Source organism: Dasypus novemcinctus, chromosome 11 (assembly GCF_030445035.2).
Source record: "Dasypus novemcinctus isolate mDasNov1 chromosome 11, mDasNov1.1.hap2, whole genome shotgun sequence".
NCBI lineage: Eukaryota > Metazoa > Chordata > Mammalia > Cingulata > Dasypodidae > Dasypus > Dasypus novemcinctus.
In genome coordinates, this window is record NC_080683.1 from 55377013 (window position 1) to 55521191 (window position 144179).

The 144179-nt window shown below is 36.6% G+C and overlaps 1 protein-coding gene across 2 annotated transcripts; it reads right to left on the bottom strand.

Annotated features, from left to right (window-relative positions):
• Nucleotides 1-7092: 7092 nt before the first annotated feature.
• Nucleotides 7093-94345, bottom strand: IBTK (inhibitor of Bruton tyrosine kinase). 2 transcript variants are annotated; one of them, XM_004462590.3, is made up of 29 exons: nucleotides 94123-94345; nucleotides 88022-88721; nucleotides 84778-84874; nucleotides 83576-83700; nucleotides 79869-79979; nucleotides 78426-78596; nucleotides 76894-77011; nucleotides 76622-76802; nucleotides 74161-74284; nucleotides 72068-72245; nucleotides 68283-68457; nucleotides 66478-67080; nucleotides 65544-65630; nucleotides 64633-64715; nucleotides 64508-64545; nucleotides 61122-61218; nucleotides 52941-53042; nucleotides 49350-49467; nucleotides 46722-46782; nucleotides 46056-46177; nucleotides 44081-44193; nucleotides 42604-42752; nucleotides 36466-36629; nucleotides 34670-34762; nucleotides 34013-34156; nucleotides 26481-26630; nucleotides 10185-10256; nucleotides 9640-9769; nucleotides 7093-8871 (listed from the first exon to the last, which is right to left on the bottom strand). In XM_004462590.3, the coding sequence occupies exons 2-29, from the start codon at nucleotides 88340-88342 to the stop codon at nucleotides 8740-8742; spliced, it is 4059 nt and encodes a 1352-aa protein (XP_004462647.1). In that variant the 5' UTR covers nucleotides 88343-88721; nucleotides 94123-94345; the 3' UTR covers nucleotides 7093-8739. The 2 variants fall into 2 exon arrangements, with proteins under 2 accessions (XP_004462647.1, XP_004462646.1); XM_004462589.3 differs by having other exon boundaries at nucleotides 68283-68460.
• Between the last annotated feature and the right edge of the window lie 49834 nt (nucleotides 94346-144179).

Below are 144179 nucleotides of genomic sequence, written 5' to 3' on the forward strand. Positions count from 1 at the left end.
TTATCTCTATCTACATGATCCAGTTCCTACATATCTTCCTTTCTCTTGCACCAAAAAATATTTGTCCACTGTACTGTGTTTCTCAAACTTTACCATGCATCAGAATCACCTGGAGAACCTGTGAAAACAAGATCACAGGGCCCCACTCCATAACTTTCTGATTCAGTAGATCTGGAGTGGGGCCCAAGGATTTGCATTACTCCCAAGTTCCTAGTGATGCTGGTAATGCTAATTGGGGGACCCTCCAGTTTAGGAGAAATAAATAGCAATTCTCTCCTTTCCAATAACTTTGACTTGTACTATTGCTTCTATCTTCATCCCCATTCTCCAATTATTTATTCTACTTCCAGCATTTCTTTCTAGATGCATTTTATGCTGCACTTTCTGCCTTCTAGATGCATAGTTCTCCATTGTTTAAAATGTGTAACAAGTGCCCACCTAGCTACCATCCTATGTTCCTCCTGTAACTATTTACTATTTACTATTAACTATTTACTATTAACTATTTACTGCCAAGTTTCTAGATAAAATATCCTTGAACCAAAACATGTACATTCTCTTACATCCTTGCACTACTCAGGCCACCTCTGGATCAACTAGAGTCCCATCAGGAAACATACAGCACACTCAACTTGGGTAAATTATTAACAGACTCTTTATAAATGTTTGGGCAGGATATAGGGAAACCACAATGGATACTGCAGTGAGCTAAGTTAGCAACAATATGAGATTCTTTGCCATTCCTAGGTCTGAATGGGTGAGGGTAAGCAACAATTACCAGAACTTGGAGGGGGACCTGACTGATAGGAGCTGTGACCTTCCTGTCAGAGGCAATGCCATGGAGGTAGAGGGGAGGGGCAGTAGTTAAAAGAAAAAAAAGCTTTTATTCTCTATGCTTCTGCCAATATGCCAATATTCTATTGGTGCTCCAAACTGACTAAAATAACCAGAACCAGAAGGCAAAAATCTGTTTGATACAGTCCTAGAGTTCAGTCTCACAGGACACAATATAATGGAGAATGCATCTGAGGGGCAAATAGGAGATATCTAACATGGTCTATCCCTTTTGGTCCTCAGCATCTTTTTAAGCGACAAATTTGTGTCCTCAATGCAAGAGCAATAAAAATATATGTCCACATGAAAATTTGAATGTAAATGTACAGACAATCCAAATGTCCATCAACTGGTGAATGGATTAAAAAATGCAGTATACCCATATTATGGGATACTATTAAACAAAAAAAGGAACAAGGAACTGATATTGCTACAACACCAGTGAACCTCAAAAACAATATGCAAAGTGAAAGGAGCCAGATGCAAAAGACTGCAAATCGTAGAGTTATATTTATATGAAATATCCAGTAATGGCAAATTTACAGAGAGGGAAAGTAGACTAGTGGTTGTCTGGGGGCTTGGGATGGGAGTGGGATTAACTGCAAACAAGCACAAGGGAAATTTATGCAGTAGTGTTGTCAGATTTAGCAAATAATACAAAACCCAACAAATCTGAATTTCAGATAAAGAGTTAAATATACAGATAAAGAGTTAAAGTATGTCCTAAATATTACACTAAAAGTGTATTGTTTATCTGAAATTCAATTTAAACTGCATGTTCTGTATTATATCTGGCAATTCTATTTTAGGGTGAACATATTCTAAAATGGGGTTGTGGTAATATTTGCACAATTCACAACTTAATGGGTTCTGACTCTTATGGCAAATAAACTTTACCTCAATAAAGGTAATTTTTTTTTCCAGTGAATTATTTGATTTTCTAGTGAGGAGGGCCACTCATTTCTAATTCTATGCTCTCTGGCTGTAGATGTGGAGACACTATATAATAGCTATTGGTTTAGGACATATGCCGTAGCTTGTAAGACAGCAACCCAACTTGCCTCCCAACTGGTGTCATAATTGAGTCTCTGGCAAACCATTCCAACATTCTATCAGGCCAGATGCTTCTGATGGAGCATATGCTAAGACCAGTGAAGTCCATGGGCAAGAATCCTTTGCCACACTTCTGCTATTGAATATGTCCTGGTCAGAGGTGGTTTTGTGTGGAAAAGAATAAGGCATTATATAAGGCCCCAAATGGTGGTGCTGGCAAACCCATACCCAGAATATGTGTCTATGCCACTGAGAAAAAAGTGACACCTTTTCCAATGTGAAAGGAGTCCAATGTAATCAGCATGCCATCAAGTGGCTGACTGGCTGGTCACCCAGGGAATGTGTTAGCCTCTGACAGTAGCAGAGTGGGTATTAAGCAGTAGTGGAAGTCAGATCAGGCTTGGTGAAATAAATTCTACATTGTTCAGCCTATGCATGGTCTCTATCCCTGACACCACGGTCACTTTGTACATGGATCTATTTTCGTCAAAAAATGAATGAGCTAGAGTTATACAAAATGGCACAGATGAAATTCAAAGAAGAAGAAAAAAAGGTTGACTATACTGTGTCTTTATATAGTCAAAATGAAATTATAGGGTTTAAGGGAGAAGAGAGTGGAGCATATGGGAATTCCTTATATTTTTTATATAACATTTATGTAAAGTTTCTTTGAAAATTAAAATTAAAATTTTTAAAAAAGGTAATAGACAGTGCAGAGGTGGTTCAAGCAATTATGTGTCTCCTTCCACATGGGAAGCCCCAGGTTTCGTTCCCGGTGCCTCCTGAAAAAAAAAAAAAAAAAAGCAAGCAGCTAGTGAGTACGAACATTATAAAAAAAAATAAATCTTTTTTTAAAAAAATTACAGTGTTTAAGGAAGTATGCTTATGGGTAAAACAATAAAGAAAAACTGAATTATCACAAGACAGAAATGGGTTCTCTTTCAAGGGAAGGGAGTGGGTCAGAAATGCCTTTCTGAGGTGCTGTAAATGGTTCATTTCTTAATGTACTGGGAAATCATTGACATGAATAGTCTGTCCTGTGCATTTGTGTTTGTTATGGTTCAAACTTTTAAAAGACTTAAATGCATATACACAATACCCTCAATATATATAGAATTTGGTTAAAAAGAAAGATGAATAGAAAACTAAAAATGATGGCAGAATATGACAACTACTGCAAAGGTATGAAGAGCTGAAAAGATGAAATGAGACCTTAGCTAATTCAGGTTTTTGTTTTGTTTTTGAGGAAGGATGGAGGAAAAAAAAAAAAAACAAGAAAAACCTTACAAAGGAAATAGAATTTGCATTGCCTTAACCATGGATAGGTAGAATTTCAACAGAAAAAGAAAAATTCAGGCTCCACCATTAGATATACAGACGAAAAATTCACCTGAAGGCCAAACTGTGGAAACATGAATTTTTGTTTTAAGTGTAGGCAGAGTACTCAAGTTTCCAGAGTAGGGAGATAAAATATATGCTTTGGAAGCATTAGTCTGGAAGTTGCTAAGTATAATGGCTTAAATTAGAGAGAGACAGCAAGAACTCCAACATACCCCTATCCCCCCAGATACCCAGATCCACCAATCTAAACATTTTACCACATTTGCCGTATCATTCTATCCATCCATTTACCTTTATCAATTCATTTTCTGAATACTTGAGTACAGAATGTATACATCATGCTCCATGAGCATTTAATACTGCCATGTATAAGAACAAGGATATTCATATATGTAGCCATCTGAAGTGCAGTCAAGTTCAAGAAATTTATTATTGATATAAAGCCTACAGTCTATACCCCAATTTTTCATATATCCCAATAATGTCTATTTGAGCCTTTTCTCTTGCCTTGTTAGATCCTGTCCAGGATCACATATTTGTCATTGTCTCTTTAGTTGCTCTTTTTTAATTGTGGGAACACATCTCAACATAAATTTTCCCATCTCAACCACTCCTAAGCATATCATTCAGTGGAATTAATCATATTCAAAATGTTTTGATATCCTCACCATCTTCCATTATTAAACTTTTCCAATTCCCCATACAGAAACCCTGTACTCATATACATTAATTCCCCATTTCCCTCTGCCTTCTACCCCTAGCAACCTGTACTCTAATTTCCATTTCTAGGGACTTAAAAAACTTAACATCCTGTTTGCTTTGATATCAACTTAACTTCAATTATATACACAAATTATGTTCCTATACCCCTCCACCCATCACTTTTATGTAGTTCTTATCAAAGATTACATGTTTATACATTAAGATTCCCAAACCACTGGTTTGTCTTTCAAAACTAAAAAGTGGAGTTACAAACCAAAAATACACTACTACTGGCAACTATATTTACTAATGCCATTACCCTTTTCTTTATCGTTCCATGAGGCTTCTTGTCTATTGTCTTTTCCTTTCCAGCTGCAGAATTCTCTTTATCATCTCTTGACGCCTGGTCTAGTAGTAAAAAACTCTCTCAGACTGCATGTCTGGGATGTTTTAATATCTCCATTTTTGAAATACAGTTTTGTTGGATTTGGAATTCATATTGGTTATTTTTTCCTTTCAGCATTTTAAATGTCATCCCACTGCCTTCTTGCCTCCATGCTTTCCAATGAGAAACCAACACTTAATCTTATTGCGGCTCCTTTGTATGTGACACCTTGTTTCTCTCTTGTTGCTTTCAGAATTCTCTGTATCTATGGCAATTGACAGTTTGATAATAATATGTTGCAGTGTGGGTCTTTGGGATTTCCCTGTTTGGAGTCCCTTGAGTTTCTTGGATGAGTATATTCATGTCTTTCATTAAGTTTGGGAAGCTTTCAGCTATTATTTCCTTATTCTATCTGCTCCTTTCTATCTTTTCCTTCTGGAACTCTCACAATATATATATATTGGCACACTTAATGATGCCCGAACAAGGTCCTTGGGCTCTGTTTACTTTTCTTCATTCTTTCTTCTTTCTGCTTCTCAGACTGGATAAGTTCAAATATCTTATCTTTAAGTTCATGGGATCTTTCCTGGACAACTCCAATCTGCTTTTGAACCCCTTTAAGGAATCCTTGTGTTCACTTATCATTTTCCTAATTTCTTTTAGTCCTTTGTTCATGTTTCCATTAGTTTTTTGAGCTTATTTCAGACCTTTTTTTAATTTTTTTAAAGTCTTTGTCTGGTGTCAGGTCTGGTCCTCCTCACTGATGGTTTCCAATACTTCAATCTTCTCCTTTGCCTGGGCTATCACTTCCATTTTTTTTTTTTTTTAATAACCTTTTGTTGCCTTGACATTTTGATATTTTAATGTTATCACTGGAATTTAGACTCTGGGGTGTTTGTTTCTTAGTTTATATCCAGTTAGTGTTATGACAGAGCATTCCTTGAATAACAGGAGCTAACAAAGAAAAAAACAAAAACACCAACATTTCACCTGTGGAAGTGCTCTCCCTCAAGGCTTATCTGTACAATTAGTATAGAGAATAGGTTGAGGCCAAGGTGTAGAGGCCCTCCTGATCCCTTCTGCACCATGTTTTGTTTTGGGCATGTGCCTATGGCATCTAGGAATTCCCCTATTTACACAAGATACAAATGTCCCCTTTTTCCTAAGAAAGTTTCTATGTGGTCCTGAGCACTGTACTGTATGTCCTACATTCAGCAATTCCTTGCCCCTGACAGCATAACTTGACTACTCTCCACAGCATTCCTTAGGAAAGCTCTGTAAGTTGCCTTCCACACACTGGGCAAGTCCTGGCACAGCAAGCCTGACAAGTATATTGATTCAGTTGTTCAGGCTACCAACAGGTAATGGGGTGATGGAGGTAATGGGGTGATGGAGACCTGAAGCTTATAACTCTGCCATCTTGACTGGGGTTCTGATGTTTGTTTTTTAATTTGAATTAAATTTTAAGAATTTCACTTTAAATACATTTAAATACATTACTGTAGTTTCTTCTGAGAACATCTTATACTGCCACTTCTGAAAGCTTCTGGGTTATATTTATTTTTAGGAGGTTCTCTTTTGTATTTTCTTAATCTTTGCTAAATTGCTATAAAGAATCAATAATTTCAAAGAGGCACTCTCATGTAATTTAGAGAAACCAGATTGGAAAACAGACTTCATTCTCAGTCATTTTCTCTAGCTTTTGATTTCTTCAATTTAGAAAATGAAGAGATTATATATAAGGTTACTCTATAAGTTTTCTTCAAATCTAAAATTATACAAAACAGCTTCCAACCTCCTTACCATGAACAAACACACATACCTTCAAAAGACTTACAAACAACACTGATATTAACTAGCCATACTTTTCTGAACATACTGTATTTGTTATTCCTAAAGATTATCTTAAATTTATTTTAAAAGCCATCTCTTCAGAACTTTGTTTCTGAATCCTAATATTTTGTCAACAAATTTGACTTTATCTCAGTCTGACTGTTTTGGTCAATTTTAAAAACCTTTCCATTCCACTGATCATCTAAATTGGCCATTTATGAATTTTCTTCAATTCTCTTATGTCTTTGAGATTAGAGATGGGATTAGAGATGAATGAATGATAATAGGCAGAAAAATATTACTGTTAGGAAAAAAGTTAAACACCATTTTCCTGGACTTTTGGGTGGCAATGTATTAGGTTGCTATCTTCATGAAATCATTCATGAAGACGCATAGTTTACAGCAATGCTTTTCTTTCATTTTATTAGCAAAGAATTCCTTTTTTCCTAAATGAAATTTTAAATTAAACTTCACTATAAAAACAGATCATAAAGTGTAACTGTCCTAGTTGCTGTCTGTAAAGGATTAAAGTCCCACAAGACTCGACTGGTCCTTCACATCCCATTCTTCAAAGAACCCTTGAGGTGCTTCCCAGGCACCATGGAGCAAAGCAGGAAAATCATTACTATAAAGCATCTTTAAATATTAAAAATGCCAATATGCTTGGAAGAGCAGCTTTAAATGAAATAAATCAATTACATAAGAGAACCTCTTACCTGCAACATCAATAAAACAGATAAAATTCATTTCTTCTTAATTTACTCAGACACACCTAATATAAAACTTTCACAAATGCATATTTAGAAAATTGCCCTTTTGAAGCAATCTAGGAATGGATACAGCAGCAACTTAAAACATATACTGACTATCACTATAGTATATCAGGATTATTATTATTTCCTCTTAAAATAGATGTCAATATAGTATAGTATATCAAACACACATTAGCAGTGACATGAAGACTTTTTATTGTAAATTTGCTTACATGTTTGTTATTTTTAGGTAGAGCTAAACCTGAAACACTGAGTTAGTCGCTGCCATATTTCCATCAACTAAATTACATTAGTGAATTGCCTATCTGTACCCCTCGGTTTATCTTTCAGAATCTGGAACATTAACCTTCCCAATCTGTCCACATGCTGGAGTACAGATTTTTAAATTTATTTTATTTTAAACACCCAAAAACAAATAGCAAACTGTAACGATAATAATTTTTGTAAGTCTATTCAACTATCCCAGGTTCAGAAAATTTCTGATATTTGAAATTTTAACTATAAACCAACTCTCTTCCAAACTATTCATGCATAATTAAGCATTTATTTTAGAGAATTTTAATACTTTGAGAAATTGATTTTCTCACAAATGGCTTTAAAAAGGTCCTTCTTTCCCCCAGAAAACTTACAAATCTTATAAAGACGAGGTTCTTAACCAGGGGTTCACAGACCCACTGGGTCTGTGAGCTTGAACTGAAAATTCAAAGAAAACATTATGAAGACATGTTGGTGTGGGTGATACATTTATTTACTAATACACAGTATAGTGTGGACTTATGTATGATTTTTATTTTGATGTAGCATGTTCTGAGTGCAGTGGATAACTGCCTGCAAAAAGGCTGGTAAGGATAGTGGAGATGGTTTTATGACACTGGGAAAACTCAAATTTCTAAATGTTTGCTGAAAATGACCATTTGAACAGATGTTGAAGCTGTGTTAACTTATCAGGTATTGAAATTATGGGAAAGTTGTAAAATGTAGTTTGAATAATCCTAAAATTTAATTTAAAGACATACCTATATTAAGTGTCATAAAATTATCTCCCGCTACATTGAGAAGGGGTCTGTGGTTTTCACCTGACTGGCAAAGGTGTCCATGGATAAAAAAGGTTAAGAACCTCTGTTATAAAGAAACTATGTCCTTTGCCTAAGCTGTCCAGAATAAAATATTCATATTTTTTTTCCATTATAGTTGACAGCTTAATGCAAAAATGAGAATGTCCTGTTCAAACTGCCTATAATATAGCAATTGAGCAGTTCAAGGTTTAAAGACCCCTAGAACATACATAGCCTGATTTAAAAAAAAAAAAAAGCCAGAAGAATGGAGACATAATAGCTATTGTAAGAAACACAAAATTCTGGCCATTAATAAAGCAGAAGTAATAAATGATGCTTCTACTTTAAGCTCAATGTCATATTAAAAAAGAAGAGTGACAAAAATATTTGGCAAAATCTTCTAAATAATTTACCCCAAATTCTCAAATGGAAAAGTTATTTTTAATGCATTAGTCTTAAATTTTACACTTCACTCATATTTTCCTTTATAAGATTCTTCTTCGTAAGAAGAAATACTTCTATTTAAACTTACCCTAATAAATTATTTCCTTGCACACATTTTTACAAAAGAAGAATCACAATTTTGAGGAATTTCTCTTTTATCATATAAACATTATATGCTAAACCTGCAGGAAAGAAATTAGATCCTTTCTTATTCTACATAGAATGATCTGTCACCAAATTTGTAAGAACTTTTTTCCACAGTTTTTTTTATATTATAACAATCATGGTTCTGAGAAATGCATCTCAACTCCATGGTGGCCTAGCATCCATGCTTATTCCACATAGGTACTGCCAGTGGTCCCTGCGGTGTCCTTTCAACAATGACAAACTCTTCAGGGTTGCCAAATGCCTCATAGAAGACCAATAAATCTTGGATAGCATGCTCCTCAATCTGAAAAGGAGAGAGGATAAAAAGACAACTTTATGGCAAGATTATTTTAACTTTCCAATTTCCTCCTCAACTACCACTTTACATGGACTGCACAGAGTAGAATTAAGTCAGGTATCCTGCTATCTCCTAGGCAAGAAGAAAGCTTGAGGTCTGAGCGACAATAATCAGACAACTCAACTTCTCTGGAATTTGAAACTTGAGTACAAGGGAAAAAATTGAAAATGATTATTGGAATCCATTCTTTCAATAGCTTCATTTTGTCATTTAACTTCTGTTATTGTACAACTCTTCTAACTCTTGTTCCAAGCTCTCCACAGCAAAATTGGGGCCTGTCCGTTCCTGAGCCTGGCTCTCTGTTCTTTCAGCTGAATCTGTGGAATCTTAATATCCATCAGATAAATTCCTTTTTCCCTTAAGTTAGCCAGGGTTGGTGTCTGTTGTTTATTACTATAAAACTCTTATTGATAAATAAGTCAAGTATAAAGCTAGATATTGTCAAGTTCTCTACTGGTCACTTATAAAACCAAAAGCCAAAAACATTACTAAAGCCAAAAGTATTAACTTTATCACAATTTACTGATTTTAATTACCCAGAATACCTTCTATTAATACTTAAACTACTAGATGCCTCCATTTAGTTTTACATGATATTTACATTTTGATAGATATATGCAACCATGCAAAGCAAACAAAATTTTCTTAAGGCCAAAGGATGAAAAGTAGGGTAGTTTCCCTAAATTAAACCCTTATAATAGGGAGGTTCTTTACCTGAATCAGAGCCAAGGGTTTTTCTCGACTTCTGATAAGAGCTGCTTCTTGCTGTAGTTCTTCTTCTACAATAGATGCAAAAGTGACTGGTGCTACCACTGAAGGGGCAGTCAATGAAGATAGCCAAGGACTGAAAGAATAACAATAATAATGAGCTTTCATTCATCTTCCCACATTTTTGCACACAAAACTTTCCCCTCTGAAATACTATTAATAATGTTACATATTTCTTTTCTAGTGACTAGCAATACAAGGGGATCTGGAAGCTTTTGCTGAGATTACAGGATAATGAAGTAGGAGACAGAAAAAAGGAGAACTAATATTTTATTTCAATCACTACTGTAAACTCTGGAAAATATGAAAAAAGTGGGGATATGGCAGAAGCAATATAACTAACTAGAAAGGTATCTCATTCCATGAAGCAGAAAGTATTCTGTTAATACATTCTATTCAATACCATACCATTCCCAGTGTCTTAAAATTCTCTTTCAATGCTAAACAACAGCTTAGCCTTAGAGGTCCTAAAGCTAATTAAATAACCTTACTTAGGACTATCTGGAAGTGGTAAATCTGAAATGTGGTTGCCTTCTGGTCCTGGGATACCATGGGTAGAGCATCTGTAAAACAAATGAAAAATTTGGAGATTAAAAGCATCTAGTAACATCAGTAGTAATAAAACCATTTATTAACAGAGATATGGAGGAGGAATTACAAGCCCGATTCATGGAACAAATCAATAAAATGTACAGTCTCGGTGACCTTTAAAATAAGTAAACAAAATAATCTATGACTATAAAATCTTGTATGTAAACCACCAGAGAGATCTTAAAAGAAACAATCTATATTTTTCTAATAATATTCATATACTCGTTTTAGTGATCAAACATACATTAGGAAAAATAGACGACTTTGTGAAAAATGTTTCACATTAATAATAGCTTATGAATAAAAGTGACAAGAGAGTTTAAAATTATATAGAAACTATATAATGAGAATATACTAAGACTTTGATAAACTAAGGATTACCGATAAGAGAGATACAAGACATAATCTCTACCCTTCTAAGAACTCACAAGCAAAGAGAAAAAAAACATATAAAACATAAAATGATTTAAGACAATATTTAACAACTGAGTACTACTAACCATAAGGACTACAAAATTCAAAGAGTTTGTCATTTGACAGGGCCTCAAGGAGAAAAAGATAATGAAATGCTGTAGCATGAGGAGAGCAGGAGGCATTCTAATAAGAGGGAAAAAAATCCAGAACCCTCTCATCAGAGAACTCTAGTAGGAGGTATTAAAAAATATTCAAACGTGGAGCTAGTGGAGCTCAGTGGTTGAATGCCTGCTTTGCATATACAAAGTCCCAGGTTCAAGCCCTGGTAACCCTTTAAAACAAACAATAACAACAAAATACTGAAACACTGTTAAAACCATGGAAGAGTACTATAATTGTTATCTATATTAATATGTACAAAGTACCATGCTTTCACAGAAAGATAACTTAATATGGAGGAAGGCTGATAGCTTGTCTTAGAGTAGGTATACATGAATGAGAGATGCTAAAGGAAAGGTAGGCTGTACTTTTCAATAAAGATGAAATGACCAAATTGAGGTTAATGATGGAATTAAAAGGAAAACAAGGCTAAAAAGAAACAGCAGGGCTAGAGTATAAAATGAAGGCTAAAATGTTTAGACCTAATGTGTAGGGAAATAAATTTATTGAAAGTCTAAGTTCTTTCATATATATCATCTCATTTAATCCTTGCAATACTCTTGCGAAGAAAGCTTATATTAATTCCATTATATAGATTAGGAAACTAAGACTCTAGAAATAATATATAATTTGCCCAGTTTACAAATTAATAAGTGGCAAAGACAGAACTCAAAATCCAAATCTTTTTCACTCAAAATAGTGTATTTTCCATTTCCACACAATTGCCTTTATTATTTTTCTCTTTATGTTTGAATATATTCCACTTCAAATGTCTTCTCATTCTTTAAGAAATGGCTCCAAAATCATCTCTCTGCTGTTAGCACTTCAACCAGATCTCTATTACAGAGCTTCACCCTGCATTATTATTGTTTACACATTATTCTTAACTACTAGACTAGTCTCTCAAGGTATAGGACAATGTCTCATTCATCTTTGTATCTCCAATGTCCAGCAAAATATGTGGAACATAGTAGTTTATGAATAAATTAATTAGAGAACAAATGATTGAAGCAGAAAGCTGAAGGGTTTTCAGTATGGGTAAAATAGTTTTGTTGTTTTTTTTAAGTTCCTTATTCCTCTGAATTACTGATAATTTGTTGCTTTGAGATGTAGGTACTGGCATACAAAAATCAAGTGAGAATAAGTACAGTTATAGGGTGTTTAGTTTTAATGAAGTTCTATGCCTTGAAACCTGCTAGACCTATGACATTGAAAATAAGCAATGTCCCCAGGATGAAGTTATAAGGCCAGGAGAAAAATGAATAGAACTAGAAATCTGTTAAGGATAAACCTGGTATTATGAGATGATGAGAATCTAGACTATGATAACTGAAAAATAAGTGGAAAAAAATTCTACATTCTACCTTACACAGAGACTAAATGCAAATCCTCTCAGTTAAGTTCCTTGAAAGGTATTAACGTCAGCCAAAGGCTAGAGATTAGGTATAATATCTGTATTTTATAATTCTTTTAAATAAATTTTACATAAGCCTCATAATAAACCTGTATGATAAGTTTCACTATCTCATTTCATATATGATGAAACAGGTTCAGAAAGGGCTATAGAAAGTGTTAGAACTCACATCTGTTTCTTAAGAATATAATCCCCAGGATTTTGCCACTAATCATATTCCAATGGATAATCTCGTTAATTTAAAATTTTCCCAAACAAATAGGAATCTGTTGAAATTATAACTTAAGGTAAAATAAAACTGTTATAGAGCTATGATTAAACAGATATCATTTTTAAAAAGATGGCTAAAACGTACTCTAAAACATTTTGTTCAAAATGAGGACCTTAATATTGTCGAATTTAGATTTAAAGAGAACTAAATTAGATTTTGGTTACCTAGTTGGCTTTTCAATTTAAGAAACTGCACTAGGTTAATTACAAAGATTTTTATATTAGATTAGAGCAGATATAATCATATAATAATTTTGTTTCACAGGTAGTTTTTATTAATTACAAACACAAGATCACATTTTCTGTCCAGAAATTACATAAGGGGGTATTTAAGTGAAAGGAAATGGAAAGAAAACATACAAAAGTGAAAAGGACACATAATAATAAAATAAAAATTGCAGAAACCCCTCTCTTTTATATTTTAACATCTCAAAACAGTATTGTCATTGGATTTCCATAGCATTGGAAAAGTCATGTTTTCTATAATTAAAACAAGAATGTATAATTTTTGGAATTGCCTGAGATGAGCACCCCAACCCCTACAACCTCAATTTTCCAAAGGACAATAAGCATTCGTATCTTTTTGCTTTAACACCCACTGTATTTCCTCTGATTATACTGTGCTCCTTCTCCCTTATTTTTTTAATCCTATCTTCCATAAGTTCAAAAGACTGTGACAATGAAAGACATCAATAATTAAGTGATACAGTTTTTCTAATGTTATTCATATGGCCATAAATATAATGATCAAATATTTGGGACTGAATATAAAGTTTATGAACTAATACAGCTCAAGCCCTTCTTTCTAAATGAAATCTTTCCTGATAACTCTCATTCACTGTCATTTTTCCTTCTCTACACCACTCATCTGAAACTTCATCATAATTGCTTAGTGACTTCTGTAATTACACTATATTGTACTGTAATTTCATTCTTCTTCTGTCATTTAACTTCATGTGTACATATATAGACTTATTAATTACATTTCAAACACATTAAAGCTGGGCCTGTGTATTATACTTTTATATTCTTTCAAAGGCCAGTAAAATGTGTATAAATTAGAAGCTACATAATTTGGCGACTTAATATGCTTTTTTACTTTGTTATGTTTCATGATTTCTTTTTTAAAAGCAAACATGTATTTTCTGTGATGAAATAAAAAACTGAAACATATGCTTTCTTTCTCAGAATCATTATCAGTGATAACACACAGCTATATAAAACACTAACTCTCACAACCAAATACCTAAGCTATGGATAAATATTGTGACCCACTCTTTTATTCAGACTTCCAAAGTATAATAGGAAAAAGTGATTTTTCACAATTAAGAGCCTTGATGTTACAGCACACTCTAGTGATTAACTATGAAACCAGAGAGCCTTAATATTTTAAATGTCCAAATGACAGATAAAGACACTTATTCAAAAGAAATAAGAAAATTTCAAGATATATTGTTAGTATTCAAAACTTAAATTTATACATCCAAGGCATTCACTATAACTTAGTACATTAGAAACAATGTGATCACTTCTGGGAAGATGGCAGACTAGAAAGACAAGGGACTTTCTTCACCCCCAGAAAAATAGCTAGAGGACAGGCAAAAACAATCTGGAAAAAAATATTCTAGATTTTAGGACAATAGAGGAAGGTTAGACACCACCCAGAAGACAGAGAGGCAAAGGAAAAGAATCCTTACCACAAAACTGTGAGTTAGAAGCTGCAGCTTTAGCTCCCAGTGACCTCCCACACACTACAGACATTTTTGAATTCTCAGGCCTCAGAGCTGTCAGTTACAAAGGGGGCCTCAAGAACACACCTCTCCAGGAAAGGGGAGCGAGAAGAACATAGCCTAAGGCTGACTCAGCTTTTGGCCCATAAATTTGGTCTGCTGTGTTCTAGGAGTCTTTCCAGGCGGGGTGAGGCTGTGCCACTGATACCTTGGGAGCCAGCACAGGACTAAAGAGATTCGACCCTCTCAATTGCCCACTCTACTGACCAGGACTGGTTCTTGAGCACGCAGAGGGAAGTGGAATTATTTTCTACCCAAGAAAAGGGCTGCCAGCAAAGGTTGGAGAACTGTCTCTGAGGAAGTTTGAATTATGAGGCTTTTAGCCTCCAGGCAGTGTCCTCTATCACATTGATCCAGCCCTGTTGCAACAAATACTCCAACTAGGCTTTGCACTGAGAAGGCTGCCAAAGAGCGCCATATGCTGGCAGACCAAGGAAGAGCAAGTGAGGAAATTATTGAGAGGCTTTTCCAGTCTTTACAGCTCCCCCCCCTCCTGCCCCACAGCTCCCCGCCCCATTCCCCCTTTCCCCATCCCCCCACCCAAGGCCCTTGGAAGTGGGTCTGTAACCCATTACTGGATCCAAGGCCCTCACTGAGCAACTGACTGTGACAATCCTAAAGACCCAGAACAAGTTGAACCAATAATCAAAGAACACCAGCAACTCATAGCCTCCCGCAATTAAATCCCTACGAAAGAGAAATTGACCATCTGCACAATCTCACCATCCTAATGAGATGTCTAGACATCAGCAAAAAATTACAAACATGCTAAGAAAATGGAAGACATAGCCCAAGAAAAGGAAAATATCAAAGCCTCAGAAGAGACACAGGATTGAGACAACTAATGAATGAGATGCATACAAATTTCCAACATCAAACTGATGAGAATTCAAAGACAAACTAAAGAGATAAAGGACAGCAAGACACTGATCAGCCAAAAAGAATTTGAAAATCTGAATAAATAACTAACAGAGCTCTTTGGAATGAAAGACATGATAGGTGAGATTAAAAACACATTAGAAGGAATGGATGTGGCCCAAGCAGTAAAGCACCCACCTCCCACAAGGGAGGTCCCAGGTTCAGTTCCCAGTGCCTCTAAAGATGACAAAAAATGATCAGATATTGAGCAAAAACAATGAAAAGACAATGAGAAAAACTGAACAGACAACAAGCAGACAACGAGCAAAATCAAACCAGCAGAGAGCAGATGACTCAAGCAGTTGAGCACCCACCTCCCACACGGGATGTTCTGAGTTTGGTTCCCTGAGACCCCTAAAGAAAAAAGAAACCCAAGCAGACAATGAGCAAAAACAACCTAGGTATCATGGGAGTTCCAGAAGGAGAAGAGAAGGGAAAAGACACAGACTTGAGGAAATGATGGTTAAAAATTTCCCAACTCTCATGAAAGAAATGAACTTACATGTCCAAGAAGCACAGCGTACCCCAGTCAGAATAAATGCGAACAGACCTACTCCAAGACACATACTAATCAGAATGTTAAATGTCAAAGACAAAGAGAAATTCCTGAAAGCAGCAAGGGAGAAACAAATCCTCACATACAAGAGATACCCAGTAAGACTGTAGATTTCTCATCAGATACTATGGAGGTGAGAAGACAGTGGTATGATACAATTAAAGATACTGAAAGAAAACAACTTCCATCTGAGAATTCTTTATCCAGTGAAACTGACCTTTAAATATGAAGATGAGTTTAAAATATTCACAAACAGAAACTGGAAGAGTTCATAAAAAAAGAATCCACCTATGCAGGAACATTAAAGGGAACCTTACACCTGAAAGAAAAAGACAGGAAAGAGAGGTTTGGGGAAGAGTATGGAAGACAAAAATAGCAGAAAGGATAACCAAAAGGGTAAAAAGACAAATGAAAATAAGCTATGACATAAGAAAACCAAAGAATAAAAAGGTGGAAATAATGCATTTACAATGATATCACTGAATATGAATGGATTATATTCCCCAATCAAAAAGATATAGGCTGACAAAACGGATTAAAAAAACCATGAGCCATCCACATGCTGCCTACACGAGACTCATATTAGACCTAGGGATACAAACTGGATCAAAGTGAAAGGTTAGAAAAAGATGCTCCACACAAAAAGTAACCAAAAAAAGAGCAGGGGCAGTTATATTAATATCAGACAAAATAGACTTTAAATGCAAAAAAGTTATAGGAGATACAGAAGATCATTACATATTAATAAAAGGGACAATCCACTAGGAAGAAATACCAGTCATATATATCTATGCACCTAACCAGGCTGTCCTTAAATACATGAGGCAAACTCAAGCAATACTAAAGGAACAAACAGACATCTCTACAATAAAGGAGGAGACTTCAACACGCCATTCACATCATTAGATAGAACAACTAGACAGAAGAGCAACAAGGAAAAGTACAATATTGTAAGTGACCTAGATCTAACAGACATATACAGAATGTTGCACCCAATTTCAGCAGCTTAAACATTCTTCTCAAGTGCTCATGCATTTTTTTTTTCAAGGATAAACCACATGTTAGGTCACAAGGTAGGTCTCAATAAATATAAGAAGACTGAGGTGATATAAAGCTTCTTCTCAGATCATAATGGAATGAAACTAGAAATTAATTACAGGCAGGAAAGAGAGAAATTCACAAACACATGGAAGCTGAACAACACATTCCTAAACAATGAGTAGGTCAAAGAAGAAACTAAGTGAAATAAGTGAATAATATTGAAATGAATGAAAGTAAGAACAAAAGTTATCAAAACTTATGGGACAGAGTGAAGGCAGTCTTGACAGGGACATTTATAGTTCTGAATGCCTATATTAAAAGAGAAGAATGAACTAGTAATAAAGATCTAACTATACTGGAGAAACTAGAAAAAGGAACAGCAAACCATTCCCAAAGAAAACAGAAGGAAAGAAACAACAAAGATTAGAGCAGAAATAAATGAAACGGAGAACAAAAAATAAAGAAAATAACAAAACCTAAAGCTGTTTCTCTCAGAAGATCAATAAAATTGACAAACCCTCAGATAGACTAACTTAGAAAAAAAGAGAGAAGATGCAAATAAATAAAATCAGAAACAAAAGGGGAAAGTTATGACGGGCCTTACAGAAATAAAAAGGATCCTAAGAGGATATTTTGACAGACTGTATGCCAATAAATTAAACCACCTAGATGAAAGGGACAAATTCCTAGAAATGCACAAAAAACCCACACTGATGCTATAAGAAATACAAGAAATTAACAAACCAATCACATTTATACAGACTGAATCAGTCATCAAAAATCTCCCAACAAGGTAAGTCCAGGAACAGATGGCTTCACAGGTGAATTCTATTAAGCATTTCAAGAAGAATTTTAAAAATCCTGTTTAAACTCTTCCAAAAAATTGAAGAGGAGGGAAAATTATCCAACATATTTTATGAAGCCAACATCACCTGAATACCAAAGCCAGATAAAGATACTACAAGAGGTATCACATTCTGCAGCTTGACCACAGACCATGTCTCGGATTGTGTACTTTTCTCATTTTCTTGTTTATAAACCTACTCCTTTGCCTACCCTTTAAAAAAAAGATACCACAAGAGAAGAAAATTACCATTCTCTCTAATGAGGAACAAAAGAAAAAATAAGTAAATGGAACCTCCTCAAAATTAAACATTTTTCTCTTGCACCTCAAAGGACTTTGGCAAAAGGACAAAAAGGCAGCCGACTCAATGGGAGAAAATATTTGGCAATCATATATGCAAAAAGGGTTTAATATCCATGATATACAAAAAGATCATATTTCTCAACAATAAAAAGGCAAACACTATCCAATTAAAAAATGGACAAAAGATTTGAAAAGACAATTGTCCAAAGAAGAAATACAAATGGTGAAGAAACACATGAAAAAATGTTCAACATCACTAGCGATTAGGGAAATGCAAATCAAAACTATGAGATACCATTTCATGCCTATTAGACTGGCTATTAAAAAGTTGGAAAACGGTAAATGTTGGAGAGGATGTGGAGAGATAGGAACGCTTATTCACTGTTGGTAGGAATGTAGAATAGTAAAGCCACAGTGGAGGACTGTTTGGCAGTTTCTAAGGAAGTTGACTATAGACTTGCCATCTGACCCAGCAACACCATTATTAGGTATATACCCAGAAGAACTGAGAGCAGAGACATGAACAGACATCTGCACACTGATGTTCCTAGCAGCATTATTCATGGTTGCCAAAACTTGGATACAACCCAGATGTCCATCACCTGATGAATAGGTAAACAAATTGTGGTGCATACACATGATGGAATATCATGTGGCAGAAAGAAGAAATGAAGTCATGAAATGTAAGACAACATGGATGAAGCTGGAGGACATTTTATTGAGTGAAGCAAGCCAGATACAAAAGGACAAATACAATATGTGCTATTATGAACTAAATATATTGTGTAAACTCATGGAGTTAATAATTAGAATACAGGTCACCAGAAAATAGGAGGGTAGAGAATGGAGAGCTAAGGGTGAATCTGTGCAGAATTTGTGAAAAGATTGTAAATCTTTGGAAATGAAGAGAAATGGCTAGAGCACATCATGGTGTTTGTAACTAGCAGTGCTATTGTATGGTTATGACAGTGGTTGAAAAGGAAAGTCTGAGGTCGTGTATATTACTACAAGGAAAGCTAAAAACATGGGACTCTGTAAGATATTAAAACTAATGTAAAACATGAATATGGGTATTATGGCATATATAAGGCTATTTTTACAAAATAAAAATACAAATATACCAAAGAGAAGAAAAAAAATAGCAGATATGTACAGCAGGGGAAGCAGAGAGATTGAGAGGTGAGTTTTGGTTATTTTTTATTATCATTGGAATAATAAAAGTACTCTAAGAATGACTGAAATGATTAATGCAAAAATATGAATACACCAAATACCACTGATTGTACACTTTGGATGGATTTATGTTTGGATGGGTTTATGTTTTATTAATATGTATCAATAGAATTGATTTGTTAAGAAAAAAAATACCACAAAATATCTGCATTGATCTTCAAAGTAATAGTTGAAAACTACATCCACTTTTCTTATATATTTGCTGTCAAGTCAATAAAAATATTTATCAAGTAAAAAAAGAATTCTTTAGGTGCACTTTCTGGAAACCATTCCAATTAGTATCAATATTCAAATACATTTCACCTCTATATTGAGATTCCTTTCTAATGCTACAAAAATGACATCAATCTTCTTCCCAAGGTAATTACGTTCTCTCCCCACAAGCCAGAAGGAAGTAAAAGAGTTCATTTCCTCGTTGCTCCTCAATGCCAAAATTATATTTCAACAACCTCATAGAGTCTAGTATGTTTCCTGGACTGTTTCATGCAGCTGTGATTTCTACGATTCTGCACTTTTATATCATGACTTCTCTCTCAGTGTCCTGTTTGTAATAACTGGTATGTTAGTTCCTAACTTTCTTCATAACACCCAATTCTTGGTCATTTCCATGCCAAGATTTGGGGGACCTTCCAGGAAAATGGCCTCGAGGTAGGCAGACAGAGCCTGAGTCTCACAAAAAGGAGCAGAGAAAGGACAAGAGAGCTGCTTTAGATGTATACAGAAATGGAAAGTCCTCTGTGTTATCTAGGAAGGACAGGAAAGATAAAGAAGCCCAAGAAAAACCATGAGTTGCTTGCCCTTGTGGCTAGAAAGAACATTTGTACTCTGCCCTCAGGGCAAGCAGCCTAGGTGGAACCCCTGGATCACTGCTGCCAATAGACTGGGAGGAGGCATTCCCTGGGAGGAAGAGGGATCTGAGAGTGGGGAGTGGTTTCTTTGTGGTGAGTTTGGCCAGCGAAGCCCCCTTTTAATCTCAGAAGGGACCCAGACCTGACATAGAAAGGGAAGAGGTGGATCTGCTCAGGTAGGCTGTCATGCCCAGCCACCCTGGGGTGAAAGAGGAACTAGATTAGAAAGGGGACAGAGACAGATGCTTAATCAGCAGGACTCTGGCAAACTTAGGAATCTAACCTGCCCAGGGGAAAGTGGGAGGGTAGAGCCTAATAAGCTTTTTGAAGCCTAATGAACTTGTGGAGCCAGTGTAGCTCAATGGAAGAATTCCTGCCCTGAATATACAAGGTGGCTGGTTCAAGTACCAGTGTCCTTAGAGAAGTGATCCAGAGAGTGATTCACTGGGTTATCAGGTTCCCAGCTAATATTTTATGACAGGGAACATATTGATATTTTTGTTTTGTTTTAGGTTTTCTTGGATCTGTTATTTTTTAAAGATTCCTTTTTTTCCCCTCTTATTTTACTCACTAAAACCTGGTACATCACCTGTGGAATACAGGCTGAAAAATGATTGCTAAATGAATACCTATAGCCTAAGAAGCTCTTTAGGAGCCTAAGGCGGAAAGTTGGTTTCCTGGGGGGGTTTGTTGTTGTTGTTGCTGTTTTGTTTGTTTGTTGTGTTTCCCCTTTCTTTGTTTCCTTTTACCTATTTTTTCTATCTAGGTTATTTCTTTTCTTTCCTCCGTTTTTCTATCTTGTTTTCTGTTGTTTTTCTGTCATTCAATCTCATTGTGTTTAGCTTCTAATTTGTTCATTTTATTTTTTCTATTCCACCTTTTCATTCTAATTCCTTTGTACTTCATATCTTTTACTCATGCTAATTATTTATTTTCCTATGCCTTATACAGTTCCTCTTCTACCATTTTTTATTATTACTATTACTGTTTTTCTCTTCATATCTCTTTCCTTTTCTCTGGTCCTAATAATACTTATTTTTCAAGGGAACACAGACAATAGCGAGGAAAGAGAATAAGAGGCACCAACTGTCAAAGAGAAACCTTACCACATACACACACACACATACAAACAACAAAACAATATACTAGAGTAGAAAGAAGAGCTAACCAACCAAGCAAGCCCAGCAAGATAAACAGAAGCCTAGACACTGACAAAAATTTACAAGCCACACTAAGAAATAGGACCTGGGCGAGTCTAATGACAAAAAAAAAAAAAAAAAAAAAAAAAACAGGAGGAAAACAACAACAACAAAAAAACAAAAACAAAAAACAAAACAGGAGGAGATGCAGAATGTGGAACAATTTATCAGAGATGTCCAAATGAATATCATGAATCAACTTAAGTGAAGGAAGAGATTAAGGATATTAAGGCAACAATGGAAAACATACTAAAGAAATTATAAATATTTATAAAAAGATAATGGATATAATGTGATGAATGGCACAATACAGGAAATCAAAAATACAGTGGAAGCACATAACAGCAGATTTGAATAGGCAGAGGAAAGAATCAGTGATGTAGCAGACAGTATATCTGAAATCAGAATAGAACAGATAGATAAAGAGAGAAAAAATCCAGCAGGGATTAGGGACTTGAATGACAACATGAAATGCACAAACATAACGCATTATAAGCATCCCAGAGAGAGAAGAGAAGGGAAAGGGGGCAGAGGAAGTGTTGGAGGAAAATGTGGCTGAAAATTACCCAAATCTTTTGAGGGATATGGACATACATGTCCAGGAAGCACAGTGCACACCAACAGTATAACTCCTAAAAGGCCAACCCCCAAACATATACTTGTCAAATTGTCCAATGCTCAAGACAAAGGGAATAATGAAAGCCACAAGAGAAAACAGATACATCACATACAAGGGAAACTTGATAGAATTAAGTGCTGATTTCTCATCTGAAATTATGGAAGAAAGAAGGCAGTGGTATGACACAGTTAAGGAGCAAAAAGAAAAAACTTCCAGGCAAGCATTCTCCATCCAGCAAAGCTGGCATTGAAAATGAGGGAGAGTTTAAAATATTCACAGAGAAATAGAAATTAAGAGAGTTTATCAACAAGAAACTTGCACTTCAAGAAATATTAAAGGGAGCTCTATAGGTTGAAAGGAAAAAAACAGGAGAGAGTTGGAGCAGAGTATAAGAATAACAAAAAGATAAAAAGAAAATAAAAACAACATATGCCATACATAAACCTAAAGAAAATATGGCTAATGTAAGTAATGTCTTTACAGTAATAACACTGAATGTTAACGGAGTAAACTCTCCAATCAAGCGATACAGATTGGCAGAATGGATAAGGAAATGTGGCCCATCTATATGCTGTCTACAAGAAACTCACCTTAGACCCAGGGGCGCTATACTAATATCGAACAAAATCGACTTTAAATGCAAAACTATTGTAAAAGACAAAGAAGGACACTATATATTAATGAAAGGGGTAATCTATCAAGAAGAAAAAACAATCATAAACATTTATGCACCTAACCAGGGCACCTCAAAATACATGAGGCAAACATTGGAAAACCTAAGGGGAGAAATAAATGCCTCTGCAATGATAGTGGGGGACTTTAATATACCATAATCTCAATTAGACAGAACATCTCAACAGAGGATCAATAAACAGAGACCTTGATTAATATGCTAGAGGATTTAGACCTAATAGACATATACAGACCATTACACCTAAATACAGTGGGATATACATTCTTCTTGAGTGCACGTGAACATTCTCCAAGAGAGACCACAGAACAATTCTTAATGAATTCAGTAAGACTCAAATTAAACAAAGTAATTTCTCTGATCATAATAGAATGAAGCTGAAAATCAGTAAGGGGGAGAGTTCTAGATTAGACACAAAGATTTGTTAAACAACACACTCTTAGACAATCAGTGGGTCAAAGAGGAAATTTCAAAAGAAATCAGTAACTATCTTGAAATATGACAACACATTTCAGAACCTATGAGATGTGGCAAAAGCAGTGCTAAGAGGGAAATTTATAGCCATAAATGCCTATATTAAAAAAGAAGAGCTAAAATCAAAGATCTACCTACATACCTGAAGAAATTGGAAAAACAACAAACTAACCTGAAAATAAGTAGAAAGAAGGAATAACAAAGATTAGAGTGGAGCTAAATGAAATTGAAAATAAGAAAGCACTAGAAAAAATGAACAAGACCAAAAGTTGGTTCTTTAAGAAGATTAATAAAATTGACAAACCCTTAGCTAGACTGAAAGAAAAAAAGAGAGAAGATGCAAATACATAAATTAAGAAACGAAGAAGGGGATATCACCACTGACCCCACAGAAATAAAGAGGATACTTTGAAAAATTGTATGCCAACAAGATGGATAATTTAGAGGAAATGGACAAATTCCTAAAACACACAAGCAGCCTACATCAACCAAGGAAAAATCTGATAAACTCAACAGACCAGTCACAAGGAAGGAGATTGATTTAGTAATCAAAAGCCTCCTAACTAAGAAGAGTAGAGGACCAGATGGCTTGACAGGTGAATTCTCCCCAACATTCTGGAAAGAACTAACACCAAGCTTGCTTAAACTCTTCCAAAAAATAGAAGTGGAGGTAACATTGCCTAATTCATTCTATGATGCCAACATCACCCTACTACCAAAGCCAAACAAAGACACCACAAGAAAGGATAACTACAGACCAATCTCCCAAAAAAACTTAGATGCTAAAATCCTCAACAAAATACTTGCTAATCATATTCATCAATGCATCAGATGAATTACATATCGTGACCAAGTGGGTATCACGCCTAGTATGCAAGGATGATTCAACATTAGAAAATCAATGCAATATAGCACATAAACAGATCAAAAGAAAAATAATCACATGATCATCTCTATAGATGCAGAAAAAGCATATGACAAAATATGGCACCCTTTCCTGATAACTCTTCAAAAATAGGAATAGAAGGAAACTTCAACAAGATAAAGGATATATAAGAAAAACCCATAGCTAACATCACATTCAATGGGGAAATCCTACAAGCTTTCCCTCTAAGATCTGGAGTAAGACAAAGATGTCCACTGTCACTGCTCTTATTTAATATTGCATTAGAAGTACTTGCTCAAGCACTTAGGCAAGAGAAAGATATAAAAAGCATCCAAAACTGGAAAGGAAGTAGTAAAAATTTCACTATTTGCAGATGACCTGGACCCTATACTTGGAAAGCCCTGAGAAATCTACAACAAAGCTTCTAGAGCTTATAAATGAGTTCAGTAAATTGGCAGGTTATAAGATCAATGTGCAAAATCAGTAGCATTTCTGTACACCAATAATGAGCAATCTGAGGAGGAAACCAAGAAAAAAGTTCCATTTACAATAGCAAACAAAAGAAACAAAACCTAGGAATAAATTTAAGATGTAAATGACAAATGCAGAAAACTACACAACACTGTTAAAGGAAACCAAAGAAGACCTAAGTAAATGGGAGACTATTCACTGTTCACGGATAGGAAGACTAAGTGTCGTAAGATGTCTATCCTACCCAAACTGATTTACAGATTTTATACAATCCCAATAAAAATTATCACAGCATTTTTTACTGAATTAGAAAAGCTAACTATGAAATTTATTTGGAAAGGCAAGGTGCCCCAAATAGCCAATGACATATTGAAAAAGAAAAATGAAATTAGAGGGATCACACTACCTGACTTTAAAACATACTACAAACCTATAGTGGTCAAAACTGCATGGTATTGGCAGAAGGATAGACATACAGACCAATGGAACAGAACTGAGAATTCTGATACAGATCCTTGCATATACAATCAACTGATGGTGTTCCTCTCTCATTCTTTTGTATACTGATATCCAATTCTCCAAGCACGTTTGTTGAAGAGGCCATTCTTTCCCAGTTAAGTGGGCTTAGTGGCCTTGTTGAATATCAGTTGACTGTATATGCAAGGATAAAATGATGTTATTTAGCACAATTTTAAAAATTTACTGCAATTCAGAACTGCATTACAGTTCTAAAAGTGTTTAAAAGTTAGGGAGAAAAACTTCTTCAAATTTTTTGATTCCTAATTCTTTGTATTATAAGAAAATGGCTCAAGAACTTCATTCCCAATGTACAGATCTGTAATAAGGAAGCCAATCTAAAAATCAACAATAAAAATATGCCTAAATATTCCATTTAAAACAATTGTTGTCAGAAGACATCAGCACTTCCTCAGGAGATACTTGAAGGTTAGAGAAGATATAATAAAACTACTATGGCTCCCAGCACCCTGTTTCAATCAAAGAACATATTTTCTCTGTTTGACATAGTGGAATTGACATAAGATTCCTTTTTTAAAAAGGTTTATAAGGGGAAAAAAAGGTTAGATAAGCAGTGATATAAAGGGTTTATCTATGTAAAAAAATTATTAACCTGATTGCAAATGACATTTATAATTACTTTGTTTTGTCTAAAACACTCTAAGAAAAAAAATTAAAATAAAATAAAATAAAAAATAACAAAATATTCTAAGTATTAATATCTTTGGGAGATATATTAGCAGAAATTTTTTAAAAATTCCATTTAGCCCACCAACTTGAAACAATGGGTTATCTATGCCTCAAGAAAGTTCCCTTTCAAACAGCTATTAAGGGGATTTACATACCATAGTATAGAAGCTATTTTTATTACAATATTATGAATATATTTTCATGTATCATGTAGGCATTTATAAAATGAAACATCTTTTGAAAAATTCCTTTAACTTTAAAAACCAGTATGGAAAATGGTTGGAGAAAAAACTGAAACACAGAAAGAACTATCAGCAGATGCATGGATAAATAGATTGTACCCTATCCATATAACGGAGTACTTTTCAACAATAAAGAATGAACTATGGATGGATCTCAAAATGAATAGGCTGAGAAAAGAAGACAGACAAAAGTACATACTGTATTATTCCAATTATATAAAACTCGAGAATATACAAGCTAATCTATACTGATAGAAAGCAAATTAGTGGTTGTTTGGGAGGTGAAAGGTGAAAGAAAGGAGGTATAGATTACAATGGGGCATGAGGAACTGTTTGAAAATGAAGGTTGTTTTCACTATCTTAACTGTGGTGACTACTTCATGGATGTATATAAGTGCCAAAACTTCAAAATGTATATTTTAAATATGTGCAGTTTATTATAAGCCAATTATACTTCAATAACTGCTTCAGAAAAAGCCAGACATGTCGATTTTAAGGATATAGACATTCTTAAAGAAGAATGCATAAAAAGCCTCATCATAAATTTTTAGATTATTTCAAAACATAAACCTCCATAGAATATACTGAAACAGAAAATATATAAGTTTATGTTATTACCTTACAACTTTTGGAGCCTGAGAACTTTCAATTCCTTTAAAACAAACTTTTTTGACATGATCTCCTGAACTAGGGCCAGTAACAGACTTTTTTTCTTCTAAGAAGAAATCACGGAATGACTTGGATGAAACTGAATGGAGAGAAGATGCCCTATAAAGAAAACAAAGATCATGTTATCACATCCATTTTTTAAAAGGTCACTGTTGGAAATCACAAGGGGACAATGGGAAGAGTGTACACCAAAAATTTTACTACAATATTATATAGTTATGTTTTTCAATATAATGTTGGATTCTTGTAAACTAATGAAAACTATGTCACTAAAAAAGGCAATCAATACTGACATTGGGGATGACTAGATGTTGAAATTAGCAGGCAATGATATTAAAATATCTACTGTAACTATGTTCTAGGTAATAAGGGGAAATATGTTCAGAAGGAATTAAAGAATAAACTTAGCAGAGGAAAAGAAACCATAAAAAAGAACAAACTTGAAATTCATGAAATGTTTATATAATATTTGAAAAGCAAAATTCACTGAAGGGACCTAGCATAATGGAGAAGAGTTAACTTGAACATAGATCAATGGAAATCAATGCATCAAAATAAGACAGGCTACTGAAAAACGTTTAAGAGAGGCAGAGTGACTTATGGGGTAATATCAATACCACATGTGTAATGGAGCCTCAGAAGGAGACAATGGAAATACAGCAGAACAAATTATTAAAAAAAAACAATGGTCAAACATTTCCCAAATTTGGTGGAAGATATAAATGTAGGGTCAAGAATTTTAGCAAACTCCCAAGATGGTAAACACAAAGAAAACCACACCTAGGCATGTCATAAGCAAACTACTGAAAAACAAAGATAGGAAAATATCTTGAAAGAAGCTACAAAAATACAGTACCATACATAAAGGGCAACAACAGTGTGAAACCACTAGTTAATTCCCAGAAACACTTATGGCCAGAAGTTAGTGGAATGGCATCTTTAATGTTATAAAAGGGTTAAAAAAGAAACACCAACCCAGAATTCTATGTTCAGTGAAAAGATCCATCAAAAAGGCAGGCAAAATAAAGACATTTTCAGATAACCTCAAATTAGATAATTCAATGCCAACACCAGAAAGGAAAACACCAAAAATAGTAAGCAGATGGATAAATGTAAAATAATATTTTTAGTCTAATTTCAATGATGTACATATTAATTACTTAATATAAAAAAATATATATTTTGTATATAGATGCAAAAATTAAGACAACTATATTATAAAGAATAAGGAGGGTAGACGGCTCCTTGTGGTGCAAGGAATTATATCGTACATGAAGAGGTACAATATTATTCAGTCTTAGCACACTGAAAAGTTAGTGTATATTATATTCCCTAGAGTATACAGTAAGAAACAATACAAAGAAGTAAAGCTAAAAAGCCAGTAGAAAGGGAAAATTTTAGGGGTATTTATTAGGTTTATAGAATAAAAATTTTAAAAACAAATATAAGACTGTATCAAACATGAACTTTATTGTAAACAATGGACTATAGTGAATTGTCCAATTATAAAAAATGCTTTTTCATGAATTGTAACAACTGTAACTACACTCATGTAAGGTATTAATAATAGGGTGGGGAAACGGACTTGGCCCAGTGGTTAGGGTGTCCGTCTACCACATGGGAGGTCTGTGGTTCAAACCCCGGGCCTCCTTGACCTGTGTGGAGCTGGCCCATGCGCAGTGCTGATGTGCGCAAGGAGTGCCCTGCCATGCAGGGGTGTCCCCCGCGTAGGTAAGCCCCACACGCAAGGAGTGCGCCCCATAAGGAGAGCCGCCCAGTGTGAAAGAAAGTGCAGCCTGCCCAGGAATGGCGCCGCCCACACTTCCCATGCCGCTAACGACAACAGAAGCGGACAAAGAAACAAGACGCAGCAAATAGACACAGAGAACAGACAACCGGGGGGAGGGGGGGATAAATAAATAAATAAATAAATCTTAAAAAAAAAAAATAGGGTGGCATATGGGAACTCTGAATTTTATGCATAATTTTTCTATAAAAGTATAATTTCTCTAATTAAAACACACACACACACACAACCCACAGAATCCACACACACCCCCAAAAAAATCAAATGGAAAAGTTAAAATAGAAATCTAAAACTATTCAATGAACAAAAAACCTTATAACAAGCCTCCACTCCCAGAAAAATAAAAGAGAAACAGAAATGAAAAACAGATGAGAAAAACTGTAAAATAGTAGACCTAAACCCAACCATTTCAATAATCACATTAAATGTATACAGATTAAACACTCTAATTAGAGATTGCCAAAATGGATTTCTAAAATAGCAAGATCCTACCTAGCATGTACTACATAATAGACACAAACTTTAAATAAACAGATAGGTTTCAAGTAAATGGATGAAAAGCTTTCAAATTGTTCAGCATAAGATGGATTGAGTGTCAATATGAATAGAGGATAGACTTTGAGAAAAAGCATAGCACCAGTGATGACTACCTTCATATTTTTAAAGGGTCAATTCATGAGCAATACATAGTGATAACATAACATAAAATGAGTAACACAATATATGTGTTATGGGTGTATAACCAGAGCTTCAAAAGAAAGCAAAAATTGATAAAACTTTTACATACCACTGTTGAGTGTTTAGTGGTATCCACTAAAAATTAATACATGTATATTCCATGACCCAATAATTCTATTCCTAGTTATATATCCAATAGAAATGCAAAAATATGTTCACCAAAGGCATGAATTAAATTTTCACAGCAACACTAATCCTAACAGCCAAAGGTTGAAGCTACTTAAATGCCAGAAAAAGTTAAATGAATAATGGAATACTAGACATTATTCATCAAAATATGAATTTCATAAATATGTTGAGCAAAATAAACCAGACACACTACATGATTCCATTTATATAAAATACAAGAATAGGAAAAATTAATCTATGGCAAAAAAAAAGTCAAGACAGTGGAGGAGAACAGAAATCAGGATAGTGGATTGGTGGGAGGGTGACAGAGAATGGAAGGTAGCAAGAGGTGCTTCTGAGATGCTAGTAATTTCACTTATTGATCTGGATACTAATTACACAAATGTGTTCAGCTTGTGAAAATTCAAGAACTGTATACTTAGGATATCTGTATTTCTAAGAATATGTGTCAGTAAACATTATTTAAAAACCTAATTTCACATGAATAGAATGGAAGGGATGAAAACTAAGTTGATCTAAAACATACAAAATTAATCATTCCCAACATAGTTGAAGTACTTTGAGAATTAGGGAAGAGAGGAATGTATATTAGAATATCCATCAAAACACAGGCAAAACATTAAAAATCAGCTATATAAACTAATTTAGTTTCCAAAGATCTCAAACCCTAAGATTTTTACAGTACCAGAATCTTTCTGTTCAACTATCAATGTTGTATTTACAATCAAGAATGCAAAAATGACTTGAAGTACAGCAATTAGGGTTAGAGACACGGGCTCTGTTGCTAGGTTGTCTGGGTTCAAATTCTGGCTCTGTCACATACCAGCTATGACTTGTAAAGTGACAAAAAGTGTGCTTCAGTTTCCTCATTTATAAAATGGGGATACAGTACATAGAAGACCCTTCATCATAAGGGTTGGTATGAGGATTAAATGTTAATTTACAGTAAAATATTTTAAAAGTGCCTAGAACAGAACTGCTATATAAATCAAGTATTACCTATAATTTTTCATAGCACTTTATAAAATGTACTTATTTTGATTGATGAGGGAAAAAAAAAAGACAATGAGGACATGGAAATTCTGACAAGAAGAGATATAATCAGTTAATAGGCTATATCTCCTTCCTAAAGTCTGACTCCAAAAAATTAATTTAAAAAGATGCCGTTTTAGAATTCCAGTTATTTTGTACAACAGAGCTACACTGTATCCCTAAAGTCATTTCAGAAACCTTAACATTGCCAAAATTATGAATAAACCATTGCCTAGTCTAATTTTAATTTTTCCATCACAATTACATAGAAAACAAAGTGGCTATGTTAACAAATGAACAAAAATGCTAGCCACATAAATCCTGCCCCACAAAAAAAAAAAAACAACCCATGCTTCAAAGAAGCCATAAAATCCATACCCATATTAAGTTTATAAACTATTTTGTAGCAGTTCATAAAAAAGGAAGTCCTTCTAAATCTCTACGTTGTCTAAACAGTACATTTGTACCTGATTCCAACCTAACCAAACCATATTTGCAAAGCACTTTTACGTGTATCATTTAATTTAACCCTTACAACAATCCTGAAAGATAAATATTTAATGGACGAGTAAAACCAAGGTGCAGGTATCTCAGGGACTCCAGTATCCACAGAGATAAATAGCAGAACTGGGATCCAAACCCAATTCTTAGGACCACAGAACTCATCCTTTGCCATCTAGTCCACCATTCCCTTCGGTGAGAAATCAAGACAACAATTCTTATAAAAAGACAAAGGTATCACAGATGGAAAGAAAACAATGATGATTCACATTTTACTTTGTTAAAGTAAGAGCTAAGCAGTTATTCATAACAATTACCAGCTAAAAATTTTTCAAATTTCCATTGATTTAAAAATGATTAAATCAATATAAATGGCCTAACATCAGACTTTTCCAAATAAAAGAAATAATCACCAAATTTTAATACATGCTAAGGAAATCATGTGAACATATTACAAATTAAGTTACACCTTAATAATAATGGTGAACATTTAATAATTTGACTATTATAATGTTGAATGTGTTCCATATATTAATTCGATTTAATATTCTACCCATGAAGTAGGTACTATAACTATTCCCATTTTGTGGACAAGGGAATTAAACACGGAAAGATTTAATAACTGATCTAAGTTCACATTGCTACTAAGCAACAGACACAAGATTTAAACTCAGGCAGGCTCATTTCATACCCAGGCATAATCACTATAGTCTACTGCTGTGTTCACAATTAAAGTCATTTTACTGTAATAAAATCTTAAATAGCATGAGGGAAATTTTCTATATAAATTTGTCATACTGAAGTACTGTTAAAAATATTTCTTCCAAAGGAACTAATCTGACTTTATCACAAAAATTTCCCCCAAACATACATGTACACAGAACACAAAAATCACATACACATAAAAAAGAGGCACTCCCTATTTCCTTAACAACCCCTTCCTTCCTCCAAACACATTTGAAGGTTTCTATTGACAAACAAATTAAATATAGTATAAGGTACAGTGCATCATAAATCATCTAAAAACACTCTTCTGGGAAATATTCTTACCAGAAAATCTGTTGAATGTCTCCTATAAGAAACTAATTTCCCTAAATACAGAAGCAGCACAGCTACCTATATAAAAAGCACAAGTTATCAGATTCACTCTAGTGGTAATTTGGAAACACCCAGATGTGGTAAATGATACATAACCTAAGAAGCTTTTTTTTTTTAAAGTTAGTTAGGATAACATCTTCTTAAGAAAAAATATAGGTAAGAGTGCTTACAAAATATCGTAAATTCACATGTCCATCAGTTATGCTTAGTGGTTACCTATTAAATGGCTTATGCACATTTTTAAAACTTAGTTCTATTATTCTTTCCACTGATCATGCCATAATTTGAAACAATGTCTGACTTCCCATGATTTTACTTTCCTACCTCTTGGGCTCCTGTCATTTTCCATCTTAGCAGCCAGGAAAACCTTATGAAGAAGCATTTATAGACATCTGTATCCAAACAAATATTAACCAGGATTTTGTTCCTTAGCTAAAGCAGTCATGAAATTTTTGTTTTAACAAATACAACTTATGGCTCTAAAAAGTTAAATTGAAATTACATTATATGGAAGTTTACCATTTAATTTTTAAAATTATATATATAGCTCTAAATGGAATTTGGAAGAATTCATATTCATACATCAAGCCAGGCCACAAATACTGTGGATTCTTCCACTAGAGATGACTGGTGAAAGTGTATTATTTCTCCAAGCAAAACATTTGATAATGAAAAGTGGCCAACTCCCATATACACTTAGTATTTTCATGTTAGTTTTCAAAATCAACTGGTTAGAACTTCATTCTAATGGCAGAACCAATTATCTTTAATATTTTTCATTGCCATACCTAACTACAAGCAGCAGGAGTACAGCCACATACTGGGAGTTATGACTAGGTGAACAAATGTGTGAACAGACTAGTGAAAATCCTTACTAAAATCATAAAGAGACCCAGAGAACTAAATGGCGATTTGCTAATGAATTGCATATTATCTTAATTTGAAGATGAACAAAGAGTAAAAGCACCTTATAAAGAAGTAAAATCACATTAGATGATTCTTCAGGATGATAAAGATGCACCTTTGAAAGCATTTAAAACAACTTTTAGAAAAATCATCATAGTAATAAATCAAATTCAAATGCTAGTTTAAGATTAATATCTCTACTTTTTTCAAAGCAAAGTTTAAATTCTTCCAACTTTTTCTTTTAAACCAACACTTAGAAAGGATGTTCTAAAGAAACCAAAGCTTTTCCATTTTTACTTTCCCCATATTACTATGAAATTCAGAACATTGGATATTTTAAAAAGGGGAGTGGAGGGGAGGGGACGGAAGGGGAAGAGAGGGGAGGGGAGGCAAGAGAATCCTAACAAGCTCCCCAGGGTGAGGGGGGTAGGGGAAGGAAAGCAGTAACATTTAAAGAATTGGGAATCAAAATGGCATTAGACTTCCAAATAGCAATGAGAAGAAGAAAAAGAATAAACTTTCCAAGTGACTTCCAAAATAGAATCCTGTTCCAATTCATCAGTCAGAAATGAAGGTGAGAATAAAAATATTTTCATATATATACAATCTCCAAAGATGTATGTCCTATACATCTGATAATAATAAATTTTACTTGTGTCAAATAGCTAGGTTATGGTATCCAGTTGATTGGTCAAACATTGGTCTAAATGTTGCTTTAGAGCAGAGGTTCTTAACCAGGGTTTAAGATTTCAGGGTCTGTAGCTTGAATTGAAAAAAATCAACTTACCTTTATTTTCTCTGACCACTACTAAAATCTAGCGTTTCCTTCACTTATGCATGTATGCAATAAGTTACACTGGAATTCACTTTATATCATATTACAGTTGTCACATGTCTTGAAAAATCGCTTACACTCACCCATATTTTGAAATTACGGTAGTTGTAAGACCCAGCGCTAGCTGAGTGCCTTAAAACTATGTGCTGCTACATTCTGAGAAGCGGTCTGTGATTTTCACCTGACTGAAAGAGGTTCATGTAACAAAAAAGGTTAAGAACTGCCTTAGAGGTATTTTAGACGTGTGATTAGCATTTACAATCAGTTGCCTTTAAGTAGAAGAAATTATCCTCGATAATGTGGTAGGCATTAAAAACAAAGGACTGAGATTTCCAAACGGAAGAACAAATTCTGCTTCAAGACCACACCATCCTCTCCTCTCTTAGTTCCCAGCCTGCTGGCCTCCCTATGAATTTTGGACAAGTAAGAACATACCATGCATTCCCTGGTTTGGGGGCTTTTGAAGGTGCATTTGAAACTGTTTCCATGGTATTCATTCCTGAATTGCTTTCTTTGGTAGTCATTGCAATCATTTTCCGTTGCTTCTGAGAAAGTTTAATTCCATGAGAAATCATTTTACTAGAAATTAAATTAAACCAATTAGTATTAATATCTGCTTAATGATTATTAAATAAATATATTGTTTTCTATTTATTTGGTGTGATTTTACTATTATTAAATCCAAATGGTCATGTTTCAATAGTTACAGTATCAGTTTATATTATCAATGATCAAGTAATACTACACATGAACTCTTCTATTAATATACTCTCATACTTTTGAAGTGGCAAACAGTCTTCCATCACAAGCCTTAAATGTTTCACTTTTCCTTAGAAACAGGCCATAACAATAATTTTAGAAGCATATTTCTGATGTGTAATACAAGGATCTGAACTAAAAACTCAACTCAACCTTTAGCACACATTTAAAAAATAATGTTATAGGGTTAAATTACTTAGAAAAAAGCTTATAATTAACTCTAACATCAAAAACAGAAAAATAATGGGGAAGAGGTCAAGTGAAGGTACAATTCTTTAGAGGAGAAATGTAATGCAACATGCTCTTTCATTTTGTATGATTTTTTTAACCAACCCCAAATTTGTCTTTGGTGTAGCTCCACATTTTTGTCTACTTTCTTCAATTTCCATGATAGTTCTCAGATCCATGACAGGAGGGCTGACAGGACTAAAAGATGCACACAAGTTACCTTATAAAGCACTCATTTACCCATAAAAGCCAATCCCCAAACTTCTCTAAAAACTGAAAATTATATATAAGATTGACAATGAGAGTATAATTTAGGTCTATTTCATTAGCTGTGGCCAACCTCAAAAGTGATGTTTTGAATGAAAGTTACTTTTGTGTATAAACATAAATAACAACTGAAATGCGTCCAAAGTCATGTTAAGTATAACTGAAACTCTTAATTAAAAAACAAAAACCAAGCAATAGAATCTTATCTAACTTGGACAGAAGAACTAACTCATCAAAGTACAAATCAAATTTGTACTCATCCATTAGAATAAATGGAGCTTGAAAATTGTATTCTTTTTTTTAAAACAAATCTTAATACTGTTTACTATTAATGAAAACTGCCATCTACTAAAACCTTTGTAAATACTTCACAATATCAGAGTCCGGAGGTGGTTGTACCATAGGGAAAAAAAATCCTACACTCTTTAGAAACAATTTTTGATGTGATACAGCTAAAAATAAGACATATTATATATGAAAGGATAACCTGTTTTCTTTATTTTCTTTCCTCACAAAGAAATTCTATTTATTGTCCCAGCTAGTCAATACTTCACAATAAATGTAGAAATGTTTATGTTTATATTGGGAATGCTTATCACATATTGCTAAGCACTGTCAATGGGCAATATACTAAAATAGTGTCAACCTATATGATTTTATTGCAAGTTATTCTTAAAGCATGTATAAAAAATATTCTAGCAATAACAATTGGAAGATAACTCTTCTAGGTGATGCCCACATATTACATATACCCTAATTGTTAACTTAAAAAGCCAAATAATTTGAAACTAATTTCTATACTATCTTTAGACCACAAAGATACATAAACTGGGATATCATAATCATTGTCTCAACTGTACAAAATACAGTGTATTTCAAAAAGTTGCACAAATGCAACTGAGCAATGTGAATATTAACTTTTAAAAATTTTTGAAAATATTACACAAAGTATTTATTAGCATTTATTAAATATGAGGGGAAAGGAGGGAGAGGGGGAAAGAGAAATTATTAGCATGATATCTGCATGCTGCATTTCTCGTTTTAATATAAGAATGAAAAATACCTTGGCCCAGATTATAGTATAATTAATTAGTCAATTAATACTTTTAGCCTGTTATCAACCATAGTAGGTACATAAAGATGGAGCATAGGCTCAATAAGCACTTTGAAAGAATACAACTATATTCCAATTATATCTACTTCAGTTTTAAAAACTGACTTTTCCAAATAAAACTATGTCAAAAATTATAGGCAAGTTAAAAGGTAGTATAATAACATTAAATGAATACATCCTGAATATTAATTCTGAATAACAACACATTTTTGTGAGATCTTACCCCTTAATGTGCTGAAAAAGATGAAATAAACAATAATATAAATGGCAAAATGGTCTTCCTAATACTATCCAAGAAAAAAATGGCTGATACCAAGTCACAATAAACACATATTATATAATATTTGGCAGTATGCACTGATGACAATATAAAGGCAACTAATTTTTGCCTGGAAAATGTAGCCCTTGTATTCACTTAGGAAATTTCTTGTTTATCAGAAATTTATATTGCAATTTTAAAAACTTGTATCACTGAAAATTTTCATTTGACTATTAGGTATTAAAAAAAAAAGAATCCCACCTGAAAGACCCAGTAACCCAATTGGAAGAGGTGATATTATCAATTCTGCTACTGGGAATAGGCTGTGGAGCAGATATTTTAAGTACTGGTGATTTTTCCCAGGGTTTTAAATCTTCCCTAGAATATGGAGTAGGTGTACCATTAAGACATGGTTTAACTTTCCCCTGAAAAAAAAATAATAAAAATATTATTAGTTAGTAATAGTAGGCATCTAGCATTACAGATAACACATAATTAGTTCTTAATAAATATTGGTTAAGTTGAAATTTTAGACAGTAAAATCTTATGACAATAATCATTCAGCATTTTCAATTCATATTCTACTCTAAATTTAGTGCCTTAACCAATTTTCAAACCACATTTGTTACTACTGGCAGATTAATGTGAGCTTTAGGAATAATGTTAATGAAAGCTGTTTGAATAAAATATGAAGCAGTAACTTCAAATTAACATCTATGATTTCAGTATAAACAAAATGAAAGTTTGGAATAATATGTCATAATAATTTTTAAATAAAATTTCACTTTATTAAATATAATAGTATATTAAAGCAGCAGTAAGAAATACACTTAATACTAGGAATTTCAAAATTTCCATCAGGAAAAAATCTGTGTAGGCTTGGAAGCACAAATGGCTGTGACAATAGGGTCTTAAAAAAGGAACTCTGTAGCAGCATTATTCACAAACAGTCAAAAGGTTGAGGCAACCCAAAAGTTTAAATATAGCATTATTCACTCCAAATATAATTAAATACCCAAATTCTCAAATATACCAACGCTTCAAAATATAAATGCCATTACTATTGTATTCTTAGTTTGGAATACCACTTCTTACTTTCTACAGTATCTAAATTGCAAATACATAAAAAGTAATGATAAATCAATTATTTGGGACTTACAATGTATAAATATGAAATTTACGGTAAGCACTACATAAAGGTGGGATATGGAGTATATAAGAACATAGTATAGGTATGCTATTGAAGTTGTTATCAAACCAAAGGAGTTTGTTACAGATTTAAGATGTTAAATTTAAGCCCCACATGATTCTATGAAGTGTGAATGTGTTAATGTGGTCCTTGGGTGTTATCTCAGTGGGTAGAGACCCATACAATAATTAACAAAATGTCGAAATGCTGGATTCCCATCCTGGGTAGTCCTGCTAAGTTCTCAAATAGAGTGACAAGAATCTCTAGATTACATAAGCAGTGCCAATAAAGAAAACAGGCCAATACAACAAGCCCACTAAGTTAATGCTTCTAGGTATGAGCCTTGTTCTTGTAAAATTGAAAACTTACCCTAATAATGCCTATTGCCTGAGAGTAACCTACTGAAAACTTCCTTATGGCCTCTATCTAAGCCAAACTTAGCATATAAACTCAATATGTTTCCCCAGCATGGGACATGATTCCCAGGTATGAGCCTCCCCGGCACAGAGGGATTAATAACAAGAGCCAACCAACAATGAATTTGGAAAAACACCTTGACCAAAAGGGGGAGACATTAAATACAAAGGAGTTCTTGCAGCTAGATTTCAAAGTGAGTTGGGAGGTCATTCCAGAGGTTATACTTATATATGTCTCAGGCAGATTTCACTAATTGCCACTGTAAACAAAGTCTCAAACGGGTACTCACAAGGGTTCTGGAGACATCCAGACACTATAGGCAAGGCACACAACTCCATGAAATCGACACCCTGTCAGTGGGTCTTATCATGGAATATATGATGACCTGTTTCCCCAATTTACCAGAATTAGACTCTGAAGAACCATAGAAATGGATCTTCTACCCTTTTATATAAATCTATAATTAGCACTATACCCATTAAAGGTATGTACCAGAGACTTAAATCTCTGGTCTGCTCATATGCCAGTTAAAGTCCTGCATCTCAGCAGAGTTGCAGCCAACACCTATTCTCCAGTTGCCCAGAACAACTAATGGAATGATGATGATGGACAACCCCCATCCACAAAAAACAAAGAATATCTGCAACTGCAAGCAACTTGGTTCCTTCCATCTGCCCCATAACATCTAAGCCCCTCTCCATCTGAATCAGAGCAGGCATCACCATCCAAAACCCTCAAGACTGAGGAATGAACAAACATAAGGGGGAATGCAACAATGGACCAAAATAGACATTATTATTATTAGAGTTAACAGAAGAATTTGTAACATAGTTATAAAGATATTGGTTATCAGAGGTTTCGAGGGGAGGGGAAGGGAAGAATATGTAGAACATAGGGCATTTTTAGAACACTGGAATTGTTCTGTATGATATTGCAATAAAGGATACAGGCCATTACATATTTTGTCAAAACCTATCAAATTTATGCTGCAAAGTATAAACTATAATGTAAACCATACACCTTGGTTAGTAGCAATGCTTAGACATTTATTCATCAATTGTAACAAATGTATCACATTAATGTAAGATGCTATCAAAGGGGAATATGTGAGGGGGAATGGGTGAGGTGTATGGGCATCCCCTATGCTTTCTATGTAATTTTTCTGTAAACTGAAACTTCTTTAAAAATGAAGTTTATTATATGAAAAAAAAACATTAAAAAATTTAGGGACGCGGACTTGGACCAATGGATAGGGCATCTGCCTACCACATGGGAGGTCCACAGTTCAAAGCCTGGGCCTCCTTGACCGGTGTGGAGCTGGCCCATGTGTAGTGCTGACGGGTGCAAGGAGTGCCATGCCACACAGGGGTGTCCCCTGCGTAGGGAAGCCCCACGCGCAAGGAGTGCACCCCATAAGGAGAGCTGCCCAGTGCAAAAGAAAGTGCAGCCTGCCCAAGAATGGCACCGCACATGGAGAGCTGATACAACAAGATGACACAATGAAAAGAAACACAGATTCCCAGTGCTGCTGATAAGGATAGAAGCAGTCACAGAAGAACACAAAGAGAGCAGACAATGGGGGCGGGGGAGGGGAGAGGGGAGAAGGGGAGAGAAATAAATAAAAAAATAAATTAAAAAAAAATTTAAGTTCCACAGTATTCACATAGAAAATATTAGAAAAATATGCACCGAAAAAGAAGGGATTCTATGGGATTCAGTACAAAATAGACAGAGAGTAGAAAAGACATTTCTCTAAAGAAGATATACAAGTGGCCAATAAGCACATGAAAGATACTCAATATCATTAGCCATTAAGGAAATGCAAATCAAAACCACAATGAGATATCACCTCACACCCACTAGAATGCTTATTATTTATAAAGGGAAAACAACAAGTGCTGATGAATATGTGGAGAAATGGGAACCTAAACATTGTGGATGGGCACAGAGAATGGTGTATTCACTGTGGGAAGCATTTGGCAGTTCCTCAGAAGGTTAAATATAGAATTAACTATATGACCTAGCAATCCCTCTTCTAAGTGTATAACCAAAGGAAATGAAAGCATAGTCTTAGGTGGATATTTGAACACCAATGTTCATAGCGGCATTATTTACAAAAGTCAAAAGGTGGAAACAACCCAAGTATCCACCAACAGAAGAATGTATAAGCAAAATGTAATTTATCCATCAATGGAATGTTCAGCCCTAAAAAGGAATGAAGTTTTGATATATGTTACTACATGGATGAATCTTACAGATATTATTTTGAGTGAAATAAGTCAGAAAACAAAGGGACAGATATTTATGATTCTGCTTACGTGAAATAATTAGAATATGTAAATTCAAAGAACAGAAAGTAGAGTACAGGTTACCAGGGCTGGGTGAGAAGGCAGAACTGGGAGCTAATGTATAATGGGGGCAGGGTTTCTGTTTGGGGTGATAGGAATGTTCTGGTAACAGATAGCAGTGGGGGTAGCACACACTGTATGATTAATCCCACTGAATTGTACGCTTGGGAGTAGTTGAAATGGGAAAGTTCATGTTGTATATGTTCCACATTAAAAAAGAGAGAGAGAGAGATTAGCAAGACAATAACGTCTAAAGGCAATACATTGTCCCAGACTGGATCTAATAATGGAGGAAAAATGCCCAAAAAGGACATTATTGGGACATACAAAAAACTTGATAAATAAATGTTAAATCTCCTGAACATGATAACTATACTTAAGGTAGTTACATAAATGGATGCCCTTGTTTTTTAGGAAATGTAAATGGAATTATTAAGTGTACAAAGAGCATAAGGATACCTAGATAGATAGATAGTAGGTAGACAGGCAGGCAGGCAGACTAATATGCCAAACATTAAAATTTGGTGGATCTGAGTATTTGGGTAGGAAGTATGTTGAAGTTCCCTATAAGGGGTTTGTATTATTTTTGCAACTGTCCTGTAAATTGGAAGTTATTTCAAAATGAAGTTTAAAAAAAGGATGGTGGGAAGCTAGTACAAAAAGACAATCAAACCAATTTAAATTGGGCAAAGTACTTGAATAGACATTTCTCCAAAGAAGATATACAAATAGACAAGGAGATGAAAAAAATGTTCAGTAACAGGAAACCTCTCAAAGCCACAATGAGATACCACTTCACATCCCCTAGGATGGCTATTATTATTTTTTTTAATGGAAAATAAGTGTTGGTGAGGATGTGGAGAAATTGGAACTCTTATGCACTGCTGGTGGGAATGTAAAAGGGTGCAGCCATTGTGGAAAACAATTTGGTGGTTCCTCAAGAAGTTAAACACAGAATTAGCATATGACCCAGCAATTCCACTTTTGGGTATATACACCAAAGAAATGAAAGCAGGGACACAGACATTTATATATCAAAAGTCACAGCACCATTATTCACAATAGCCAAAAGGCAGAAACAACCCAAATGTCCATTGACAGATGAATGAATAAAAAAAAACGTGGTATACATCCATGCAATGGTAAACTATACAGCCATAAAAAGGAATGATACACGCTACAACATGGATGAACCTTAAAAACATTATGAACATGGATGAACCTTAAAAACATCATGCTAAATGAAGTTAGACACAAAAGGACAATTACTGCATATTCCACTTCTGTGAAATACCCAGAATAAGCAAATTCAGAGACAGAAAGTAGATTAGAGATTACCAAGGGCAGGAAAGGGGGAGACACTACAGAGTTACTGCTTAATGAGTAAAAAAGTTTGTTTTCTGTAAGAAAAAATTTTAGTAATGGAAGGTGGTATTGATAGCACAACAATGTAATAGTAATGTCACTGAATTGTACACTTAAAAATAGTTAATATAGCAAAACTTAAGTTAAATATATATATTACCACAATTTAAAAAGGGGGGGGAACCTTATAACTATTGCCATTACAATAGATCAAGAGAGTGATCAAAGGGTATTGCCACTGCTGAGAAATATGTTCTATAATTGCAAGACATTTATGTTTTATTCCCAATCTTCCTTTTTTCTTTTTTCAATCTTCTTTTAAACTTCAGTTGTCTTGCTGACCAACTTTAAGACTAATATGAATTGTCCCAAATCATCCCTACATTAAAAAAAAAAAATTTCAATCCTTGAGGCTTAGAAGACTCAAAGATGAAAGACAAATTTCCATCATCTCTCAAATTTCTAGATGTTCGATTATGTTTTGTAGATGTATAGGAGCTAAAGAGAAATGACTCGACCTCTAATAAATTAGACATTTTTTCCCTGGAATATAAATGCTAAGAGTTGTCTAAAAATTGGATTCTCCAGAGTTGACAAGGCTAAGAATACTGCAGCTTAAAGTCAATTATGCTAGATTAGGAGAAGAACGCAATCATTCCAGATTGTTTTCTCTAGTCATACTGTAGAAGAAATAGACAATGCAGAATTTGGAATTAGGCTTATTTTTGAAATAATTTTCTTTGACAAATATTAATTGATATTTCACAAAATAAGTTTCATTTAAATTAAACTGTAGACATATTTTTTCAATGTCTACATTGTCATATTTTCTATCAATATTACATTTTAGTATTAGAAGACATAAAGTTATAAAGGATTCAAAACTTCCATTAACTCTTAAAAACTAGAAATGTTATACAAATTTCAGAGAACTAATACTATATATTATGTGTCATTAATCCCTTTCTTATAAATCAGCCAGGAGAATATTAAAGTTAGAGTAAAAATAATGAAAAACTAAAGATAAGCTGTCTATGAAGTTAAGGAAACAGTACTTTAATTAGCAAATAAAAAACAAACCTCGATCTTATCTGAATGAAATCCTGTTGTGAAATCAGGGGACTGTAAATCTCTAGGACTACCCATTCCTGCATAGCTTCCTTCAGAGTCTGATGTCAACAGCTCTGGAAGAGATTCCACAGAATTGGTCTTACCAGACTTTAATAATCCTAAAATGTGGAATAAAAAAAAAAATCTTTTAACACACATGCACTATACTCAATAAATCAAATAAAAAGTTAAAAGCCTCCATTTATCCAGATTAAATAACAGTAAGTTATAGTCTTTCCTCCAAAATCTTAATCATGCAAGGCAATTGGAAGAAATCAGTTTAAGTGAAAAACTGAAATGGATGATATTTTAAAACAAGTTTTATTAATTTCAGTTATACAAAGGTCTATGCAGCCCATGAACGGCAGAGTTGGCCCCATTCTGGAGAAGCCAAATGTAGCCCATTTGAGGGTTTTTGCTTCTGCATAAAATATCTTTCTGTTGATTGAGAGAGACAGTTTTTAATTAACTTATCACGTGAATCAAGAGGGTGGTAATGAAACGTGTATACCATTTCTTCTCTTAGGCAGTCTAAATACTGCCTTCCTGCCACCCCCAGTTTTCAGGTGCAATGGCATAGAAGAGTTATTTCAAGTGTCTACTGAATAAATAGGTAAACTTTTGCTTAGGTTCAGGTTTTCATTTTCAAACATTAGATTCTAAATGAATTAACAAAATTAGAAAACATATTATATGTCTTTTTAGCCTGCAATTAACTGTTAAATCATTATCTGCTTTGGCCACAGAAAGAATGGTATAGCTAGAAGAATAAGGAACTGGAAACAAGGGTCTAATTTCTACTTGTCTGTCACTAACTCTAATCATTTACGCTTTCTAAGCTTGTTTCCTCATATTTGAATTAAATGTACTTGATAACAGTAACTATCACATTTTGTAACCTCTAACCCTCTGTTATTGGACAGTGTTCTTTCTAAAAAGGTAAACTTATCCAGTCACACAGTGCTTTAAAAATCCATCAACAGCCACCCATGGCCTTCAGAATAAAATCCAAATTTCTTAGTTTGGTATACAAAATCCCCCAAATTCTGATGCCTGCAACCTTTCTCCTATCTCCATATACCTCAATACAGCTGAACCATGTTGAACTATATGCAAAAGAAATGTGCAGGTCTTTCTATTGCCCCTTTGTTTAATATGTCTACCTGACTCCTTTACTTGGTTAACTTCTCTTCATTTTTCAAGATCCAGCTCAAGTATCATTTTCTTCCAAGAGATCTGCCCTGATCATCTCAGAGGAGTTCGGGCATTGTGCCTGTTTTGCTTGCCGTGAACTTCAATCAGAGTACTTACCATATCACATTTTAACTTTCTGTAGTCTCCAAAGAGAAAGACAAATTCCTATTTCATTATCTGTTATATGAAACAGATAATGAACAGAGATCAAAGAACAGAATTGGAAATACATCCTGAAACACTTTCCACTAACCTGTAGATGGTGGACTCTGAATAACATCTGAAAGGTTATAACCTCCAGAACTATCTGAACGCCTACGTGGTTTCTTTTTTGCTTTTGTTTTTGCCTTCTTGAGCATAGTTTCCCTAAGAAAAAGCAAACATAAGAGTAATTTTTTAAAAATAAAATAGAGAAGAAACAGCAGAACAATGTAATTTTTTAATTAATTTTTTAAAATTTTTAATGAAGATTTAGATTACATAAATGTTACATAAAAAACATAAAGGATTCCCATATGCTCCACTCCCTTCCTTTCTCACATCAACAACATCCCTTATTAGTGGTACATTTGTTATTAATACAACTATAATCACATATTGAGGCATTGCTACTACCTATGGATTAAAGTTTACACTCTCTCCTGCACAATTTTGTAGGTTATGACAAAATAAACAACCATGCATTTTGGTCATTAAAATGTAACCTTTGGTCAAAGAGAAAACATGTAAAAATAGGCTTGTTCCAGTTACATTTATCTCTGATATCCTGGGAAAATTACCCTACTTTCACTGGACCTCAATGTGATACTATTACTTGTTCTAACATTTACTGTGAAAGTTAAAAACAAGATGGTATATAGAAATTACTTTGAAAAGTAAAATGCATATATTCACACACAAGTTATTAGAAACTATGATCTTGAACTAGAAATATTTGGTGAAAAATTTTTAAATAAATTCAGAGAATGGGTTCCACTCATCAGGAAAGGGAAAATAAAATACTTACAAGGACAACTTCTTGTTTTACATTTAAAATTATGAATTTATTATATATTTCATTCACAGTTACGCAGGTCAGCTGTGAATACTATTATTTTGTAGAGGATAACAAGATGTTTATGTCAATGTTAATATAATAATTTTTATAATTTTAACATAATTACATATCATATATCTAAGCCAGAGATCTGTAAACTTCGAGTACTCTAAATGCTACCAAACTTTAGAAAAGAGGTTTACAAAAAAAGAGAACATCTCCGGAACCCAAGAAGCAGTCTTTGAGTGAACTACTCAGTTGGTTATACAGAATAAATGACTTGAAGACCTAAAGATTTCACTTAATACAAAACAGAAAGAAGGTAACTTGTAAGCAGTTGGTAAGTGAGCCTAAAACATTGAATGGAATTCTATGCAAGGCTTGTCACAGGCTGGCCCTACCAAAGGGAAATTATGTAGAAACTGAGATATGTGGCTGGAGGACTCCCAAATATCAATCACTGTAAATCGTATCTCTTGAATCAGTTTGTCTTAGAGAGGAATCTTTTCAGAACAGGACTCCATCTATAGACTGGTATCTCTAGAGCCTCTCTGGTTCAACCTCTACGGAAAGTAAACCTCTAGGCCTCTGGCAAAACGGAGGAGGGGCAGTCACTTAGTTGAATGGTGTTGAAGAAGGGATCAGTGATCTAATGCTCCTTGAAAGTATTTAAAAACTCTCTTACCTAAGTCTAATCACTCATCCTGGTAACACTAATTCTTAAGCCTTTCCAGTATTGTTTTAGTGTTTTCTTTGCAAGTCAGTTGCCACTTGGCAACCACTTTCCAACTTTCAAAACCTTTAACCTTTTCTCATTGCTGTTCTCTCCTTTCCTGTTCTCTCTACTTTACTGCACTGTGCATTTTATATTTCTTTACTGTAATCTCAGGAGGGATTTGAGGAGCAAGCCAAAATAAATGCACTTATTCAACCCAACAAGTTTAATCCAAAGTCTACATTCCTTTAATATTTACGCTTTAAATTTGATAGACCTGAAATGATTAGGCATTTATATACTTTGTATTATAAACAAGGCTAAGAATGAACACAAACACATAGTTGTTACATTTCAGATCTTTCAATTTTTAATTTCAATATCAGTACAAAAGTGTCAATAGTGTCCAAGATTGGGAAAAAGAGGAGGAAAGGAAGGCAAGGAGAAAAAGAAAAAAAAAAAAGAAAAAGAGCTTACATATAATTTTGTTCCATATTTATTTCTTCTTTCAAAAAGGTATCTCCATCTTCCACTTCCAAATAGCTAATATCTGGCCCATCTTGATAAGGTGTAATGACTCTTCTATCCATTGCTGGAATCTGTAGAAGAAAATATGTCACTTTTTAAATGAAAAATTTATACAGATTTTTTTTAAATTGGTTTAATATCCCATTTGTTTTATTATATGTTGGTATTAACTAGAAAAAGTCTGCAATGCCTAATAACTTGCATAGTCACTACATGGGGATAAAATTTTGATTAGATTCATTAAAAAATTCTATCAAAAAAGAAACTTGAAAAATTCCACTTTATTGTAAAATACAGGCTTAGCCCACTTCTTAGGAATTACGTGAATCTGTTTTTCTACTGTCCTGACCACTGGAAAATGGAAAAAGACTCTTTCTGACACTTTCAATAATTTTCATTTATAAAGGAATTAAAATAGGTATTAATTTTAACATTAAATAGTTTTAAGTTCTGGTATATTTACTGTGGGACCTGTAAAGAAATTCTGTGTCCTCATTTTAAATAGATCCTAATGTATTAAACTTCAACAGGAAATTATTCCATTAGGAAGTCTGGCCTACTATACTGCTTTATTTAATATAATAGCCAGGCTTCAATAAAAATAATAAGCCTTACCATTTTTCGGTAAAACACAGAAAGATCCTTCAGTACATCACCACTTAAAACATCAAGAGACCTAAAAAACAGGATACAAAATTCTATCTTAATACTCAAGTGACCTACCTAATAGATTTCAGGATTTTCAAATATTTCATATTATCAAAAAAATAACAAAGCTATTTTTTAAGTATTATATGCCCAGCTTCAACAAATTCATTTTGGAAGGAGGTGCAGTTATACATTATACATATTAAATAAACAGCAAACAAATTCGATAAATATCTTGAATAAAACTCAAGCAACTCTTACTAATAAGTATACAAAAAATCTTTTCTATTAGAGAGTAGTATCAAGTACTTGTTTTCCAACCTTCATTTTCCACAAATTAACGCCTTCAACACAGAGAAGTGTCACAGTGATAGAACAAAGGCTATCTGGATTCTACCCAGGATTAGCAACACTACCAACTACCTCCATGACTGTGGGCAACTCATTATTTTGCTGTGTCTTAGGATCTTCAGGTGTAAAATGATGCTTGGACTAGATCATTGTATTCAAGCTAGACTTCAAACAGCTCTCAGGTTGCGAAGAGGTACTTTAAGGTCTCACTGAAAATCTAAATAAAGGTGTATATTCTAAAAAAGATTTTAAACTATTTTTACAACTAGCACAAAACAACTTACATATTCAAATTTGTAAAATAGTTTTTAACACTTTGGGGTGACTGATATATTGATTTGTGATGCTACCTTGATTTTGATGCAGTTCTCCTTTTCCTAATATTTCTGCATATTTATTTACTCTTCTAACACACATACCTTTGATTAGGAATAGCTAAGTATGTACAAAACTGTTTTAATCCAAGATGTACATGCCTAATGTAAAACTGTAACATTGTACAAGTAGATACATAATCAGTACAAGTGCTGTCCTCAATTAGAAGGCAGAGTTGAAACATTAGTCACGACTTATTAGTTAAAAATAATAGTATGATGCATTATTTCCTGTATCATATTTAGATAGAGTTGGTGCTTATTTTATAGTTTGGTTGATTCTTATTTGACAAACTAAATGGGCTTAATTTGGGAATGCAGGGTAATAAAACTGCTATGAATAGAATTACTAATGATGTCAGCAATGAAATTAAATTTATTTAAAATCCTACCTGGGTTCTAATACTAAGATACCAGAGGCATTTTTAAATGACATTGTTTAACATCTCATAGCATTAATTTCCATTTGAAAAACATTTTTCACAAAATAAAGTTCAACTGCCGGAAGGATTTTCTCCAGATTGATCCTAAGTGGCAATTACTAAGAATCTGTTAGTGATTCACCTCCAAAAAATAGAACACATTTTTCCTTAATCATGTTTTGGAATTAATTTCACTAAGGATCTTACTGACATTGAAAGGTGAGTTATCTAAAAACTGTTACCATTTATAACAAATATATAGATTGAATTTTCTCAATTCTTAGCCACCTTTAAAAAAAAAAAGGTTTCCTGGGTTTTCTTATCTGTAAAAAGAGGATATTAACAGAAACTACTTCATAAAATTTTTGTAAGAATTAACTGAATTAATACATATAACACTTTTAGAATACTGCCTGGCACACAGAATGCACTAAGTATTAGTTATTATTATTACTACTGAAATAAAATACAGAAACAAACTGGATGCTGAGGTCTTAACTGCACAGACACCAAAAACTCTAATCTCAAATTTCTGTGTACACCAAAACATTTTTCTCACCATTGACCTTACAATGAGTAAACATAATAAAATTTTGACCTCATATTTTAAAAGTATTTTAAAATTCATTTCATTAAAAATGAATCCACTGCTAAAAACAATGGGGCTAAATTTCCAAGATCTCTTTAATTCTAAAATGTCTATGACTGCTAAATCATTAGCATTTTATCGAATTCTTTCCATCTAGGTAAACGTCAGTGTAATACAGAATATTCATTTATAAAACAGAGTATACATATTCGGTTGATTTTTCATTAAAATGGGCCATTTTTCAAAAGGAGCATTCAACCCTTATCAATACCTAACTAAAGATTTCAAAGTATATATTAGCTTTCAAAAAATTAGATTTTACGGGCTAGCTACTGCTGCCTAATTTTGATCAAAGTACTGATATACAGTACAGGAAATGTCCTAAAGAGAACAAATACAAAGAAAAAATAGAAATCAACCAGTAAAAATTTTCTGCATGCTTACTTACATACGAAGTAAAGTAATGGCTTAATTAGTATTATAGTTTCCAAAAACCAAGTTAACAATTACATATTAACATATCAGCCTAAACAAGCAAAAAGATAAACACATACATACATATACAATATTACATACATATATATATTATATATATACTTGTGGTAATATTGTTCCATAATGTTCCAACTAGGATATAAGCTTCATTGGGGACAAGATTTTGTTCACTGCTATATCTTAGCACTGGGTACTGTTTTTGGCATGTATTAGACATTCATGTATTTGTGGAATGATTGAATCCTTATCTTTCCATTTTCGACAAAGCTGAAATTTATCATTATTCACTTTTAAATTACTAACATATCTGCTAATATAGAGAAATATCTGCTTTTGCAACAGTCAATGCATGCATCCAACTTACCTTGCTTCAAGTAAAGCTGCCATATTCAGTCCAATAAACTGTAAACAAGACAGTTTTAACTGTTCAGCATTATACATTGCTGCAAATTCCAGTAGCATAGCAGCATTCTTGAGGGTAACTACAAAGGAATAAAAAAGACACACAAAATGAGATGAAAGGCATGTTGCTACAAAAAATTAGGTACACATTTTTAAAGTTGTCAGGTTTGAACATTTAAAATAAGGAAAAGAAGTTCACTGTCAAAGTAACTTCTACTGGGGCAAATACAGAACTAATTTTCCATAATAACATGCCAAAATAATTTTAAATGATTCGCTATGAGGAAAAATAAAATAAGCACAAACATGCAAAAATTCTAAGCAAAGAAAGCAATACAATAGGAGCATTACAACATCACCTACAGCAAACACGTTAAGAATGGACAATCTTCTACCTAATGTTTTCTGAATATTTTTAACTTTCATTGATAAACAACTTTACTTTTTATTTATAGAACACAGACTAATTACTTCCTTTTCAATAAAATCAAAAAGATGTCCCCAATTTCCTAAGAGCAACTGATGAAATAACTGTATAAAATATATTTACGCTGAATAATCTATCAAGATTCATGTAAGTGTATTTATGTACACAAAGACACACTATGTATCTATTTGGAAAGTAAGTATATCTAAATCTTACCTTAATATTATTCATGTCAGTGCAGAATATGCCATACCATGCAAAACATTCTTAATTTAATTACAATTCTAATAGGTAGTCTTACATACAAAGTATCTTGCTTTCCTAAAGACCCTACCAGAATGTTCTGTCTACCTAACGTAGAAATTTAGCTTCCTGAACAACTCCAGTCCTTTTCGTAATCATTTTAAGCCCTGGCTGAGAGAGGAACACAATTTCTTTCTATACTTGGGTTCCTACATTTCTTTATTTCCCCCTGTAAATCCATCAGAAGTGAATAACAGTGTCTAACAAACTTCTAACGAAAACCTAAGGTTTTAGCTAATGATGAAACCAAAGTCTCACATCTCATAGAAATGCTAAAACTGAATCATATAAAAACTTCTTTAGAGTTGTTCAACTGGAAACAAGGATCTGTACCATTGTCCAACAATCAGAGCCCAAACTTCTATAGAACCCTCTCTTGCTGGGTTCTAGGAAGATCAAGGAAGTCTTAAACAAAAGCAATTGTGCAGTAGGGACCAAGAAAGAATATCCAAGGGACACCAAGAAGGTCAAATAGGCAACAGACAAAATCACCTATATGTATATTTTATTCTTATTGTATACTCTGTCCTTTAATATATTTCCCTTTGCTTGCTTAAAAGAATATCAGAGGAGTGGATGTAGTTCAAGAAGTTGGGTGCCCACCTCCTACACGGGAGGTCCTGGTTCAGTTCCCAGTGCCTCCTAAAGAAGACGAGCAAGGCAACAAGCTGACACGAAGTGCTGGCGCAAGCGAATGAAGGTGATGACACAAGGAGATGACACAAGGAAATGATGCAATGAGGAGGAAAAACAAGCAGGGAATAGGCGTGGCTTAAACAATTAGGCACTTCCCTTCCATATGGGAGGTCCTGGGTTCAATTCCCAGTGCATTCTAAAAGATGACAAATAGACACAGCACATAATGAACAGACACAGAGAGCAGGCAGCGAATGCAAACAATAAAGGGGGGGAGGGGGAATAAATAAATTTTTAAAATTCAGTAAAAAAGGGAAGCAGATTTGACCCAAGGGATAGGGCGTCTGCCTACCACATGGGAGGTCCAAGGTTCAAACCCAGGGCCCTCTGACCAGTGTGATGAGCTGGCCCATGTGCAGTGCTGATGCATGCAAGGAGTGCTGTGCCATGCATGGGTGTCCCCCGTGTAGGGGAGCCCCACGCGCAAAGAGTGCGTCCTGTAAGGAGAGCCACCCAGTGCGAAAAAAAGTGCAGCCTGTCCAGGAATGGCAATGCACACATGGAGAGCTGACGCAGCAAGATGATGCAAAAAAACAAAACACAGATTCCGGGTGCTGCTGACAAGAATACAAGCTGACACAGAAGAACACACAGCAAATGGACACAGGAAGCAGACAACTGGGGTGGGGGAGGGCAGGAAAGGGGAGAGAAATTTTTTTAAAAAATCAATAAAAAGTAAATATATAGAAAAAAAGAATGTATGTATTCTCTATATTAAAAAAAAAAAAAAAGAATATCAGGGCTGACATTCTCTTTTGAATAATCAAAGGCAAAGTCTACAGAGTTGAAAAGTAAGTAAATAAGACACCACACCACAACTAAGACTCAAATTGCTAGCAAGTACAAATGAGAAAAATTTAACAGGAACCTCCTCACTTTATGAAGTGGTAATGAAGCACAACAAAGGTAAGATTAGAAAGCCAAGAAACGTACCTGTCTGGCTAAAGAAATGTAACCTTTTTTATAGAGTAAACAATTAAAAATATCTAAAAGGGGTGGGGGGGTGAGACATAATTACTTCCTAAGGGAAATTAAATTGATTAGCCACCACAAGTACATTAGAGAGTAGAGGGAGAAAAGAGAATTTATAAGAGTACTGTAAGGGGGGTAGATGTGGTTCAAGCAGTTGAGTGCCTGCTTCCCAAATAGGTGGTTCCAGGTTTGGTTCCTGTGCCTCCTTTTTAAAAAAAAAACAAAAAACCAATAACAAGCAAACAAATGGAAAAAACTCAAGGGAGCCAATGTGGCTCAGTGGTTGAGTGCCAGCTTCCCACATACAAGGTCTGGGTTTCAATTCTTGGTCCTGGTACCACACACACAAAAAAACAACAACAATAACAATAACAACAATGCAATTAAAAGACATAATTACTTCCTATAGGAAAATTAAAGAAAGGAAAAAAGAGAGGAGAGAGGGGAGAAAAGGGAATTTAAAAGAGTAATGTGGTACTACACAAAAGGGATGGATAATAACGACCTCAAGCAGTACAGCAACAGTTAGAATCAAAAGATAGGAGAAAATTTGATCAACATGATTAAAAATGAATCAATTTTGAAAGCTAAATGAATTTGGTATATAAAGGACGAAATAGCAAATAAAAATAAATTTGGTTTCAAAGCTAAGTGTTCAGGACAACCAGAATAACTGATATAATGAACAGAGAAAGACAAAAGAATTTGAAAGAAGAGATGTGTCTTGTTCAGACATATTAATGGGACAGTTAGATAAAACATCCAGCATTTGGAAATTGGTAGAAGAAATCGGTAGTTTTAACCAAAGCACAGGCAAGGAAGGGTAAGAAGCTTGTTTTACTTTCAAATTCTTACCCTTCAAATTCCTCAACAAATGTGACACCACCTTTATTATTCAAGGTTTTATGATATTTCAATAAAACATAATATCACATTTCAATTCTAAGAAACAAGTGTGCTTGCATATTAAATCTCTGAAATAAAGATATGCTTACAAGTGATGGCACTTATTAGTTTGAATGTTTTGAGACTGTTTTAGTGGTGCCGAAAAATAATAGTATTTTTTACCATAAATGGTATCGTGAAGTCATTAAAATACAATAAGCTTAGATCAACCTGAAAATGTATTATATTCTATAATTCAGAAGTACTCACGTTTTTCAGTTAATGCTACTTCACAAATCTCTTTCAATCTAGTTATGAGAAACTGATCAGCCACCACAAGTACACTACAAATAAAATCCACATTTTGAGATTCTGAAAAAAAAAAAAACACAACAAGCATCACTCTTTAATACTTCATAAACATTATACTAAAGTACAAAAGTTGAAGTGACTGGACTAGGAGAGAAAAGAATTACAATGATCATTTTCTAAAGTCACTGAAATGGCAACCATGACAAATGTTAATAACATCAAAATATTTCTAGTTTTTAGGTAGACTATACCAAAATGCCCTGGCTCACACCAGGACCACAAAATGACCAACTTGAATTAATCTTTTTAGTCCTAAGGGCTGCCAGAATGGCTCACCTGTGTATAAACTCTCATGCTATTAGACAAACTTTTCTCAAACAAATAAGTAAAAGGGAAAAACAAAATCATAATACTCTTAGGTTTTCTTATTTCAAACAAAACTGGTCATACAAGACTATTTCCTTTAAGTAAAAGGGCTCCTCAACTTAAAATAACCTTCTTAATCCTATTAATTGCTTTTAGCAATGTTCCTGAGCCAATGCCTAAATAATAGCACATAAAAAAACAGTAACAACAATAAAATAGGAAGACAGGACAGGAGGAAAAAAGGTAAATACAAAAAGAAGAAAAATAGTGAAGTAGAAAAATGACTAAAATGTAAGAGGTAAATTTGTTGGGAATGCTTAAGTCCAAAAATTCTCTCCTCCATAAAAGCAATGAGAACATTGGCAAAAAGTGTCAAAATCAACTTTTTCAGAACTTTGGAAATTAACCTAAGGCTTGCAACAACCCATGGAGTGTTTATTCAAGAAAAATGACTAAATCTTGGTAAGAACAAGAAGTTTGGGGTATTTTAGGTTTTCCTATTCCCATCCTCTCTTCTCCTCAGCTTCAAGGCAGTCTTGAAAATCAACAACCCACAATCACAGTGAAAACCAGCAATAACTGTAAGTAGAATGTTCTTGTAGCTCCCCAAGAACAACATCAGACCATGATTATTTGACCTGTCCTGCAGTTCCCTGGAAAACTCCACTCACTGAGTCAGAGCTTACCCAATGAGAACAGCATTTTCCCTGGGGGTATGGGTTGAAAACAATCAACAGCAACTGTTTAAAATCAAAGTTGCCTGAGACAATGATAACAGTTGATGGAAATAGGAAGTTCACCAAAAAGTTTAAAAAGTAAAGCTTGGTAATGAGATGCCTATGGAGAATGTTGAAAAGTTCTGACACATTCCTGTGAGTCTAGAAAGCTACATGCCTCTTGTGCAGGGCTGTGCACATCCCCAGAAAAGACTTTAGAAAGCTGAAGGTTTCACCTCTGGCTGATCTTGAGGCATGGCAGAAGTAGGAAATGAAACATAAGGGAGGAAGGGCAAGATGCAACAGAGTAAGTGCTCCAAGAGTCAGTTCTTCCTACAGGGCTATAGGATAGTAATAACCCAGAGCTATCTAAACCACCTATTTGGGGGGCCCAGGAGACCAGAAGAGCATCCTGAAGCATTCTTAGAAGAACAGAAGGAGGAGACTACCCATCTGCAGTGAAGATTCGTGAGTAAAGCATTCCATGCCATGGTGGAGGCTGGTGTCCATCCCCTGCTGGTGGTGCAAGACTCCTTAGAAGCTGTTCCCTGACTGGACTGGGAAGCTCCATTTCCCAAAAATAAGGGAGGAAGAAATGGTCAGGTACCGACTTCAGCTACTGATTAGTAAATTTGGTTGGCCAAGGTTCAATCCTAAGAACTAAAGTTTGAACCTATCCAAATAGAAAAGAAGCAGATAGTCTCTATTTTAACTCCATCCCCAGTATGAGGGGAAGCAGGGCTGATCGAAAATCACTAATGACTGGCTTCTTTCCAACCAGGATGGATTGCTGCCCTAGCCTAGGCTCCAGTCCTGCCTCTGACAGGGGAAACAGAGGGACTGGCACCAGCCTCTCCAGTCAACTGTAGTCATTTTTAGCCTACACAAACTAGACTATTGGATACTTCTGCAGCTCCATCCCTGCCCCCCAACAGGGAGGAGGAAGGATAGTACAACCTTAGCCTCTCCAGGAAACTGCAGGAGCGTTTAGCCCACATGTACTAGATTGTTGGGCACACCTGTGGTTCCATCCCCACCCTCGGCAGGGGAGGAGGGGAACTAGTGCTTTCTCAGGCTGCCTGGGCAACTGTGGGGAGTTTGGACCTGCAGGGCTTAGTTTACTTCCCACACCTGTGGCTCCATCACTGCCCCAGGCAGGGGAGGAAGGGGCTTGGAGTTTCATCAGTCTCTGTGCAACTATAGACGGTCTTGGCCTGCACAGATTGGATTACTGTACATGGTTGTGACTCCTTCCCTAACCCTGGCAGGGGAGAAAGGTGGGAGAAGCTTGGTCAGTTCCTGGGTCAATGTGGGTAGGTTCAACCTCTACTTACGGTACCAACCATATTCTCAGCTCCTACTCCACAACCAGCAAGGGGAAAAAGGAAAGAAAGAGATGAAAAAGAGATGAAAAAATTCAGATTGGTTAAGTACGAGCCACTACAAAGTTCCAAATTAAGTTGAAGCAAGTATCAGAGAGGGGCTGTAGCACAAAGCCAGGCAAACAGAAAGTCCTAGAGTAAAGAGAGAAACTAAGCCCAGAATAAATACACCAAGTAAATTGATACTGACACAAACAAAAAATTAAAATCCATACCAAGACACAGGAAAATATGGTCCATTCAAAGGAACAAACTACAAGTCTCCAGATGACATATAGGAGCTGAGACAACTAATCATAGAATTTTAAACATATCCCCTTAATAAATTCAAATAAGATGGCTAAAGAGATTTAAGATATTAAGAAGACACTGGGAGGGGGATGGGGGATATATGAGGACCTCATATTTTTTTTAATGTAACATTTAAAAGAAAATAAAGAAGAAAAAAAAAGACACTGGGGAAGCAGATGTGGCTCAAGCAGTTGGGTGCCTGCCTACAACATGGCAGTCCCAGGTTTGGGTTCTGATGCCTCCTGAAGAAGATAGCAGACAGCAATTGGACACAACAAGCAGACACAGCAAGCAAAGACAGAGAACAGACAACAAGTGAGCCATGTCAGCAGGGTAGGGGTAGAAGGAAGGGAAGACACTGGGTGAGTACAAAGAAGAATTTGAGAGCCCACATAGAAAAATAGCAGATCTCATGCGGATGAATGACACAATAAATAAAATTAAAAATACACTGTAGGCATATAACAGCAGATTTAACAAGGCAACAGAAAAGATCAGTGAGCTTGAAGACAGGGCCTCCAAAAGTAACCATACAAAAGAACAAAGAATGGAAAAAATTGAACAAGGTCTCAGGGAACTAAATGATGGCAAGACATGTGCAAATGCACAAGTCACTGATACCCCAGAGGAAGAAGAGAAGGTAAAAGGGGAAGAAAGAATACTTGAGGAAATAACAGTAGAGAATTTCCTGATCCTACTGAAGGATATAGATATGTGTCCAAGAAGCACAATATACTCCCATCCTAATAAATCCAAAGAGACCTACTCCAAGATACATATTAATTAAAACGTCAAATACCAAAGACAAAGAGAGAATCCTGAAAGCAGAGAGAGAAAAGCAATGCCTCACACACAAGGGATGCAAATAAGATTAAGTGATTTCTCAGCAGAGACCATGGAGTAAGAAAGCAGTGGTATGATATACTTAAGATACTGAAAGAAAAATGGCCAACCAAGAATTTTATATCTGGCAAAGCTGTCTTTCAAACTGAGGGCAAGTTTCAAACATTCACAGATGAAAGGAAACTCAAGAGAGTTTGTAACCAAGATACCAGCTTTGCAGAACATACTAAAGGGAGTGCTACAGCCTGAAAAGACAGGAAAGAGGGACTTGGAAGAGAGTCTAGAATGAAGATTATATCCAAAAAAGTAACTAAAGGTGTAAAAAAAGCTGTAAAAATAAGACATGACAGATAAAACTCAAAGCTCAAAATGGGTGAAGATCTGCCTTTACCACAGTAACATTGAATGCTAATGGATTAAACTCCCCAAACAAAAGGCACATGGAGAGCCAATGTGGCTCAGAGGTTGAGTGCTGGCCTTCCCACATACAAGGTCCCGGTTTCAATCCCTAATCAGGGTACCTCAAAAAATTTAAAAAATAAAATAAAAAAGACACAGATTGGCAGAATGGTAAGAAAATATGAATGATCTATATCAGGAGTTCTTAACAAGGGGATTGAATTGAAATTTTAAAAAAAACATTATTCTTGTGGGGGCATGGTGGTACAGGTGGGATGTATTTAAATACTACACAGTATAAGTGGACTTAGTAAGGGGTCCATGGTTTTCAACTGACTGCCAAAGGGGTCCATGGAACAAAACAGGTTAAGAACCCCTGATCTATATGCTATCTACAAGAGACTCACTTTAGATCCAAGGATTCAAATAGATTTAAAGTGAAAGGCTGGAAAAAGTTATTTCACAACCAAAAAAAAAAAAAAAAATGGAGGAGTTTTATTAACATCAGATGAAACAGACTTGAAAAGCAAAGCTGTTATTAAAGACAAGGAAGGACATTTTATAACAATGAAAGTGCCAATCCATTAAGAAAATAAAACAATTATAAACATTCACCGAACAACAGAGCTCCGATATACAAGCAAAAACTGACAGAATTGGGGGGCAATTCAACTATGACCAAGTAGACTTACTATTATTCTAGTAATAGAAGAACCTGTAACATTGATAAAAAGATAGTGATCATCAGAGGTTCTGAGCGGAGGGAGAAGGAAGAACAGGTATAACATAGGACATTTATGGGACACTGGAACTGTTCTGCATGACATTACAATAAAGGATATGGGTCATTATACATTTTGTCAAAGCCCATAAAACTGTATGGTGCAAAATGTAAACCATAATGTAAACTGTAGACCATGATTAGTAGCAACACATCAAAATTTGTAACAAATATACCACACTTACAAAAGATGTTATTAATAGGGGAAAATGTAAGAGGGAAAGGGAGTGGGGTATATGGGAATCCCCTATATTTTTTATGTAAGTTTTCTGTAATCTAAAACTCCTTTAAAAATGAAGTTAAAAAAAGTCATGAACATCAACACTCTACTTTCATAATGGATAGAGCAAATAGAATATAAAAAAGTTAACAGATGACTTGAACAACACTATAAATGCAGCAAATCCTTTGAAAGACAAAAACTACTAGAATCAATTCAAGTAAAAATAGCTAAAAAAAAAAACAGAATAGCTAAACAGATAGCTATAGGTAAAGCTATAGGTAAAGAGATTGAATTAGTGAATTAAAAACTTCCTACAAATAAAAGTTCAGGAGGAAATAGCTTCACTTGAAAATTTCACTTGAACATTTAAAGAAGAAGTAACACCAATTCTTTGCACTCTTTCAAAAAAATAGAAGAGGAGGGAACACTTCCCAACTAACTCATTGAGGGCAGAATTACCATGATACCAAAATCAGAAAAAGACATCATAAAAAGACTAAGACCAATGCCCCTTATGAGTATAGTTGTGAAATACTCAACAAAATATCAGGAAACCAAAATGTAGCACCATATAAAAAGGCAATTATCCACGATGCTAAGTGGGACTTACCCCAGAATAAAAGTTTGATTTAAACTATGAAAATCAATCAAATGTAACATACAGTTACAGAATAAAGAACAAAAACACATGATTATATCAATTGTTACAGAGAAGCATTTGACAAAATCCAACATCCTTTCATGGTAAAAATATACTACGAAGAGAAAGGATCTTTCTCAAACTGATAGAGGACAACTACGAAAAGACCACAGCTAATATCATATTTAATGATGAAAAGACTGAATACTTCCCTTTTTATGCATGACTGTTCTGTTTAACTCATGACTTCTCTAATAAAAAAATACATATATAAAAAAATCCTTGTCGTTAAAAATGACATTTTGTAGTTATAGATTAAAAGACCTAATATTGTTAGGATAGCAACATTCCCCAAATTGATCTACAGATTCAACATATTCTCTATTAAAATCCCAGCTGCCTTTTTTTTTTATATATATTGACAAGCTGATCCTAAAATTCATTAGGAAATGCAAAGGACCCACAACAGCCAAAATAATCTTGACAAATAAGAACAAAATAAGAGGACTCACACTTCCCAATTTCAAAACTTACCACAAAGCAACAGTAATCAACAGAGTATGGTACTGGCATAACAACAGATATACAGATCAATGGCACAGAATAGCAGAGAAATATACACATCTGAAACCAAACTGATTTTGAGCAAGGATGCCAAGGCCATTTGACAGTAAAAGAATTATCTTTTCAACAAATGTTTGTGCTACAACTCAATCAAAAAAATTTTTTTAAATTTTATGCTTCAAAGGACACCATCAAGAAAGTTAAAACACAACCCAGAGAATGAGAAAACATTTGCAAATCATATACCTGATAAGGAACTAATACCAGAATATAGAAAGAACTGTTACAACATAATAAAATGGCAGATAACACAAATAAAAATGGCCAAAGGATTTGAATATTTTTCCAAAGAATATATACACGACCAAAAAATACAAGAAAAGTGCTCAAACAGGGAAAGAAATACAAATCAAAACCACCCATGTTATATAGCCTCAAACCCACTAGGATACCTGTGATTAAAAAGACAGGCATTAGTTAGCACTGGTGAGGATGTGAAGAAATTGGAATCCTCATACACTGTTGGTGAGAATGTAAAATGGTGCAGTCAATTTGCAAAACAGTTTGTCAGTTACTCAAAATTAAATAGAGTTACCATACGACCCAGCAAATCCACTCCTCAGTACATATCCAAGAAAAATACAAAGGTCCACAAAAGCCTGTATATGAGTGTTCAAAGGATCATTATTCTGAATAGCCAAGAAGGAGAAACAACTCTAATGTCTATCAACTGATGAATGGATAAATAAAATGTAGTTTATCCATACACAGGAATATTGGATAGCAATAAAAAATAATGAAGTACGGATACATGATACAACATGGACGAACCTTATAAAGAGTATGCGAAGTGAAAGAAGTCAGACACAAAGGCCACATATTGTATGATTTCATTAATATGAAATGTCCAGACAAAAGATTAGAGATTACCAGGGGCTAGGAGTGGGGATGAGTGGTGACTGCTACAAGGTTCATTTTGGAGATGATAAAAATGTTTTGGAATTAAACAGTGCTGATAGTTGCACAACTTTGTAAATACACTAAAAATCACTGAATTCTATACTTTCAAAAGGTGAACTGCATGGTATGTGAATTATATCTCAAATAAAAAAAGAATGAGAGAAGCAGATAAAAAAAAATACTGTTTCAGTTGGGCTTATTCCCAAGTATACAAATCTTTAAACAATTTACCTTCAATTAAACACTATCTCCTTTGCAAAGACCAGCCAGATTTTCCTATGCTGACTCAAATGCTAGTTTCTCATGATGTACTTACTTTTTAAAAGGATTACTCTGTTGAATTATATTTGTTTTTATGTATGTTTGCCTTCTCTGGTAGATAAATTCCTCGAAAATAGAATCAGTCTTTACACTTAATATTTTTATTCCCAATATGGTGACTGTCAAACAGATGGGGCTCAAGAGCTATTGGTTAAGTGAATTAACACCACAAAACACACCCAGCACCACTCCACTGGATAAAGATGCCTGATAACTAAACCATGGTGTTTTGCCTAAAAAAGTATATAAATGCATTCTCTTTAAAAATTTCAGTTCAATTCTTGGCCTACTTCATTTCACTTCAAATATGTTATCACAAAGAAAACAGGCAAAAAAGAACATAGAATAGTTGTCAAAATTATACTTCCTGTTGTCAATTCATTTATCTCAATCACAGAAGTAGCTATATATGGAACTACTAAATCTAACTCATTTTAATCATTATATATAATTCTTAGAAAATTCAATTTCACACAGTAATAAAAACATTCTTTTTCTACTCGTTTACTGTAAATAAGAAGCCCCAGTCTTTATTCTATATTAAGCTTCTATTGACATTTTATTTCAAGTGGAAGAGAAATTAAGATTCATGTCGTTTTACCATTATTCCATCTTATGGGAAATATTAAAAATGTGCTAACTCTTATCAATACCTTTTATCACCACAGCTTCATCAGTATAGAGGTAGTCCAAAATAACTTGCAGTATGTCTGAATGTATTGGCATTTCCAGAGCTGAACAACTGGAAGCCTAAATAAAGTAAAATGATTTTAAGGCAAATAAAACACTATTACAATCTCATTTAGATTACTGGTACAAAAAATTTGAACAGGAAATCATATCAAATGCAAAGGAACAAAGAATTTATAAAACACGAAGCTAAAATGGGATATTTTTAACTTTAAAATCTCTTAAACATAAAAATTTCAAAAAAAAACAAACATTGGTATTCCAAGTATATTTATAAATAATAATGGGAATTTTTATTTAAATAGCTTTTAGCAACAATTTTAATTTCTAAATCTTGCTATTTTCCAGCAGGCTTAAACATAAATAAAGATCAATACAAAAGAAAACTGAGCTAAAATATGAGACTGAAAATTAAGATACATATAATAAACCCTGTATTACAGAGGTAGAATGTCAAGTGCTTTTATGGTACACAGGTCATTTGGAACAAATAATTTTCAAAAGTTTAAATATTTTTTAAAAGAAATGCATACTTTCCAAGAATATCAAAGGAATATAATTTCAGCTTCGAGGTGATTAATTACAAAATTCATTGGGCTCAAGAAATTGCTTGGGAAACACACCTGAGCACAGTGATCCAAAGACTGGAATGTATGGAAAGTCCATATACTAAAGTGTTTCTAAATATCCCATAAAAATTTTTTCAAAATACCTAACAAGCCTGTACGTTTTACCTTGTAGAATCACTTAAAAATCAAAAGAAGAAAAAAAAAGTGGAAGACAAAACTTTTCAAGAAAAATAAAAAATATATGGCCATAATTTACAATCAACTTCCTATGGCATAATCCAAGACCTCACATAGGCTGAAACTTTTTCTAAATAAGCATTTATTAACTGATGAATAATTATAATTATTTACAGTCCTAATGAGTTAAGAAATCTAACCACAATTATTAAAATAAAAATTTTATATATCTAAATCTTCTTAACTGACTACCAGATAATTTAAGTATAAACACACACTCATTATTTCAACAAGTAACAGGTAATGAGCAGTTACTATAACTAGAGGATAATTCACAAATGTGTATTTATATTTAAAAATTCACAGATGAATTTATAATGAAAGTTTGAGCAGACACAAACTACAAATTTTAAAGTTAAAAAAAAACAATAATGGGGAAGCGGACTTGGCCCAGTGGTTAGGGTGTCTGCCTACCACATGGGAGGTCCGCGGTTCAAACCCCAGGACTCCTTGACCCATGTGGAGCTGGCACACATGCAGTGCTGATGTGCGCAAGGAGTGCCGTGCCATGCAGGGGTGTCCCCCATGTATGGAGACCCACACGCAAGGAGTGCGCCCTGTAAGGAGAGCCGCCCAGCATGAAAGAAAGTGCAGCCTGCCCAGGAATGGTGCTGCACACACGGAGAGCTGACACAAGATGACACAACAAAAAAGAAACACAGATTCCCATGCCGCTGACAACAACAGAAGCGGAAAAAGACGAAGACGCAGCAAATAGACACAGAGAACAGACAACCGGGGTGGGGGGAGATAAATAAATAAATAAATCTTAAAAAAAAAAACAATAACGGGGAGTAGATACAGCTCAGTGGTTGAGCGCCTGCTTTGCACGTACAAGGTTCTGGGTTCGATCTCCAGAACCTCAAGAAAAATGAGTAAGTAAAAATAAAAATACCTGAAATTTCTAAGAGAGTTAAAGACAGTTCTAATCATTCTGTAATTTCTAAATATTGACTCTTCAGAAAAAGGTAAAAAATATGCAAGAGTGGAGGGAGTAGGGGCTTTAGATTTACTTCAGAAACAGACATGACCTCAGTGAGATGAGTATAAGAGGGCACAGGGTAGGAAGAAAAAAAAGAAGACAGGTTAAAAAAAAAAGGAGTAAGCAAAGCTAGTGGAAGCCTTTTATTAGCATTTAAATGCAACAGCAGGAACCCAGGTTCAAAACAAAGGCTGAAAATTTTCTAGTTAATTCATCAGTAGTAAAATTTATGCTAAGAGTTGAGAGTAGTAGACACTGCTAAAACAGCTTGCTATTTAAGTGATGAAATGCTATAACAGAAATACACTTATTTGACAATGCCCCATCCCAATTAGTAAAGTTTCAAATTGTAAAAGTATAATAGACAGACACGTCAGAGCTTGGGTGGTGATGGCAGCTAACCCCTCCACCAGGAGATCACTGCAGTGGGCCAAACTTGCTCCTGGTAACCATGTGCTATTGAAAGAATGTGATCAAAACTGTGGATATGTCAGAGCAGATGCAACAGAACTCAGTGGAGTGCACTACCCAGGCACTGAAGAAATATATCATAGAGAAAGATATTGCAGCCCATATCAAGAAGTTTGACAAGAAGTACCACCCCACCTGGTAATACATCACATGGAAGAACTTGGATAGCTCACTGACACATGAAACCAAGCACTTCATCTACTTCTATCTAGGCAAAGTGGCCATTTTCCCATTGAAATCTGATTAAAGCATGGACTATGCCACATACCCAGCATTCCATCCAAAAACAAGGATTGTAGACTAATCTCCAAATTCCAAAAACCAAAATCCTCAGCTTTGCTAAGGGAACGCCATTATCTCTGAAACTTTATTGCATTGTTTTGTATAAGGTGTTCTTTGTACTACTTTGTTGTGATTATGAAACTATTAGCAAAAAAAAAAACAAAAACGAGGAGCAGGTGTAGCTCAGTGGTTAAGCATGTGCTTCGTATGTACAAGGTCCCAGGTTCACTCTCTGGTACCTCCAAAAATAAACAAACAAATAAATAGAATTCTTTAACCTTGTTGGCCAAAAGAAATGTTTCTGTGTTCATTTATATGACAGACAAACCTCAAACTGTGGGCCTATGACAGCAATAAACACAAGCTCCACTAAATATTCCACAATACTTTGTTTGTATCACTATATACACCTAACACTATTTAATATAATATTTGGACTATATTATTTACTAAGAATCCTACAACAAAGCTATACATACAAAGGGCTATTAACAACCTAATAAATCCCTCTTTTTTAAGAGCACTGTAAATAAATTTATACAAATCTCAAGGTGACTTTATAGAATATACCAACAAATCACACACATTTTATGTTTACACACATTAACACAATACATGACAATGTTCATTTTTTATTATGCCCTTTAAGAGTTCAAACAAATTTCAACACCACTTCTACATTTGGATGTAATAGTGCTAACAAATCTCATTATCATCAAATTCCAATTCTGAATTTCTTTAGTATATAATTTCCCCAAAATATACAGAGTTTAGTTACCAGTCTATATACTTTCTACTTAAATCTTACCTCAATCCACGAGCTACTCAGCATACTATGAAAATATTCTAAAAGAAATAAAAAAGTTCAACTCAGTAAGACTAGTGAAATAACATTAAAAAAATAAATTAGAAACTAACAAAAAGTACACTTACCAAGTCTGGCGCAAAGAACACATTTATGACAAGGAAATTCCTTTCCATCCACTGATTTCATGGTAACATCACACAGAAATGAACTGCAAGAAAAACGTTTAATTGAAGCAAGTGCAATTTCTTTACACAGTAAGCAAATGAGAAAATTTGTGATAGAATTTGGCTTAACTTATGCCTTTTCTCTTAAAAGTAGAATACATCGAATTACTTTCAGGTATACATACAAATAAAATAGTTCAGCTCCTTCCACTTCAGGATAGAAAATAAGCACCTTACAATAACAATATATGAAACATAAAAGTTAAGATAAGAGTTTCTTCTAATTTTCATTTTTTGTTCTAGACCAGGGGTTAACATAACAGTAAGTGACAACATTCAGAGTTCTTTAATTCAATTATTTGTATCAGACAATCTACACCTCCAGTTTCTTTCTCTAAAGCGTCCAACTTACAAAGAAAGTATAAATACCTAAAAACAAAACCTTAAAAAAAAACAAATATAAAGTAGTATAGTTATTGAAAATTTTATATATTTATACTAATAAATATAATAGCATAGATATTTCTATTACTAAAAATAATCATCATGATGATGGTGCATAATTTGTTATTATTTAACCCAACATTATTTTCTACTTAGAACAAGATACAAAATTGAGGCAAATAAATAAGTCTCTCCTTCATTAGAAAGTAATCAGAAAGGGTGGATGCCTTCAATATCTTATAGAGCAGTTAATTTTTTATCTATTTACTTCAACAGCTCCCCAACATTTCCAGAAATGAAGACTAGAAAAGGAAAGACGGTACTGACTACAACATTTTGCATGATAATATAGATAAGAAAAGCTCTATTTCCACATGTAGGTGCTAAAATCTGAAGATGGAAAGTTTTATCTTCATTTCTCAACTTACCATTTTTTTTGGTTTAGCTTTGGTTTATTACCAGTTTTCTTGAGAACAACATTAATTTTTTCATTTTCAAATCTGACTCCATCTAACCTATCAAAAATAGATGAAAAAATTAAAAATTCATATTTATTATTTCTCTACCAAAACAAAAAATCCAACAAATTGATTTACATCTGAACATAATTATATAATTTATAATGCCCTAGAAAAGTATCTCAATTAATCCCCCCAATTCCATGATAAACAAAGAAATATCATGCCTTCTGCTTCAATTTTACTTAGAATTAAAAATACATTAAATATTATTATGACCCCCCCAAAAAAAAATCAAAACCATGGCATGACATGAAGTTCTTTATTATTTTTAGATAGAAACCGAATAGATATTGCTCCAACCCCACAACTAAGGTGATACTGCTACAAGCAAAATAAACATCTTTAAAGAGAGAGAAAGAATTCCAAAGAATTTGATTTCTGTGATAGATATTTTAGGAATTTTACACATGTGATCTGACTAAACACAAAAGAGGTTAGTATTATCCATCCTATTTTATAAATTGGGAACTGAGGTTCAAAGAAAAGAACCTTGCCCCAGCTAGTAACAGAGCTAAGAGGCATATATAGGTTTCTGAACTCCAAAGATAGTACTCTCTCCAGTACACCACACCACCTGCCACTCCAGTTCCTTGCTACACATACACCATAGAATTCAAATCCACTAACAGCCTTCCTGACCTTTAATGTTTTAATCAGGTGAGTCGCACAAAGATATCTCTACAAGAAAAAAAAGGGATATCCAATCCTTGTTAATCACCCCAAGAAAAGAGAGGAAAAAAAAGAAAAAGGCGGAAAAAAAGCAAAGAAAAGGTAAAAGGAAAAAAGAATTTCTAAAAAGAGGACAGAAGGCATAAGAGTAAATATTAAGGAAAGGCCATACCTACTACTCAAATTAATGAAGCCAAATTTCTTCGCTACATTTTGCAGCATTCTTACAGGATCATCTTCACCGTTACTTTTTCCTTTTTTGGAAGATTTAGATTTGCTTTTCTGCCTTTCATTAATTGTAGGTGTTTGATTACCTTTATAAACTTCAAATGCTGACTTCTGATTATTATCTTCATGGCAGTTCACTTTATTCAAATGAGAATTTGCAGTGCCCTGACATTCCTCTGGTTTTTTGTTTAAATCTATTCTTGGTTTATAGCCATGAGTTAAAAAGTCACAAGTGTCTGTGTATATAAATTGTAAAAGGTATTCAAACAAGTCAGGATGAACCTTCTCTACCACAAAGAGATGGCACCCTGCAGAGTCTTCATCTTTCCGGTAAATATCTGTAAAGTCTAAAGTAGTACCATCTGAAATAAATAATTTCTGAAAAAAGACAGAACGCACTGCCAAAATATATTTATGTGCAGGGAAGATTCTATTTCCAACTTGAAATGTCACGTCATGGATGTTGTCCATTTCATCTGTTTCCTTCAACAGTTTACCAAACTCTTCAAAAAAGGATGATGAAGACACAGCTGGAATTTCATAAAGACTAGAAACAAAAGGAAAATCATTTTTACTTTCAAAAAAATGAAAGAAAACAAAAGCATACCTAGCCAAGTGTCCTTTTTAAATGAGAACTTTTTATTAAACTTAGAAAATGTTAAATTAGGCATTTCCTAAAATATGATACAGCATAAAGTCTTAGATACTATAGATCACCTTTAATTTTTTAATTCCCTTTATGTTTGCATTTTTCTCTTCAGTTAGAATGACAAAAATTAACTTAACCAAGAAAAGCAATCTTCTCTATTTCTACAAGGAAACTCTTAGAACAATATAAATTAAAATAACTGGTCCATAGAAAATTTTAAGTGATTAAAAGTATAACTAGAAACATTTTTAAAAGAGTATACAGTTCTCGTCCCTTTCTTGTATTTTTTATTTTACAAATGAAGAAAAATAAATATAGAGAACTGAGAAAAGACTTAAGGGTACAAATCCCAGAGAGGATCAGTAATGCACAGAAGTAAAGTTAAATATACACATAGACATATCATCAGTTCGTAACCTGGATCTTTCATTACTGTAGGGGTGCAATCACACCTTCCCAATCTACGTCTCACCCGTGTAAGTAAAGAGACTGATCCTCCTGGTTCGTCTGGGACAGAGAGGTTCCCTGGGAGATGACACTTTGATTATGAAAACTGGGTAGTCCTGGGCTAACCAGGATAGAAGATTACCCTACTTCTAGGACATCTTTTTTCTTCAACAGTACCCTTATAAATATTTTAAAATTATCTCTCTCACTAAAGTGACTTAGAGGATTTGCACTAGGATTCACACTGCCCTTCAGATGGCTCTACACCACCTCCTCTTTTCAGCTGTCATCATGTTCAAGGATCAGAAACTTTTGTAAACTACATAAGAAATATTTATGATAAATTTTTCAAAATCCAAGAACCCAGACTATATCATAATGTACTAAAGACTTGGTGCGTGTGTGTGCCCAGTATATCTTCAAATATTTTCAATAAATATTCCTTACAGGCTGAACAAAAAAACTCATCATTCCCAATATAAGAAATTCCATCTTGGTATTATCCTGGTAATATGATTATATGCCTAAGGTCTCTAAAAAACTTGGCAAAAGCTTTTTGTTTAAATCTGAGCCAGGGGCTATAGAAAATAGAAGAAAACTAAGTGACTTCTCCTTCTAACAATGAAAAATGAAATTTATATGTACAAGTATACCTTGTTTTAGGATCCGATTGTAGGATTGCAAAGTTGGATCCACTTGGATCTGTGCTGACACTAACAGCTCTATGGGCAAAAGCAAGTTTCTCAAGTCGAATTCTTTCATATATGCTATTTATTTCAGAGACACAAGACACATCTGACGAGGAATTATGAAGGTTTGATAAAAAATCTGCTAAAAAGAAAAAATGAATATCCATTAATCAAGGCTGTATTGAGACTATGAAAATGATTTAGTAGGAGAAAATGGAGTAGAAAAACAATTGGGAGAATACAGAAATTAATATGTATTAAGTCCACTGATGAATTATACAAATATATATATTTTATTTCTCTTCGCCCCTCCCCCCAATGGTCTGCTCTCTATCTGTTCGCTGTGTGTTCTTCTGTGACCACTTCTATCCTTATCAGCGGCACCAGGATTTCTGTGTTTCTTTTTGTTGCGTCATCTTGTTGTGTCAGCTCTCCATGTGTGCAGCACCATTCCTGGGCAGGCTGCACTTTCTTTCGTGCTGGGTAGCTCTCCTTACAGGGCACACTCCCTGCGTGTGGGGCTCCCCTACACGGGGGACTTTTCTGCGTGGCAGGGCACTCCTTGCACACATCAGCACTGTGCGTGGGCCAGCTCCACACGGGTCAAGGAGGCCCAGGGTTTGAACCGCGGACCTCCCATGTGGTAGGCGGATGCCCTATCCATTGGGCCAAGTCCACTTCAACTATGATTTGCACCCTATATACCAGTTGTCTTATGTTAAGGAATTCTGGGTGGGCAATACTGAACTATTAATGATCTTAACCCTTTTCAACATTCTCCATACTGTCACCAAAGTTTCCTTTCTAAAAACCAAGTCTAGTGTCATACTAGCCTTTAAAATCTCAAATTGCATTAAAAACATATAACTTAAGTGTCTTCATAAACTGCTTATTTACTTTCTCCTTCCTTTCCTCATATCTTTTCTTCCATTCATAAACCAAATATCTGAGTGAAGTAACTGTGCTACAGTGATACAACAATCATCAGTGTATCCTAAGTGACACAGTAGCAAACAAAATGGACATGTCCCTATCCTCAGAGTGTAAAATCTAGCAGGGAAGGCAGACATTATATGGCATCTGAAACAGATCAAGGCTATGAAAGAAAAAACAGTACTCCCATGAAGACATGAAATTTGCATGTGAAGAAATAATTCTGGCTGCACTGTGAAGACTGTTTTAAGGTAGGTAAGAATAGAGATAAGGACACCATTTAGGAAGCTACTTCAAGAGTCCAAAGAGAAAGAATAAAACACGGTATGGACTGAAGTTGTAGCAATGAAACAGGTGAGAAGTAGAAAGATTTAAGAAATATTTGAAACAATGGTGACAAAACTGGATGAATCACTGAATATAGGGGGTGAAGGAATATGGCATGCCAAAGATAACCACTTACTCAGAATGAAAATAATGAAAAGCAGATGTGGGTGGGGTCATGAGATCAAGATTTCAGTTTTAGACCACTAAATATGACTAAGATGTTTCTAAAGACTTCCAATATTTACATATCAGATCCAACCTACATTCTTCTCTCTCAAATTGACTCCATGTCAGCTTTAGGGGGCATTACTAATCTTTCCCCACACTCAGTTATTTGTATCCCAATGTTCTCATTTGCCCATATCAGCATTTGTCTCAGTGAACTGTAAATATTTATATATATGTCTTCTGCCCCTATAAGCTAATGAGTGCCTGAGAACAGGAGTAAGAGCTTATATATTTCTGTATCATTGAAATCTAGCATCCAGCACAAAGTAAAGATACCTTAAATGTTTATGAATTTGAATAGTCTGTAAAGAAATGAGAGGCAATCTAAATCAATTATCCAAAAATCATTCCATTGTGGCTTTATGATTTTTCAGAAAAACATGTTTATAACTATCTAACAGTAATTATAAATGTTCTTTATATTTTTTAGCATATCTTAACTGATTTATTCATTCAAGAGATATTTAATGAGGGACTACTCTGTGCCAAAAATTATACCAAATGCTGAGAATATAATGGAATGTTACAGGCCCTTGCCATGATGGAACTTACAATCTAGTAGGAGATAGGCAATAAACAAATTAATCACAAAGACAAATATATAATTACAAGTAAAAATAAATTTTATGGTGAAAATGGAAAGAACATATGAAAAGTAGAAAAGGGTTAAGATTGAGGGGTCAGTGAAGACATCTCTGATGAAATATACATTAAGCTGAAATGTAAACAATGAGGGAAAGCCCTGGGTCTAATCACAGTTCTAGATGTTTGAAAAACTGAAGATGGCCACTGTGACTGCAGGCTAATAGTGACTAAAAAGAGGAAGGGAGTTAAGATTAATTCAGAGAGAGAAAAGAGACAGAATAGGGGGGCCTTGTGGGCCATGTTTAGAAAATGAAGTTGGGAAGTAGACTTGGCCCAGTGGTTAGGGCGTCCACCTACCACATGGGAGGTCCGCGGTTCAAACCCCAGGCCTCCTTGACCCGTGTGGAGCTGGCCCATGAGCAGTGCTGATGCGCGCAAGGAGTGCCCTGCCACGCAGGGGTGTCCCCGTGTAGGGGAGCCCCATGCGCAAGGAGTGTGCCTGGTAAGGAGAGTCGCCCAGCACGAAAGAAAGTGCAGCCTGCCCAGGAATGGCACTGCACACACGGAGAGCTGACACAACAAGATGACGCAACAAAAAGAAACACAGATTCCCGTGCCGCTGACAACAACAGAAGAGGACAAAGAAGACGACACAGCAAATAGACACAGAGAACAGACAACTGGGGTGGGAGGGGAAGGGGAAATAAATAAATAAATAAATCTTTTAAAAAAAAAGAAAAGAAAATGAAGTCTTTAAGTTGTTAAACACAGGAGTTCTAGGATCAGATCTTAAAAGCATATTCCTGGTAAATGAATGAATTAAAATGGACAAGAGCAGGAATAAAAAAGCCAGTTTTTTGCAGTAGTACATGTGGCATGGGCCAGGATGAGGAAATGGGAGTAAAGAGATAAAGGAATTCCAGTTATTCTGGAAGACTAAGTCTAAAAAAGAATACAGTGGAACAGATATAGTTCAGTGGTTGAGCACGCACTTCACAAGTACGAGGTCTCAAGTTAAAAAAAAAAAAAGAATGCAAATAAGCCACAAGTATATTAATTTAAAATCTAATAATTAAAAATAAACTACAGCATGATTAACTTCTGTTTTCAATGACAGCTAAAGTTATCCATTATATTTATCAAGGAATATAATAATTGTCTCCAATCTCCAATTATTCAACAATTGTTTAATAAAACTATTTGTACTTTTTAAATTCTCAATCAACATAAAATCTCTATTCTTTTGAATTACCTCTAACTTATGAGATGTACATCTTTAATCTTTAATTTTATATAAGCAAAATATGTACAAAACAAAACAAAATAGTATAAGCCACTCGATTCTGAATTTAGGAAGAAAGGATAGGGAGCTGGAAGATGGTTCGGAATCATCTGGATTTTTTTTTTTTTAAACCACACACTTCCCTGCCCTGATTAGTAATTAGCAGTCATGAGTTGTTACATAACTGATGGGAAGGAAATGTATGGTATACTGAGACAAAAAGCTGAAACTCCAGATGTAAGTAAATCAAATTCCCTCTATATACTTGCATACATACCAAAATCAAAAGAAGAGATGTAAAAAAAAAAAAAAAAAAACCCTAATACTTGTCAATTTAAAAGCTCACTGAAAGTTTACTTTTATACATCATCCATAATGAAGGTTATGAACTGACCTTTCTTTTCAGAACTTTTTCTTTTTTCTTCAAACCATTTCCCTCTAAATCCTTCCCCATCTTGAGTAACAAACAGAATTTCATTTCTATTTAAAGCAATATCAGAAATGAAGACTTGGCGTGGATAGGCCCATCGACATTGCTTTAGAGAAGTGCTGACTGATCTCCAGCAAAATACCTAAAACAAAACCAAATTACACTGGAATAAAAAATATACCATCTGAAACACTGAAAGCAAGGGACAATATCTTCTAAATAAAAGCTCTAATTAGTATAATTTCAATGCTCACTCCCACACAGAAAAAGATATTACAAAATTCAAACAGTTTTATAGTACTGAGTCTTTCAGAAAAGTATAATAAAGCAAACATGAAGCATTAAGTTTTTTAAAAAACACCTCTCATAAAAAGAAGTAATTTTAATTAGCACTTGTTTGGGACAAATAAATCTGCTCCAATGCTAAAGAAAAGCAAAAATCCTAAAGCTAAAACATAGATCTCAAACTCTGCTGTACTGCCACCTACTTACAAGAAGGTAAATCAATCCTACAAAAATCCAAATCTCACCCTCAAAAAAAAAAAAAAAAAAAAAGATTATTCACAACTCAATTACACAACTAAAATAAAACCTAAGACATAAAAAAACACCATAAAATTCAATGTTTTCCAATGTTACCTGTTCCTTAGAAACGACTTAGGGAAAATTCCTAAGGGGTAGAAAGGATGATAAGAAATAGGGTGCTGGACTTTGCAATCCAGCCTTACCCTAAGTAGATCTTATTTGAAAAATACTAATGATTTTTAAAAGTTTAATTCCCTTATTATCAAGGTAAGAAAACTAAAGCACAGAATGGTATTTGCCAAGTTATCTGAAAGTTATGCACACAAGAAAAGACTACAATGACTATTTCCTCCAGAGTTTGGTTTTAATAATGAGACTCTGATTTTGTGGAAAGCAAATATCCATAATATAAGCCACATGCTTTTATTTGGGGTGGGGGACCAGTACTGGGGGCTGGGAATTGAACCCAGGACCTTGGTATTTGAGAAGCCAGCACTCAGCCACTGAGCCACATAGGCTTCCCTGAATTGGTTTTTTCATTTGTCTGCTTGTAATTTTTAGGGCACACCAGAGATCAAACTCACAACCTCTCATGTGAGAAGCAGATGCTCAACTGCTTGAGTCACATCCCCTCCCCCATATGCATATTAATAGAAGTGAAAACATATTCCAAAGTCAAATTTAAGTTTTTTATACTCTTTAATGGATTCTTATGTCATTTTTCCTTTCCTTAGTACTAATTAGAACTCTGATGCTTACATGTAGTTCATGCTATTATATTTATTGACAGATTTATGCCTATAATGCTCCAGTAGATGGAGCTTTATGATTAATTCTTCAATTTCTAAAATGCCAACATTTTATAAACATATTTCTATATATCTTAAAGGAAAAAAAGAAGAAAGCCATGTTTTTCTTGCCACAGTGAATAACTTTTCTAATGTTACCTATATTTTTTATTAATCTTAGAGAAATTTACAAATATGTTTGAATGGGGAGTTAAAATTAGAACACTACTTAAAAGAATTTCAGATCACTAGTAAGTGATGTAGAAAAATGTTATATTTTATATGTAATATAGATAATTATAATCTCTGCATTTATTATGTGTACATTTGTATAAAACTAAAACTGGGGGAATTTTTTTCAATTATGAATTGAATGTGTAATCTGGTCTATACAGTACTTTAAAAAAAGTAGTTTAATGGCATATCTTCTATGGCTACAATTCAGTATTATCAGTACTCGTACATCTCAAGTAACTAATCAAAATCCCTTTTTATTAGCATTTTAAGCACAATAAATGAAAATTTAAAAGTTTAACAAAACAGTAGTTTGTTAGATTAGTTAATCATTCTTTTTTTCAAATACCAGCTCCATGCTAACTAGTATTGGATGTCAAAAGTCAGGGAGGAAGATCCACAAAATCAATAAAAACTTTAAACAACATAATATACTTTCATATTATCAAGTCTCTTGTAGCTACCATCTGAGAATGAGATTTCTACAGTTTTACATAAATACACACTCACCCTTCCAGCTTCATCCATTGCAAGAATGCAAATTTTTTGACCCCCATTTTCTTTCAAATGTTCAGGATCAACCTTGTATTCCATATGGCCCCCAGACACAAGAACCTTTTTCAAGTTTAGTTGTCTAAGTTTAAAATAAACAAATTTAAAAAGCTAGATTAATATGTTCTCTAAAACACACACACTCAATTTTAAAGAAATTACTGTTCAAACGATAATCTATGATAAGACCATGTCAGTCTCTCCTGTCTATACATTTTCTCCTATGCAATGGCCATTTTTTTCTATGACAAGTTTTTCCCTCCCAAATGCCTCTACCCAAAAAATATACCTCTGCTCATCAATACACGCATTCGCTCTAGATTTTAATAACTGGTAAAGCTAAAAGCTCCTCACACATTTGAATTTTAAAAGAAAAAAAAATTTTAGGCTCAAAATGAAATAGAAATGCTTAATTGTTTAACTTCAAAAATGGTCATACTTAGATACAGCGATGGTGCCACGCATGCTAATTTAACAATTCATGCACTACTCACACATTTCATTATATCTGCATATCTGAAAGAATAATATCCCAATGAATAAGTCTGGTGTTTTTTTAAGCTTAAGAATTATTTTCAAAATTACTAGGTTGGAACTTACTTTGTAACCGAAGAACATTCTTAGGGAAAATTTGGATATAACTTATATGATTTAACGTTACTAGGACAAATTTTATAAAAGTTAATATAAAAAACAACCTAACATCTCACAAATCACCTCATGGTCAGGAAAAAAACTATTTTGTCAGTTCTAAGAAACATTTATGTTCACATTTTCAGGTTTCTAAAACTGAAATGCATCCTACAGTTGATGTCAAATTTTCCAGGGAAGCAGACATGGCTCAGCTGATAGAGCATCCACCTACCATATGGGAGGGTCCAGGGTTTGATCCCCAGGCCCTCCTGACCCGTGTGGTGAGCTGGCCCACGCATAGAGCTGCTGTGTGCAAGGAGTGTCATGCCATGCAGGGGCACCCCCACATGGGAGTGCCCTGCAAGGAGAGCTACCCCACGTGAAAAAAGCGCAGCCCACCCAGGAGTGGCACCGCACACACAGAGAGCTGACGCAGCAAGATGACATAACAAAAAAGAGACACAGTTTCCCGGTGTCCACCGAGGGTGCAAAGAGGCAAAGAAAAACATACAGCAAGCTGATACAGAGAGCAGACAATAGGGGCGTGGGGGAGGAAGAAGGGGGGGGGGGAAATAAATAAATCTTTAAAAAAAAAAAAGTAATTTTCCAACTGTTACAAACAAGTTATGACAAATTGATGGTTGACATTTTCTGCTTCATGAACTAATCGTGCATTATATCTGTTCATGAAGTTATCTCATCTGCATTAGCAAAAGTACATTTTGTTATATTTAAATTTAAATTTCTAACTGCCTTAAAAGTTATATGGCTATTCTTTGAAATTCTTGCATACTACTGTTTCTACTAATTGAGCTATACTGTTCCAGGAATCAGTTATATTTGTGCAAAGACCTATTTCTGCACTCATATTTATTATAATGATGCAATTTAGTAAAATATTTTGTCAATGAAATATTAATCAGAAAAGATGTCTTCTATAAAAAATAAGAATACTTTGGAGTGACACAATAAATATGATCGGCAAAAATTTGCTGTCAAAGCAGGTATGGATGAAGCAATTATAAAATGCTGAAAATGTATTTTAAAATCTAGGACTTTATACTCAGGTCATAAACGTTTTTAAGAACTTACTCCCTTAATCATTTAAAATGAAATCATAGATGACACATAAGGAGTATGATTTATACATAAAAGACAGGGAACTCCAACTGGTGGACCCATCTGCAATTAAAACGTTAGCTTTATGATTTCCAGTTTTAACTGACTTTTCAATTAATCAACCACTAGTCTACTACATGCTTCTCTAACATGTTTTTAAACAACAAAAGGCTACACAAATTCAATGACAGAAATATATTAATTAGATTTTAAAACAACTGGGTAGAGGGTTCATGATATTAAATTTTTTTAAATTTTTATTTTGGTACTTTTTTGGTATTTAATTTTTTAATGAATAATACAGGAATACAAAAAGAGCTACACATAAACCAATAATGATAGTCACAAACCAAGAACTATGATAAATCTACTTCTGAGCACCTGAAGTATTAAAAAAAAAAAACAGAGAGATCATATTTAACTATATGTTAAAGATGATTTGGACATACTGTTTTATAAGTTACAAAGAACTTTTCTACATATTCACTGGATCTTTGCCAAAAGCCCAAAGTCATCAAAGGCAAAAAAAATTCCTGCCTTTTTCCTCCCACACTATTTTCTATATGTGGCATTTACAGAACATAGCATAAAGCTCATACTCAAATATTTTCTGGAAAAAAGTTGAACTAATGTTAAAGTTACATTTATTTCAAAGAAATGCCCATACTTAGAAGCAATCTTCTTGCACTGATAGTCTGCAAGCAAGTAAATATCTCCCCTTGTGGTAACACAGACTGTGGCCCCATCACTTGCAGAAACCAAAGACAGAGTGATGTCTTTATGATGAAGAGCAGAGACTTGACGAGGAACAGTTACACACTTTTCTCCATTAGGATCTAGTAAATAACCTAAAAAATAAAACAAATAAATGACAAAATATCTGCTTTAAGAGATAAATTGTTTATTTTTTAAATTTATAGTCATTATAAAATTTCTTACCCAGCTGTCCACCATTTAGCCCCATAGTGTACACAGCTTCTCTAGTCCACAGCACAGTATGAAACCTGCCTGCTGCTACTCCAATGACTGTTCTCCCTTTCAGATATTTTGCCTGCATCTATTCAAAAGGACAAATAAGAATGTAGTTTACTATATGACGTGTGATCTAATACAGTTTTGCAGATTGAGCAGATCAGGGTAGCAAATATATGGCATATTTGTTGCCAGTGCCCCTCAAGTGCTAATGGCAATCATCACTAATAGATCACCACACACACACTGATATCCAAATCCTTCTCAGAGCACAAGACATTTTGATGCAACCACTTTCAGTCAACAGTTTTCACATGCAGAAAACTGACATGGTATAAAAACCCAATTATTAAATATTTGGCTATTTTTTTCCCTAATAAGCAAAGTGTGAAATAGGCATTCTTATTCTCATTAGAAAACAAAGTACTTTTGAATTTGACGTGTCTAGGATCTCTCAGCCTTGGCACTACTGACATTTTGGGCCAGATGATTCTTTGATCCTGGAGGCTCTCTTGCACATCTTAGGATGTTTGGCAGAATTCTGGCCTCTACTCGCTACTTGTAAGTAGTAACCCTCCAGTCGTGACAATCTCATGATGCTAAATCGTGCCTAGTTGAGACCCAATGAACATGTCCATATCCAACACAGCGTGCAAGGGAAGCCACTCAATGAGAGTAAAAATGGGAGTAAAACCTATTTGCCATTTCTGAAGAAGTCTACAAATGGGATAAATGTGCACAAATTAAAGTTGATTAGAGAAAACGAAACTACTAAAAAGTACCATAGGATGAACTCAAATTATTTGGGTATAATGTCTACTGATTCATTAATCATCCAAAACGGAAAAAACTATTGAATTTAAACACTTATGGGTAAAAAATTATACATGTAATAAACTTAAATCCAGAGAATTCAAGCAATGAAGATATTTAACATCTTAAATATAAAATTTTGAGAGCTGAAAACATATTTGCTATGGGCAATGCTTTTAGTAACATATTTATTTAGAGAACAGGTCCCAGGGCCGTATACTAGGGTCTCTGAAGTTGGGAAAAGAGCGCCATCTGGTGGTAGTTCTGTAAACAGGCATGCATCAACTTGCCAGATGCTACTCTGGTGTAGGGGTAGATAACAATTACCGTGAAGCCAATAAATCTTAAGCTTATAGGTGCCATTTTATATTCAAATTTCATATATTTTTTTAAGAGGGCCCCAAAATTATTTAAGTTTTAAACCCAAAAAGCTGGACCCGCCTCTTCTTATGAATACGAAAGTGAAATCTAAGGCAGTCTGGTGCCTAATTTCCCAAGAGCTTTCTCTCTTACTCCAAACAAATGTTAACTTGCATTATGGTTAATTTCCTCTTGTATGACAGGGAAAATAAGTACCATTCAAGAAGAATAAGCAGAATAAAGTACTTTGTCAATACCTTAGTCTTTTTGTCCACACTGGTTTTACCGCAAATAAACATCTTACTATTTAAAACAGAGAAGTTTACCTGTCTGGGTACATTACAACTGGAAGGTGGAGGAATAATTCCTAACTGATGAAAAATATTTAGACCAAAAGTATAAACACATCCATCTTCAGTTAATACAACAGTATGATCCTTAGCAGCTGCTACTTGGGAACAATTGTGACCACTTATTCCTTCCACAAGCCTGGGGACCTACAAGATAAAATGAACTTTAGTATATTAACTATTTATATAGGAATGTAAATAGAATCTGATGAAACTACATCCAAAATAACATGGCTAATACAGGGTTGTATCTATCACAGGTAAACTCCACATTTCAGCAAGGGGAAGATGAGTTTAAAAGGAGATGAATACTGGCTTATGACCAAAGTACATAAGCCCAACAACGACAGTTCAATAAAATAATTCAAGTGATTTTTGAGCACTGACAATACACTAAGCACAAACTTATTATAAAGGGAGTTCTTCAAAATATTCATGTGTGTATTTAAAAAAAAACAAGAATCAATGTTGTTTCTTGAGTAACCAAACACACAATATCATATTCCTTTGAAATCACCTGTTCTGTGCTCAAATTTTAATTTTGCTACTTACTACTTACTAGCTATTTGATCTCCATCATATTTCTTAACCCTTCTGTACCTTATTTTACTCATCTGTAAAACAAAATAATAATTTTTTGGACTGTAAATGAGTTGGTAAGTATAAAGCACTTACAACAGTTCCTTGCACAGAGTAAGCAATCAATAAAGATGGTTTATTGACCGTTACTACTGTCATTGTGCATAAAATGAAGAAAACAAGGCCTATACCTCACTGGGTTAGTATGAGGCGTAAGTCAAGGTAATGCATGAAAAACACTAACAATGCCTACGACACAATAAACCCTCAAAAAACGCGAAGTATCGTTATATCTCTTCCTCTTTAAAGAACACTTCAACATTCTTTACATGATATATAGCAATAGTTTCCTCAAAAAAAAAAAATTACCTTTAAAAATAATCCAGTGAGTCAATTTTCTAGTATATAATGACTACTGAGTTGATTGCAATTAGCCTTAAGTTTCAGTAGCATAATAATTGACTTTGTGATTTGTATAATGAAAATAGTGGCTCAATTGTAAATTTTTTAGATAATTCCCTTAATGAGATGTTAAAAAAAAAAAAAGACTTGCACTGTCTTATTTTAATATAGGGAATATTTTTTAATTATTTAGATACTCTCCTGATTCAATATTTGCTATAATTTTTCTTTGATGCTTTAAAATTCTGCATTTCATCGAAATCCTTAATTTGAACACGATATATACCATGAAAGTAATTGATTTTATAAAGGAAAAAAACCTGATACCAATTCATGTTATTTTCACCTTGCAGTTGATAAAAAAAAAAATTAACTGAAGCTTAGTCTGTTCAAGTTTTACTGAAGTTACCTAAATTGTAAAATGATTATTTCAATTACCAAGCATGTCTGTTCATCTCCGTGTCCTAAACGTCCTCCAGGACCATGACCACAGGTATAAACCTGCCCTTTTTGAGAGAGAAACACTGAATGAAATTTACAAAGCACCACCTAAGGAAAAACAAGAAAATACTATTAAACTTCCCTGAAACATATTTTATAAACAGGACACTGATAATTGTTTATGCTAGATGATGGGTACACAGGAATTCATTATACCATTCTATTTTGTATATGTTTAAAGTTTTCCACAATAAAAAATAAAAAACATACATGCTTTATTTTTTAATTATGTCTAAAAACACTGACACATGGAAAAAGAACAAAGAAGGAATTAAGCACGTTACCCACAGAGGAGACTAAACAAAGGAAAATGTAAACTTTAAGTCTTCAACTGTATGCGATAATATAAAAAGTAGTAGCCAGACTTCTTACTGGCCAGCCACTTTTAGCTGGGCTATGGGGCCACAGGAGACGCAGCCAGCATCCCCAAGGTGAAGCAACTGCCTTGGCCAAGTACCTGGACCCAGATCATTGTGATGGAGGTTAAGGAGGAGGTTGACGACAGAAGGCAGGGCCCTAGCCCTGCAGCAGAAGTTTGCAGCCAGCCAGGCAGCAATCGCCAAGGGACACACCAAATAGGAGTTGACAGCCATATCCAACTTCTCCAGCCTCAGTCTTCAGGAGGCACAGGAGATTCTCAACATCTCCAAGCTGAGCTTCGAGGAGATCCAGAACTACTAAACACTAATTTAACGTGAATGACAAATCTGTGGGTGGCTCCTTCTATCTGCAGTCAAGAGCGGTCCAAGTGAAAAAACACCTCCATTAGGAACTCAGAAACCTGGCCCAGGAAAACAGACACCCAAAACATGACCCCACATCTCATCCCCACCCCACTGCCTCTAATTTATAGCTTGGGAATAAATGCTTTTTCTGCAAAGAAAAAAAAAAAAAAAAAAGAAGAAGCCAACTGTTTCACAATTTCAGTAAATCCTAAACAGCAAGAATTGAGCAGAGTACAATATGAAGGATAAAGATTACCAAATGGTAATGTGTTATTAAAGAAAATCATGAAAATGCCTTAAAACTATTTTTTAAAATAATGTCACCTTTACACTAGAAGAGAGGGGAGAGGTGGACAGTAGTGTGTGTATATATCTGTTTTTGTCTAATATATTTTTCTTTTTAAAGATTTATTTATTTCTCCACGCCTCTCCCTCCCCATGTTGCAGTCTGCTCTCTATGCTCATCTTCTTTTTAGGATGTACCAGGAACCAAACCAGGGAACTCCCATGTGGGAGGGAGGCACCCAATCACTTGAACCACCTCTGCTCCCTGCTTGTTGTGCCTCTCATTGTGTTTTCTCATTGTTTCTCTACGTTGCATCATCTTGTTGCGTCAGCTCACTGTCTTGCTAGTCTTCTTCAGGAGGTACCAGGAACCAAAAAGTGGAACCTCCCATGTGGTAGGCAGGCTCCCAACTGCTTGAGTCACATCTACTTCCACATAATATATTCCTAATAGGATTGTATGGCTTTAAATAACTTAATATTTATTTTCATGTTTTCTCTCTTCCCCATTTCCTTTCTCTTTATCTGTCTCCTTTCCAATACTCTTCCCATGCCACCTTCACATCTAAGCTTGTATAAAACAAGAGTCCTAAATTGGGCTGAACTACATCAGCAAAAGGCAAAAGGAAATCAGCAATAGCTTTAAATATGCATGTACTTACATACTTAGCTCTCAGACCATACTTTGCTATTTTCAAGGCATCTAATATTCAGTATACTCACTTTACTTTAATACTACTAGAAAATCTTTTTTCCTTATAGGATGTAAAAGGATAAAGAAATAAATCAATCTAGAATCATTTTCTAGAGTGTAATGGACCTTTGGAGAACAAAATTATCAACTAAATCCCAAGCTCTAAATATTTACATATATTCTTAAACCATGTAGGGTTCTATAAACAAAATGCACCTTTCAAATTCACAATACAAAAGAAGTCTTTATCTCATTTAGCTGTCTCACCGATACCTAAAAAGAAAGTCTAAAAATAAAACCCAAATTTGTATTTTAAAGTTAGAATTTATATGGGAAACCCATTTGAAGAAAACCAGAAATGTCATTTTGTTCCATTTTATATTCAATATTAGAATGTCATTCTACAATTTCTGACTTCTGCTACTACTAAGCAATCAATGATACCAGCGAGTGTAGGTACTAGTCTTCCAACTTTAAAACCTCTGAATTTGGGAGAGGATGTAGCTCAGGAGTTGAGTGCCTCCCTCCCATGTATGAGGTCCCAGGTTCAATTACCAATATCTCCTTAAAAAAAAAAAAAAAACCCTGAATTTTTAATGAGAAAACTGATTATGGCTTTTCATCTTAATTCTCTGGAATATATAATGTAAATATTAATCATCTATAATTCATTATAATTTGTTATTTCACTTGGTACTATCCTACAGAATCAGCCCTACAGAATCAGAGTAACAGGGATTTATATATAATTCATGCCCAGTATATATTCCCATTCGTGCTTTCTCTTCTCTTACCAGACCTTATACTGCTTTCAACCCTCATTCTGTGGTAAATAAAATTCCTTACATCCTTAATCTCTTCACAAAATACCTTCACAACTTCCTTGCCTTAATTAATTGTGGCTTTCTCTGAGTACAGTTTTACCCATAACCCTGTGAAGTGGAGGCTGCTCAATTTTTCTTTGCCATGTATATTGTAGGATCCAAAGGTACAATCAGCCTTGTGGTTTCCTAATGATACTGTTACTCCTTCACTGTTGTCTAAAATCTCTTCTCATAAAAAAACTCATGTTAGTACCATGTACTAACACAGGAAAGTACTGGATCCAAGGAGTCAAGTTAGGACATTGTTGTCATTGTCCTAGAAAGAGATAAGAACTTGAAAAAGCAGGACACATGGGTTCATGAGATAAGAGCTGAACTCAAACATGTTGAAGTATATTAACAAGGATTTAGAAACCAAGAATTACAGCTTTAAAAAAATAAGTAGAGAAAGTTTAGAAGTGACAAAACTAATACTTCAGGCATGTTAAGTTTAAATACCTTGAAAGAACATCCAGATTACAAAAGAAACAAAGTTCAAGACAAAGGCTGAGCCTAGAGTATAAATTATGCATACACACATATACTCATACACAGTTAAAGAGAAAGAGAATGTGTCAACAGTAGCTGAATTCATGAAAGAAGAGATATCATCCAGCATAAGGATATAGGACAAAACACCAAAACTTCATAATTTCATTAGAATTTTACAAATAATTATATTTAAGAACTCAGGTTCACTTACATAAAACTAGTAACACAGAGCTTCAACGACAAATACGCTTGCAAAAAAACTAGAAGAATCCAAAATTTGTTAAATAGAAACAAAAGCTAGAAAATTAATAGAAGCTTTACACTCTTAAATTACTCTCTATATGGTGCCTTCCAATTATTAACACTACTTGCACTAACATCTCACACTTGTAGGGTATTTTCACAGTCTAAATAAGATTATGGCTAATGAAATCTAAAAAAAAATTAGTAAACTGTTGATTTTTTTCAACAAAATCTGCTATCATAAGTTCAACAAAGATAACATAATCCACATGAAAAGCTTAGCTTTAAAATATAAAAGTTATTTTTAGGTTTTAAAAGTACTCAGGCTATATTTCAAAATACCTGCTTGATATAAACCCCATTTCTGGAGAACAGATCCACCAACTCTGGATGATGTTTGCTATTCTGGCTTCCATGACCCAGGGTGAAATTTGTGTTATCTCCCCAAGTGTAGACATCTGTAGGATCTAAAGTGAAAAATTAGTATTTATGCTTGCTTTAAATATTTAAAAAATTATAAGTTTGGTTCAATTACAGTTACACTCCACTTTCAGTTTAGCTCAAGTGTGACTCTTCATAAGAACTAATTTAACTACCACATTTAGAAAGATACTGCCAAGACCCTCTTAAACTATGAAACTATTAATATATTATATAGTTCTAAAATCCAAATCATAGTACAGGCCTGTATCAACATAATCCATTAACATTTGTTTACTGACTCATTAGCAATTAAAGTTTAATGCCAAAGAACTAAAACAGCAACTACCATATCTACATAGTTTAAAAATATATATATGGTTATTTCAAATGTAAGATGTTATTAATCTACATATATAAATATTCTAAATGAAGTAAATGTAATATTACTTACATTAGCTTTTAATCATTAGGTCTTGATATATGCAAAATATACTAGTGACTAGGATAATAACCCATTAAACTGGGATAAAACCTAATCACAGCTAAGTTTATGACATAAATTTTCATTTTCATTTTGGAAGGCTAAAAAAGTTTAAGAATGGAATTATACTGTTACCTGCATTGTGGTATCCAAAGCAAAAATAAAAATGAAGACTATGTCCTTACTTAGCTTGCTCACTAACTAAATACAAATGCCCCATTTTAACTCTTCTCCTTTTCCCCTAATTCCCAATTTCAAAGCTCAATGAACATACTGGAAGGATAAATGAAACTAGAACATGTGGGTAGAATAATCATTTCTATCACTCCTTCTTCCCTTTACCTCAAACGCTGATGTTACTTTGTAGATACACATTAACTACTTTATGCAGTTACAGTTCAAACTGCCATTCCATTAGGTTGTATTCTTACTCTTATAAACACAAATATGGACTGAAAATGAGAAATAAAAAATAAAGCAAGATATTCTAAACACCTAACCAAAATATCAGCCAACATAAACCAAAGGAAGTCTTTGTAGATAAACGTGCACAAAGATTCTACTATTTTAACAGGAATAAAATTTCACTAAAATTTTGTAAGTTGCCCCTTAATGTAATATATTTGTAAAAATTTCTTACCAGTATTCTTAAATACTACATGAGTTGGTCTATCCTTCATTACAAGATCCAAAGCTGATAGGCCTTCTTTATCTTGAATATATAGACTAACACCATGCTAAGAGATAAATAAGTAAATACATATCAATATAAACACAATTTACCTAAAATCAGTAATTTCTTATTCTTATATACAAAAAGTCAAATTATCATGCATGTAAATGAAGGAAAAAAGAAAATTAAACATTTAATAACAATCCTCTCTCATATTCACACATTTTCTCTCACACACATAAACAACAAAGAGAAATCAAATGTCCAATACATGGGGAAATGAGGAGGGATGAGAAGACATGAATAAAGTAACATTTAAAAAATCAAAATGAACTGGATGTGAACATTTTTCATTGTAAGGTAAGTAAGCCCTGCTTATTAGTAAAGCAAACTATGTGGGTATGTGTTTGGGCTTTTTGTATTTTCAAGAACCATATCCCACGTCTTTATAGGTAAAGGCTGTAAAGATTTTTCAAGTCAATGGCAGAACAAAAGATACTAGGATTTACTCTTTATAAATATAATATAATCATCTTTGCCCCATCTCCTTTTACCTTGAATTATATCTATTTAGACAATTGTTTTATTTCTATTTGTGTAATATATATTTTTATCTTTCCACTTTAAATCTTTTTTATAGCATTGTTCAATTGTGGCCTCTTTTAAATCACAACAATCTGAGAACAAATCTATGTGTATAAGTGTGTTTAAGAAGAATTTACTACAGTCTTGTATTTTCACAGTTATTCAAACTCAAACATAAAATGAAACATTTTTATGTTCCACTTATTTAAGGCAGTCTATCCCTATAACCACTTTCCTGTCTTTTAAATATAATGGTGGGGGTAAGGGGGAGGGAACAAAGCAGAGAGCAATGTTAATACTATTGTTACTTTTTTTTTAGCATTTTGTTTCTTTATTTTTTTTTTAAGATTTATTTTTTATTTCTTTCTTTCCCTTCCCCGCCACCCCCCCCCCCCCCCGCTGTCTGCTCTCTGTGTCCATTCACTGTGTGTTCTTCTGTGTCCACTTGTATTCTTGTCAGGGGCACCTGGAATCTGTGTCTCAATTTGTTGCATCATATTGCTGCATCAGCTCTCCGTGTGTGCAGCGCCACTCCTGAGCAGGCTGCACTTTTTCCACGCTGGGCGGCTCTCCTTACAGGGTGCACTCCTTGCGTGTGGGACTCGCCTACGCGGGGGACACCCCTGCATGGCACGGCACTCCTTGTGTGCATCAGCACTGAGAATGGGCCAGCTCACCACACAGGTCAGGAGGCCCTGGATTTGAACCTTGGACCTCCCATGTGGTAGATGGACACCCTATCCGTTGGGCCAAAACCGCTTCCCTATTGTTACTTCACTACAGTTTTTTAAATATAAAATGTATTCCTTTTCAAGAATAACTTTTTTTTCCAAGAATAACTTTTTTAATGTTTGCTGTCAGTTTTGTAAGACTTTCAACAATTATTTAGACTTCTATTTTAACTGGTATGAGTCATCACTGTCTGTCCACATACACAGATTACCTGTGTAGGCAAAGGCCAAGATGAACCATGAAGTTTTTTAAACCCTTAATTCTGAGATGTTGGAATATTCTGTCCTGGATTACTTAAGAAAGAAGAATCTTCTCTCATCTTGTAATGATGTATTCCTAATAAACTAAAACCAATTCTAACTGCACTGGGTTCCAATAGTTATAATACCTGGTTTCACAAGAGTTACCAAGTCAATTAACAAAAAATACACAGAGTTAGCAATGATCTAAGGTCTTACAAAATTCGTAATAAATCCTAAGCAGCCCCAACTGCTTAAAGGACTAGGAATATTTTTTGCTTTCAGAGTTCTTGAGTTATGGTAGGTGGCTATGACATTTTCTAATATCCTCATCTTAAAACTCTAAAACAGCACCAATGTATATACCAGTCTTACAAGCCTGAGCATCCCATGCTAATGTTCTACAGCAAGGACCAAAAGGACTTTAGCTATTTCATTACAAACCACTGGTAAAAACACCATTGGAGATATCTATCAGGAAAAAAAGAAAACTATTTTTGTTTATGTTTTGTCTGTCTCCCCCCCAAAGCTAATCCTATGATAAAGAACTGCATGCAGATAATTTTCTTGAGAAGAATAAACTTAAGAAAAGGTTCTTTACTGGTGTACCTTGGGGGAAAAAAAAATGAGGTAGGTTCTATTGCTATCCTAATTATATAAATGATACTGAGGTTTGAGATTCAGGAACTCATCCAAAATGACTTAATAATAGACCTAGGCAGTTTAGCAGCAATAAAGGTTTTTTGTTTGTTTTTTAGTATTTATATTTATTATTTTAGTCAGTAAATGTTACTACATAAAGACCACTATAGAAATAAGTCTGTAAAAGTCTAAAGCAGATAAGGCTTCCTAATTTGATTACAAGTTCCTTGAGGACAGAAACTGTCCTCCTTTCGGTCCTCCACTAACCATAACAAAATACCTGTACAAAAGAAGATTGTTAAATTTAAAACTCATGACTTCTGATGGTGAGATTTTAATTTGCATTCATTATGAAATGACATTGGGGTATATCTCAAAGCACTTCTTCATTATTTGGCTATTCAGTACAACAGATCTAGATTTAATCTACTGGATGGGCAATCTCAAAGAAATTAAGCTGATATTTTAATTATATATTAGATATTATATATCTAACTATAATTTTTTTTTAGAAAAACACTTTATCCTAGCCAAACAAGAAATGAACATACAACTCAAAAACAGTCGCTTGGTAATGTTCAGTAACTAGTACACTTTTAAAGCAGTTAATAATATAGATATTTAAAAGTAAAAAAAAAAAAAGTAAACCATATTTGTTCAAATAGTAAAAGATACATAGTACTGATTAAATGATAAAAATGTCAGGGATTTGCTTCAAAATAATACGAAATGAGAAAAGTCAGTGTGAGTATATATAACAAGAAATTGGCAGACAGTTAAAAATAGATTGTCAACTTTGATATGCTTAAAAGTTTACATCATAAAGGTTAAATAAAAAGGATATTGATTGAATTAAATTTAAAGGGGATATTAATTCGGAGTGAGTGACAGTAATAAAAGACACCTAGCAAGTGATAAGAGCTCAAATCTTTTTTGGAAAATTAAGAGCTATGCATAAAAAAATAAACGTAAACCTGACCAAATACAATTTTAAATAAGCAAACGATACTTACCTTCAATAGAGACCAAACACAATCAATATGTCCATAGAAAATGCTTCTGTGCAAAGCTGTCCATCCTGACTCCTTGTCTTTCATCAACGGATCCACTCCTTTCTCAATAAGCCAGTCTAACACTCCTTTCTTTCCACAGGAGGAAGCAAGGTGGAGGGCATTCCTTCCAAAGGCATCCTTGATAGTTGCAGCATTGTAACAATAACTGGAGATAAAGGCCTTAATCTGGCTTTCACTTCCCTTTGTTATCACAGAAAGGATATCCAAAGCATGCTTCAGGGATCGACACTTTAATGTACAGTCAGGGATGAAAGAATTCATCCTAATTTTTTTTATACTGCTGATATCTTCAGAATAAGTCAGATAAGACTAATTTTAAAAAGCAAAAACCAGGATAAAATGGTGTATTTGGGATGAATTATAGAGAATAAATGGCCAATTCTGGATTAAAATTTAAATCCTTATGGCAACAGTATAAAACTATTATCTTTGTACAATTTATTTTGGCACTTAGATCAAAAAATTACAAATAACTCTACAAAGTTTATACCAAATGCAAGCTATTTATTTAAAAAAACAAAAACAACTTTCTACAGTTTATATATTATTCCTGGAATCAAGCACCAAGGGGGAGTGGAGGAGGGGATCTCCCCCTCCACACTTTCTGATCCTTTTAAATATCCATAATTGCAAAGATGCCCTGTAAGAGAAGAAGAAAAGGAGAGAAAAGAGAGAAGTTAAAAAATAGAAAAACTATCTTTAAGTCTCCTCAAGTCCTTTACAATACAACTACATCCATAGTTGTATCCATTTAAATGCCATTAATTCTTATTTAAAAAGAAAAAAAAAAATGAGTCTATCAACAGTCATCCTCATCTCCTTTTTTCTAGTCTCATATTTAAGGTTAATCTCTGCGTCTACACTATAGAATCTACCTCTTTTCTTCCATAACCTTCATGCTTGCTCTCCTGTGTTTCCATACTCTACTAGGTATTAAACCACAGCAATTCAAATCCAGCCCCACTTTGGTTTCTATGAATACCTGGGTCTTGACTGAGGCAGTCCTGTGCTCCATAACCTAATGTTAAAATAGTTTTAGTTGCTTAGTTGAGAAACAAAAGTGCCCAGCTTGTTTTGAAGCAAATGAAGTCTGAATTTGTGACCAAGGGTTAAGAATTAACAAATGATTATGATTATTGAATCACTATATAGATGCTTTTTTTTCTTATTTTCCCAGTATAACATAGAATAGCTGAAAGTTCATACCTGGAAACACTGAAACTGACTAGAATGACCTTACCTTTGCTTATAGTTATTTCAAAACCAGATCTACCCTTGATTATGTTTACTATTTGGATGGTTATTCTAGACTAAACTTTGTTCATGGTTATTTCAAAACTAAGCTCATCCTTATATATATATATATACACACACACACACACAAACACATTTATCATTGTGATGATAACTACCTTTTTATCTATCAGAATTGCAAAGATCAAAAAGGCTGATATTACTATGTGTTGATAAGGTTATGGGAGAACAGGAAGTCTCATCCCAGCTAGCAAGAGCAGCAACTTATATAACCTCCATGGAAAGTAATTTAGTAAAATTTATCAAAATGTAAAATGTATATGCCTTCTAATCTAACCAATTTTACTCCTAGGAATTTATTCTATAGCAACCATGTGTGTAAACAAACTTCTAAAAAATAAATACTAATATACAGATTTGAGAGATCACAGGAAAATACAGAAAACTCATCTATCTTCTACCATATATGAGCCTCTAGCTTCATTTTTTTCAATATATAGTCTGCTTTGCCTCATTCAGATCTGAAGAAATGAAGTATTTATCAACTCTTTGAGAAACCTCTATTCCTCATTTTCTTTACTTCCTGTTAAAAAACCACCAGTATATTAGTAATTTTATATCTAGAGTGAACTGCTTTACACTAAGCACTTCTTTGTTGTCATTTTATTTATCATTTCCAATTTATATATCTTCTCTTTTCAGTATTTTTGTTCTCTGGATTTTAAATTAATAGCCAATCCATTCATTACGTCCAGATTTTAAAGATTTTATAGTAGAAACTCTATGTAAATTCTCTTGCCAAGGTATCAAACTACTTAAGTTTCCAAAATACTTTTTCATTTTTATTTATTTTTAATATTATACTTTGAATGTGGCATAAAAAGAAACTCTACTTCCCTGGAAACTATTTAGAGGGATGTACATGAGTTTACCACAGAAGTAGAAAAACGTCTGCTTATCATAGATATGAAACATTCTCAATCTGTATTTTCCACTACCACTTCAAACCACACTAAGATTCAGAAGTACAAATTTAAACTAGTTTTTTGTTCTTAATTATTCTGATTCCTTCATCTGGAAAATAACAGCATAGAACTAAATGATTCCTAATCCTTTTTAAACTCCAGGTCTGTTTCTACTAGTCTACACTGTGTAATGTGATACAGTTCTTATAAAAACCATCCTGCCTTTAAAGTGATCTCAACCAGAAAACAAAAACAAAAATGAGTTTATTAAGTAGCTGATACAGAGAAAAAGGTACCAAATTCTCAAGTGGTTTAAAATGTTAAAATAGGAAAACATGATATACGACAAAATAGTCATATGCAGTTAATTTCCTGCCACCTTTGTATTTCCAGTATGTGTGCATAATAACAGAAAGGGGCTACGTATTGGTGAACCACTCAAACCCTACATGAAAGAATTAAGATACAGCAGAAGAGAATTGCCTAATTTATTATACATAATATAAATATTTAAAGAAAAAAGAGAATATTGAAAATCACACCATAATATCATATACAGAAAATATATATACATTCAGAATACTATGAACATAAATATGGAAGTGACTAAGAGCTAGGGTTAAGAGTCAGAAATATTTGGATTCAAATATAGAAATGTTGACTGTTAACTATTATGTAACTCTAAAAAATAGATAATCTCTCCAAAACCTCATTTCTTCACCTGAAAATGGAATGCCACCAACCTCACAGGGTTACCGTAATGATATTTAGATAATAAATATAAGCTGTTTAGCATGGTCCCTGGTACTGAACATGCATTCAACAAAGAGTTATTTTTATTATTATTTCTTTAGTAATAGAAAGCATCACATTTTAATTCTAAAGTTGATGTTTCAGTTTCAATGTCACTGGGACCTGGTTTCCATGCAAAGTTCTCCAATGAAACCACACTCACTAAGGTTAAAAGTAACCTCCAAATTGCCAAATACTTATGTATATGCTCAGTTCTTAACTTACCTGACTTCCCCCCTTTTGAATCATAACACTACACGCTCCTAACAGGGATAGGGAGTCACTGAAGTATCATGGTTTCTTTCTCCAATCACTTCCTTCTGGGGTACTATCCCTTCTCCAGACCTTCCAAAGTGGGGCTTCTCTCAATGTTCTGTCCTTGGGTCCTCTTTTCCTCTCTACTTCATATTCTCCCTGGATAATTTCAACTCCTTCCATGCTTTTACCTTTAACCTACATACTTATAACCTCCAAATTTATCTTCTGCCCACCATCTCTCCTAAATTCCAGACCCATATTTCTAATGCCTACTATAAATCTTTTTCATGCATTCAGCAAACACATATTGAAGGGGAAGAAAGTAAAAGAAATATTTATTAAGTACCTAATTAATATATGGTTATTTTACATCACAGAGAGGTTAAGTAAGCCACTCAAAACACACCACCAGTAAATGAGTTAGCATTCAATCACAGATATGTATAACTGTAAAGCCCAGGATATTTCTGCTGTATTACACCACCTCTCAGGTGCATCTACAATAGGTCACAAAATAAAATACAGGTTCATGGATAACACTTAGGTAAATGCACTTCTAGTTGTTGTAGCGATTCACCAAAATTTACTGAGAATCTATTACACAGTCCCTACTATCAAATTGTCACAGCTTGGTAGAGGGGACTGATTTTATTTAAACATTAATGACTATCTATCATGATTTAAAAATCTATGGTCAAGATAAAACAATTAACATACAGGAATGGGGAGTGGACAAGAGCGAGACAAGGAAGATTTCCTAGAGATGTATAAATGAGGATTTTAAAGATTAGTATGTATTTGCCTGATAAATTAAGGGCAGGAGGACATTCCAGCAGAGGAAACAGTAAATATAAAAGAACTGAAATCATCTTGGTCCATTCTGCAAATTTCCAATAATTCAGATAACAGACAGGAATGAGACCTAATACATAGACAAGAGTGGACCAAATTATAGATTGCCTCATATGACTTTATTTAGTAATAAATAAAGTGGGCAATTCAGAAACATATTTATGATCTTGTATTCACAACAGATGGTGGTAACTCCCAGATTTCTGGTTTGACTGACAGAGCAGCCAGGAAGAGGTATCAGAGGTGAATACTTTAGAAATCATAAAAACAAAACAAATCTGAACAAGGAACAAAGACATAAAGATTAAAACTGAGAATTTGTTTTATACATGATGAAGTGTTGATGGGACACTGAGTTGGAGGAGTGTTGTTAGCTAAGGCAATTGTTCAACTATGAAGACTGGTTTGCCACAAACATTTTAGCCAATCAAATCTGAGACCTCAACAATGGCTCACAATCCTTCTATTTAACCTTGGTTAAAATATCACATATATTCCTCAACCCTAATCTCATCATGCTATTCCCTGACCTGATACATCCAAAACCAAAATATCTCCAACACATGTGTTAAGAATAGCCTTGTGACCTCAGGAAGAAAATCCCAGTTAGGCCTGGAGACCATGCAGCATATAAAGTTCAGGCTCTAAACTGAGCACACCTGAGCTAACAACCTAGCTAAACTACTCAATTTCTCTAAGCTTCAATTCCCTCATTTGTATTAAAAACGGGGGGATGGGGAGCATGGATATTAATTATTTATCCCCTGAGTTGTTCTGAAAATTAAACGAGAAAATTCATTCATATGGTGGTGAGACTCCAACAAATGTTAAAGGGGGGAAAGAGACATATCGGTGTAAAGGTCAGAAAATGTCATAATTATATTACAATCCTTTCTACTCGGAATGTTGTCCACCCAAATATTTACAAAGGCTAAACATTTCCTCATGGCTTAAAAACATAGTATCTATCATCTTTTGAACTTCGATCTAGATAAGCATAGTGCGTTGCATAAATTAATTTAAAATCCTTATTTCAGTCTCATTATTGCCCTGTAAATATGAAAATCAAGAAATTCCAAATATAAAAAGAAGTGAAATGATCAAGAAGGAACCATGCACGCATGTGAATCTGCACCATTATGGGAAAAGAAATATTAACATTCACAAAACTCACATCCTTTCAGTATTTCTGACAAATTTCGAATTCCAAACTCCTTAACTAGAGGAATATAAGAAAAAGTGCTACACCAGTCTCTGCTTCCTGAAAAATAACTCGTCTGGTTAACACGAAATTTCATGGACTATGATGGAAAACAAGAGACAAGGGTACCTTCGGTTAAAACTCCTTTGAAACAGAAAACTCTGATTGATACTTGAAAAAGGTTTCTATCCTCTCTGCCTCCATCTCCTGTCCCTTTTGACACACTAGTCAATTCACACTTAGCTTCAGAGTTCATGACCTGCTTTCCAACACAAAGAGTTGGTTTCCCTAGAGTGGACTAAAACTATGTGACACCCAAGAAGGGGTAAGGGACATGCTCCAGATATGGTTCAAATCCAAGGCTCGAAGGGGAGTGACACCTGACAACTGCCAGAAACTAGGTACGCAACATCCTTGGAGGGCGTGTCTGGCAGGACTGAGACAGAGCACGTCTAGAACACGCCATCCATTAGCTAAAGGAGACGGTGTGGAGGTGACTGCAGGGGCCGGGACCACCTGGCCAGCCCCGCGCGAAGCCTGGAAGCCTCGGCGCCGCTGGCTCCCCTCCCCGCGGCCCACCCCCGCCACCGGCATCCGCCGTCACCAACACCCTCCGGAAGATGAATACTCTTCCCTCTCCTATTGCCCCCCCCCCCAGCTGAAGGAGCGCTGACGTCTCAGCGCTATCCGCACAGTCGGGCCGCGCCGAACTCTCTCACCAGTCGCTAGATGAAACTGATCCGGTTATCTCCGCAGAATCGGCACACAGCCGTGCAAGGACTCATTCTCAGTGAAGGTAACAGGAGAGACCGAAAGGTTCCAGGGGGACTGGTCCCCAGGGTCGGCCCAGCTCTGACCGCAACTGCAGCTACTGCCGACTGCCACCACGGGGAAGAGAGGCTAGGAAACAGGGCCAGAGCGGGCGGTACCCAGGAACAAGATGTGCTTTGATTGGCTGCGGCTCGTGTATGCCTCATGAGGATTGGCTGGTTGCCTGTCCAGAAGGCCTAGCGTGGCAGTACCTAAAGAGCTTGGCCCAAGGAGCTTTGGGGTTGCCGGCGCAGGCGGGGGGTGGGAAAAGGCCGCCCCCGGGGACTGTTGGCCAGGTGGGGCGATGGAAAGGACCGTTTTGAGGTCAACCCAGGTAGAAATGTCGCTCTCTCGGTGCTGGTAGACCTCGGAGAGAGGAAAATCCAGGAGTGGCGAAGCCCGGGAGACCGTGCGGACACCACAGCAGAAACCGACTGCCTAGCCATCCTGCATAGAAAAGTTTCCTCCCGTTTCCCTAACGGTGGGGTCACTGGAAAGCCAAAAGCATCCGCTCCCGGAACGTCAGCTTTTCCGCTTCCTGGCTCGTTTATACATTCGGATTATCCGGGAGTCACTTGCTTGGTCAGAAGACGTCAATGCTTTCCTTATATTTCCACCGTAGGTCCAGCTGTTGACCCGGGTCATGCCACTCTGTGCCTGACGCTAGGCTTGCACTAAGCATTCCCCACTGGCTGTCTGTCTAAGGGCCATTTTTTAAGTATTCAAATGAAAAAAACAAGGAAGAAAAGAAAGTAGACAGTAATCAATACTAGGATACCGACCAGGAAACATCCTGTGCTCGGTGCCTAATACATGGGACTCAGAAAGTGTTTGTTCAAGGAGGGGTAGTGTGACTCAGAACAAACGCTAGGAGTCAGGAGTTGGCTGTATACCTCTGCCACATTGTCAATTGGACAAGTTACCTACTCTCTAAAATGAAGGCGTTGGACTAGATATCTCCTCAGGGCACATTCAGCTTTACTCCCCCCCCCCCCTTTTTTTTTTTTTTTTTGGTAGTCTTTCTTGCGGGAAGGTGAATTAGTAGCCCAAAGCCATAGGATACAGCTGGTTAATGAAGAGGAAAGAAGGAAAGAGAGACAAGCTAGATCCAAGGTCTGCTACTCTTTCCAAAGTAGTATAACATTGCCTGTGGATTATAATGTATGAAGATATAATTCAAGAGACAACTATAGCCTAAACAATAGAGAAAATAAACAAAGCTGAAGTTGGTTCTTTGGAAAGATCAACCAAACGAATAAACTCCTTGCTTAAGTTAGAAGAAAAAAAAATTGTTAAAAACTTGAAGAATCTGAGTGTGTATCCTACTTTCAAAGTTAACAAGTTAGCCTGCCACACACAATTTCATGGATGCTGGCTACAAAATGGGATTCCTGGATCACAGACAAACTTATTACTCATGGCACAGCAAGCAGTATGAACTTATTTACATTGGTTCGTTTGGGGCCCCAAATCCCTTTTAACAACGCAGAGTGGCCCAGGTAAATGATGTAAAATGTAGTGGGGTTGACAGATGGAACTAAGAAACCCTAAGTTTATAGAACCCTAGTGATTTTTTATAGTGGGCTGCAAGCAAACCTATTTGACCTTTACCCCTGAAGAGGAAGTTGTCTTTATTATACTGGACAGTAAACAAACCTGCTCACTTCTCTAGAAGGAGCTATTTTCATTGTTTACCAAGGCTATTTGCTATGCAGACATTCTTGAAAAGATAGTCCAGAACAAAGGCTGCTACTGCCTGTCTTAATTTGTCAGACTGCTCTGACAAATACCACACAATAAATTGGCTTGAACAACAAGAATTTATTGGCTCACAGTTTTGAGGCCAAGTCCAAAATCAAGATATCAGGGACAAATATTGCATGATCTCACTGACAAGAACTAAGGATATTAAGCAGATTCATGGAGGTAGCGTCTGGAAGGTAGGTTATTAGGAGATAAAAGGGGAGTAGAGATTGATGGATTGATGCTTAATCTGTACAGAATTTATAATTTGGTTGATTGAAACAGTTTGGAAATGGCCAGATGATGGCACTGCGATATGAGTGTAATTAACAGTGCCAATGTACAAATGAACGTTATTGAAATTCTGGCCCATCCATGAGACTAGAAAGAAGGCTAGAGGATATAACAGGCGACTGTATACATCACTGAATTCTGGAGTGGCTGAAGTTTGTAGTAATGAATACAAATATAAGAATGTTCATTCAGGATCTATAACACTAGTAAAGGGTGTTAATAGTGGGATGAAATGTGGAGAAATATGCTCTTAAAACATATTTCTATGGGATATGAACGTGTTTGTGTTGTCATGGGTATGTTTTCTCAGTAGATAGCAGACCACACCGTAGCTAACAAAAAAATTAAACTTCCACCTTGGGGAAGCCCTGCCACTTTCTCAAGTAAAATGGCAAAAAATCTCTGGAATAGGGAAGTGGATGTGGCTCAAGTGATAGAGCTTCCGCCTACTATATGGGAAGACCCAGGTTCGATCCCTGGGGCCTCCTGGTGAAAAGAAGAGAAAGCGTGCCTGCGCGGTGAGCCAGTGCCCACGCGAGTACCCACATGATGAGCAAGTGGCCACATGAGTAATGCAGCAAGATGATGACACATCAAAAGAGAAACAAGGGAAGAGTCAAAGGGAAGCAGAGCAGAAACCAGGAACTGAGGTGGAGTAATTGACAGGGGACCTCTCTCCCCATCAGAGGTCTCCAGGATCAAATTCCAGTGAATCCTAGAAGAGAGAAAATGAGAAGAGAAGAGAAGTCAACACATACAGCAAAAACAGCAGGGCAGGAGGAGGGGAAGGGGGGAAAATAAATAAAATCTTTTTAAAAAATCTCTGGAATATATAAACTGTAACTAAGGAAGGTATACAGATCTATATGCCAAGTCCCCGATCTTAATGCTTGTATGTATGAACCTTATTCCTGTAAAAATGAAACAGCCGAATCTTAATTAATGCCTAAGAGTTACCTCCTGAAAAACCTTGTAACTCAAATGTTGCCTCTCCCTGAGCCAAACTCAGCAAATAAACTCACTACCTCCCCAACGTGGTACACAACTCTCAGGGATGAGGCTCCCTGGCACCAAGGGATTATTACCAAGTGCTAATCAGTGATGCGTTTAGAAAAGGGGGAAACATTAAATAAAAAGTTTTATGGCCAAGAGATTTCAAAGTGAGTTGGGTGGTCATTCCAGAGGTTGTACTTATGCAGGCCTCAGACAGATTTCACTAACTGCCACAGTAAACAAAGCCTAAACAAGAAAGCTCCTGAGAGCTCTAGGGATGTCTGACCCCAGAGGCAAGGCACATGGTCTAATGATATCAACCCTTCCTTGGCAGGCCCTATTTGGAAATATATGATAATCTATTTCCCCAATACAGCATAGTTATACTCATAATTCCCCTAATTATGATTCTTCTCTCTTTTTTTGAACCTATAATTTTTAATGTGCCTTAAGTATATTTCTTAGAGACTTAAATCTTCGGATTGTTCTTATGTCAGTTGAGCCCTGATTGCCAGAAGAGTTGGGGCCAATTCCTATGCTCTTGTTCTTTGGGCTTGCCTTGGACAGCCAACAAAATGATGATGATGGACAAGTCCCCTCCTTAAAAAAACAAGGAGTATCTAAAACTGCAAGCAAAAGAATTCCTTTCATCTGTCAATAATATCTAAGACCCCTCTCAGCCTGAAGCAGTCAGAGTAAACCATCTTCCCAAACCACTCAAGACTAAGGAATGAACAATCATAAGGGGCAGGGAGGGGAGTGTAAGCGCAGACCAAAGTAGATTTATTGTTATTGTAGTTATCTTGTGTTAACAGAAGGACTTACAACATTGATATAAAGATAGAGGTTGCCAGAAGTTCAGAAGGAAGGTGGGGAATGAATAAGTGGAACACAGGGCGTATTTGAAGAGGTTAGGGTTAGAGTTAGTATGATACTGCAATGATGGACCCATGACATTGTGCATTTGTCAAGACCTTTGGAACTATGCAGCACAAAGTATAAACCATAATGTAAACTATAGACTTTAGCTAGTAGCAATGCTTAAACATTGGCTCATCAGCTGAAACAAATGTACCACACTAATCTATGATGTCAATAATAGGAGAAACTATGTGTGAGTGTGGGAGGTAAGGGGTTGTTTGGGAATTCCCTATACTTTCAGTATCATTTTTCTCAAAATGTAAATGAAAAACTTCTCTAAAAACGAAGTTAAAAAAATATATAAGAAGTTTACTGTCTTCCAGTAATTTATTCTATGGTTGGTTGCTGGGTTATCCTTGGGGTTCCTTGGCTTGCCTTTCTACCTCCTGTCGCATAGAGATGTTCTCATCACTTCTATGACTTTTGGGTTATTTTATAGACCACCTATAATCTGGATTAAGATCCATCCTCAATCAGTTGGTCACACCTAAATAGAACTTTCAAAGCTCCTATTTACAAATGAGTTCACAAACTGACCCACCCTAATATATTCAAAGATACTATTTACAATGGGCTCACACCCACAGGGAGGTAGATTAAGATTAAGAACACATGTTTGTTGGGCTACCTAGCTACCACAGTACCTTTTCTCATAAAATGTACAGAAATGTGAGAGAACCATGGGTAATTATCTCCCAACAAGAATACCAATTACCAATATCAGGAATGAAAGAGTGGTGACAAAGACTGTTTTTCTTTCTCTTGATCATGCTGCCAGCCTTACTCCTCCCATGACTCTACTCTCCCTACCAACCCTCCACCACAATCCTGACTACCTTGAAACTAATCTTGCAGCCGAGGGACTGCAAGAAAAGGACACAAGATGACTTCAGACCGTAACTATTCTAACTATCAATCTTACCCCGACCTACCCCTCCCCTTTCCCTATACTACTCCTATGTCTGAGAGATTCCTAAATGAATAGTTCCTTATCTGTCTCCTCTCTCACAGCTCTTACAGACTCCAGGTGGCATTCCTAAAGGGAATCTGTAAATCTCAGTAAATTCATCACCCATTCCAGTGATCAACCTCCTCACTTTTTTCCAGTGCTTTTCCGCCAACCCATTCTCAGTCCTTAAAAAGGCTGCTGTCCTCTATTTTGAGTAAATTGAGTTCTATTCTCTATCCTTTACTATAGTAGTCCCTGAATAAAGGCATTCTTGTCTAACATTTTCCAGTACATTTTTCTTTGACAGTGATTATCACTATAGATCCTACAGACATTAGAAGAAAAATAAAAGAATGTTGTAAAACATTAGGTTAAAAAATTCAAAATTTGAGATGGAATAAACAAATTCCTTTAACAATACAGCTTACCAAACTTGGCGTAAGATAAAACTGAATAGCCCTATATCTGCTAAAGAAATAACAATTCTTTATGAAAAACTTAACCACACACACAAAAAGTGGGTGTCAACAGGTTTTTTGTTATCTGCCTTCAAATTTGCAATAAATAGCTTTTTTGCTTGAGGGAAAAGAAAAAACAACTCTTGGCCCAGATGGTTTAACCTGTGAATTCTCTCAAATAATGGGGAGGGTGGGGGTTGGGGGGTGGAAATATATTACCCAAATATTTCAGAAAATAGAGGAAGATGGAACTCTTCCTGCTCATTCTATGAGGTTAGCATAGTCCCAATACTAAACTCTGACAAAAACGTTCCAAAACAAGAAAATTACAGGCCGAAATCTCATAAGCATAGATGCAAAAATCCTTGTTGAATCCAGCTATATGTAACAATGATAGCCATGATCAGGTAGGGTTTACCCCAGTAATGCAAACTTGTTTCAGCATGTGAAAATCAATGTAATTCGCCATATAAAATAATAAAGGAGGAAAACTATATGCTCATTTCAATAGATTCAGATAGATTTCAATAGATTCAATAGATTCTATTCCAATAGATTCAAAAAAATTGAAAAAAATTAAGCACCCATTCATGATGAAAACTGCACTAACTAGGATTAAAAGAGAATGTCCTCATTCTGATAAAGATCATCTGCAGGATATCTACCACTAACATCATACCTAAAGATAAAGACTGAATGCTTTTCCCCTAAGATTAAGGACAAGAAAAAAAGATGAACTCATCATTTCTATTCAACTATAGATCCTAGCCATTGCAGTATGGAAAAAAAGAAAAGAAAAAGGTATGAAGATCAGAAAGTAGGAAATAAAACTGTCTCCATTTACAGAAAACATGGTTGCTTGCATAGAAAATCCTAAGGATTATACAAAAAAATTGTAGATTTGAATTTCACTGTGTCTCAGGGTAATGATTAATATACAAAAATGAATTGTATTTTATATACTAGAAACAAAAAAAGTTAATGAAATTTAGAAGTTTATAATAGCATCAAGAAATTTAAAATACTTAAATTTAGCAAAAGATGTACAGATTGAGAAAGTGGGCTGGTGACCCCTAGGCAGAGAGAGGAAGAGCCAACCAAGAGAATAAAAGATTTTTAAGCCATTGCCCTAATTAATGATCAGCTGATCCAATGCCTTCCTGTTAGCTTACCGTATTAACATAAAATGCTAATGTAGTTTCCAAACCCTAGCCAATGCTCCTACATGGAACCCAGTGACAAACCAATTAGAGCATCACAACTTAAAGCTCCACCCCCAGGGTGGCTCCATAGTGAGCTTATATCTAGCACAGCCGCAAAGCCCTGGCCATACTTCCATCTGCACCAGTCACCCCAGCTGATCATTGAGCTGTGGTGCACCTCTATCATCATCTCCGCCAGGCCTGAGCTGTAACACTGTGGGTGCTTCCATCTTTGCCCCAGCCACCCGAGCTGTAACACTGAGCTGTGGAGTGCACTTCCATCCTCACCCCAGCCAGACTAATACTCAAGCTGTAATGCTGAGCTGTAATTAAACATTTGGTTGCTGCATTGAGGTCATATTTCTTAATTCTGAAGTCATATGAACCGAGGAACAAAAGCAGCAATAAAATTTGGTGGTAACACAGATCTCCATACAAAATGCTACTAAACATAATGCTACTAAACTAAACATTGTTAAGAGACATTTAAAAAAACCTAGATAAATGGAGAGAGATATCATTTTCATGGATTGGAAGATTTGATACTGTTGATTCAATTGGTTAATTGGCAATTCTCTGAAAATTGATCTATAGATCCAACACAATCCCATTAATAATCCCCCCAAGCTTTTTCTGTAGACACTGACAAGCTGATTATAAAACGTGTGTGGAAATGCAGAAGGCCTAGAATATCCAGAGCAATTTTGAACAAAGAAGAATAAAGGGAAGCAGATGTGGCTCAACTGATAGAGCATCCGTCTACCATGTGGGAGGTCCAGGGTTCGAACCCAGGGCCTTCTGGCCCATGTCCTGAGCTGGCCCATACGCGGCGCTGCCATGCGCAAGGAGTGCCCTGCCACACAAGGGTGTTCCCCACATAGGGGAGCCCCATGAGCAAGAAGTGTTCCCCACATTGAGCCGCCCTGCACAAAAAAGCACAACCTGCTCAGGAGCGGTGCTGCACACATGGAGAGTTGACACAGCAAGATGATGCAACAACAAAAAAAGACACAGATTACTGGTGCTGCTGAGAATGCAAAAGGACACAGTAAAACAGCGAATGGACACAGAGAGCAGACAACCAACAGGAGGGAAGGGAAGAGAAAAAAATCTTTAAAAAAAAGAAGAAAAACGAAAAAATTAGACTGTCTGGCTTCAAGACTTATAATAAAGCTATGTAATCAAGAATGTGTGGTCCTGACATAACGTTGAAGAATAGATTAAATGGAACACATTAAAGAGCCAAAGAACCAATCCACACTTAAACTATTGTATTAGTCAGGCAAAGGGGTGCTGATGGAAAATACCAGAAATTGGTTGGTTTTTATAAAGGGTATTTATTTGGGGTAGAAGTTTACAGTAACAAGGCCCTAAAGAGTCCAACTCACAGTACTGTAAGAGGTACTTTCTAACCCAGTCTGTTGCCACATATTGACTCAAGATGGAGGGCAATGTCTGCGAGGGTCCAGTCTTCCTCCTCCTCCCAAGGCTCTGTGGTCCCAGCTTCTTCCAGTCTCAGCTGAAGACTGGGACAAGTGTTGTCTCTTTCCCAGGGTTCATTTCTCTCTGGCTCAGCTCCAGGGAGCTCAGCAGAGAGCTTTCTGCTCTCTCCACAAGGCCAGCTGTAAACTGTCAGATGAACAGCTCTCTCTTCCCGGGGCCTCTGCCGTGTCTAATGGAAAGTCTCTCTTTCCTCACATATCTGCTTCCCTGTGTGCTTAATACCTGGGCTCCAGGATCAAAACTCCAACTTTCTCCTCTACCTTGTCATTTTCTCTGTGAGTCCCCATCCCCTTGGTGGGTAGGACTTAACATCCTACTGATATAGCCCAATCAAAGCCTTCTATTTAATCAAGTAAAAGTGAACCCTCTGAATCCAATCCAATCTAATATGTCCAGAGTAGCAGACCAGTTCACAAACATAATCCAATATCTATTTTCAGAATTCATAAGCAATATCAAACTGCTGCAACTATCGTTTGATTTCTTTTCTTTTTTCCCTCACTGCCTGTCCGTTGTGTGTTCATCTTTTTAGGAGGCACTAGAAACTGAACCTGGGACCCAACTGCTTGAGGCACATCAGTTTCCCTATCATTTGTTTTTCTTCAAAAGTTCCAAAGCGATACATAGAAAGCAATAATCAGAAAAAATGATAAATTAGACATCATCAAGATTAAAAACTTCTATTCACTAAAACATATCATTAAGAAATGAACAGTCTAGCTACAGACTGGAAGAAAACATTTGTAAAACATATGCAACAAAACTCCTACAACTTAACAGTATAAAGAAAAATATCTCAATTTAAAAATAGGCAAAAGATTTTAACAAATTTTCATAAAGACAATATGCAAGTGACTATAAGCACTAAACTGTTTTTGTCACTTCCCATGAATCTATAATTATTTCCAAATAAAGAATTATTTTAATAACATAAAGAAATGGAAATAAGACTTTTTAAAAAGCATATAAATTTGATAAGTAGCTGGTGTGTGGGGGGGTGCCTAGCAGTTGAATCTCGTGTACAGTGTTAGCAGTGTAACAGTGCAAGCTTCAGTTCTTCTCTCCAGAGGTAGGAACATTACAATCTTCACTGCAAAGTCCAGTAGCCTAATTATTATAGGGCACGTAGCCTCTAAACCTGATTATAAGGCTCTGTTGGAGAATTGGTGAGCTGTCCAACATCTTATTAAACTCCTTCTTTGCTTAAACTAGACAATGTGGGTTCTGTTCTTGGCAGCTTTGAATACTGGCTGATTTTTATTCTGATAGTTTTAATTGACTGTCTTTCTCTTCTGAGGGATTTGGAGAAGTGAAAAGTAAAGCTAAAAAGTATCTCTAACCTTATAAGCCACTAATGAAATTGGTATCAAGCTAGAAATTGGATATTCAATACTCTGCAAGAATTTCTTTGTTGTGTCTGACTACCTCTGGAAGCAGAGAGAACAGGGGCCAATACCACCTTGTCAATATCAATGGCCCTAATTTTCTGAAGTTTTTTTTTTGTTATTCTGAAATCCCTAATAAACCAAAACTCTTATGTGTACTTCTCTGTTCAGAATATGGATTTTTCTTCAATACCTCACTAATGATATGCAGCACTGCCTTCCTTCAAACATGCCAAAAATAACCCCTTAGATGGAAGGAAGATTTGTTAGATGGAAAGAAATCTGCCTGGAAAACTCTAATGCTGTTAATTACAGCTTATAAGAGCTCTGAATGAGGGGTTTTTGAAGAGGGCTTTACAATTGCCCTGTATTGTAAGAAGATCAGGAATGGACAAGAAGACAGTCAAAGGACCAGGGAAGAAAGCAAGAAAAAAAAATGAACCATGTAGTTCAGAGAAAAGGAATAAGCTGAATGGAAATTCTCTTGGTCTAAGTAAAAGGTGAGGAAGAGAGTTGGAGCAGGCTCTTTAAGGACCCCCCTGTCAAGAATTCCCCCTGTTCCCTTATTATTGTTTTGTTTGTATATGGGTGGGGATTCTTGTTGATCCTGGGATTTTGTACTTAATTTACTCTAATTATAATGTAAAGAGATTAGTTCTTTCAAATCGGTGTAAAATTTACAAAAGCAGAACAACAAAAAACTTCATTTGAATGGATTTCTTTTTTTTTCGGTCCAAAACAGAAATGAGGATTTTATTGTACATCTTTCTCTGGATACCAGGATTATATTTATCAGTAAAAGGTAATGTGAAGAAGCACTATTCTAAAATTGTGTAAAATCATTGAATGGGGCTGCCCCTGAAGGGAAATGATAGAAAGTAGCATCAGACGTACACATGTTGACTTGCAACACAGTTTCTCCTTCATAGCTTTGTCATTGTTCCCCTATATGTTCAACATTCCCCCATTAGGTGTTGAGATTAGTGACCAAAAACAAAAACAAGAAACAAACTAAGGGTGGTTCTATATCTGACAAGGACCACCATTAATTATCATTCCCCACTTAATTTTTTTTTTTAAGATTTATTTTATTTATTTATTTCTCTCCCCTTCCCCCCCTATCCCTGTTGTCTGTTCTGTGTCTATTGCTGTGTCTTCTTTGTCCACTTCTGTTGTTGTCAGTGGCACGGGAATCTGTGTTTCTTTTTGTTGCGTCATCTTGTTGTGTCAGCTCTCCGTGTGTGCGGCACCATTCCTGGGCAGGCTGTACTTTCTTTCGCGCTGGGCAGCTCTCCTTACAGGGTGCACTCCTTACACGTGGGGCTCCCCTATGCGGGGGACACCCCTGCATGGCACGGCACTCCTTGCGCACATCAGCACTGCGTGTGGGCCCGCTCCACATGGGTCAAGGAAGCCTGGGGTTTGAACCGCAGACCTCCCATGTGGTAGACGGATGCCCTAACCACTGGGCCAAGTCCACTGCCTCCCCACTTAATTTTTGGTACTTTCCAGTTTGGAAGGTATTTTTAGCATCCTGTTTCCCATTATGATGACTCTGTATGTTGGCAGGGGAGGGGGAGGGGAGAGGGATGGTCCAGCACTTATTCTTTTCCCCTTATGATTTTGATTCTCTACAATAACCCTGAGAAAGAAGTAGGGACTTAACTTATTGTCTTTTTTTTAAAATGAAGATGATGTTCGAAGAATTTGAGTGACTTCTTCAAGGTCACAGAACTAGTAAAAAGATCCCTCATCTTTCACCTCAGAAGCAGACAGTAAGTCTGCTCCCCTCTCTAATGCTAATAAATTAACTAAGATAGAAAAGAGAGCCCTGGGAAATCTTTTCTAATCACTCTACATTAGCTTAGTAGCACAGATTAACTTCTTCCTCTCAAGTCCCATTGACTTGCCATCTATAAAAATTGCTTGAGCTCTTCCTCATATTTTACCTTGTGTTGCTTTTTAAGAACTTAATAAGTGAATAGGTGAATGGTGTGTGTGTGTGTTTTAATTCCTTAATTACAAAATAAAGTATTAGAAACAGGAACCTAAACTTTTGTATTCTCACAAAATTTAGCATAGTAACCATATTTATAAACGAATTATTTTTATTTGAATTTAATTAAAGTAGATAATAGTCAACAAGGAAAGTGCAGATTTTGACCCTAAGAAGGTAAGATTGAGAAAAGGAAAATATTAGTGGAGGTAGGCCAAATACTTTCTTGTCTATTGAGTCCAGAAGTCATCACCATCATTTTAACCACTTTTTTTTCATAAGACATTTAATTTTATTTCCTTATGGTTTCATATGCCACCTCAACCATAACTCTATTTCAACTTAAAAGTCAATCACTTTCCTCCATACGTAGATCAGAGTAGGGACAGGTTGAAAGCAACAGAAAGGTTAATTTACACTTTGTTTAAATAGTAAAAGGTATCTATTGGCTTAGTGACTGAAAGTCTAAAGGTAAATGAGGTTTAATAAGATTTGATCTAACAACTCAAATAATGGAAGCAAGACCAAGTTTCATTTTATCTTTCCACTCTGTCTTTCTCAGGCTTAGCTTCATTTTCAGGCCAGGCCCTCATGGCCCCAAGATGCCTGCCAGCAAATTCTTCCTCAGTTGTATCCAGCAGAGAAGAATAAATATGTGCTCCAGTAATTATAGTTAAAGTTCCAGGTTATGTGCCCACCATCGAACCAATCACTGTAGCCTTGGAAATGGGGTAAACCAATAAGCTTAAACTCAGTCACGTATTCCACATTAGAGTTGGAAATGGAATCATTTTCCCAAGAATTGCATGGATCCCCAAACAGGTAGCTACTGGAAAGAGGAAAATAGATACTATTGCAATAACTAACATATGTCCTCTGCTTTCCTTTATCTTGGCTGATAGCTTTTATTAGAAGAAATTAGGATGAGCTGCATCAATTCAATCTGATGGTCTCCAGTTGGTCTACAGTTTCTTGTTACATTAATTATACTTCACTTACCCCATAATTCTTCACCCGTTACTAGAAGCTTTTCCTTATTTTATTAACTTTGTCAAGTCTCTCTCTTCATACAAATGAACAAACTTCACTTACCAAATGTCACGTAACCACTACCACATTATCCCTCTTACAGCCAACCCCTTGGAGTACACATACAGCATCTTCTCTTGTTCACTTCCACTCTATTCCTCAGACCACAGCAAGCTGATTTTCCTGCTACCTCTCCTGTTACTCTTATCAAAGTCTTATTTGAGAATATCTTTCCTCTAACCAATGCTTAAAGTTCTGTCCTTGGCTCTTTATTTTACTCTATACTTTATATCTGAATGATCTTATCCATTCCTACAACTTTAAATACTGTCATCTATATGCTCAATAATTTCTAATCTTTGTCTTTCTTCTTAGCAATGGAGAAATTACCAGCATTACACCACAATATCCTATAGGCAACACAAACTCATTGTGATGGTTAGGCTAATGTGTCAACTTGGCCAGGTAATGGTGCCCAGCGTTTGGTAAAGCAAGCACTGAGCTAATTGTAATACAAGGGTATTTCGAGAATTTTAAACATCAGTAAGTTGATTCCATCTATGGCTGATTACATCTACAATTAACTGAGGAGATTGCTGTCAGCAATGAGAGATGTCTCATCCAATCAGTTGAAAGTCTTAAAAAGAGAAGAGATTTCAGCTTTCAGAGAGAGAATTTTCATCTCTACTTCAGTCTCTTGTAGAGAACTCATTGAGGACCTTCGTCAGATCCCTGGCTTGCAGCCTGTCCTATGGAATTTGAACTGGTGCATCCCCATGGTCAAATGAGACACTTTTATAAAATTTCATACTATTTACAGATATCTCCTGTCAGTTCAGTTTCCCTAGAGAACTCTGATTAGTACAGCTTGGTACCAGGAGTGGTTCTTGAGAAACAGAATCTTAAAAATAGGATTTCTGAATTAGTTCTGGGATTTTTGCAATTGATTCTCTGCTCTGATTAGATTCAAGGACACTAAAGACTCTGTTTCTAATAATCAAGGGACCACTGACTGTCCATGGCAAGAATTGGTAATAGAGATATGCCAAATATCACCATTGGATCTGACTACTTCTCTACTTATAAGAGGCAAGGCTCTAAGTGAGCCTTAATAACTTAACAGTTCTGTGGAGGTAAGATACAATGATATTGGCTGGCTGTTCCTAAAGATGCTAGATACAGTTACAAAAGAAAGAGATGAGCTGGAGGCTTCAAATTTGCAAGTTAAGTGTCACTGAATGATGTAAAAGTTTCTATGTATGCCCTGAAAGAAAATCTTGTTTTGTGCCACTACAGACTTGAGAACTCTGAAAACAAGACCAAGAGTCTCCTTGTGCAAGCAGCAGAATTACGACAGAAACTAAAATCCCAGCTTTGTGGGGTGTCTGTGTTAAAGTGAGCATTGATTGGAAAGAATTGGAATCCTGAGGATTAGGATGGAGTGATATGGGTTGATGATTATGATGGCACAAAGGACATTGAAATCCTAAATCCTGCTGAGACTTTGCCTGTAATGATTTGCCCTGAGGAGACAGCCAGCCAACCTCAAGCCTGGCCTGAGGAGACCATCACCCAACCTCCACCCTCCCCCAAGGAGTCTGCCATCCAACCCCCACCCGAAGAGATTAATCCTTCCCGCCAAATGAATCTGCAATGGAGTGCCCTGAGGTAACTGGCCTGAAAGACACTTGTAATGCTTCTTGTTACTCATCCTGACCACCCCTCTTTTCTTCTAGACCTATAACTAGACTAAAATCCCAATAAGCCCCCAAAGGTGAAGTACGAACTGTGATGCATGAAGAAGTATGCTATACTACAAAAGAACTTCATGAGTTTTCCAATTTATATAGACAGAAATCAGGGGAATATGAGTGGGAATGGGTAAGCCATTTGCTTCATAACTTTCAACTGACATTGGGAAGAGAGCTGAGACTGATACAGGAAGCTTGGAAAGAAATGAGCCCTATGCCAAAAGAGAGAGGAAGCCTTGAGAAACAAGCCCTATGCCAGCCTGCAGTTGAGAGAGAGAAAACCCAGAGAAGGCTGAACCCTTGCAGAGATGAAGCAACAATGTTTCTTCAACATGTGGTTTATTAGTCAGCCAAAGAGCTGCTGATGCAAAATATAGAAATCTGTCAGCTTTTATAAAAGGGTATTTATTAGGAGTAGAAGCTTAGTTACCAGGCCATAAAACGTAAGTTACTTCCCTCACCAAAGTCTGTTGCCACATGTTAGAGCAAGATGGCTGGCGATGTCTGCAAGGGTTCAGGCTTCCTCTTCCTCTCAAGGATCTGTGGTCCCAGCTTCTTCCAAATATCAGCTGTAGTCTGGGATAAATCTTGTTTCTCTCCCAGGGTTCATTTTTCTCTGGGCACAGCTACTCTGGTCTCTCCACAAGGTCAGCTGTAGCTATCAGGAGAATGGCCCATCTCTCTTCCTGGGGTGCCTGCCATATCTAATAAAGCTTTCTCTTTCCTCTTGTATCTGTTTCTGTTTCTTTACTTCCTGGGGATCCGATATTAAGACTCCAACTAACTCTTCTGCCTTGTTATTTTCTCTGATATGGCCCAATTAAAGCCTTAGTCATAATTTAGTCAAGTAAAAGTGAAACTTCTGAATCCAATACAATCTAATATGCCCAGAGGAAAAGACCAATTCACAAACATAATCCAATATCTATTTTTGGAATTCATAAATAATATCAAGCTGCTACACATGGCAACTGGCTTTGGTGAGAAAGCAACCTTGAGTTGGACTCTTTAGAGTCTTTTAACTATAAGATTTTACCCCAAAATAAATACCCTTAATATAAGCCAGCAGATTTCTGGAGCTTTGCATTGGCACCCCTTTGGCAGACTAATACAAAGGTTAAAAGGGGCTCTAGAAGTTTGTTCAGGTGGCTAGCAGAAACATGGACCAAAAGATGGCTGACATTGCCTGAGGTCCAGATGTCAGAATTGCTCTGGTATACTGTAAATGAGGGGCTCCAAAGGCTTAGATAGTTTATAATGTTAGAATGGATTTACCACCTAAGACCTGCCCACTCACCCCAGTACTATCCAGAGGACACACATTTCACCAGAACTGTGAGGAATAAATTTGTGAGACTAACTCCATTTTCCTTGAAGAGCTCTATGGTTGCTCTTCTCAGTAGGTCAGATATTACCATGGTAATTGCTGTCATGCAACTAGAATCCTTAAACACTATGGGGATGATCAGATCCTGGGCTGGCAGAAGTCAAGTGGCAACACTTAATTACCAAAGAGAAGGTGGGCATGGCTATTACAATGAAAAGCAGATTTAAAGCACCAATTGAAATAGTCTGAGCCACAGAGACCTATGGCATTAGCTAATCGATCATGGGGTACCAGAAGTAGAATAGATGGGTAGTCTACTAAATTCCTACTTGATCTGTATAAACTAAAGAGTTCTAGGTTGAGTGAATAAAAGTCAAGCCTGAATTACAGAAACAGAAAGTCATGGCCTTTTAATCAATTCCCAGACTTGAGATAGTTTACAGACCCAGAGTCCCCTGAATGAGGAGAAGGCCAGGTCCCTTCGGGAAAGGACCTTGTTATACTGCAAAAAATATATACTGTTAATCTTTCTCCCAGCCTTCTCCAAAGAGACCTATGGACTTTCACCAGAGTAACTGTGCATTGGGGAAAAGGAAATGATCAGACATTTTGGGGACTATGAGACACTGGCTCAGAAATGACATTAATTCCAGGAGACCAAAAACATCACTGTGGTCCACCAGTCAGAGTAGGGGCTTATGGAGATCAAGTGATTGATGGAGTTTTAGCACAGTCCTGTCTCACAGTGGGTCCAGTGAGTCCCCAACTCCATTCTGTGGTTGTTTTCATAGTTCTGGAATACCTAATTGGAATAGACATACACAGCAATTGACAGTATCCCCACATTGGTTCCCTGACTTATGGAGTAAGTGTATTATGATAGGAAAGGCCAAGTGGAAGCTACTGGAACTTCCCTTACCTAGCAAAATAGTAAATCCAAAACAATACCAGATTCCCAGAAGAATTGCAGAGATCAGTGCCACCATCAAGGCTTTGAAGGATGCAGGAGCAGTGATTCCCACCATATCCCCATTGAACCCTCCTCTTTGGTCTGTTGCAGAAAACAGCTGGATCTTGGAGGATAACAGTAGATTATCATACACTTAAGCAGGTGGTCACTTTAATTGCAGCTGCTGTTCCAGATGTGGTATCACTGCTTGAGTAAATCAGCAAATGCCCTGATACCTAGTATGCAGCTATTGATTTGGCAATTTTTTTTCCTCAACTGCCATTGGTAAGGACCACCTGAAACAGTTTGCTTTCATCTGGCTAGGCCAGCAATATACCTTCACTGTCCTACCTCAGGGATTTATCAACTCTCCAGCCCTATGTCATAATATTGTCTGCAGAGAACTTGATCTTCTCTCCCTTCCACAAGACATCACATTTTCCATATTAATGATTTCATGTTGAATGCACTTGGTGAGCAAGAAACAGCAACTACTCTAGACTTATTGATAAGGCATTTGCCTATCAGAGGATGGGGAAAAAAATCCAACAAAAATACATGGTGAAACTTCTAGGTGTCCAGTAGTGTGTGGCATGTGGAGATATCCCTTCTAAAGTGAAGGATAAGTTATTGCATCTGGCTCCCCCTATGACCAAAAAAAGAGGCAAAATGCTTAATTGGTCTCTTAAGATTTTGGAGACAATACATTCCTCATTTGGATGTGCTACTCTGGACCATTTACCAAGTGAGCACAAAAGCTGCTCCTTTTCAGTGGGGACTGGAACAAGAGGAGGCTCCACAACAGGTCCAGGCTGCTGTGCAAGCTCCACTGCCACTTGGGTCATATGCTCCATCAGTTCCAATAGTTCTGGATGTGTCAGTGGCAAAAAGAGATGTGCTTGGAGACTTATGCAGGTCCCAATAGGAGAATCACAATGCAGACCCTTAGGATTTTGGAGCAAAACCCTGCCATTCTCTGCAGATAGCTACTCTTCTTTTGAGAAACAACTTTTGGCCTGCTACTGGGCCTTAGTAGAAACTGAATACTTAACCATAGGCCACTAAGTTAACATGAGACTCAAGTTGCCTGTCATGAGCTGTGTATTTTCTAACTTGCCAAACCATAGAATTGGGTGTGCAGAGCAGCATTACGTCAGAAAGTGGAAGTGGTATATACAAGACAGAGCTTGAGCAGGTCCTGAAGGCACTAGTATGTTACATGAGGAAGGGCCCCAAATGCCCATGGCCACCACCCCTGCCTTGTTACCTTCTCTTTCCCAGACCACAGCTATGGCCACTTGGGGAATTCCTTAAAATCAGTTGACTGAGGAAGAGAGAACTTAGGCCTGGTTTAAAGAGATTCTTCATGATATGCCGTGTTTTGTTTTGCCAAAAACCTGCCAATGCAAAGTACCAGAAATGTATTGGCTTTGATAAAGGGTATTTATTTGGGTTAAAAGCTTACAGTTCCAGGGAATTGAATGTGACTTGAGCGATTAAGCTCCCACTTACAATATGGGAGATCCCTGGTTTAGTTCCAGTGCCTCCTAAAGAGGATGAGCAAGATGCCTAGCTGACATGATGGCAGGTACAGCAAACTGACACAACAAGATGGCACAAAAAGAGACCCAAGAAGAAAAACACAATGAGAGACTCAACAAAGCAGGGAACAGAGGTGACTCAAACAATTAGATGCCTCCCTCCCATATCAGAGGGACCGGACTTGGTTCCCAGTGCCTTCTAAAGAAACGAGGAAGACAAACAGACATGGTAAGTGAAAACAATAACGGGGTGGGGAGAAATAAATGAATAAAATAAATCTTAAAAAAAAGAAAAGCTTACAGTTCCAGGGCCATGAAAAGTCTAACTCAAGGCACCATAAGAGATACTTTCTCACCCAAGTCAGTTGCCACATGTTGAAGCAAGATGACAGGCAATCTCTGCCTGGTCTCTGCCTTCCCCTCCAGGCTGTACAGTCTCCCAGAGCTCAGCTGAGGGCAACCAGGCTTGTCTTTTACTAGGTTTCTTCTCTCAAGTTTAGCTGCTCCACTTTCTATCTGATTTCAGCTGCAAGCTATCAGGCTCATCTTTCCCTGGTGCCTTAGCTGCTCAAGCATCTCCTGACACATGACAGGATAAAAAATTACTCTCTCTTCTCGTGTGTCTCCATCTTTTATTGGACTCACAAGAGGGTGAACCTGAGTCAAGTCTCACTGAGGTAGTTCAACTGAAAAAATTTCTCGCAGGAGTGGATCAACTCAGAAACATAATCTTTCTCTTTTTTGGAATTCATAAAATAATTTCAAACTGCCACATGCAGATATGACCTGAAACTGGACAGCACTTTCTGGGACATCCAGACAGTAGTGAGGGGAAATCCTCCCAGTAGTCAGAACTTCTAGCTGTGCACCTGGTTGTGCATTTTTCTCAGAAAGAAAAATGGCAAGAGGTGCATTTGCACACTGATTCATGGGCTGTTGCCAGTGGTTTGGCTGGATATCAGGGACTTGGAGGGGACATGAATGGAAAATTGGTGACCTAAAGGTCTGGGGAAGATGTATTGCATAGACCTTTCTGAGTGGGGAAAAAACATGAAGATATTTGTGTTCCATAGGAATGCTCACCAGAGAGTGACTTCAGCAGAGGAAGATTTTAATTAGCAAGTGGGTAAGGTGATCCATTTTATGGATAGCTGTACTCCTGTCATTTCCCACTGGGCTCATGAACAAAGTGGCCACAGTGGCAGGGATAGAGGTTATGCATACATGGACTCCCTCTTACCAAGGCCAACCTGGCTACAGCCACTGCTAAGTGCCCAATCTGCCAGCAGCTGAAACCCATACTCAGTTCCTGATATGAGGCCATCCCCAAGGTGATCAGCCTGCTACTTGGTGGCAGATTGATTACATTGGACCACCTCCATAATGAGAGGGGCAGTGAGTTGTTCTAACTGGAATAGATATATAATATAGTCCAGATATGGGCTTGCCTTCCATGAACACAATGCTTCTTCCAAAACTACCATCCATGGACTTATGGCATGCCTTATCCACTGTCATAGTATTCCACACAGCTTTGCTTCTGATCAAGGAACCCATTTCACTTCACAGCACATGATGTGTGGCATAGGCGCATTCTCATGGAATTCACTGGTTTTACCATGTTTCCTATCATCCTAAAGCAACTGGAATGATAGAACAATGGAATGGCCTTTTGAAGATTTGATTACCGTGCCAACTAGGTGGCAATATGTTGCAAGGCTGGGGCAATGTTCTCCAGGAGGCTGTGTATGCTCTAAACCAGTGTCAACTCTATGGTGCTATTTCTCGCATAGTAAGGATTCACAGGTCCAGGAGTCAGAGTGGAAATGGGAGTGGAAATGGGTTACCTCTAGTGACCCACTAGGAAAATTTTTGCTTCCTGTCCCTGCAACCTTAAGCTCTGCTGGTCTACAGGGTTTAGTACCAAAAAGAGAATTGCTTTCACCAGGAAACACAGCAAAGTTAACATTGAACTGGAAATTAAGACTGTCACCTGGCTACTTTGGGCTCCTCATTCCTCTAAATCAACAGGCAAGTAAGAAATTGTTGTACTGCCTGGGGAGATTGGCCCTGACTATCAAGGAGAAATAGGACTGCAACTACACAATAGAGGGTAAAGAAGAATTTTCCTGGAATTCAGGGGATTCCCTAGTGCATCTCTTAGTATTACCATGCCCTGTGATTGAAGTCAATGGAAAACTACAACAACCCAAATCAAGCAGGACCAACAATGGCCCAGAATCTTCAGAAATGAAGGTTTGGGTCACCCTACCAAGCAAAGAACCACAGCCAGCTGAGTTGCTTGCTGAGGGTAAAGAGAAAATGGAATAAGTAGTTGGAAGAAGGTAGTGATAAACATGAACTTTAACCATGTGATCAGTTACAGAAATGAGGCTTGTAATAGTCATGAATCTTTCTTCCTTGTTTTGTTATGTGTGTTTGTATATGTATGTAAAATGAATATCTTTGTTTTCTTCCTTATCTTTTTCCCTTATATGACATGAGTGGTATTAGTTTCATGTCATAATATTTAAGGATGTCAAGTTTAAGAGTGAATATTACCCAAGGACTTGTACCCTATTCCATAGGGATTTAGTGTGTTTCCACTTGTATGCAGGACAATTAAATATTTTTAGCTGGGGAAAAACCCATATACAATATGTTCCTTTTTTTTTTTAATTTAAAGATAAGTATGGTTTAAGGTGATGTGTATGGCTGCCAAGTTTACAAGGGGTGGCCTGTGATGGTTAGGTCAATGTGTCAACTTGGTCAGGTAATGGTGCCACTGGGCTAATTGTAATAAGGGCAATTGTAAAAAGGGCATTTCATAAACTTTAATCATCGATGAGTTGATTGCATCTATAGCTGATCACATCTACAATTGACTGAGGAGATTGCTGTCAGCAATGGGTGAAATTTCATCCAAAAAGTAAAGGTCTTAAAAGGAGAAGTGATTCATGTCAGATGGCCTTTCTTTGGAGCTGGTGTCTCTGCGTGATGAAACTGGACCCAGAGGGGATCTCTTTTCATAAGACTATCATGCTACTTTACTGGAATTGTAGTTGGTATTGGGGTTTCAGATATATTTAGGGGATTGAATCTTTTTACTGACAATATGATAACCAGGCCCTGAGCCTCAACAGACTCCAGCTCCTACAATCTGATTTATTGGACTCACCTCACTCAGCTAAGATGGAGTTGAAGAAGGACAACCACCACACCATGGAGCCTAGAGTGCCTACAACTGAAAGCAGGAGGATTGCATCCAGTAACCATGTGGAATCTGAGCCTCCTCTTGACATAGAGGTGCAACGGACACAACCAATCCAAGGACCTCAGAGAAAAGGTGGCATTGGAGTGGGAAAAGTGGACATGGTGACTGATGGGTATGGGGAATGGCAGGAAGAGATGAGATGTGGAGGCGCCTTTGGGACTTGGAGTTGCCCTGGATGGTGCTTCAGGGGCAATCACCGGACATTGTTAATCCTCCCAGGGCTCACTGGATGGAATGGGGGAGAGTGTGGGCCATGATGTGGACCAATGACCATGAGGTGCAGAGATACCCAGAGATGTACTTACCAAATGCAATGGATGTGTCATGATGATGGGAGTGAGTGTTGCTGAGGGGGGAGGGGTGCGGTGGGGGTGGTGGGGTCGAATGGGACCTCATATTTTTTTAGTGTAATATTTTTACAAAATCAATAAAAATATATATATATATATACATAAAAAATAAATTCTTTTCAGTTTTCACAAAAAAAAAAAAAAAAAAGGAGAAGTGATTGAAGCATTCAGAAAGAGAATTCCTGTCTGTACTTCAGAAAGCCAAGGTCTCCTGGACAACTCATTGAGGACCTTCACATCAGAGTCCCTGGCTTGAAACCTCTCCTTTGGAATTCAGACTTTCACATCCCCATGGTTGCATGAGACAATTTTATAAAATCTCATACTATTTACAGGTATCTCCTGTCAGTTCTGTTTTCCTAGAGAACCCTAATATACCCATGTATGCACACATTGCCCTAAACTCTTATATGTTTACCATGTCTTGGTGAATAACCCCAGAATCCACCCATTCACTCAAGCTAGAAACTTGAGGGTCAACTGTTATATCTCATCCTTCTTCATACTCTTTATTTAACCAGTCACCAAGTTGTATTTACTCCTTAGTCTTTTTGAAATTTATTCTCTTATTTCCATCCTTAGAAAACAACAACAACAAAAAAACAGCCCCTTGACATCTGGGAAATGGTCTGATGCTCACAGCTAAGCTTCAGTATTGTTACAAGCTGGCCTGATGTTCACAGCTAGACCATATTGCTCTCTTGTTGGACATAAACAATTTCACAGAACAAGGTTGTTCTGAAGCCATAATAAAGAGAGACACAAACAAAGTCACTGTCCAACCACACATTTCCTCTCCCAGTTAATAGGAATGACTGGGACTTCTTTACCAATCCTCACTGAAGTCTGCCCTCCCTGTAGACAAGATTTACTAATAGATTTGCCCTGACTCTTTTGATAGCAATGAATCCTTATTTCCTTAGACTCTCCCTGTAATTACTCAAATAAAATTCAAATACTATAACTAGGTTCTCTCCAACACCTTCTTACTGAGGCAACCCTCAGTTTCCTGTGGTGAGTGTTACCTCCCACTGCATTGAGTAATACCAACTTATTCAACTAAAGGTGTGTTATTGATGGTCTTTGACTGGAGGTCATTGCAAATCCTTACTTGCCATTCAAGTCCCTTTCAATTCTCTTCTATTACTACTATAGACTCAAAATTGTTTTTTCTGCCCTCTGTCACTTCTTCCAATCAGTATGTCAGAGTGATCTTTCTGAAACTCATATCTGATCATGTTTACTTCCATACTCCCATATCCATAAGAATAAGCTCAAATATTAATATTTTAGCCAACTTACCTCTTGTTTTATCAATCATCACCTCCCCAACTCTGGGTTCATGTAACATCCTTGATAGATTTGCTTGCAGCTCTTCCTAAGTGTTTTTCTATCCTCTGGCATGGCCTTGTACCTCTTCCTATGCCTAGAAATTTTCTTCATTTAGTCGGTTGGCTCAAGCACTTTTCGTCCTCTGAGAAACTTGCTTGAGTATTCCTGGACGCAACTAGTTTTTCTTTATTTCTATCATACCATACATCACACTGTACTATAATCTCATTGTTTACCCATGAGGCTAACCACTTCTTAAGGTCCAGAACTTTGTCTTTTTTTAAAAAATATTTTTATTTATTTCTCTGCCAAACACCGCCCCCCCCACCTTGTTTTGTGCTCACTGTCTGCTTTCTGTGTCGATTCTTTGTGTATTCTTCTATATCTGCTTGTCTTCTCTTTAGGCAGCACTGGGAAGTGATCCTGGGACATTCCGGAGTGGGAGAGAGACACTCAGTCTCTTCTGCCACCTCTGCTCCCTGGTCTGTTGAGTCCCTTATTATCTCTCTGTCACTTTTTGTTGTGTCATCTTGCTGCACCAGCTTTCCATGGTGGGTCGACACTCCCACATGGGCCAGCAGTCCTGTGCAGGTCAGAACACTGTGCAGATAAGCACTCTGCAGGGGCCAGCACTCCACGTGGGCCAGCCTGCCTTCACCAGGAGGTACTGGGAATCGAACCATGAACCTCCCATATAGTAGACAGGAGCTCAATCGCTTGAGTCACATCCGCTTTCCCCAGAACTTTGTCTTATTCATCCTGATATCCTCTGGCAGTGGATCTTATCCAGGATTCTTGTCCTCAGATATTTGGAAATGGAAGAGAGAGAGGGTTTTTAGGTTAAAGTTATAAAGGACTGTTTTGTGGATGGGGCCCAGGAATAAGAACTGTCTTGGATTGTGGATAGTCTGCACAAAGAATGATCTCACCCAAAATGCCAACAGTACCTCCATTAAGAAACATCTTAAGTTCTTAATATGTTTTTGTTTATTTGATGAAGAAATAGTTGAACATGAATAAGTAAAATAATGTAAAAATTAAAGAATAAATTACTGAGTAAGTGAAGAGGAGAAAAGCAGCATAAGCACTGTATTTGGAGATGAAAGTGTACCCCAAGGGGAGGTATAAAGTGGGAAACTCAAGCTTTCACAACTTAAAATTTTGTCCCAGTCAAAATTTTGACTACCTTTTGGCTAATGATTGATATTTCTGAGTAGATGAAAGTGCAAAATCCAACCTGAGCTGAAAAAAACTAAGTGAAATGACTGAGTGAAGATACCTGAGGTGGGGGAACAACTCCAAGCTTTGTAGATGTGAAAGAGGAGACATTTCTGTAAGACATCTCAGACCATTTGGCTTATAACATTTACCTCTCCTTTTTCAAGACAAGACCTCCTAGTTCCGACATGAATTTTATATTCAACCATTTAACCTAAGGCCCATTACTTGCACTTTATTGTTGCTGCAAATTAAAATCCACAGGGAGCAGGCATGCACTGTGGTTTTATTTGCCAATGTAAGTACTGTGTGACTCATATCCTCCCTTCAGGGGAATCTTAGCTAGGTAAAACTTTTTTTCAAGACCTCAACTTTTCCTGGAATAACTTTGTCATTAATGACATAGACACTAAATCAAGTTAATTGAATCAAAACTGTGAATAATTTAATTTGGTATTCTAGAACCATTTAGTGCATAAATAATTGGTACAAAGTATCTTTTATACAAGGACGCCAACTGTTCTGGTCTCAATGCAATCATTTCTAATTTTGAAGGCAGTGCTTTAAACTTCCTCAATCTGTTCGCACATCCAGTGACATACAGATGATTTCAACATAATACCATCTTCAAGAAATACAGCTGACGATCATGATCTGAACTGTATTCCAAGGACCACCTACTCAGAAATTAAGAGACAAACGTAAAAAGTGTCTTAAAATATTTTTTATTTGCACTTTCTATGGTAGTACATTTCCAAACTTCCCATTTTACTGGGAAAAAATAGCAGTAAGTCGTCCTATTAGGATGGCTATGAAAGACTTCTGTTCATCTGCAATAATTGTAGACAGCACATTGCCAGCTCCAAGGATTTTAGTTCTTTATTCCCCATTTAAAACCAAAACCAAATCAAACAAACAAACAAACAAAAGTTTTTTCTTTACAGTTGAGACTTATCCAGTTGGTAAACATGCAGATGGGTTAATGACAGCTAATGGCTAGTGGGTCACAGAAATGGCCTTCTTTTAGAGATGATACCTTAATTCACTAAACTCACTAGAAAATCTAGTGGTAGAAATGTTTTCAGGCACTCACAGTAGTTCAAGGAGAGAAAGAATTGGGAATAAATTGGATCTAAAACAAGCATTGCCTGAAGTTCTTCAATTTACATTAATGCTGTGGAAAATGATTCCCTATAAAAGTTGACTCTTTAGATCTAAAGATTCTGGGACTCCTAGAATCTTTTCTACCTAATACTCAATTAAGGATGGGTGAAACAGAAGTTTTTGAATCTAGAGACTGTTTTTCAGTCTTCAGTTTCTTTATGGAAATGAAGCCTTTACTTGAAAAAATACATACAATTCATATATATTTATATTTATAAGCATCCTATTAATGTATGAAGTCTTACATTTGCCATTGTGGCTTCTGGCTTCAATTCCGGAAGCCTAGTTGCTGAGCGTCCCCACATTCTGAGTGGAGAAGATCTCTGATTTCTCAGGCCAGTGTAGCCACGGCTGCCATTGTTCCCTGATATCACGTGCATCTGCCATTAAAACCTGTCCTTCCCTGTTCCTGTGGGTGCCCTTCCTCTAACCTCTTTCACTAACATACAGTAATCACCCTGGCCATTTTCAGAATGTGCAGTTATATTTCCACTATAGATTTAGACTCTAGGCCATAAAGATACAAATGTCTATTTATGTTGACCTCTATGGTCACTTTCTCGTCGGTATCATAAGCATAAAAAGGTAACCACACCCTCTGAGAATAGGAGAACTATAATACATGTATTCACAAAACTCTTCCAAAGAAATGTTTATAAGCAATCTAGATAGTCTAGAAATATTTTTTGGATCTTACAGACATGCTTTGGGTTGTTTTGAAGTGGGGTGAGGACATGTTGCCCACCCCATAGTATCTGTGCTCATTCTAGCTGCCTGCCCTTGACAAGAGTGGAGGCCAAGGCTGAGCAGATTCGAAGATGAGGTTCCTCTCATGTATGGCCGCTATTCCGTCTTCATGCTGGTTCTCATTTTTCTCCTTTTAAGAGAAGCACAAAATAGTGACTGAGAGATTACTAGAAAACTCAAGAACTAAAAAGAACCAGAATAACGCAGAAGGAACACTTTTCTTACTATAAGGCCACTGGAAAGGAGGGAGTAAGAGAGGCCAACACAGATTACATATTACTTTCACTGAATCTCTTTATATAATTTGATTAAGATCTTTTTTTTTTTTGCCATTTAAGATGGCAAGATAGTATATTTATTATGACCTTGCATGGTATCATGTTCTGGTTACATAATTATCAAATAATAAAACTTGCTTCATAAAATTATTAGAAAATTAAATAATTACATTTTAGAAATATGCTGCCTGAACCTGTTCAGTTTCTAACCCATAATAAACTTGACACCAGTAGAGAGGGTTGGAAGTGAGACATAAAGTGGGCATTGCTTGGCATTCTTCCACTAAAATTACTGCTGTGGAAGATTGGTCCTTTCAAATACTATATACTAAACCAGCAGTTCATTAAAAAATATCTAGTCAACAAAATTCCCAACAACAACTTAAACTTCACTGTATGTTAATTCTACCAATTATGAAACTGCTGCTAAAGCTGTCCATAAAATAGGAAGTTTTGATTGAAATTTTTTTGTGGGGACACCGAAACTATAGAGACCAAGGGATCACTCTCCCATTTCCAAAAGGAAAATTCTATAGTCGTTTAGCTGAAATTAAGAACAGACTTTAAGTCCTTTTTAATTGTAACTGCTTTAGGCAGGCATGCCATATTCAGTTACTTTCATTCTAATTAACATGGTAAAAGTACAGTGTAGAAAAATTTGCCAACCTGAGAAATTAGTTCAGTTTCACCATTATGAGTACCTTAATGAAGAAAAGATTAAAACCGAGGAAACCATTTCGTAAGTGCCAGAGGACCATGAAAGAAGATCCAATTTGTGTAAGGAGAAATTTCTAGATGATCAGTTGTATTATGAAATTAAGAATTTGAGCTCAAGACTCACCAGATACATATCTCAGCAGACATCTTGATATTGCATAACATCATTCATTTAACTACCTCCTATTCTTTAAAGCATTAAGACTTGCCCAGCATTTTCGACATTTTAATTTGCTTTCATGTCCATTATTTTATCCACAAGATCACAATAGAATAGAAGAATGCACAACCAGAAGAACCAAAAGAGGTCCTGAGAAACTGAGGGTCTCTGATGTAAATATGAACATGGTCAGGATTCACCTCTATGGGCAGTTGGGAAGCACTGGTGATTGACACATGCAGATTTAAGCAGCCTCTCAGTGCACATGCAGCATGAGAGCCCTACTAGGAAACGCTGAAGTGCTTTGGAAACAGAGCAGCTGGTAGGCAGAAGTCAGGACAGAGCACTGATCCTGGGAGCATCTCACAGTCAGTAAAGCCAGTCTCAATTATGAGTTAGAGAAATTTCCTTTGAAAGGGCAAGTTGATCCTGGGGAACAAGAATAATTTAAATTAAACAGCAGGGGGGTGGATGTTGTTTATTGATTTTGGACTTTGCTAACAGTGGCCAAATTCTAGAATTTGGGTTATCATCCTCTTATAGCTTACATGTCCTTTTAATATGTATAACTGAGTAAAATTTTGTCAACAAATCATGTTTAAAATTTAAGAGTGATAGATTTAAGTGAGAAGAGTTGGAAGAGGGGAGCAGCGTTATATTTTAAGAGGCATGATCCTTTCAGTTTCCTCAGATTATTAACATTTTCCTAATCTCAGCTGAATCAATGTTTTATTTTATAAGAAAGAAGGATGGCAAAGAAAAGTTGAAATTTGATCTCTCAGGATATTAAGAGTTTTCACCTTTTTGGTCTCTTACAAAGCAGATTAAAGCTTACAACTCTCAATGACACAAAAAGAGCCCCTACGACTGAATTATTCCCATAAGAGGTAAAACAAAGCTGGAATTAAACCTGGAGATTCTAAAACAGCTCCTATCAGCAGCATTTGTTTTCTGTGATCCTTAAACAATCCCTAAGGAGACAAAGAGTTTTAATATATTTGCCACTAGAGGGCACTGTATAAACACCTTTATTTACACTCTTTCACTCTCAAAGAGCCAAGAAGGCAAAATACTAGACGAGGCAATCCATTTAGTCTTTTTGAAATTGCTATAGTTTATTAATATAACTAAATCTTTAAATTATATGCCTAAATGCCTTGTAAACTTATTGCCAATGCCGTCATCCTCTATCAGCTAGTACAATTCTATTGATGAGACAATGGCTCAAAGACAGCTTTAGGTTTGTTATTTGGCAAGCAGGAAACTGAATAATAAGGTGGCAAGAAAATTGATAATATATGAAAGCACAGAAAGTGAAAAGAAATACATTTACAAGGAAATGTATAATCTTAAATTTTCTTTGGTTTCCATTAAAACTGCTGGTTCCTCAGAAGTTTAAGCTTCTATCAGCAATACTGTAATTTATTCTTTTGTTACACTATGAGGATTGGAGACGAAAGGCCCATGCTAGCAGGAGGCACAGGAAGAGATTATATATGCAAATAATTCTGTAGCTCTTATTCCAAGAGAGGGTTTTTCTTGCAATATTTCTTTTAAGTCACACAGAGAGATCTTTGGTTGGTTGCCAAAAAGCAAAATTATGAGGTTGAAAAGAAGAGGGAGAAAGGAAGAGAATATTTGAAAGAGGTGTGCAAAACTACAATGGAAGCCCCAGGAGATGGATGATAACCCTAGCTTGCGTGGTATTTTTTTAAGAGCTAAGAATGGAAAGGATGAGGGGGTGAGTAAGGAATGCAAAGCACTTTGAAGAAGTAAGGTTAAGCATATTCAAGCCTGGGGAATTGAGGACATCTGGTCATATTCACACAAAATGTAATCAATGCGACTGGTTGCAGGTAGGAGCAAGCCAGGTCACCTGCCTTCCTAAGGCAGGTCGACTGCTTCTTGACTCCCCAGGAGCAGTCAGCTATGTTCCAAAGAGCTGAGGTGCCAGATGCTGCTTCCTCCACCCAAGTGACAAGCACACACTGAGGGAGAATTTTAAAGACATCAAAGAGTCTGAATGTACCACCATGTCCCTGCAGCTGACAGTTCCACTACTCATGACTCCAGTAGGTCACGGAAAATGGAGAAATGAAGTACTTGAAAAATGGGGGAGGCAGGGCAGCAGGGGGAAGGAAGGACTGGTTTGAAAGAGCTTTCTTCTTCTAGCCACACAGTCGTTCAGTAAACTTTTTTTTCCCTTTGTCTTTTAGCTTGCAAAGATTGGCACCTCTCTGAAAAGGTCACCCTGCTACCAAGCAGAATTTGTGACTCTGAGCAGCTGGGAATACCTAGGAACCAAAAAAAAAAAGGAAAACAGTTAACCTTTAAATATTTTTAATAACAACGTACATTTTTCTTTGATTCTGATTCATAACCTTAATAAATTCTACTTATCTTTTGCAGTAATTCCAAGGTATTCTGAAAATATATTTGTAAAGAGTTTCATATTAGCTCAAATTACTTTATGAGAGAAATGCCCTAATCCACTACTAAAAGTTAAGGAAAAATCTATAGTGGAACATTCCTTTACTCTTGCTAATGAAGAAAGAAACTAATAAGGATTGCTAAAATTTGGAGATTAGTGAGTTTTCTTTGTATCCACAATAAAATGTTAGGTATCTACATCAGAAAACCTTTAGTTCATTTATTTTGACACAAGTATTTGAAATAATTTAGTTTCCATGGTACATGGTTTGTAGACTCTTCAAAGTGTTGTTAGCTAAAGTATTATTAATGTTAATTCAGTCATCACATCTCATAATTTTGCTGAGAAATAAGGTATAAACTGCATTTTATGATGGCAAGAACTGGAGGAGGGTTGCAGAGAAAGGAGGAAGGATGAAAAGTGTGGTTGAATTTATGAGAGGTCGGAAAGAGAGTGAGTAGGAGGCATCAGCAACTGGGAAAAAGAAATCAGGAAGCTTGGATTTTGCTATCAATTATCATGGAGGTTCAGCCTGAAAAATAAACTTGTTGATTAATAAACACACTGGGGGTAGATACTCAAGAGTCTGCAGACTGCCCAATTAACGCCTGTTAGGACCATAAAGAAAGATTTCAAGTAATAAAATACTGCTGTATTGACTTTAATTACCAAAAAAAAAAAAAAAAAGTGTAACCACAGTCTGACTAATTCCAAATGAGCGCATATTCAGTCACTGGGAAATATTTTGCAGGAGTGAAATTTTGAGGGAGAGAAAAGTCATGTGTGGGGGAAGGTGTGGAGCAAGTCCTCTCCCAAAACTTCAAATATTCTGCCAGAGTCCAAGGTGCCAGGTGAATTTTTGCTTCGCTTATGGGGGGTGGGGGGTGGGGCGGCTCTTGCTTCTCCTGAGCTGCTTCTTGCCCATCCTGTCTGTGATTTTCCTTTGTTCTCTGACATTGTTCTTTCAGGTCATCTGCGGACCTACTAAGACACTTCTCTCCCAGGTCAGAAGCAATAACATCCTCCTCTGAGCCTCATGACATTTTATCTCAGTTTTTTTTCAGGTTTCTCTCTAACTAACTTAAAAATTATTTGTATGTACAGCTTTACCCTTTATTGCACTGTTAGCTCCTTGCAAGTAGTGATTGTCAGAATTATCTTTTCAGATAAGAGGTGTTCAAAAATATCCAAGTCACTTGATCTCCATAGACCTCTAGGAATGGAATTCCACATGAATTGGGGTTTTCCTAATTAGTCAATGTAATGTAGTTTCCATGTGCTAAATTTCATCACTTAAATGTTTCCAACCTCCTCATCTATCTAGTATTTCATTAAGTTGATACTGGACATCAATTCTAACATGATTACACTTCTACCCTCCATCCCAGTCTGCATTAAGGGAGCCTGCTCCATGCTTCTACAGTCCAGTTTGTGCAGGACTGAGGGATTTTCTAGGATGCAGAATTTTTGGTGCTACAACAGGGACAGTCCTAGGTCAACCATGAGAGTTGGTTGATCCAGCATTGCTCCCTCATAAATTCAATGTCATCTTTGATTTTCTTCTTTGTCTCTTTCACTAGCCTAAGTTCCTTTATGTTTGTATCCCTAGCATCTAGTACAGTGCCTGGTACTTAATACTCCATAAAGATTTTGTTTTAGTTAGCTATTGTATCAACTCAGTCAGGTATTTGTGCCCAGTTGTTTGGTCAAGCAAGCCCTGGGCTAACTGTAATACAAGGGCATTTATGGACTTTAATCACCATTGACTTTACTGCAGTGGTAAATCATAGATAGCTGGTTATGATTACATCAGTCAGGGAGATTGCCATCAGCAGTACATGATTCTTAACCCAGTCAGTTGAATCCCTTAAAAGGGGAAGTGATTCCAGCATTGAGAGAGAATTTCCCAGCTCTTCTTTGGACAGCCAACATCTCCCAGAAGTTGTCAAGAATCTTTATTGGACTTCCATCGGAGCTCCTGGTTGCAGCTGCCTGTGGAACCTGGACTTGTGCAGGCTCTGTGAGAGCCTCTGATAAATCTCTTACTATGGACAGATATCCCTTGTTGATTCTGTTTCCCTAGAGAACCCTGACTAATACAGCTTGGTGCCAGCAGTGGGTCTTGAGCAACAGAGTCTTTTTTATTTTTTTTAAGATTTTTTATTTTATTTTATTTTATTTTATTTATTTCTCTCCCCTTCCCCCCTCCTCCCTCTACACAGTTGTCTGTTCTCTGTGTCCATTTGCTGTGTGTTCTTGTTTTTGTTCACTTCTGTTGTTGTCAGTGGCACAGGAATCTGTGTTTCTTTTTGTTGCATCATCTTGCTGTGTCAACTCTCCGTGTGTGCGGCACCATTCCTGGTCAGGCTGCACTTTCTTTCACACTGGGAAGCTCTCCTTATGGGGTGCACTCCCTGCACGTGGGGCTCCCCTTTGTGGGGACACCCCTGCGTGGCATGGCACTCCTTGGCAACAGCACTGTGCATGGGCCAGCTCCACATGGGTCAAGCAGGCCTGGGGTTTGAACCGCAGACCTCCCATGTGGTAGGTGGATGCCCTATCCACTGGACCAAGTCCGCTTCCCAGGAACAGAGTCTTAATCATGGGATGTCTGAGGTGGTTCTGGGAGTTTTGCAATTGGCTCTCTACTCTAATTGGACTCAAGGGTACTGACGACTCCCTTTCCAAAAATGAAGAGGCTGCTAACAGTCCATGGTGTGAATTGGCAATCAAGATCCACAAAATAGCATTACTGGATTCCCCTACTTCCATAACTGTAGGAAGCAAGGATCTGGGAGAGAGTATTTTCAACACCTTACCAGAGTTTTATGGAGTCAAACGGTGTAATGATGTTGGATGGCTCCTCCTAGATACTCTGGATACTGTTATCAGAGAAAGAGATGAGTTAAAGGCTTCACTTTTGAAATTTAAACACTGAATGGATGACGCAAAAGTTTCTAATTGTGCTCTGAAAGGAAACCTTGTCTTCTGTAGCCATAGGCTTGAAATATCTGAGAACCAAACTCAGCCTCTCATTGTTCGAGTAGCGGAGTTACAAGGAAACTAAAATCTCAATCTCACAGGGTTTCTGCAGTAACAGTGAAGGCATTGATTAGAAAAGAGTGGAATCCAGAGAATTGGGATGGAGACATATGGGATGATGATGATATTTATAGAGAAATTGGAATCCTGAATTCTGCTGGGACTTTGCCAGATAAGCCTGCCATGGCCTGCCCTATCCAGGCCACGCCTTGTCAACCTTGTATCACCTAGCCTCCAGCCTGTCCCAGGGAGTCTGAAACAACTTCCAGCCCTGAGGCGGGTACTAGTCAAACCTGCTCTGCCCAGTCTCTGGCCTGCCACAGGGAGTCTGGACCTTCTCCCAGCCCTGAGGTACATATCAGCCAAACTCCAGCATGCACTGCCAAGCCTCCAGTCTCTCCTGAGGAAACTGCCTTCCAACCCCTGCCTGAAGAGATTAATTCAGTTCCACCAGAAGAAAATGCAAGGGAATGCCCTAAGGTCAGTAGCTGTCAAGGTATTTCTAATCCTTCTCTTTACCCACCCCCACCACCTCTCTTGTCTTCGAGACCTATTACTAGACTAAAATCACACAAGCCCCCAAAGGTGAAATACAAAGTGTGACCTATGAGTAAGTAAGGTATACTCAGAAAGAATTGCATGAGTTTTCCAACTTATATAGACAGAAATCAGGGGAATATGTGTGGGAATGGACACTAAGAGTGTGGGATAATGGTGGAAAGAATATAAAGTTGAATTAGGCTGAATTTATTGATATTGGCCCACTAAGCAGAAATTCTGGATTCAACGCTGTAGCTCAAGGGGTTAGAAAGGGCTGTAACAGTTTGTTTGGATGGCTGATTGAAACATGGGCCAAAAGATGGCCTAGCATGTCTGAGGTTGAGATGCCCAATTTGCCCTGGTACACAGTAGAAGAGGGAATTCAAAGGCTTAGGGAGATTGAAGCTAGAATGGATTTACCATTTGAGAGCTGTCCACCCACCCCAGGAATGTCCAGAGGACACACCTTTAACCAGGACTGTGAGGAATAAATTTGTAAGACTAACTCCATCTCCCCTGAAGAGCTCTGTGGTTGCTCTTCTCTGTAGTCCAGATATTACTGTAGGGAAGGCTGTGATGGAATTAGAATCCTTAACCATTATGGGGATGATTGCCTGTTGGTCTGGTAAAAGTCAAGTATCAGCAGTTAATTGCCAAAGTCAAGGTGGGTGTGGCTACTACAATGAAAGACAGAATCAGAAAAGCACTCAAAATAGTCTGAGTTGTGTAGAGTTATGGCATTGGCTAATACATCATGGGGTACCTAGCAGTGAAATAGACTAGCAGTCTACTAAATTTCTTTGAGATCTGTATAAACAGAAGAGTTCTGGGTCAAGTGAATGAAACCCTAACTCAATTTACAGATGGAGAGAATCATGGCCCCTTAATCAATTCCCAGACTTGAGACAGTTTACAGACCCAGAGCCCCTTGAATGAGGAGGAGGCCAGGTCTCTTGGTGAAAGATCCTGTTAAACTACCCAAAATTTATACTGTTAATCTTCCTCCCACATTTCCCCAATGAGATCTATGGCCTTTTACCAGAGTAACTGTGCACTGGGGAAAAGGAAATGATCGGACATTTCAGGGGTTATTAGACACTGACTCAGAAGTGTCATTAATTCCAGGAGACCCAAAACTTCACTGTTGCGGTCACCCCTCAGGCTGAAGTGTGGTTTGCTGGCCTGGCGGGGGAGCAGCCGCGGCAGGCCAAGCCGCTGCCCCCATAATAGGGTGGCTGGTCGGACTCACCGCCACCCCTGAAAGAAGCTCGGCATGGGTGCAGAGTGCCCTCGGGTCTCCCCTTCTCGGCAGCCATGCTTCCGCGGCCGCCCCTCCTCCCGGATAGCGCCACACAATGCCTTGTGGGGCAGCACCCTTCTTCTTCTTTCTCCCTGCGCAGGCCCAGGGCGGAAGATTCCAGTCTGCCCTTTTCCCCTCCCCCGACAGCAGCAACAGCCAGGCGTAGGCGGAAAAATCCAGCCCGCCCTTTTCCCCTCCCCCGACAGCAGCAACAGCCAGGCGTGGGCGGAAAAATCCAGTCTGCCCTCCACCCCAGCAACAGCAGCCACCAATCCCTAAAACCCTGCCCCTTCCCCCAGCAACAGCGACAGCCAATCCATAACCACCACCCCTCCCCCGTCCAGTACCGCCCACTGACCTTTCGCCGGCAACCAATCAGAACAGGGCGTGGCTTCGACCAATCAGCCTTCCCCAGCCCCTATAAAACTGTTGCCTCTCCCTCAGTAAAGGGGACTTGCGTGTTTACCTTGTCTCCGCGGTAGTTCTTCTGCCGTGCGCCCTCCAGTCCTGAGAGCCCCCGACAAGGGCCTGGCCTCCCTTGTCCCCAGTTCGTCGCCTGCTTCTCCGGGCGACCCCTTCGTCGCCTGCTTCTCCGGGCGACCCCTTCGTCGCCGGCTTCGCCGGGCGACCCCTTCGTCGCCGGCTTTGCCGGGCGACCCCGTCAGCCGAACCGCGCAACCCCTTGTGAGACCGATCCCTCGTCTGCTGCCGGACCGACCCCTCGTCCCAAGTGGGACTGACCCCTCGTCCCAAGCGGGACCGACCCCTCGTCCAGAGCTGGACCGACCCCTCGTCCGCAGCCAGACCCCACCTCTACCGACTGAGCAAGCCGCCGCAACTGTGGCCTACCAGTCAGAGTAGGGGCTATGAAGGTCAGGTGATTAATGAAGTTTTAGCTCAGATCCATCTCACAGTTGCTTCAAAAGGTCCCTGGACCCATTCTGTGGTTATTTCCCCAGTTCCAGAATGCATAATTGGAATAGACATACTCAGTAACTGGCAGAATCCCCATACATATATGGATCTCTGACTTGTGGAGTGAGGATTATTATGTTTGGAAAGGCCAAGTGAAAGCTGCTAGAACTGCCCCTACTTAGCAAAATTGTAAACCAAAAGCAATACCAGATTCCTGGAGGGATTGCAGAAATTAGTGCCACCACCAAGGATTTGAAGGATGCGGAGGTGGTGAGTCCCACCACATCCCCATTCAATTCTCTGATTTCACCTATACAGAAAACAAATGGATCTTGGAGAATGGCAGTAGATTATCATAAACTTAAACAGGTGGTGACTCCAATTGCAACTGCTGTCCCAGTTGTGCTATTATTGCTTGAGCAAATCAGCCACATCCCCTGGTACCTGGTATGGAGCTGTTGATTTGGCAAATTCTTTTTTCTCAATTGCTATTAATAAGGACCACCAGAAACAATATGCTTTCAGCTGGTAAGGCCAGCAAGATACCTTCACTGTCTTGCCTCAGGGGTATATCAACTCTCCAGCCCTATGTCATAATATTGTCTTGTCCCTCCCACAAGACATCACACTTGTCCATTATATTGATGATATCATTTTGATAGGACCTAGTGAGCAAGAAGTAGCAAAGACTCAAGGCTTATTAGTAAGGCATTTGATTTGCATGAGAGAAGATGGGAGATAAATCCAACTAAAATTCAAGGTCCTTCCACCTCAGTAAAATTTCTATGTGTCCAGTGGTGTGGGTCATGTCAAAATATTCCTTCTAAAGTGAAGGATAAGCTGTTGCATCTGGTTCCTCCTATGACAAAACAAGAGGCACAATGCTTAGTTGGTCTCTTTGGATTTTGGAGGCAATACATTCCTCATTTGGGTGTGCTACTCTGGTCCATTTACTGGGTGATCAGAAAAGCTGCTAATTTAGATTGGGGACTGGAACAAGAAGAGGCTCTGCATCAGGTCCAGGCTGCTGTGCAAGCTGCACTATCACTAGGGCCATATGATCCAGTGATACAATGGTGCTGGTAATTTCTGTGGCAAATAGAGATGCTGTCTGGAGCCTTTGTCAGGCTCCTATAGGAGAATCACAACACAGACCCTTAGGATTTTGGAGCAAAATCCTGCCATCCTTTGCAGATAACTACCCCCCTTTTGAGAAACAGCTTTTAACCTGTATATTAGTCAACCAATGGGGTGCTGATGCAAAATAACAGAAATTGGTAAGTTTTTATAAAGGGAATTTATTTGGGGTAGGAGCTTTCGGATACCAGGCCATAAAGCATAAGTTACTTCCCTCACCAAAGTCTATTTGGAGCAAGATGGCTGCCAATGTCTGCGAGGGTTCAGGCTTCCTGGGTTCCTATATTCCTGGGGCTTGCTTTTCTCTGGGTTCAAGTTTCCTTTCTTCCTGGGGCTGGCTTCTCTTTACTCTGTGAGCTTAATTCCAGGGTATTCAGCATCAAACTCCAACCTCAAAACTCCAACATCAGAATCCCTCAACTCTGTCCTTTGCCATGCCTTTTATCTGTGAGTCCCCACCCACCAAGGACTGGGGATGCAACACCCTAATCACAACTCAATCATGCCCAGGTACAGATCAGATTATAAGCATAATCCAATATTTCATTTTTGAGTTAATCAATAATATTAAACTGCTACACTCCACCCTCTGAATTTCAAAAAGACATTACAATATTTAAAAAAAAAAACACCTTATATCAGTTACAATGCAAGTACTAAATCAAATCACAATCAATTTAAAGAAATACAGTTTGTCTGGGTCAAAGTCCTGTCTGCTATAGACCTCTAAAACTTACAAAACAATTTAGCTATTTCCAATATACACAAATGGACAGACATAGGATAAACATTTTCATTACAGCAAGGAGAAATTGGGAGGAAAGCATGAGTCATGGGTCCTTTACAGTTTAGTAAACTTGCAGGACATTCTCCATTCAATTTCAAAGTCTGGGAGTCATTCTTAAGAAGATGGTTTCTTCTCCTTGGGACCTTATGGGAACCCACCCTTTCCACATGCTTGCCCAACAGCCATTTTCTTGATTCCACCCTCATCAAGCATCTGGGTGTCAACCAAGCTCCAGACCTCTCCCTCTAAGAGTGTCTGGGGTGATTGCCACACTTCATCCATTCTTTGGGTTAGAGTCTTAATCCCCCTAGTATGGTGATGTGGAGACAAAACTCCCCCTAACCTTTGGCATACAGCCTCAACCCTCTCAGAGCAACGAGTTGACAACCTGGCCTTCCCTAACCTTTGGGGGACAGACCCATCCCTCTCAGACCTTTGGGGTGCTGACCTTAACTGCCCGAATTATTGGGGAATGTGCTCCACCCTCTCTGTACCCTGGGGCAGCAAAACTCTCCTAGAACATGGGACAGGAACACCCACCCTCTTCAACTGCTGGGGCAAACTCACCCTCTCTGTACACATGGGTGGGGTTCCTCTCTTGGCCCAAGGCGAAGTCTTATTTCTAGATCTCAGCTTCCATGGTTTTCCTCTTACAGTTGTTTCTCCTTCAGTCTCTCCTTTCTATATCTTTTTTATTCTAGACTGACAGTAGTTTTGTTCATACAGCTCTCTCAAAAAGTCTGTTGGTTTAGCATGCAGGAACCATGGGTCCAAGACTTTCCATAAGTCTTTCTGACATAATTGCACCTTCAATCCTGATTTACAAGTTCTACGTTTAGTTAAGTCCTCCATTGGGGCACTTTCATCTGGGAGCTTGATTCCAGAAGCTTGGAATTTCCAGATTCAGTTTCTATTTTCTTTGTGCCTGACAGTTCAGTCCTCAGCATACCTCTCTGCAAGTAGAAGCCAAGCCGCATTCTCTGGGTTTACTTTGGAAATTTCCTTTAGCTAAATGCCCAGGCTCACCATTTACAAATTCTGCCTTCCATAAAACACCAGAAGTTAATCTTGCTAAGTTTTCTGCAACTTTAAAACATGGATCACCTTTCCTCCAGTTTGCAATAATAGTTTCATCATTGAATTTTAAGGCATCATAAAAAGTCTCTTTACCATCCATATTGATATCAACAGTCTCTTCAAAGAATTCTAGGCCTTTTCTATCAAGCATGTCACAATTCCTCCAAAAGATACCCCTTACCCATTTATAAAACCATTCCAGCATTTCAGTAATTGCAAAAGCACTTCCCCACTCCTCGGTACCAAATTTTGTATTAGTCAGCCAAAGGGGTGCTAATGCAAAATACTAGAAATTAGTTGTTTTTTATAAGGGAAATTTATTTGGTGTAGGAGCTTACAGGCCATAAAGCATAAGTGCTGTGATCAGCTCTTAATAGGTCTGCACAAAGGGAAGGCAGCATATAACTTAAAGAAATAAAAGGACAGAGAGAGACACAAGAGAGGAGACAAAGATGGGAACTGGGGACTCACAACTTCTGGAAGTGAGAGCCTCAACCCTAATTTCCACATCATATTTATTTGGAAACTAATGAGCAGCTGCTTGCTATCAGAACTGCAACATCATCTACAATAACAGGAAGCAACTGCAACATCTACAATAAGGCAACATCTACAATAATAGGAAGCAACAAATAGGTAAACCAGTTTCCCACAACACATAAGTTACTTCCCTCACTGAAGTCTATTTGGAGCAAGATGGCTGCCAATGTCTGTGAGGGTTCAGACTTCCTGGGTTCCTATATTCCTGGGGCTTGCTTTTCTCTGGGTTCAAGTTTCCTTTCTTCCTGAGGCTGGCTTCTCTTTCCTCTGTGAGCTTACTTCCCAGGTCTTCAGCATCAAATTCCAGCTTCAAAACTCCAACATCAGAATCCCTCAACTCTGTCCTTTGCCACGCCTTTTATCTGTGAATCCCCACCCGCCAAGGGCTGGGGACTCAACACCCTAATCATAACTCAATCATGCCCAGGTACAGATCAGATTACAAACATAATCCAATATTTCATTTTGGAATTCATCAACAATATTAAACTGCTACAGCCTGCTACTGGGTCTTAGTAGAGACTGAACACTTAACCATGGGCCATCAAGTTACCATGAGACCTGAGTTGCCTATCACGAGCTGGGTATTGTCTGGCCCACCAAACCATAATGTTGAGTAGGCACAGCAGTACTCCATAATAAAGTGGAAGTGGTACATACAAGATAAGATTTGAGTGGGTCCTGACAGCATGAGTAAGTTACATGAGGAAGTAGTCCAAATACCCATGGTCATCACCCCTGCCATGTTACCTTCTCTTTCCCAGCCCACAGCTTTGTCCGCTTGGGGAATACCTTACAATCAGTTGACTGAGGAAGAAAAAACTCAGACCTGATTTACAGATGGTTCTACATGATATGCAGGTACCACCCAAAAGTGGACAGCTGCAGCACTGCAGCCCCTTTCTGGGACATCCCTGAAGGACAGTGGTGAGGGCAAATCCTCCCAGTGGGCAGAAATTCAAGCAGTGCACCAGGTTGTTCATTTTGCTTGGAAGAAGAAATGGCCAGAGATGCATCTGTACACTGATTCATGGGCTGTTGCCAATGGTTTGGCTGGATGGTCAGGGACTTGGAAGGAACATGATTGGAAAATTGGTGACAAAGAGGTCTGGGGAAGAGGTATGTGGATTGACCTTTTTGAGTGGGCAAAAAACATGAATATTTTTGTGTCCCACATGAATGCTCACCAGAGGGTAACTTCAGCAGAGGAAGATTTTAATAATCAAGTGGATAAGATGACCCACTCTGTGCCTAAAGCTCAGCCTCTTTCCCCAGCCACTCTTCTCATTGCCCAGTGGGCTCAAGTACAAGTGGCCATGGAGGTTATGCATGGGCTCAGCAACATGGACTTCCCCTTACCAAGGTTGACTTGGCTACAGCCACTGCTGTGTGCCCAATCTGCCAGCAGCAGAGACCCACACTCAGCCCCCAATATGGCACCATTCCTTGAGGTGACCAGCCTGCTACTGGTGGCAGGTTGACTACATTGGAACACTTCTACCATGGAAGGGACAGCAATTTGTTTTAACAGGAATAGATACACACTCTGGATATGGGTTTGCATTTCCTACACACAATGTTTCTTCCAAAACTACCATCCATGGACTTACCAAATGTCTTATCTACTGCCATGGCATTCCACACAGCATTGCTTCTGATCAAGGAACCCATTTCACAGCAAATGATGTGTGGGAATGGGCATGTGCCAATGGAATTCACTGGTCTTACCATGTTCCCCATCACCCTGAAGCAGTTGGATTGATAGAACCATGGAATGGCCTTTTGAAGACTCAATTATGGCACCAACTAGGTGGCACTACCTTGCAGAAATGGGGCAATGTTCTCCAGGAGGCTGTGTATGCTTTAAATTAGCATACACTTTATGGTGCTGTTTCTCCCATAACCAGGATTCATGGGCCCAGGTATCAAGGAGTGGCACCACTCACTATTACCTCTAGTGACCCACTAGGGAAATTTTTGCCTCCTGTCCCTGCAACCTCAAACTCTGCTGGTCTACAGGTTTTAGTTCCAAAAGGAGGAATGCTGTCACCAGGGAACACAACAATGATTCCACTGAATTGGAGGTTAAAACTGCTACCTGGCCACTTTGAGCTCCTCTTACCTCTGAATCAACAGTCAAAGAAGGAAATTACTATACTGGCTGGGGTACTTGATCATGACTATAAAGGGGAAATAGGACTGCGTCTACATAATGGGGGTAAAGAAGAGTTTGTCTGGAATACAAGAGATCCTCTAAGGCATCTTCTAGTACTGCCATGTCCTATGATTAAAGTCAATGGAAAATTGCAGCAACCCAATCCAAGCAGGGCTAACAATGGCCCAGAATCTTCAGGAATGAATGTTTGGGTCACCCTACCACGCAAAGAGTCATGGCCAGCTGAAGTACTTTCTGAAGGTAATGGAAACATGGAATGTATAGTGGAAGAAGTAGTGATAAATATGAACTTTGACCACATGACCAGTTACAGAAACGAGGACTGTAATGGTCATGAATCTTCCTTGTTTCATTATGATAAAAGTATATGTACACAAAATGAATTTCTTTGTCGTCTTCCCCCAAATTTCCCCTTATCATATAACAATTTGTATCCATTTCATGTCATAATATTTGAGGATGTCATGTTTGAGAGTGAATATTACCCAAGAACTTGCACCCTATTCTGTATGGGATTAACGCATTTCTGGTTGTACACAGAAGAGTTGAACATTGTTAGGTGGAAATATATATATATATATATGCATGTCTCTTATTGTTTTTACTTAGAGATTGAGTATGGTTTAAGGTAATGTGTATGGTTGCTGAGTTGACAAGGGGTGGACTGTGGTGGTTATGCTATTGTGTCAACTCAGCCAGGTAATTGTGCCCAGTTGTTTGGTCAAGCAAGCCCTGGGCTAACTGTAATACAAGGACATTTATGGACTTTAATCTCTATTGACTTTACTGCAGTGGTAAATCATAGATAGCTGGTTATGATTACATCAGTCAGGGAGATTGCCATCAGCAGTACATGATTCTTAACCCAGTCAGTTGAATCCCTTAAAAGGGGAAGTGATTCCAGCATTGAGAGAGAATTTCCCAGCTCTTCTTTGGACAGCCAACCTCTCCCAGAACTCATCAAGAATCTTAATTGGACTTTCATCAGAGCTCCTGGTTGCAGCCTACCTGCAGAACCTGGACTTGTGTATCCCCACTGCTGCATGAGAGACTCTGATAAATCTCTTACTATGGACAGATATCCCTTGTTGATTCTGTTTCCCTAGAGAACCTGACTACTACAGTTATATTACATTCAGATATACAAAGAAACATAGCTTCTTTACTTCCTATAACTGGAGTGGGAGGTAGGTGAAAGAATGAGAGATACCTCAACTTTCCAATTAAAATACCTTAATATCTTAAACAGTTGTGTTTAGGTGAATATTTTGTCAATTCAAAATTGAACTCCATTTTGGAGCTCTTCCTCTCCTCTTCATCTTTCTATACAAAGTATTGTCTGTAGGGGAAAGTACTCTTGGCCACAGGGGCAGTTGGTTTTTGTGAGTTTTCTTTCGGTCTTTGCCACTTTGTCGAGAGTCTGAAGTGGTCTCTGAACCAGTGTCCACTGAAGTATAACTGGGAAGTCCACTGGGCCCCTCTTGCTGCTTTTACTGGCATCTTCCCTCAAAGCACCACACAAAATGTTGCTCATTCAACTTCTGGCTATCTTTCCTTCTTTCATTCCTCTGGGATGGAAGAGGAAGAGTTTTTTCTTTTCCTTCCTCTACATCATATCCTTGTTTTTCCTGATAGCCCTAAGCACAATGGCCTAGGTATCCTTTCCACACCATGAAAGAAACTCTGATTTGAGTGTGCCATACTCAGTATGAGTGCTTTGTCATAGCTTAGAAATAGGAATTATGGAAGACCAAACAGCACAAAAAATATTATCCCTAGTATATATTAGGGATAATACATACTAGTGTGTATGTGTGTGTGTATTACAATTTTAAAATTGATAATCTTGGTTCAATAACTGTATGACTTCTTTTTTTGTTTTTTGTTATTTTTTAGGAAGTACAGGAAATTGAACCCAGGGCATCATACATGGGAAGCAGGCACTCAACCACTGAGCTACACCTGCTCCCCTGTATGACTTCTTTACTGGATCCAACCCAATCTTAAAAGAAAACTGAGTAAGAAGAGGTGGAGGGGATATCACCATCCCAGGGTCCACAGAATGGAGGAATAAAATATGGACTAGAGTGGACTTACTGATATTCAAATATAAAACTATTGTGACAAGTAATGAAAGAAATTTTAGCATTGAGGTGGAGAAAGTGGCCACAGTAGTTGGTGAGGGCAGGGAGAGGGTAGAAGAGATGTGATGTGGGGGCATTTTTGGGATTTTGAGTTGTTCTTAATGATATTACAGGGTCAGATGCTGGACTTTATATATCCTGCCATTACCCACTGAATGTACTGGGGGAGAGTATGAACTCCAGGGTAAACTATTATCTGTGTAGTGCAGCAGTGCCCCAAAATGTGTTCACCGAGTACGATGAGTGTGCTGCAATGATGAGGGAGATTGTTGGTGTGGGAGGAGAGGGGTGGGGAGGTGGGGGGTATACAGGAACCTCTTATATTTTTTATTGTAACTTTTTTTGTGTGATGTATATATCTTCAAAAAAATATAATTTACAAAAATGATGTGGTGGGGGTGGGGAGTGGGTTATATGGGAACCTCTTATGTTTTTTGTTTTTTTATGTTTTTTTAATGTAACATTCCTTGTAATATATTAACTTTAATTTTAAACAAATTAAAAAATAAATAATAAAAATAAAATAAAAAAAGAAGTTGTACTAGTCAACCAAAGAGGTGCTAATGCAAAATATCAGAAATCTGCTGACTTGTATAAAATGCTATTTGGGGTAAGCCATAAAGCATAAGTTACTTCCCTCACCAGAGTCTGTTGCCATGTGTTGACTCAAGATGACAGGTGATGTCTGCAAGGGTTCAGTCTTCCTCCTCCTTCCAAAGCTCCATGGTCCCAGCTTATTCCAATCTCAGCTGCAGACTGGGACAAGTCTTGTCTTTCTCCCAGGCTCGTTTCTCTCCGGGCTCAGCTGCTTTGCTCTCTCCACAAGGCCAGCTATATACTGTCAGGCAAATGGCTAATTTCTCTTCCTGGGGCTCCTGCCATGTCTAATGGAGCCTTCTCTTTTCCCCACATAGCTGCTTCTCTGTGTGCTTACTTCCCAGGCTCCAGGATCAAAACTCAAACTAACTCCTCTGCCTTGTCGCTTTCTCTGTGAGCCCTGTTTGTATGACTCAATGTCATACTGACGTGGCTCAAAACTTTAATCATAATTTAATCAAGAAAGAGTGAAACTTCTAAGTCCAGTACAATCTCTTGTACCTGAGAAAGAGACCCATTTACAAACATAATCCAATATCTATTTTTGGAATTCATAAACAATATCAAAGTGCTACAGAAACCGATGTTTTTCAGGAAATAAATTTTAAAAATGAATTCACTTATTTGAATATTAAATGAGACTCTTCTATGTGTTTGACATGTATCTTCCTGCTTATATGTCCAAGAACTGGATTTAACAAATGGAGGGAAACCGGAAAGTGGGTTAGGATTTCCTATGCACACGTGCATGTACAAACATACATACACACATACACTCACAAGATTTGATTTTAAATAACGTGTGATTCTCCTGTGTTTGAATTTGTCAATCAAAGAAACAATAGAAATGTATAATCAGATCCATAGGTTTTGATTCAGTATCACAAAATACATGCTCTTTATTCCACTTCCAAAAGGTGGAAAAACTTGTATAGCTAGTCTCTGGAATAGTTTTGCCCATTCTGCAAACAACATTAAAGTATAACTAGAATCTTTGCCTTTAAAAATTTCCATTAAATTTTCTCTGACAATGTCATCTTTATGGTCCAAGATTTTTTTAAAAATGTATAAGCCTTTTATATTTAATAATTACATAATGATCTATACTGTACTGAGTATGAAGAATGAAAGAATAAAAGTTTTCTTAATGTTTAATACCCACATTTGACATGTTTGTCTTCTCTGGGATGAAATTATGTGAACAATTAAAGATGGCTATTGATTTAATTAAAACTGCAATATGGCTTAGTTTTTGATGTTGAGATTAGTTGGACATTGATATCTCAGGTAGAGCTGGTTAATTTAATTAATATTTGGTCAAGAAAATATTTTACAAACAACATTTATACTTCTGGCATTCCAGAAGACTTTTAATATAGGAGGGAAGGAGATAAAAAGAAAATGGAAAGAACAGGCGTTCTAACAGAAATAATTCATCTGAAAAAGACTGAAAGGACAGAGACATTGCAGACTTCAGCTAACCAAACCACACTGCATGAAACAAATGTTAGCTCTAACCTTTGCTTATATTTATGCAATTTTCATGGGTGTTCTGATTCATTCTGCTGCTTGGGTGGCTAATATACTCATGTGTATTTAACTTAAGTTGGTTCTATCCTTAGTCAAGCAACAGTATCAGTCAGGTAAGGAATTAGGGAGTTCAGCTTCCTAAGAACGAGGTAAGTTTTTTTGTTTTTGTTTTTTGTTTTGTTTTTTGTTTTTGTAGTGGCTGTCAATTTCACACTAACCTGCGATCTTTCTTTTTCCTCTATCCCCTCTCATTCTTGACCTGAAATAAGTCACTTTACAATAAACCTCAGAAAAGGGAGGAAAGTCTCTGATCCTTTTCAAATCTATTTTAGGTGTATGGATCAATATGTACTGGACACCAACTTTGAGCAACTACAGAGACCTTTACCTTCTTTCATATTTTTCCAAATATTGATCTTTCTTCATTTCCTCCAGGCAAGGAAGTACAGGATGTTTATAAGGTAGACAGCAAAGTGATCTTATGGCATTAAGATAAAACAAAAAATAAACTCCAGTGTTGGAAAATCAGTGGAGAATCCATGGTAGGAATGAATAGTGCTGGCATCTAGAATTTAAGGAATTGCTAAGATCTGAAGATCCTTTGGGAGCTTTAATTGTTTTGGATGTGATCTAGTATAATTGTGACAAAGGTAAATTCAGGCACAAATAATAACTAAGATTTATTGAGAATTTCTATGTATCAAGAACTTTCTAAGAAGTTTTAGTCACTTAATTTTCACAATCGCATCCTGAGAAATATGCTATCACTATTCCCATTTCGTCAATATGATAAGGAAATTGAGACCCACAAGGGTAAATTGCCTTTTATCACTCACCTAGAACATGGTGTGTACTTAAATTCATGCTGACTGATATTAGAGGCCAAATACTTAATTTCTAAAGAAAACAGTCACCTAATCATTGTTAGACCTGATTTTATTAAAAAATGAAGTAGGGCTGGCTTCTTGTGTAAGTAATCCTGGGTTCAATCTCTGGCCCCAGCACTTCAAAAATCAAAACAAAACAAAGAAAACCTCTAGGGACAATGGCTAGTTAGAAGGCACCTATCAATGCTTCTTTTCTATGATTTTTTTTTTTAAGATTTTAAAATGTATTCTTTCCCCCACCTCATTGTCTGCTCTCTGTCCATTCGCTGTGTGTTCTTCTGTGTGTGCTTGTCATCTCTTATTTTCTCTCCTCTGTGTCTCTTTTTGTTATGTCATCTTGCTGTGTCAGCTCTCCACTCCAGTCAGCTTGCCGCATGGGCCAGCACTCCTGCATGGATCAGCACTCTGCTTGGGCCAGCACTCCTTGTGGGCCAGCTCTCCACCTAGGCCACCTTGCCACGTGGGCCAACTTGCCCTCACCAGGAGTCCCCAGCAATCAAACCCTGGACCTCCCATATAGTAGAAGGAAGCCCAATCACTTGAGTCACATCTGCTTCCCCACTTCTATGATTTCTAAGATCTATCCCTTGTCCTAGATTCTTTTCCACTTTTCCAAATGGTCTTCAATTGTACCTTATCCCTTTGCAGAACCATTCCCTAAAGTCATCAGTGTCCATGGTCTCCAGAGCATTGTACCATCTACCAATCTTATTCAGTAGTAATAGTCAGGGCCTCAATCATTCTGAGCTCATCATCTAATATCTTTCCAAATAATAGGTAGTCTTGGACTTATCAGATAAATGAATTCTGTTAATATATTTTCTCACTAAAAAAATACCTAATTCTTTAATCCATATATATATATATACATATAAATCCATAAGGAGACCCTCAGATAAATCTGATGAAGGAAATGATGTACTGAAGGAAATATTTTGTTAAGAAGAGGGGCAGGAAGGAAGGGAGTTTTTGTTCTCCCCAAATCATTGAATGGCTTCTCCCTCAATAAAGAGGAAGATTAGGTGAGTGAAGCAAAGCCACATGCCTGAAAAGGAAGAAAACAATTCTTGGGGGTGCAGGGAAGATAACAAATCATAAATGTTTACAGGAGAGGTGAGAACAGAGTTTGGGGATTGCTCAATTCCTTTGTGCCTCATTGATACTCAACATTGAATAGATTTCATCCCTATTTTTCCTCCCACTGATGTCAGGTTATTGTTATTGGAACTGGGTTTTCCTCTTCCATTTGTGCACGATGCATATCTCTAAAAATGAAACTCTTACAAAGGCATATCTTGTAGGAGTACACTGGAGGAGTAAGAATGGTAGGAAGGCCATTGGCATCTCAGTGAGAGTGTCCATTACTCTACCTAAGATAAGAAAAATAATTATAAAAGAAACAAGATGGTGGCCATTAGCAAAAGTCTAAGTTTCCATCCTGTTAACAATAGTGGAGAGTTTTCATGACTCCAAGTTCCATAGGCAACTGTTTCTCCGGTTTGATGGCTTCCAGGAAGGCCATGAGTGAATAAATGGCAGCCAAAGAAATGAATTAAGGGCCTCTAGAAAGAAGACATGATGATTTCACAGGCCATAAGGTAAGGCAGAATTTTTTGGTCACTTTTAAGATTCATTATATGAAGAAGAGTTCAGAAAGCCCTGTGAAATTGAGTTTAAAAGTGACTGCAAACAATGTCTTCCTGAGAAGGTATCAGAGCTCATGGTTAAGGTAAATGGCCTTTGCAGACAGCCGTTACTCAAGAATCCTTCGGATCTCCATGGAGAATAATCTCTTCACATTTGATAGATACGCTATACAGAATTTTCTATAAATTAAACCTTTTAATATAATTCTGTGGCAAGAGTTCTTGCACTCAATTTCAAATATTTCTGAGTGCAGGGAAAAGTGGGGAGTAGGGAGAGGAATCACAACACTGGAAAATATTATATGAAATTAATTACCCACTGGGAATTTATAAAAGATTAATTACAAGGATGATAGTTTCCACCTGTGTTAGTGATTTTCTTTTTCTTATTGATTGTGTTTCTAGTTTTTGAATCAATGTGATATTTCAGCACAGGTTCTGATAAGCTTTTAAGTCTCCTAGCCTTGTATTAAATAGAGATCAACCATCAGTCTCTTTCCTGGCATTTTTAGCCTAATGAAAACTCATTTTATACAGCAACTAACATATCTCTTCTTGTAAACTTTTCTCCCCTTTTATCTCTTTGACAGAAAAGTAAGATATATTAACATAATACATAGATATACAGGCATACATATTGAAACTTCCTGGCAGTTCCAAACAAATGGATTGGGTCCAAAAGTTCATATTTGGGTCAGTTAATTGGAACTTGGAACGATTCTGTTCATAAAAATAGTTAGAATTCAAAGCTTTTAAAAATTTCCCCTGGAACACTACAATACCACAAGGTATTCTTACAGAAAAATACAAGAAGGAAATGGTTTTTCCCCAATTTTCAGGGTAATGTAATTAGTGGATATAATTTTCCTAGATTTAAGGGTTGTCCCCATATATTTTCACTCAATCATGAAAGAACACTTGAGAGCATACTGTGAGCTAAGTAGTTTGCATACTCACTTTTTTTATCTTCATAATGATTCTATTTCACAGATAGAAAAACTCAAGTGACAAATTTTCTCCCAGGTCATTGAATTATTGGGTAGTAGAGCCAGAGTAGTGGATTTAAAACATGTCACAAATTCTTTGACATTTCTCCCATTGAGAGTCTATGCCTGCTTCCCTTGAAAGTGGGCTGCCTTTAGTGACTCATTTGGAACCAATAAAATTCAGTGGAAGTGACACTGTGTGACTTTAGAGGTAAGGTTGAAAGAGGCCATGCAGCTCCCACCTGGTTCAATTATGATGCTTGTTCTAGTAGAAGTCACCATGTAAGAAATGTGACTACCCTGAGACTGCCATGCTGGGGAGACCACATGAAGACATCCAGTCTAGAAACCAGCACCTACTGTTAACCATATGAGTGATTCATTAAGCAACTAGCACACTCGAGCTTTCATATGCCTCATATCTGACTGAGAGACTCCAAGGGAGAACTACCTGGCTGCTCTTTTATACCAGTAAGAGCTGGGGTAATTCATTATGCAGTAATAACAACCAGAACAGCCAGCTTTAGAACCCAGATCTGTTGGACACTAAAGCCCATCTTAAGTTATACATCTTATTGCTTTTCTTAAATCTATTACTGACACTACTTTTCCATAATGAAATCTAGTAGATGAGATTCCATTTATCATTGTGTCCTACACAAAAATTCCCTGATTTCTATTCTCTCTGCCTCTTAACAAAGCAGAGAATCAGTATTTCACAAGTTCTCATTCACTCAACTAATATTTACTCTTAGCACCTACTCTATGTCTGGCAGTGTATAAACTCCTGTGGATACAAAAATGCTTCATCATCGTGTCAATGATGGAGGGTCTGGGAGAAAGTGGAGAAAGATGCACACTTAAACAAGTAAGGACAACCAAATGAGAAGAGTTCTGTAATAAAGGAGTGCACAGACGAGATGCTTAATGAGCAGAGTTTAAAAGTTTAG

Bases quoted from the DNA above. Each gene is read 5' to 3' on its own strand.
- IBTK (XM_004462589.3), bottom strand. From the start codon at position 88,342: ATGAATTCTTTCATCCCTGACTGTACATTAAAGTGTCGATCCCTGAAG. The intron at 77,012-78,425 runs GTAAACTTCTCT...CCTTTTGAATAG, and splicing joins GTTGTAATGTACCCAGACAG to ATGCAGGCAAAATATCTGAA. The intron at 72,246-74,160 runs GTGAGTGTGTAT...GTTTTGTTTTAG, and splicing joins CAATGGATGAAGCTGGAAGG to GTATTTTGCTGGAGATCAGT.